We start from the raw sequence: 144,179 nt of genomic DNA, 5'->3' as shown, positions 1-144,179 counted from the left end.
CTTTGCAATCCCTGGCTCCAATACATTAAAACCGGCATTACGGATCTTGGTTATTCCTCTTTGTTTGAGCAGCCAGATCTAATTGGCAAAGGAGATCGACGGAGGGGTTCGTTGGGCTTTCGAAAAATCGTCTAGGGAACTGTCCGAAGTAGCCAAACCCACTGTCAGGGATTATTGCCTTATACAAGTACCTCCCTATATTGCCCCGTATTTACTATATATAAATAATGTGCACAAAAGGATTTGCGGACTAGATTCAGGACGGGGTCATTTTGGTGGTTGGTATGCTTTCCCTTGGGTCAGTATTCTTCAGAATCTATTACTATCTGCCCTTGTGATGAACATTTGAATCAAACCATTTTACATTTTGTCTTTTTTTGACAATTTTATCTTCCATTGACCAGGAAATTAATAATACCTCTTTTGCGCAGACACAAATTTTTCAAGTGTAAAGCGACTTTGTATTTTCTGCAGCAACTCAATAACCATGATGTTTGCTTTGCTGTTGGGAGATTTTTGAAGTGTATTTTAGCAAAGAGAAGAAGCATGCTGTTTTAATTCCAATGCACTTTACAATTTTCCTGTATGGATTTTTTCTGTATTGCTGCTAAAATGTACACCCCTGCTGCTAACCCCTTTATAGGATTGATTTTTATTCTTCATGTATTATTGGTTATTTATTTGCTACAATTCATGGCTGCTGTTCTCCTTTGCACTATTAGATATATCTGCTGCTACTTATGAACCCAATCGCTTTGCATTGTGACTTTAGTTCCGAGAAAACATTACACAATTTGCTTGCTGTTGTACTATTTTTAAATGGAAAATGAGTTTTGTATTGTTGAGACATGTATGATTTTATAGGATGTTCTTAATATGGTGTATCTGTTATGATCTGTCTTAGGAAGGACGAATAAAGAAAGAACTGAATTGATTGTACGGGTGGAGGTGTCAGTGTCTGCACTGGTAAGTCTTTGTATATCTCAGTGTGCGCATCAGTGTATGTCTCGATGATCTTATTGGATGCATTAGTGTTTGGCTGGCTGTGTCAGTGTCTGCAGTCCTGTATGCCTGGGTGTGTCATTGTCTTCACTGGTAAGTCCCTGGATGTGTTGGTGTGTGCATCAGTTCGTGGAGGGTTGTTTTATTGGAAGCATTAGCATCTGGCTGGCTGTGTCAGTGTGTGCATTGCTGTATGCTTGAGTTTGTCAGTGTTTTCATTGGTATGTCCCCGGGTGTGTTATTGGATGCATTTGGATTTGGATGGGTGTGTCGTAGTCTCCGTTGCTGTATGCCTGGGTGTGTCAGTGTCTGCATTGGTAAGCCTCTGGGTGTCTCAGTTTGTCCATCAGTGTTTGCCTGAGTGTGTTACTGAGTGCATTAGTGGGTGTCTCAGTGTGTGCATTTGTGTGTGCCTGGGTGTGTTATTGAAATAATTAGTGTTTGGCTGGCTGAGTCAGTGTCTGCACTGCTGTATTCCTGATTGTGTGAGGGATTGCATTGCTAAGTCCCTGGGTCTGTCAGTGTGTGCCTTGGTGTGTTATTGGATGCATTAGTGTTTGGCTGGACGTGTCAGTGCCTATACTGGGGTGCAGCTGGGTAGGTCAGTGACTATATCAATGTGTATCTAGTTGTGTCAGTGGCTGCATTAGTGTGAGCATGTGTGTGTGAGTACCTCTATCTGTGTGTAGCTGGGTGTGTGAGTTGCTGTACTGATGTGCGCCTAGCTGTGTTGGTAACTGTAGCAATCTGTCCTTGGGTATGCATCCTCAAAATCTAAAGTCTTGGAACAACACTGCAAGAAATAATTAGTAAAGTATATTACCCCAATAGATTGTGCCACTGATATGCAGAAAAAGAGAATAATTTTTAAAATTAGTTTTACAATTAATAGAATTACAAATTATGAAATACGATGAAGCCTTGCAGAGACAACTTTCAGGTGTGACAGGAAATTTGAGCACCCAAAAACAGGCTGATATCAATGAGCAAGAATCACAGGCGGATTACCCAAGTTTGATTGGAAATCTGATAGAACAAAAAACAATCTCCACTTTTCAACCTTGAAGTATGGCCATAAGTAGCCCAGCGTGTAAAGATATAATCAAGCAGCATACCACTCCGTTACTTAAATCAAAAGAGAAACCAAAAATAGGCACTACCCCTGACAGTCTTGCTAATGCCTTCAGGTGCCAAAGGAGTGAACTCACCTCCACTCCTGTTGTGGAGGGTAGCAAGACTGTACCAGAAGGAACTGCAGTGGGAAGCTCAGACAAAGTGTCATGTACCCCAGATGGATATATGATGTTACAACGCGTCCTTTTACAACGCATACCATGACCACGGATCCATTACAACGCAGGTCATGTTACAACGGATCCCTTTACAACGCAATTCACTACAACGCAGGTACTATTACAACGCAATACCATTACATCGTAAGTATATTTACAGGTAAGTAAATAAAATTAATATTTAAAGTAAATAATTATTAATGTATTATTAATTTCAATTATTTATTATTTAAAAAATAAAACATATATTAATACAATTAATTTTAATTTTTTAAATTGTAGATATATATTAAAAATAACCCTGTACCCCAAAACCCAAACCCAGCCCTTAAACCTAAAAATACCCCCGTACCCCAAAACCCAAACCCAGCCCTTAAACCTAAAAATACCCCTGTACCCCAAAACCCAAACCCAGCCCTTAAACCTAAAAATACCCCTGTACCCCAAAACCCAAACCCAACCCTAAAACCTAAAAAACCCCTGTACCCCAAAACCCAAACCCAGCCCTAAAACCTAAAAATACCCCTGTACCCCAAAACCCAAACCCAGCCCTAAAACCTAAAAATACCCCTGTACCCCAAAACCCAAACCCAGCCCTAAAACCTAAAAATACCCCTGTACCCCAAAACCCAAACCCAGCCCTAAAACCTAAAAATACCCCTGTACCCCAAAACCCAAACCCAGCCCTAAAACCTAAAAATACCCTTGTACCCCAAAACCCAAACCCAGCCCTAAAACCTAAAAATACCCCTGTACCCCTGTACCCCAAAACCCAAACCCAGCCCTAAAACCTAAAAAATACCCCTGTACCCCAAAACCCAAACCCAGCCCTAAAACCTAAAAATACCCCTGTACCCCAAAACCCAAACCCAGCCCTTAAACCTAAAAATACCCCTGTACCCAAAACCCCCAAAAAAGATAAACTTACCTATAATTATACTTACGATGTAATGGTATTGCGTTGTAATAGTACCTGCGTTGTAGTGAATAGCGTTGTAAAAGGATCCGTTGGGTATTTTTAGGTTTAAGGGCTGGGTTTGGGTTTTGGGGTACGGGGGTATTTTTAGGTTTAAGGGCTGGGTTTGGGTTTTGGGGTACAGGGTTATTTTTAATATATATCTACAATTTAAAAAATTAAAATTAATTGTATTAATATATGTTTTATTTTTTAAATAATAAATAATTGAAATTAATAATACATTAATAATTATTTACTTTAAATATTAATTTTATTTACTTACCTGTAAATATACTTATGATGTAATGGTATGGCGTTGTAGTGAATAGCGTTGTAAAAGGATCCGTTGTAACATGACCTGCGTTGTAAAAAATCCGTGGTCATGGAATCCGTTGTAAAAAATACGTGGTAACAGTTGTACACCACCCCAGATAGCCACAGGCCCACAAATTTTGAATAGTACAAATAGAGTCCCACTGTAAAACCAACGAAGAGGAGGGGATATAAAAGGTAAACCCAAAAGAAAGGAAAGGACTTTCCCTGTCTATTCGTTAAAGTGGCTTTTCTCCAAAACGAACAGGCGTAAGATAGTCCAGGCCCCAAGCGAGAACCTGGTTAGTACTAAAACAATGGAGAGTGTGACCACTCAAGAACCAATTTCTACCAGTCCAGTTGGAGGAGAAAATTATGCAATTAACGTTACCGCCCTGGAAGTAGACAAGCCTACACAGAATGATAATCGACAAAGACCAATCATTATGTTACAAGCAAAAAAATCACCTTGCCCTATCTAAAAAGGAAATGAAATCTAAATGGAGATATTGGTCCCCAAAGGGAGCTGTTGAGGTGCCCATCAGGGTAGGGCAGAAAGCCCTGGAATCCCAGTGCCCCCAGTGCAAAGTTTCAATGTCAATCATCTGGGGATTGCTGGGGTTGGTTACACAAGGGATGTAATGCCAGTGTCCAGCCTCAATTCCCTGGCCCGGATTTACACAAGGCTAGGAGAAAATGAGAGAGGTCCAGCAGAAACGAAAAATAACTCCTCTGCAGATGAAGAGATTAATACCTGCCTGGAGTTTATTAACCTTGTTCCGGATATTAACTCAACAATATTCCTAAACAGAGCAATATTACTAGCCCTCTTCTATGCTATTCCTGAATTAAGAGGGGTTCTGTCAAATGACATGAGGACAGTAAAATTGATTAATTTGTCACCCGGGACAGCTCTAATTGGGAATAGTGCCTACACTTCCAGGGTCAAATTTGCACTCCCCAGTATTGCTAGATTTCGTTTCAGCCACATAGATGATTCCCGCATCATGGGGGTGGATGTTCTGCACTGCCCAAGCTTAGTCCGGGAAGCAATTTCATTATCAAGCCACAAATTCCCCTCTTCAACAACTAGTGCCCCCCTAATCACAAAATCGCAAAGAGCCATATTTGTGGGCTAGCCTTCTTACTAGAGTGTTTAATTTGGCACTTGCTGTTAATGCCGTACTCCCTCATGGTGCTCGGCTATTATTGTGCCAATCTATAAGAAAGGGATAGATCCAGCCCATCTAATTATCATCCGATCTATTTTCTGGATGGTGCAGGAAGTTTTTTGGGGAAAGTCTGACTTAACCACCTCCAGTGGTGGGTCGATGCCCACAACATTATGACTTAAGTGCAAGCTGGATGTAGGCCTTGCATTGGGACCATTGGCCAGGCTCTCTGGATATATATGATCTTGTATAAGTTTAAGGTGGTGAGGAAGTCTTTGATGTACCTAAATATTGTGTACTTAGAAACAGCTTTTGATTTAGTCAACAGAGAGAAGCTGTGTAGATCCCAGGTAGACCTGTGTGTTGACCCCTCGCTCGTAATGGACTTACAAGTCCTCCGCAATAGTAACATGGCTAAAGTATGGTATAGTAAACAACAGCTAGTGGAAAAACCACTGGTATACCAAACGCACTGCAGAAATTCTTTTAGAGTATGACAATGTAATCACATGAAGCTATCTATGTTAATCAAACGTTAATCAAAAAAAGGATTCAATTTTAAATCATGAACAATTCAACTCATGTATTCATTTTCATTACCATAAATTGCATGAAGCTTTCGATAAGTTACAAAAACTTTTCTTGTGCCACAGAAAAATCATCACAATGTTGTTATTGAAATGACAATAAATAAAGAAAAGGAGGCCCCCTTAACTGTCAACTTTGGGACAGGGGAGATAGCGTAGGAAACTTGAGAACGTCCCACAAGGTTACCGCAAAATGGGTAGGAAATGGAGTAGTAAACTGCAATGCGTTTTGCAATACCTAGCAATACCTGCGATATACTTCTATTGGTTGTCAGGACATAGAATACAAAGTATACGTTCAAACTTATACCTATTGTACCACCAGAAACTGTAAATGGAATTGCATACATGCACACAAAGCATCAAATGTAAAAAGAAAAATCGAAGAATAATGTTTTAGAAAAATATATATATATTTGTCAAGTTATTCACAAAAAGTACATTATCAAACATAATTATAACAAATCATTAAAAAACATACATATTGCATGTTGTTACATTTATTAAATTTTTTTTTTTAAAAAGACAACTCATAAGCATTCAGGTTAAAAAGTTCAAAAGAACAGGGGTCGACGCGGCGTTTCGGTTACAGTGAGATAAACAACCTTCTTCAGGACCAAGTTCTAGAAGGAAACATATAATTACTAATTATATCCAACACAAATTTTTACAGAATCATTTTCTAAAACAATACATTTTCTTCTGCTATAACATTTGACAACAGGTGCTGCTGGATTTTGTGCATAAAGATTGCTAGAAAGGTGGTTTTTAGTGAGGTATTGCTAAAGTGCATAGCGCATTTGTACTGTTACCATTTCGTGGGTCACTATGTTGATTATCATAGTGAAAAAAGTCCCTTATGTGGGTCGGTGGAACTCATATAGCCCACTTTAAAGTTACTATGCATAGGAGGTGTTAATGGAAGTGCCTCAGTACTCATATAGGGCACTTACTGGTGGGTTGCCGTTTATACAAAGCGATAGATATTAAATTTATTCCACCCACTTCAGAAATTACCTTATAGGTTTTAGTAGCCTCCAACTAAATCCAGGAGGGCACTTTGGCGGTTGTATAATCCGATATGGGAACTGAAAGTAATTCCTCTTGTAGTTCTATAGTTCCTCACGGTATCTGTAAACAGCAGTAAGGTTGTCTTTTAAATTTGAGCTATAGGTGTTTAGGAAATTTACATAAAAAAATATATAAAAGAAAACTACCTTAAGATTTTATGTGGATAAATCTTGTGTGGGTAGTAGGAGCCACCGATAAATATTTCCTGTGTCGCTGAAAATAAAAGCTCCTATTAGTTTATTGCAATTGGGGAGTGATAACCAACGGTCCACTGGTCTACTTAAATAAATTCACCCCATGTTTATACTTACCCAGGTTTAAATTACTGGCAGTAGTGGGTGATGCACTTGCTTTTCACTATGCTGGTATAACAGCTATTTGGCATTCAATTCGTGGTGGGCATTGTCCTGCCACTGGTTCTTTGGGAAAAGGATAAAATAAATTGTCTATTGTAGGGTTCCAATCTGGGTTCATGTTTAAAAAACAGCCTTATCAAATGGATTTAAATAGGCAAATTTCAGGTGTCTAGTTTTATCAGTAATGCGTTTTTGATAGTCTAATCTCACTATATATCAGTAATTTATAATTATATTATTTCTTTTGTGCATAGCGCATGTACTACACGCATCTGTCTAGAGAATATGATCATCCATATTATTTAAGAAAGTTGCCAATGTTTGTTTTAAGGCAAACAGAACAGGCCCCCTGTGATACTAGATGTCTTGCAACATTCTACAAAATATATTATAAATTGTTGTAATATTGTATAATAAAAAATTTTTTATCGAGTTCCAACAGTAATGGAACCAAATACTGGGTAAATAGTCTAACACTTGGCTGCGCTGAGAGACACCGCGCATAAAGAATGATTCAGAGTTAGATTGGCGCGGTTTTACCTTAAAGGATCTTACTATCACTAGCGTTTGACATAAACGAAAAGCGGGTTGCAAGCGTTCGGGCTAGATTATCTTACCTCGAGCTTAATGTTCGGCCTCCCTGCTCCTACTCCCGTCGCCGTTAATCTTCTCTTTATCGTGTAAGCGAAAGTATCTTTGCTGGCAGAGGGAGTCCCTATTTATGTTAAGGGGATCTTATTGGGCGGTAAGAATTAATCGTCCTGATTGGTCGACGCATTGTCACGTGGCGTCACGTCATGCGGTTGCGTCGTTTGTTTACCTTTTTGGACGCTGCATATGACGATGCTGTAAAAGTGGGATTAAGCTCTAAATTGCATATAAATATTGACATAGTGTGTGTTGAATGTAGTCGAAATAAAAAATTTTTTTACAGCGAGAGAGATCCAATATTATCACATCATAATTTAAATGGAATAGTGAAGCAATGGCTCAGTACAATTCGGGTGTCCATTGGTTTACGCATTATTGCGCGATTTGAAAATATTGGATATTTATTATTAAAAATATTAACCAATGTGAGCTATGTTCAGATATCATGGCCTCGAGTTACTTGAATGGAACAGGGATTTTATATTACCAACATATCCACCTTAAAGAATATAATTCCTTTGTGTTCGATGTTAGATTCAAGGCAAACCTAGTCGTTCATGACGCTACATGTGACGGTGCTGTAAAATTGGACTGAGCTCTCGGTTGCATCTAAATATTGACATAGTGTGTGCAGAATGTAGTTAACAAAAATAGGTTATTAAAGCGAGAGAGAGTATTATCTTTCCATGGTATAAATGGAATAGTGAAGAATTGGCTCAGTAAAATTCTAGTGTCCATTGGTTTACGCATTATTGCGCGATTTAAAAAATATCGGATATTTATTATTAGCAATATTAAGCATTGTGAAATGTGTTCAGATGTCCTGGCCTTGGGTTACTCATATGGAACAGGGGTTTTATATTACCAGCATATCTTTCTTAGAAAGAAGTGAAAATAAAAGGGCAAGGTTGGGCCTCATTAGGAGAAGAGTATTTCTCCATTCTCCACATGTCGAAATGGCAGGTCCAAAAAGGTACAGAGAACATTATAGAAAGGAGGATCGGTTCAGAAATCTAAAAAAATCTATTGATGTTATTGGATTATCGAATTCCTATATTATTTTCTCCCAATCCTCTCTACTGTTGAGCCCGGCACGAACACTATTGCACCTAGACATAAAGAATTGCTCTCGTCTTTTCCGCTTTTGTGTGAGGTTACCACCTCTGGTGCCAAGGGTAACATGTTCCAGGCAGCACCAGAACATGCTAAACATGAAATAAAAGATCTGCGATGGTGCTGCCTGGAACATGTTACCCTTGGCACCAGAGGTGGTAACCTCACACAAAAGCGGAAAAGACGAGAGCAATTCTTTATGTCTAGGTGCAATAGTGTTCGTGCCGGGCTCAACAGTAGAGAGGATTGGGAGAAAATAATATAGGAATTCGATAATCCAATAACATCAATAGATTTTTTTAGATTTCTGAACCGATCCTCCTTTCTATAATGTTCTCTGTACCTTTTTGGACCTGCCATTTCGACATGTGGAGAATGGAGAAATACTCTTCTCCTAATGAGGCCCAACCTTGCCCTTTTATTTTCACTTCTTTCTAAGAAAGATATGCTGGTAATATAAAACCCCTGTTCCATATGAGTAACCCAAGGCCAGGACATCTGAACACATTTCACAATGCTTAATATTGCTAATAATAAATATCCGATATTTTTTAAATCGCGCAATAATGCGTAAACCAATGGACACTAGAATTTTACTGAGCCAATTCTTCACTATTCCATTTATACCATGGAAATATAATACTCTCTCTCGCTTTAATAACCTATTTTTGTTAACTACATTCTGCACACACTATGTCAATATTTAGATGCAACCGAGAGCTCAGTCCAATTTTACAGCACCGTCACATGTAGCGTCATGAACGACTAGGTTTGCCTTGAATCTAACATCGAACACAAAGGAATTATATTCTTTAAGGTGGATATGTTGGTAATATAAAATCCCTGTTCCATTCAAGTAACTCGAGGCCATGATATCTGAACATAGCTCACATTGGTTAATATTTTTAATAATAAATATCCGATATTTTCAAATCGCGCAATAATGCGTAAACCAATGGACACCCGAATTGTACTGAGCCATTGCTTCACTATTCCATTTAAATTATGATGTGATAATATTGGATCTCTCTCGCTGTAAAAATTTTTTTTATTTCGACTACATTCAACACACACTATGTCAATATTTATATGCAATTTAGAGCTTAATCCCACTTTTACAGCATCGTCATATGCAGCGTCCAAAAAGGTAAACAAACGACGCAACCGCATGACGTGACGCCACGTGACAATGCGTCGACCAATCAGGACGATTAATTCTTACCGCCCAATAAGATCGCCCTTAACATAAATAGGGACTCCCTCTGCCAGCAAAGATACTTTCGCTTACACGATAAAGAGAAGATTAACGGCGACGGGAGTAGGAGCAGGGAGGCCGAACATTAAGCTCGAGGTAAGATAATCTAGCCCGAACGCTTGCAACCCGCTTTTCGTTTATGTCAAACGCTAGTGATAGTAAGATCCTTTAAGGTAAAACCGCGCCAATCTAACTCTGAATCATTCTTTATGCGGGGTGTCTCTCAGCGCAGCCAAGTGTTAGACTATTTACCCAGTATTTGGTTCCATTACTGTTGGAACTCGATAAAAAATTTTTTATTATACAATATTACAACAATTTATAATATATTTTGTAGAATGTTGCAAGACATCTAGTATCACAGGGGGCCTGTTCTGTTTGCCTTAAAACAAACATTGGCAACTTTCTTAAATAATATGGATGATCATATTCTCTAGACAGATGCGTGTAGTACATGCGCTATGCACAAAAGAAATAATATAATTATAAATTACTGATATATAGTGAGATTAGACTATCAAAAACGCATTACTGATAAAACTAGACACCTGAAATTTGCCTATTTAAATCCATTTGATAAGGCTGTTTTTTAAACATGAACCCAGATTGGAACCCTACAATAGACAATTTATTTTATCCTTTTCCTAAAGAACCAGTGGCAGGACAATGCCCACCACGAATTGAATGCCAAATAGCTGTTATACCAGCATAGTGAAAAGCAAGTGCATCACCCACTACTGCCAGTAATTTAAACCTGGGTAAGTATAAACATGGGGTGAATTTATTTAAGTAGACCAGTGGACCGTTGGTTATCACTCCCCAATTGCAATAAACTAATAGGAGCTTTTATTTTCAGCGACACAGGAAATATTTATCGGTGGCTCCTACTACCCACACAAGATTTATCCACATAAAATCTTAAGGTAGTTTTCTTTTATATATTTTTTTATGTAAATTTCCTAAACACCTATAGCTCAAATTTAAAAGACAACCTTACTGCTGTTTACAGATACCGTGAGGAACTATAGAACTACAAGAGGAATTACTTTCAGTTCCCATATCGGATTATACAACCGCCAAAGTGCCCTCCTGGATTTAGTTGGAGGCTACTAAAACCTATAAGGTAATTTCTGAAGTGGGTGGAATAAATTTAATATCTATCGCTTTGTATAAACGGCAACCCACCAGTAAGTGCCCTATATGAGTACTGAGGCACTTCCATTAACACCTCCTATGCATAGTAACTTTAAAGTGGGCTATATGAGTTCCACCGACCCACATAAGGGACTTTTTTCACTATGATAATCAACATAGTGACCCACGAAATGGTAACAGTACAAATGCGCTATGCACTTTAGCAATACCTCACTAAAAACCACCTTTCTAGCAATCTTTATGCACAAAATCCAGCAGCACCTGTTGTCAAATGTTATAGCAGAAGAAAATGTATTGTTTTAGAAAATGATTCTGTAAAAATTTGTGTTGGATATAATTAGTAATTATATGTTTCCTTCTAGAACTTGGTCCTGAAGAAGGTTGTTTATCTCACTGTAACCGAAACGCCGCGTCGACCCCTGTTCTTTTGAACTTTTTAACCTGAATGCTTATGAGTTGTCTTTTTAAAAAAAAAAATTTAATAAATGTAACAACATGCAATATGTATGTTTTTTAATGATTTGTTATAATTATGTTTGATAATGTACTTTTTGTGAATAACTTGACAAATATATATATATTTTTCTAAAACATTATTCTTCGATTTTTCTTTTTACATTTGATGCTTTGTGTGCATGTATGCAATTCCATTTACAGTTTCTGGTGGTACAATAGGTATAAGTTTGAACGTATACTTTGTATTCTATGTCCTGACAACCAATAGAAGCATATCGCAGGTATTGCTAGGTATTGCAAAACGCATTGCAGTTTACTACTCCATTTCCTACCCATTTTGCGGTTATTGAAATGACAAAATAGGCAAAACAGATGAATATAGGTGCATTATTTTAGTTACACAACCAAAAAATAAATTAAAAGAGCCCAATGCATTTCGGGTAGATCCCTTCTTTAGGGGCTGCGTAATTTCAGTTGTGTAAATCTTGTCTGTACTGGGAGCCTCAAAAATATGTTGTGAGTTGCCTCACTTGCAGTGTGTCTGGCAATGGCAATCTTCTCCCTTTAATAGAAATTAAGGCTGCTGTCTCAAGGAACTGCCCTGGACCAAAATCATGTGCAACTGCACCCGGCAAGTGTGAGGCTCCGTGACTATGGAAATCTTGTCTCTGTACTGGGATTTGTGGCTACTGCCTATCAAGATGCTGCGTTGAGCCGAAATCATGTGCAACTGCACCCGGCAAGTGTGGGGCTCCGTGGCAATCCGTGCATTTAAGATATGTCCACATCAAAGAATCTCAATTGAGAGTGAAGAAACCCTTCCATGTACCAGCCGTGGTGCGTCCCGAAGGTAAAGAATCGGACTCCGATTAAGAGGGGATCCAATTTGCCCCGGTCCGAGTCCTCCTCTGGCAGATCCCCGAGAATGGCAGCGGACTGCACACCTGGCCCAATGGAGATAAGTTGGATATGATTCTGCAAGAATTTTGGGCCGGATGTAGGTCGGTCGGTAACGGCCGAAAATCGGTATTTTCGGCCGTTACCGACCGAGATTCACAAAATGGTATGTAGGGCCACATATTTTACAGATTCAGTAAATTTACTGATCGGTAAATTTACCGAATCTGTAAAATACCGAATCGGTATTTTTACCGATTCGGTAACAATGAGATGTAGGTGGGACTCTTCTGAGTCCCACAAGACTTACAGAATCGGTATTTTACCATGAAATCCAACTTCATGGTAAAATACCGATTCCGGTGTGCATGCACATGTGTGCATGCACACCTGTGCCATATGACAGGCAGACCTGCCCTTAGGGCAGGTATGCCTGCCACATGGCCCCCGAATCTTTTTTGGGGGTGCTAGAGGGTGTCAAAGTGACACCCCCTGCACCCTTGTCAAAATCGGTATTTACCGATTCGGTAAATACCGACCGGTAATGCCCCATTCATTCCTATGGGCTTCAAAGCCCATAGGAATGAATGGGGCATTACCGGTCGGTATTTACCGAATCGGTAAATACAGATATTTACCGATTCGGTAAAAGGAACATCTGGATGTTCCTACATATCCACCCCTTAGATTTACCGATTTTTAATTACCGATTCGGTAGAATTCGGTAATTAAAAATCGGTAAATCTATTTTACCTACATCTGGGCCTTTGTGTCTCCCGCTCTGCACTAGAGACTCAACTAGGTACAATATCCGTAGACCTGAACTTACTTAAGGATGACCACCGTCACGGAGCATGATAAGCATTGAAGGAGATGCAACAATAGATTGAGGCCTTGCACGCCCGGGGGGATGATGCAGAAGGGCGGGCAAGATGAAATAACCTCAGAATAGTGGAAATGCCTGGAGGGGCCCAATCCCATGACCTACATCGAGGAATGGCTGCGAACCGCAGTGGCACCCACAGGTCTCTGGCCACACTTTCAGTTGAGCGGATTCACCGGGTACCGGCACGGCGCCCTGTGCAGGGAGCTAATCCACGCCCGCCTCTGGCCCGTATTTTGAATCATGGGGACCGGGACAGATTGCTGCAGGCGGTGAGGGAACAGGCCCCCCTGCAGATGTAGAATGCAAGGAGTTCTATCTCCCAGACTACGACCTGGCAGTCTAGCGGAAACACTTTTCTATTATGCAGGTCAAGGCAAGAGTCCGGGCTGCGGGCCCAACATTTGCACTACTTTTCCCAGCCAAGCTCAAGATTAATCACGAACAATGGACCTTGTTCTTTGACACTCCTGAGAGTGCAAGTGAATGTCTGGACCAACACTTTCCAGATATCCTGCCAGAACGGAGACTAGATCCGACACAGCCAAAAACATAGTGTCCCCACCACCAGCGCAGGAAGGGTATGGTCTCACACAGCGGGGGGACTCCTCCCCTGCCACGCCAATAGGTGATGGAGGGAAGGTGATAGGCCCTCCGGACGGCCGAGGTGCTCAGACTTCCACGGCCGGAGATTAGCTCTAGCCCTTCTGAGACAGCCAACTCTGACTCTGACTCTGGGGGGAGAATGGCCTTATTCCCATCGACATCTGCTCACCTCAGTCAAGACCCCTTAGGCAGACTATAGTGGCTCCCCCCACTTCCTATTGGAGGATTGACAACGCCACTCTACTGGGCTCATGCTCACCAGGTACCATAATTTTTTCATCAATATGGTTTGCTCCACATTCCACTGGTATTTATTGCATACTGTGTTAGTTGTATTACTGTTCACTTCGGAATGTCGTGCGAAATATTGCTTAATGTAATGGCCCGGCCCGATTTTGGCTTGTATCTCACTCTTTGCTCAAGTAACTTGTGCGTTCCACTCGTGGCCTACCCCACGAGCATAAGCTAGAGTTCTAAGTTTATAATGTTTTTCCTGTTTTGCACAGTTTGGTCGGACGAGGTTCCATTGTTGTACCCAGTGTTGCGGGTTTGTTGCATTGGGTTATGCTGGCTGCTTATTCTGATTGGGGTTGGGGGGCTGGGTAGTGGGGTGTGGGTGGGATTGGCGGGATTGGTGTTTTTTATTGCGAATGTCGGTTGAGAAATTGTATACTGTTATATCCTGGAATATTCGGGAATGGGCTTGCCCCAAAAGCGACATAGAATAGTTGCCCAGTTACATCGCCTTAGAACGCAAATTGTATGTCTCCAGGAGACACACCTTGTACAATCTGAGGCAAGTAAACTACAGAGGAGGTGGCGTGCCAATTTTACGCTAAGACTTACTTCGCCTTTTCTAGAGGGGCTGCAATATGGATACGGGTGGAAATCCCATTTACTCATAGTGAATCCCGGATAGATGATCAAGGCAGGTATGTTCTGATACTTGGATCCCTAGATGGCAGGCAGGTGGTGTTGAGCTCTGTCTATGCCCCTAACCTAGAACCGGAGGCCTATTCCTCTATATTAAAATAGGCACTTTCAGACTGGGTACAATACCCGTGGTTATTAGGAGGGGACTTTAATGCGGTGTATGATATCCACTGGGACCGCTCACACTCTCCTTTGTCAAACACCAACGCTGTACAACAGGCTTCTGCATTGACGAGGTGGGCACGGGGATGGAACTTTGTAGACGTCTGGAGATCCCAACACTCACATATGCAGGAATATTCTTTCTACTCCCACCCCCACAACCTACATACCCGGTAAGACCATTTCCTGTGTACCACGGATCTGTCTCCCGCCATACACCACAGTATGTTCCTGGGGAAAACTATCTCCACCCATAATCCAATAGAACTGTCGCTACAGTGGGGGCGGGTCCCAACGCCTATCCCTACATAGTGATTGCAGCCGGCAATTTTAGAGGATCAGGTTTTTTGGGCTAAATTGTCTGACACTGTTAATATTTACTTTGCTGACAACGAGGGCACAGCTTCTACCAGGTCAATTGAATGGGAGGCGTTTAAAATCACGATACAGGGGTTTGCGATGGGAGGGGTGGTGGGGATTAGGAGGTAAGTGATCAGGGACTTGACTGACTTGGAGGACCAACTGCAGGCACTGGAGGTGGCAGCTCAGGGAACTATAGTATGGGTAGAGCAATTGCAGGAGGCAAGGATAAAGTACCTGAGCTTCTGGAGTGACTCTGGACGGTAGACTTTCATGCATTCACATTGCTTACGCACGCGGAGGCTGATAGAGCAGGTACACTGCTGGCACGGCTGATTGCTCCCCCACAGACTCCCACTCCCACCCTAGCAGTGTACCATGCTCGCAGCACGTTACTAACCACCCAGAGTGACATTAACAGGGCTTTTCACAACCATTACACTACTCTGTATAGCGCACACCCTTGACACAGAACTGAGGAAACAGTGCAATTCCTGGTGGGCGTAGACCTTCCCAAGGTCACCGATGCCACTGCCAAGTCGTTGGCAGCACCTATAACCATAGCAGAGAGTCGGGTTGCAATAAAAACGTTGGCCAGTAATAAGACCCCAGGCTCAGATAGCCTACCTGTGGAGTTTTACTCCGCCTTTGTCGACGCATTGGCCCCAAAGTTATTGCAACTGTATGTCACCTCCCTCGAGGAGGGTATGCTGCCTCCCACTACCAAGGAAGCAATTGTTACGTCACTGCTGAAGTCCGGTAAAGCTCCCACCGACTTGACATTGTTTCGCCCATTGTCAATACTCATAATATATTAAAAATAACCCTGTACCCCAAAACCCAAACCCAGCCCTTAAACCTAAAAATACCCCCGTACCCCCAAAACCCAAACCCAGCCCTTAAACCTAAAAATACCCCTGTACCCCAAAACCCAAACCCAGCCCTTAAACCTAAAAATACCCCTGTACCCCAAAACCCAAACCCAACCCTAAAACCTAAAAAAAACCCTGTACCCCAAAACCCAAACCCAGCCCTAAAACCTAAAAATACCCCTGTACCCCAAAACCCAAACCCAGCCCTAAAACCTAAAAATACCCCTGTACCCCAAAACCCAAACCCAGCCCTAAAACCTAAAAATACCCCTGTACCCCAAAACCCAAACCCAGCCCTAAAACCTAAAAATACCCCTGTACCCCAAAACCCAAACCCAACCCTAAAACCTAAAAATACCCCTGTACCCCAAAACCCAAACCCAGCCCTAAAACCTAAAAATACCCCTGTACCCCAAAACCCAAACCCAGCCCTAAAACCTAAAAATACCCTTGTACCCCAAAACCCAAACCCAGCCCTAAAACCTAAAAATACCCCTGTACCCCTGTACCCCAAAACCCAAACCCAGCCCTAAAACCTAAAAATACCCCTGTACCCCAAAACCCAAACCCAGCCCTAAAACCTAAAAATACCCCTGTACCCCAAAACCCAAACCCAGCCCTAAAACCTAAAAATACCCCTGTACCCCAAAACCCAAACCGAGCCCTTAAACCTAAAAATACCCCTGTACCCAAAAACCCCAAAAAAGATAAACTTACCTATAATTATACTTACGATGTAATGGTATTGCGTTGTAATAGTACCTGCGTTGTAGTGAATAGCGTTGTAAAAGGATCAGTTGTAACATGACATGCGTTGTAAAAAATCCGTGGTCATGGAATCCGTTGTAAAAAATCCGTGGTAACAGTTGTACACCACCCCAGATAGCCACAGGCCCACAAATTTTGAATAATACAAATAGAGTCCCACTGTAAAACCAACGAAGAGGAGGGGATATAAAATGTAAACCCAAAAGAAAGGAAAGGACTTTCCCTGTCTATTTGTTAAAGTGGCTTTTCTCCAAAACGAACAGGCGTAAGATAGTCCAGGCCCCAAGCGAGAACCTGGTTAGTACTATAACAATGGAGAGTGTGACCACTCAAGAACCAATTTCTACCAGTCCAGTTGGAGGAGAAAATTATGCAATTAACGTTACCGCCCTGGAAGTAGACAAGCCTACACAGAATGATAATCGACAAAGACCAATCATTATGTTACAAGCAAAAAAATCACCTTGCCCTATCTAAAAAGGAAATGAAATCTAAATGGAGATATTGGTCCCCAAAGGGAGCTGTTGAGGTGCCCATCAGGGTAGGGCAGAAAGCCCTGGAATCCCAGTGCCCCCAGTGCAAAGTTTCAATGTCAATCATCTGGGGATTGCTGGGGTTGGTTACACAAGGGATGTAATGCCAGTGTCCAGCCTCAATTCCCTGGCCCGGATTTACACAAGGCTAGGAGAAAATGAGAGAGGTCCAGCAGAAACGAAAAATAACTCCTCTGCAGATGAAGAGATTAATACCTGCCTGGAGTTTATTAACCTTGTTCCGGATATTAACTCAACAATATTCCTAAACAGAGCAATATTACTAGCCCTCTTCTATGCTATTCCTGAATTAAGAGGGGTTCTGTCAAATGACATGAGGACAGTAAAATTGATTAATTTGTCACCCGGGACAGCTCTAATTGGGATTAGTGCCTACACTTCCAGGGTCAAATTTGCACTCCCAAGTATTGCTAGATTTCGTTTCAGCCACATAGATGATTCCCGCATCATGGGGGTGGATGTTCTACACTGCCCAAGCTTAGTCCGGCAAGCAATTTCATTATCAAGCCACAAATTCCCCTCTTCAACAACTAGTGCCCCCCTAATCACAAACCATTTGCGCGGGCATTAGAGAGGAAGCCATTGAACGTAAATGATGCAGCCTACGAGAATTTGTGCATTACTGCTTGCAACAATTCAAGGTCAATTAGGCTCTTACATTTTGGGAACAAAGAAATCGAGGCTGACCACAATGATAAGACATGGAGAGCAGCGGCGTTGGCAGCTACGTCTGGAAATCCTCCTAGGTGCAACTCTGATTAAGCATGGAAGAGCCTGTCACTCGAGTCTTCCTAATACTGAGCAATCCAGGGCCAGTATTAGGAACACTTTTAATAATGACAATTTATGCATATTACCATGGAACATAAAATGCCTGGGTAGTAAAAATAGAGGATGAGGACTGGTTCGCAGTATGACATATGCTCCTTCCAAGAAGCATGGCCCTTGAGGGTTCTGGCGTTAATTGGTTTCTAAATAGCACTTAACCAGGCCACCCACCCTTGGAGGAGCCAGCCCTTAGGTGGGCTCATTGTCTGGGTGTTATGTAAGCTGGAATGCAGGCTAGAGCAACCCGGGGCAGCTAAACTGTCCTCCAATGTTCAACATGTGAGAATTTGGCTTACAGGCCTAAAAGGTGGGATTATTGATGTTGTGAATGATTCTATTCCCCTGGGGTGTCCCCAGAGGTACAGTGATCCGTATCAATTTTGTAACTAGCATTGATAGTCTTAGGGAGAATGAAGCTATTCACAAGTTATTTGGGGAGGGTAAAGGGTTGAAGTATATTTTATTGATTAGTGGTGATTTTAACACACAACTATCAGATGCTATCATCAACAATAAAGTCATATTGGAAGATTATAGTTTGAGTATTCCTGAGTCAGCTTTGAGCAATTTAAATCCCCCAAAAAGGGAGGTGCATTCTCAGAGTTTCGGATAAAAAGGCATCTGTGCATTATTGATGGTCATACCCCCTCAAATACCACTGCTAGGTCAACTATTAATAATGGAAGAAGTGCGTCAATAATTGATTATATACTAATAAATATAGAGGCTTGAGAATACGTGTGTGATCATGATCCTGTAGTACTTTGCCTGGAATGATACCTAAGGCAGGGAGCTGTCGAAAATAGCCCAGTGGAAAGGAGTTATGGACATATGAGTGTGGCATCTAATAGTAGAAAGAGAATAAGATGGAGCAGAGAGAATATTTACAAAAATTGCCATTGCTAGAAAGTATTTTGATTAAGCATGGTTCTGAAATTTTGAACCACCCTTGCGGTTACAAAGGTGCAATCCTGGCAGCCTACAATGGGATGGCAAAGGAGCTGAAGGCCTTGCAATCTAAGCCCATTGGGTCCCTAGTCACCTTGTTGAATGGTGGAAAAATGATCACTGTGGTTACTTGGTATGAGAATGAAGGGAGTTGTTTCATCTGCCCTAGTACAATGACACCATAGCCCACAAAGCAAATTGTTATTCAGAGAGTGTAGGGCTGCTTATAACACCTTCCACGAACCAAGAAACTGCCGCACCAATTGATCTCTAGAAGGAATTGAAGGAGACTGCACACAAATTCCTAAATATTCTGGGAATTGGTATCACATGTGGAGAGGGTGCCAGTAAAAATTATAGAAACTCATACTGGTCCATCTGTTTGGATAAGTCTCTTTAGTAATTGACACAGTGCCAACCCCACAGTCCCCCTGTTAGCCCGAGAGAACATCTCGTCTGGGTCCTGTGTAATTGCTATATTAATACCAGAGGTGGTGAGAGCCCTGACTGATGCAAAAAAACCATAAAGCTCCATTCTCCGATATGGTGCCTATTAACATTTATCGCAAAGACCCATATTTGTGGGCTAGCCTTCTTACTAGAGTGTTTAATTTGGCACTTGCTGTTAATGCCGTACTCCCTCATGGTGCTCGGCTATTATTGTGCTAATCTATAGGAAAGGAATAGATCCAGCCCATCTAATTATCGTCCGATCTTTTTTCTGGATGGTGCAGGAAGTTTTTTGGGGAAAGTTTGACTTAACCACCTCCAGTGGTGGGTCGATGCCCACAACATTATGACTTAAGTGCAAGCTGGATGTAGGCCTTGCATTGGGACCATTGACCAGGCTCTCTGTTTATATATATGATCTTGTATAAGTTTAACATGGTGAGGAAGTCTTTGATGTACCTAATAATTGTGTACTTAGAAAGGCACAAGGGGCTTGTAAATCTATCCCAGAGTGTATGCAGCAGTGTATGTATACTGACTGAGAAATTGTAGATTTAAAACACAAGTCTGATTCTAGAGAAAAAACACAATTAATTACTCTTAAAGGGCTAATATGAGTGTACACATTACAGAAATATAATTACTGCATTTTACTGTACAACCATGACATATTTTGCAAGTACATAAACAATTTGCTGCATTATTTGTGCGAACATTTCATCAAAAAAGTAACGCAATGGGAGCACAAAGATGTACAAGAGGCTTGCAAATATATCCCAGAGAATTTACAATAGTGTATGTATACTGACTGGAAAATTGTAGATTTAAAATACAAGCCTAATTCTAAACAACCAACACTATTAACTACTCTGCAACTGAAAAAGTGACTGCACACATTCTACATTTTTTAGTACTGCACTTTATTGCACAAAGCTTACTCACTAAACACATTAACTTACCAAATGGTTTTATCACAATAGTTATCCAAATGCAGACAAACTCAGAATGTGATTCTACACACTTTAGAAGGATAAACACATTACTCTTACTAAAAACAAAATGCACCACATACATTCCCTTACAAGTTATCAACTCACCTTTCAAATTGATTTGAAGCCTTAGGGAAATTCTCGGGTTCAAAGGGGTTAATTAGTTTAAATGGCAGAGTAGACTCTGATCTGCCGGCAAAGCAGACGTTTAGAAAAGGTAACCAACACTGCCCCATAGACTATGTTTTTGTGAATGCATGGAACTTTAATAGGGTACAGAAATTCGTAGTAACCCAGCGAGAGGAAAGTGACCATAATGCCCTATATTACGAATTGAGGAGGGGGCCCTTAAAATGCAGTGAAAGAGTACTTCCACAGACTATGTCATATACAAAATGTCTGACTACAAAATTAACAGATGAATGTCTAGCTACATTAGCAAGCTTCCAACAGATTGTAATCTTGAAGGAAGTTACTGATCGGAAGGTCTCATGGTTTGATGATAAAATTAAGCAGATTGTACAATGTCTTAGAGTTGACCTGAAAAGGAAGGAAACTGAAGTTAAAAACAAAAGATCACCTCTTAGAAAGCAAGTTAGTTGGTTCTATCCTGTGTACAGGGGGGAAAAAAGGATAATTAGGAGATTAGAAAGGTCCCTACGGTTAAGGTATGATCAGGAGAGTCTAACTAAACTAATTAAGGAAAGAATATAAAATGTTGGTAAGGACTAAAAAGAGAATTTTTAAAGAAAAATGCTGGAAGAACCTACTGGAAACAATAGAAACAAAAAAATGTGAAAGGGTTCTGGAAGTTGATACAGTATGCCTCAGGTCGGACTCCAGTAACCATGAGCTGTGTAGTTGATGAGGATGCATGGGAGGAGCATTTAGGTCAATTAAATATGGCTAGTAAAGTTCCAGCAAAAAGCAAGGGTAGGGTCCTTAAAGGAACAGAGGTAAAAAAGTTAATTCCATCCTTCTCTGTAGAAAAAGTGAAGGAAAAAATTAGGAAGCTAAATCTAACCCGAGCGGCTGGGCCAGATAATTTGCCGGCTGTGATCATTAAAACTCAGCTAGACTGGTGGGCACAATTTCTTTCCAAGAAAGCCATGTCCTTCCCAGAACGGAATCAAGCATCCGAGGACCGGACCGGTTCCGAGGTAACACCTCTCATCAGCCCGGCTAGCTTGACTCCAGTGGTGTGGAGTGCCTGGGCTTTTGTAGTTCGGACTGGACTGTTCCCATGGGGCACAGGGTCAGAGCTGATTTGCATATCGCCATTGTCTAACCCAGGGTGGTGTGGAGTGCAAAAAAACGATGGATTTGGGCCCAGATCTTTGGACTGGGGTGAATGTGTGACATTGATCCACATTCGGTCCATCACCTGTTTTGTTTGCAAATTCCGCCCTAAGTGCGCTGGGGATGCTCAGACGTGGGTCCCAGGCACTCCACACCACTGGAGTCAAGCTAGCTGGGCTGATGAGAGGTGTTACCTCGAAACCGGTCCGGTCCTCGGATGCTTGATTCCGTTCTGGGAAGGACATGGCTTTTGTAGTTCGGACTGGACTGTTCCCATGGGGCACAGGGTCAGAGCTGATTTGCATATCGCCATTGTCTAACCCAGGGTGGTGTGGAGTGCAAAAAAATGATGGATTTGGGCCCAGATCTTTGGACTAGGGTGAATGTGTGACATTGATCCACATTCGGTCCATCACCTGTTTTGTTTGCAAATTCCGCCCTAAGTGCGCTGGGGATGCTCAGACGTGGGTCCCAGGCACTCCACACCACTGGAGTCAAGCTAGCCGGGCTGATGAGAGGTGTTACCTCGAAACCGGTCCGGTCCTCGGATGCTTGATTCTGTTCTGGGAAGGACATGGCTTTTGTAGTTCGGACTGGACTGTTCCCATGGGGCACAGGGTCAGAGCTGATTTGCATATCGCCATTGTCTACCCCAGGGTGGTGTGGAGTGCAAAAAAACGATGGATTTGGGCCCAGATCTTTGGACTGGGGTGAATGTGTGACATTGATCCACATTCGGTCCATCACCTGTTTTGTTTGCAAATTCCGCCCTAAGTGCGCTGGGGATGCTCAGACGTGGGTCCCAGGCACTCCACACCACTGGAGTCAAGCTAGCCGGGCTGATGAGAGGTGTTACCTCGAAACCGGTCCGGTCCTCGGATGCTTGATTCTGTTCTGGGAAGGACATGGCTTTTGTAGTTCGGACTGGACTGTTCCCATGGGGCACAGGGTCAGAGCTGATTTGCATATCGCCATTGTCTAACCCAGGGTGGTGTGGAGTGCAAAAAAATGATGGATTTGGGCCCAGATCTTTGGACTGGGGTGAATGTGTGACATTGATCCACATTCGGTCCATCACCTGTTTGTTTGCAAATTCCGCCCTAAGTGCGCTGGGGATGCTCAGACGTGGGTCCCAGGCACTCCACACCACTGGAGTCAAGCTAGCCGGGCTGATGAGAGGTGTTACCTCGAAACCGGTCCGGTCCTCGGATGCTTGATTCCGTTCTGGGAAGGACATGGCTTTTGTAGTTCAGACTGGACTGTTCCCATGGGGCACAGGGTCAGAGCTGATTTGCATATCGCCATTGTCTAACCCAGGGTGGTGTGGAGTGCAAAAAAACGATGAATTTGGGCCCAGATCTTTGGACTGGGGTGAATGTGTGACATTGATCCACATTCGGTCCATCACCTATTTTGTTTGCAAATTCCGCCCTAAGTGCGCTGGGGATGCTCATACGTGGGTCCCAGGCACTCCACACCACTGGAGTCAAGCTAGCCGGGCTGATGAGAGGTGTTACCTCGAAACCGGTCCGGTCCTCGGATGCTTGATTCCGTTCTGGGAAGGACATGGCTTTTGTAGTTCGGACTGGACTGTTCCCATGGGGCACAGGGTCAGAGCTGATTTGCATATCGCCATTGTCTAACCCAGGGTGGTGTGGAGTGCAAAAAAACGATGGATTTGGGCCCAGACCTTTGGACTGGGGTGAATGTGTGACATTGATCCACATTTGGTCCATCACCTGTTTTGTTTGCAAATTCCGCCCTAAGTGCGCTGGGGATGCTCAGACGTGGGTCCCAGGCACTCCACACCACTGGAGTCAAGCTAGCCGGGCTGATGAGAGGTGTTACCTCGAAACCGGTCCGGTCCTCGGATGGTTGATTCCGTTCTGGGAAGGACATGGCTTTTGTAGTTCGGACTGGACTGTTCCCATGGGGCACAGGGTCAGAGCTGATTTGCATATCGCCATTGTCTAACCCAGGGTGGTGTGGAGTGCAAAAAAACGATGGATTTGGGCCCAGATCTTTGGACTGGGGTGAATGTGTGACATTGATCCACATTCGGTCCATCACCTGTTTTGTTTGCAAATTCCGCCCTAAGTGCGCTGGGGATGCTCAGACGTGAGTCCCAGGCACTCCACACCACTGGAGTCAAGCTAGCCGGGCTGATGAGAGGTGTTACCTCGAAACCGGTCCGGTCCTCGGATGCTTGATTCCGTTCTGGGAAGGACATGGCTTTTGTAGTTCGGACTGGACTGTTCCCATGGGGCACAGGGTCAGAGCTGATTTGCATATCGTCATTGTCTAACCCAGGGTGGTGTGGAGTGCAAAAAAACGATGGATTTGGGCCCAGATCTTTGGACTGGGGTGAATGTGTGACATTGATCCACATTCGGTCCATCACCTGTTTTGTTTGCAAATTCCGCCCTAAGTGCGCTGGGGATGCTCAGACGTGGGTCCCAGGCACTCCACACCACTGGAGTCAAGCTAGCCGGGCTGATGAGAGGTGTTACCTCGAAACCGGTCCGGTCCTCGGATGCTTGATTCCGTTCTGGGAAGGACATGGCTTTTGTAGTTCGGACCGGACTGTTCCCATGGGGCAGAGGGGCAGAGCTGATTTGCATATCGCCATTGTCTAACCCAGGGTGGTGTGGAGTGCAAAAAAACGATGGATTTGGGCCCAGATCTTTGGACTAGGGTGAATGTGTGACATTGATCCACATTCGGTCCATCACCTGTTTTGTTTGCAAATTCCGCCCTAAGTGAGCTGGGGATGCTCAGACGTGGGTCCCAGGCACTCCACACCACTGGAGTCAAGCTAGCCGGGCTGATGAGAGGTGTTACCTCGAAACCGGTCCGGTCCTCGGATACTTGATTCCGTTCTGGGAAGGACATGGCTTTTGTAGTTCGGACTGGACTGTTCCCATGGGGCACAGGGTCAGAGCTGATTTGCATATCGTCATTGTCTAACCCAGGGTGGTGTGGAGTGCAAAAAAACGATGGATTTGGGCCCAGATCTTTGGACTGGGGTGAATGTGTGACATTGATCCACATTTGGTCCATCACCTGTTTTGTTTGCAAATTCCGCCCTAAGTGCGCTGGGGATGCTCAGACGTGGGTCCCAGGCACTCCACACCACTGGAGTCAAGCTAGCCGGGCTGATGAGAGGTGTTACCTCGAAACCGGTCCGGTCCTCGGATGGTTGATTCCGTTCTGGGAAGGACATGGCTTTTGTAGTTCGGACTGGACTGTTCCCATGGGGCACAGGGTCAGAGCTGATTTGCATATCGCCATTGTCTAACCCAGGGTGGTGTGGAGTGCAAAAAAACGATGGATTTGGGCCCAGATCTTTGGACTGGGGTGAATGTGTGACATTGATCCACATTCGGTCCATCACCTGTTTTGTTTGCAAATTCCGCCCTAAGTGCGCTGGGGATGCTCAGACGTGGGTCCCAGGCACTCCACACCACTGGAGTCAAGCTAGCCGGGCTGATGAGAGGTGTTACCTCGAAACCGGTCCGGTCCTCGGATACTTGATTCCGTTCTGGGAAGGACATGGCTTTTGTAGTTCGGACTGGACTGTTCCCATGGGGCACAGGGTCAGAGCTGATTTGCATATCGCCATTGTCTAACCCAGGGTGGTGTGGAGTGCAAAAAAACGATGAATTTGGGCCCAGATGTTTGGACTGGGGTGAATGTGTGGCATTGATCCACATTCGGTCCATCACCTGTTTTGTTTGCAAAGTCTCATGGCTAGCGCACCTGTGGGTGGGAAGAAAACAAAAGGAAGGAAAAAGACAAACCCCCCCCGACCAACTACTCCCCCCAACCCCCCCCCCACCCCCTGTACTGTGCCGTCAACCTTCCGCCTTCTCACTGTGGCAGCATGGTATCCATCCCTCCCTCCAACTGCCTACTTGGCCAGCTCAGGCTGACGGATCTGGCGGCGGCGTCAGCCGTAACAATCTGAGATATCTAGGGCAAGTGATTTCCTTGAATTCCGATCTTAACAATGTGTGAAATGGCGCCCACAGCTCTTCAAAAGTGTTCACCTTCCCTGCCACCACCAGGGAAAGCTTTTCCATGCCTAGGACATGCCACAATCTATGCAGCCAGCCAACAACAGTAGGAGGCGTGGTAGTGCGCCAGTGTATGAGTATGTTCTGTACTGCCGATCCCAGGGCTATCGCTATCTGTCTACCTCTCTTAGACCTTAGTGGGTATATTAAACCATTTGGCAAGCCCAGTAGAACATAGGCGGGGAAGCGGGGTAATTCAATCTCAAAGCACTGGTCAATCTCATTCAGTACCTCCTCCCAGTAAGGAGTCAGCAGGGGACAGTCCCATAGTATGTGAGTGAGTGTGCCAGTCTGGCCGCAGTTGCGCCAGCATGTCTTGGGTATTGAGTGGTCCATTTCACGTAGTTTCTCGGGGGTGCGATACCAATAAGTCGTAATTTTTGTGAAAGTATCCGTGAGCCCAGTGTAGTAGGCAGAGTGTTGCGCCCGGTAAGAAATTTGGTCCCAATCAGTGTGGCTCAATGCTCGTCCAAGTTCTCGTTCCCACCGCTCCCTCCCGGGGTTGTAGATGTGAAAGGGGGGAGGTTGCAACATCTTGTAGAGGTCAGAAATAAGCTTGGCGTCCGATGAGCGAGTTACCAGCCAACGCTCATATGCTGTGAGCTTCCGGTCCGCCGATGCTCGCACCTGCGGCTGTAGCGCCCAGTGGCGCGCCTGCATATATCGCATGCGCTCCGTCTCGGGAAGGCCGTAGTCCCGCCGCAAGTCCTAGAAGGAAACCGCACCCTCCGGGCCATACATATGAAATAAGGCGGAGCAGCGGGCCGCTCGCCAGAGTTCATAGGCTCCCGACTCCATACCTGGGCCAAAGTCCGGGTTACCAACTATTGGCGTGAAAGGAGAGGGAAAAGTGGTGAGGTCATGCTTGGTGGACACGGAGTCCCACACACGGAGCGGGACCCGTGTTACAAAGGACGCATAGAGGTTGGGGGGGCGGTGGGCCCTCCGCAGGAAGGGCACTTCCTGCAGCGTCCTGCCCGCCACCGCCTGGTCCTGAAACAACCAGTGTTTGTCCAATTCCCACCGGCTCCACTCCACTAAGTAGCACAGTTGAGCAGCTTGAAAGTACTTATGCAGGTCCGGTATCCCAAGGCCACCAGATTCAGGCGCCAGTGTGGCTATGGTTCTCTTGATCCTAGGCTTACGGCCCTGCCACACAAAGCGTGTGATAGCAGACTGAGTCTGCGCTAGCCATCCCTTGGGGGGTTGCAGCGGGAGAGCTCGAAATAGGTACAGGACTTGCGGCAGGAGGGTCATTTTCACCGCGGCCACTCTTCCCAGCAACGACAACGTGCCCCTGTCCCAGCGGGCCAGTTCCTCTTTGATCTTTGTACTTAAAGCCGTATCGTTGGCCGTGACCATAGCAGGGAGAGAGGGCGCTAGAAGAGTCCCCAGATAGGGCACCTGGTCCTAAGACCAGCTCAGAGGAAAGAGCCTCTGTAAGTCAGTCCTGGTGTTGCCGGACAGCGAAATGTCAAGGGCCGCCGACTTTCCAAGGTTTACCTTGAAACCGGCTACGGTCGCAAAGGTTTCCAGTTCTGCGATACACGCAGGCAATGACCTCCTAGGATCATCGAGCGTCAATATCACGTCGTCCGCGTAGAGACTAAGGGCGTGATGGAACTCCCCCATACGGACACCTATGACGTTGGGGTTCTGGCGAACTCTTTGTGCGAACGGCTCCATATAAAGAGCAAAAAGCAAAGGTGACAGTGGGCACCCTTGTCTGGTGCCTCTCTCTATTGGGAAGTGCTGAGAGCTGCACCCGTTCACCCTCACTACCGCGGATGGGAATCGATAGCAATTGAACACCAGGTGCCTGAACTTCTCGCCTATGCCAAATTTGCCCAAGACCTTCTCCAAATAGGGCCAATGCACTCTATCAAACGCCTTCTCCGCGTCAATGGAAAGGAGCATGCGTTCCCCGGGTATCCGCGAGGCCTTCTCCAGTATATGGGTCACCCTCTTAGTGTTGTCGACAGTCTGCCGGCCCGGTACAAACCCGGCCTGATCCGGGTCAACCATACCCGGGATGTGGAGTGCCAGACGTGCCGCTAGGATACTGGTGAAAATCTTCAGGTCTGTGTTCAAAAGTGAAATCAGTCGGTGGGACCCGCAAGCAGTCCGATCCTTGCCCGGTTTCGGAATCACCGATACCGTAGCCTTAAGGAATTCCGGGGGGATAGCGCCCGGCTCATAGAACGTGTTAAAGAGGCGCGTCAACAATGGTGCGAGATCCTGACAAAAGGTCTTATAGAAGAGAGGGATAAAACCGTCAGGTCCCGGGGCCTTCCCGTTTTTGAGTCGGGAGATCGCCGTGACCACCTCCTCAATCCGAAGCTCCCGCTCAAGATGTTGAGCCTGGTCCGGCGTCAGGGACGGGAGCGACAGCGACTCTAGATAGTCTGCTTCAGCTCGCGCCGAGGGGGGAACGCCGGCGTAGAGGTCAGCATAGTAACCACGGAAAACTTCCGCGATCCGCCCATCCTCCGTGACCGTCCCTCCAGTGGGGACCGCTAGTTCCTTCACCCGGTGCTGCTGGTGCTGTACCCTGAGTTTGTGCGCCAGAAGCCGGCCGCATCTATCTCCGCCGGTGTAATACTTATGTTTCAGGCGGAATACTGCATACTCCGCTCTGTCCATATCAAGCGCGGACAGGAGTTTCCTGGCGGCCTTCAGTTGCCTCCAGACACGAGGGGCTCCCGTCCATTGATGCACCTGCTCTAGCTCCCGTACCTGGCGGGTAAGTTCGTCCTTCTTAAGCTGATGATCTTTGTTCTCCGCCGAGGAGATGGCAATAAACTCACCACGGAGCACAGCCTTCAAGGCGGCCCATTGCGTCGCACGGGTGGTGTCGTCGTTGTCATTAATACGTTGAAATTCCGCTATGGATTCACGGATCTGTTTCACCACCGATTGCTTGTGCAGCAGAGTGTCCCTGAGGCGCCAGACCCCTCTCAAGGGAGACACCGGAGGCAGTCGGAAAGTGCCTTCCACCGGGGCATGATCTGAGAGAGATAGGACCCCCATGTCGACGCTCGAGGCCAGTTCGTACATCGGGCCCGTCACCAAGAGATGATCTAACCGTGCATATGATTTGTGGGTGTGGGAATAATAGGAGTATGCGCGGGTCGCGGGGTGGAGGCGGCGCCACATGTCGTGCATATCAAGCTCCTCCAAACGGGTACGAACCAAGCCCGAAAGCTCTCCCGATTGTAGGTGCCTCTGCACCGATCTGTCCAAGGATGCATCAAAGACCACATTCAAGTCTCCCCCAATCACAATATGTCTATCAGGAGTGGACGTCACGTCTTCTAGTGCCCTGTGTAGAAACTGATCCTGATGATCATTGGGGCTATATATGGAGCCTACAGTAAACACCAGACCTCCTGCCTTGATTCTATACGCCAAGAGCCTCCCCTTCTGTTCCGCTACCTTTTGCAGGACCTCCCCCTTGAACCTCCTAGATATCATGAGCGCTACCCCTGCCGTCTTGGAAGCGCAGGAAGAGAAAAGCTGCGTGGGGAGCTTTGGGGTCCACAGCCTGTGACAGTCTTTAGCCAGCAGATGGGTCTCCTGCAGAAGACAAATGTCTGCCTGTGAGTCCTCCAGGAGGGACAGTACAGCCCGTCGTTTAACCGGGTTATTCAGCCCCTTCACATTCAAGGTAACAATCTTAAGGGCCATCAGTGAGGGGAACACCAGAAATGCTCACCAAGGCGGGCGAGGCCCACCGGACAAAACTCAAAGGCCACAGCAAGCGGCTCCGGCGCACAGTGAGAGCAAACCACCCCGCAGCACAGTACAGTCCCCGAACCCCCAAACCCCCAACTGTGTGAACCCCCCCTTCCCTGGAACCCCCCACTCCCCCCTCCTCCCCCGCCTCCCAGTGGACCCCCAAACTCCAAACTGGCCCGCCCAACTCCCCTACCCACCCCCTCTCCCCAAACCATTCAAAATACGTCATTGTCCCAGTCCGGTCCTTAGCGGACAAGGCCGTGGAAAGTCGTTCAAGTGGACGTCCAGCCACCACCACCAGCACCCCCGCTACCCCCGGAACCCCTGCACCTGCGATGAAGATAGGCTGATGTAGACTCCCCCCGGAGCAAGTTCAGGCCGTCAAGGCCACATCGCCATTCGCCGTAGTCCCGGAGGCCTCCTGTATGGCGCTAGACATTTCTGCCTGAATTGTAGGCGAGTCAGGCCTCGCGGGCGGCGGGGATCTTCGCTCCCCGACAAGCTGCCAGCCATCTCGTGTGCTCCGCCTGCGACGAGGCGCCGGGGTGTCCGTGTCCGAGGCAGTGAGTCCTAGCACCCCGCATACATCTTGGAGGGACCGGAGCTGGTGCAAAGTTCCATTCCATCGAAAAATCAGGCGGAAGGGATGCCCCCACGAGTACTGCGTGTCGTGTTCCCTTAGGAAGTCCGTAGCAATCTTAAAGGCCTTCCGTTTCTGCAGCGTTATCGCGGACAGGTCCTGGTAGAGAGCCACCGGGTGGTCTCTGAAGCGGAAAGGCTGTTGCCGCCGCGCCTCACGGAGAATCCGCTCCTTCAAGGGGAAATCTGGTAAGAAGGCCAAAATGTCCGGAGGAGGCGCCGAGGCCCTACGAGGCCGGCCAACTCTGTGTGCTCTGTCGATCCGAATCGGGAAATCTTCGGACTCTCCCAGTATCTCACGGAACAGGGCTCCTAAGTAGGCGGCCGCGTCTTCACCCTCTTCGTTGGATGGAACTCCTCGGACCCTGATGTTGTTCCGCCTGGACCTGTTTTCAAGGTCCTCGGCATGGGCTTGTAGATCGATCTGTTGGTCCCTCAGCCTCAGGACCTCTTGTTGCAGGTGGGTGATTTCCTCGTCCCTGGAGTGGCCAGCCGCCTCCACAGTGTTCACCCGCTCTCCCAGGGAGTCCACCTCTCTCCGGACTTCCCGGACCTCCCCGGCTACCTCCAGCTTCAAGGCCTGAAAGTCCTCCCTCAAAGAGCTGAACAGGGACTCCAGGAACGATCTAGTCACCGGGGGTTCCCCACCTTCAGCGCCCCGTGAGCTAGTCGGAGGGCTCGGGCGGGTTGGTTCCTGTCTTGCCTCGGGGCGCCTCGTCCCAGCATGTCCGGCAAAGTTCGATCGCCCTTCCTCTGTCCCCTGGCATTCGACATCGCGGAGAGGCGGGGGTCACAAAAGCCCGCGGGCCGTGGTGAGGAGGTGCAACAGGCCGGGGCCGCGGTCCAGCAGCGGGCGGCAGGCCACACAGCCCGTGCCGACGTAGGATCACTCCCAGTGAGGTGCCCTCGCACGCCCCGGATGAGGGTCGATGCAACCGTTTCGCTCCCGTCCAAAATGGCCGCTCGTTCCGGCTCGGGGAACCAGCGCCGAACTGGCGTATTCTCAACTCCCAGACTTTGTGTCGCGCCGCCCAATGCGGAGGTCCGGGTCTACCAGTGCATCTAGGCCCTTTCCGAACAGTCTCTCCGGTGATCGCCCCCAAAACCACATCCGATGATTCCGGCCAGGACCAGTTCCGGGGATCGTGGCAGTCTTTCCCCACTGGCCCACTCGAAGATCGCACATTGTGCGGCAGCCGGAGCCGGGGGCCGCGAAGGTGATCGAGGGCGCCGGAGGGCCTGGCAGCGCCCAGCAGCGGTCAGAGGAGGGGCTCCGGGACGGGCCACGTGGTGCAGGCCCCGCGGCCTTCCCGATCCCCGGGCTTGCGTAGTTGCTTCCTGTCGACTCCGCCTTTGCTTCGACCGTTGATGCAGCTCCGCTCCGCCGAGGAAGGCCGCCCCAGCACCCACCGGGGACGATTGCGGTATCGAGTCGTGCGCAATCTGTTGGCCCACTCCGTGCTACAGGCTCCCCTCGTCGGGATACCAAGGCCTCGTGATCGGGGGCCTCCGGGCCTCTCGGCAAGGCCTCCGGCGGCCACCGCCTCGTCAGGTTCTCTAGCGGCTCCGCCGCCACGGCAGGGTAACTGAAGGCTGCGGACTGTTCCACACCACCACGGGGAGCACTGGGTGCGTTTCCCGCCCGATCCGGGGGAGATCAGCGGTGTAGAGCGGTGCAGGGTTTCCAGGGGCTCGGGAGCTCACGGCAAGTGCGTCCTCTCAGCCCGTCATCTGAACTTAGTAATTTTAGACCAAACAGAGCTGGGTCTGCAAAGAAAGTTAAATGCGTTCAATATATATTGTGCTTCTAAGCGCCTTACAATTAATATGGATAAAACAAAAATCCTGTGCTTCGGTAAGAGAAATCAAAAATGTAATTGGACTTTGGGGCACACGGAATTAGAAATTGTTAACAATTATAAATATCTTGGGATATGGTTTGACAAGTCTCTAAAATGGACTACGCACCTGGAGGCCCAGAAAGTTAAAACCCTAGCTTCAGTTTGCAGGCTGAAAAACTTCAACAGTAGCTATGGTGATATGTCCACAGACCACTGTTGAAGGCATTCAATGCAATGATCCCCCACAAATGCAATATGGTGCAGAAATATTATGCTTAGGAGGGAGAAGTACCTGGAACAGAGAAGAGGGGAAATGTTTAAAAGCACTATTGTCGAGGCGTGGCCTAGGGCGTCAAGATGGCGGTCGCACTCTAAGAGTGCTCTGGACCCCCCATCCGTCATCCGCCCGGTATCTGCGTGCAACAGCCTGCATCCTTGAACCTACCTGGCACCGCTGTGCTCCCCGGTCTGCTGGACGCCTTCTGGTGCGGTGGTGGCCTCTCCCGGGGTCCGTTTTGCCTCCGTGCTGTTTTGCTCCTGTCCGGCTGTGAGGCTGCCAAGAAGGCGGCCCACTGGTGATCCCTGGAGCGGTCGGAGGCGGTGATCCCTCTGAGGTCCCGTGAGCTTACCGGACCTGCCGAGTGCGTGGGAGGAGCGACGTGATTGCTGGGCCCCCCCCCCGAGCCCGCTGACCTGCCTGGAGTCGTCGCGGCTGGCTTCCCGGTCCGGGGGCGTGAGGTGGTCCTGTTGGCCCTGCGAGGCCGAGGAATCTGTCCGAGCGGCGGGGGGCTGGAGTGGAGGCGACCCCTGCCGCGCTCATCAGTGGAGCCCTCCTGCAACCGCGGACCCGTCAGGTCCCCAACCTGTGGCCTGGGTTGCGTTGGTGCTGCGGCAAACCGGATTCCTGCATTGGCTGTGGTACCTGTCCTGGGCCTGGAGGCCTGAAACTGAGGCCCTGCGAGGTGGCCGCCTGGTCTTGCCGCCGCGCCCTGTGGCTGCCCCCCCCCCGCTGCCGCGAGACGGAGGCCTCCCACGGCCGACTCCCGGTTGAGGCTCCTCGCTGGTCCCTGTGGGGGGCTTGGCCCGCTTGCGCCGCGCCAGGTGTCCCTAAGGCCTGGGGGTGCCTGGTGGACCTGTGACTGCACCTGGAGGAGTCTTTGGGGCCCGCCTGTACTGCTCCCCGTGGTGATCCATCCTGGAGGTGGCCCCTCCGCGCCCAGGCTGCCTGTGAGGCCCGGGGGCCCCGTCCTACTGACAGCTGCAGAGGAGCTCGCCTTGAGGCCCCCACTGAAGATCTGGGCAGCCTGGCCAGGAGGTGAGAAGGGGTTCGGGGCGAGGGTTGGGGGGCCCTTGGGGGTACCCACCTGTGAGCTGCCACCGGGACTGTGTTGCTGTCCGCCCTGGTGCCCCCTAAGTGGCGCTTGACCCCTGCCGGCCCTCGGCCCCCCCGCTTCCCCCCGTGCGTAATTGGGAACTGCCTGGCCCCCTGTCCTGCCTCCTCGTGACTGGACTGCGCCCAGCGCCCTGTGCTTTAGTGCCCGGAGCGGCCCCTGGCTTGTTGCCCTATACCTGAGCCGTGGCGGACTCCTCCGAGACCCTTCCCCTCAGCTCCTCCGCCCTCTGGGCCTCCCTCCCTGTACCAGGTGGGACTTCGGGGGATTGACGGTGGTTCACTGGCATGGCCTGTTATACCCAGAGACCTGTCCTCCTGAGCCAACGTAAGACCTCCGAACGAAGCATACAGACACTCAGACACTCAGACACTCCTACTAATAATCAAACAAACAATAACCTATATAGACATTATGTATCACTCATATAGCTACTCACCAACACATGCAGCCACTTATACAGAAAGTGAGAGACTAATACAGAAATGTATATATTTAAACATTACTCACAAACCCATGTATTCATTAAGATACACTTAATCAGTCAGTTATACAATCTATTTTTCACCAAAAAAGCAGCCATTTATACACTTATTTACCCATTTCTTCTTCCATCAATCTTGAGATATACATATATAAAACATATTTAATTTTCAGAAAAACACCCATTCACTGGATGATGTCAACAGTGATGTCATCTGTGATGTCATTCAAGATGTCATCAGTGATGTCATGAGGGATGTCACTGACCATGTCATGAGTGATGTAATATGTGACGTCATCAGCAGTGCATTGCGGGCGCGCGAGTAATAGTTAGCTGAACTAACTATAACGGGAGAATTTCAATTGTTTTATATGATTGAAATGTCCAGCTAACTATAACATGTGTCAAACCTATGGTTTTTTCAGTGAATTTCAAAGGTTTTGTAAATGCTACTTCCTAACTATAACGTGTGTAAAACCTATGGTTTTTTCAGTGAATATATATATATATATATTCATATATATAGTCATTTGAGATGGATGTCATCAGTGATGTCATGAGTGATGTCACTGACCATGTCATGAGTGATGTAATATGTAACTTCATCAGCAGTGCATTGCGTGCGTGCGGGCGCGCGAGTTATAGTTAGGTGAACTAACTATAACGGGGGAATTTCAAAGGTTTTGTATGAGAGAAATGTCCAGCTGACTATTTCGTATGTGAAACCTGTGTTTTTTGTGTGAATTTCCAATGTTTTTTAAATTCAAATTCCTAACTATAACGTGTGTAAAACCTATGGATTTTTCAGTGAATTTCTAAGGTTTTTTTTAAATGCTCATTCCTAGCTAAGACGTGTGTGAAACCTATGGTTTTTTCAGTGAATTTCTAAGGTTTTTTAAATGCTAATTCCTAACTATAACGTGTGTGAAACATATGTTTTTTTTCAGTGAATTTGCAAGGTTTTTTAAATGCTAATTCCCTACTATGATGTGTGTGAAACCTATGTTTTTTTCAGTGAATTTCAAAGTTTTTCAAAATGCTAATTCCCAACTATGACCTATGTGAAACCTATGGTTTTTTCATTGAATTTCAAAGTTTTTTAAAATGCTAATTTCTGTTTCAATTAATATACTTTTTATAAATGTATTTTTCAACAAACTGCCTATCTATATTGTAATACATATATTGTATCCCAAAATATGCAATGTCTCACCTATTTTTTATGATTTGGATAAAGTTGAACAGTATAGTCGACATCTTCAATCAACATATAAACAGTCAAATTTGTTATTTTTTTTGTTTTGTTTTAAACGTGCACCTCGTGTTTAAAAAACATGTATATATATGTTTTTTTTGCCCTTCGGGGTCCTTCAGGGACCCCCTGAGAAGGCATAGGGGGCCAGGGAGTCTCTACCCTGCCTCCTTTTCACGTTCTCCACTTTTGTTTTTAGCTCTCTTCTACCTCAGAGTGACAAAATGGCGGCCAAAGGGTGCGAGCACCGTGCGCGAACCCCGTGATTTTTTTTTAAAAAAAAAGAAACTTTTTTTTGCCCTTTCGAATCCTTCTGGGACACCTGAGAAGACCTAGGGGGTCAGGAAATCTCTAACCTGCCCCCTTTTCACATTCTCCACTTTTGTTTTGATCTCTCTTCTGCGTCGAGGGTGCGTGCACCATGTGTGCACCTCACGATTTAAAAAAATAAATAAATCTACCCGAGACTTACAGGGAAGAAGCGGAGCGGAACGGGCCATCTTCTTTGAGAAATTCGCGAAGATTTAACAACCGGCGCCAAAGTTATTCCCAATAGAATGTTGCGGATTTCCTATGGAAACTAGGTCCTTACTATAACTACCTATTGGCGACCGCCAGTAGGTAATATATATATGTATATATCCACAAAAGCAGGTAGCCCCCAAAGGGAATAAGGCCTCAGACACATATTAGCTCACAGCGTTTCAGCATTTTTTTGCGACTTGCAAGCAGGCAGCTGACAAAGAGCAGTCATCAGTAAAGTCTACCGCCAGACGTGTTTCAGGAGTCCTTTAATCCCTTCCTCAGTGGCATGTCTTCATGAAATGGGAGCAAAGTTCACTGCACACCTGTTTGATTTAAATAACCGGCCCCAGTGGGCGTGCCCTCTCACAGCCTTCTGGTCATTGTGGTGTGCAATCTTAAAATCCCCAGTGGGCATGCTGTCCATCACAAACATAAATGACATTTTTCATTTACCCATGTGGGTTGATGTCCCGTCCTGCCAGCCGCCTGTCCCGCTTTCCAGACGCAAACGTAAGCATCCAAGGTGGCTCCATCCTGCGTATGGAACAAAACTTGCATGTCTCCCATAACTGCCAGCACTCATGAAAGCCGGCACGGACCGCTAAGCTGCAGTGGGCCTCACTTCGCGGCTGGGCCTCAGCCGAATTCAATCCACTGTGTTTCAAAGCTTTATTCGACATTTGTCATAAAAGCATCCATCCTAACCCAATTACAATAAATACTATAGCTAAAAATACTTTTTTAAAAACACGTATTAAACAATGACAGTCGAATACTATACATAATAAAAATTTGACCTAAATTCATAAAAATTATTATAAAAACATTTCAAATGGCAAAGCAATTAGGACATGGCAACCATATTTCATTTTGTTACATTTAACAATAAAGTGCGAGTGCGGATTACCCAGGCCCAAGCAAGAAATTTTGCTACAGCAACTACAAAGGTTGTGGAACAGTCAGATTCTAATATTCTAACTGCTGTCGATTGGCTGCGGGTGCCAATGTTTAGGCAAACTGGTTTTAGCCATTTGCGCCTAGGGCTGGTATATAATGGGCAGCAAAACAGCAGATGGGAGATGTGCTCTATTTGATCCTTACAATGATAACAGTGTTCATCCCACGATGGAGACCAATGCTTCTTAAAAGCATTCACTGGTAGTGTTCCAACGCGAAATTGGAAATATAGTTTCCTGTCATGTGGGCGTTCAATTATATCCCAGTATGGTTCACATGACAGAAACATTTTTATGTCCAAAAAGCGGGATGACAAATTTGGTGCAGATCCTTTGCAATACATTGTTAAATACACCATCTCCCAATACAATTCTTTTAATTTTGTTTTCGAAGGAAAACTAGTCACATCCTTGTTACCCCATAGGTGTTCCAATTTTAACTTTTCAAGTAGGCCCCGTAATTCTTTTAGCCATACAATACAATGGAAACGATCACACTTGACAACATCTGACAAAGCTGTAGCATAGTGGCTTAACTCTGGGGTCACCATCAAACGTCTCCAATATAAAAGTGGCCGTAGCCTAGCTATGTCCTCAATATTTTTTCTGCCAAGATCCAGTTTTAGTGGGATTATGGGTGTGCTTTGAGGGGCAATTACAAGCCCTCGCAAGAATCTATTTTTTGCCCGCCCCAACTCTCCTAGATTTGAAACCCCCCAAAGTTCAGAACCATATAAACAGGCGCTCAATACTTTCATATTATAAATTTCAAGGGCACAATTTATTGGTTTTGTCAGCGAGGCTCTATGTTTTAGGGCAACTACGCCTGCAAGCTGGCTAAACTTCAATACTGCCGTGTCAATATGCGATTTCCATTTCATGTTGCCCTGCAAAATAATGCCTAGATAGGAAAAAAGCATCTACTTTCTCTAGCGGAGTGCCTTTGTATTTTATTACACCTTTGAAAGTGGACTGATGATTTAGGCACATGAATTTAGTTTTGGTCGTATTCAATTCAAGGCCCCTGCTATCGCAAAATTAACCAAAGGCATCAACCACTTTTTGGAGACCGCTCGGTGTACGTGAAAGTAAAAGCGTGTCGTCCGCAAACATTAAGACGGGGACGTGAGAACCTGCTATAATTGGGGCGTCGCTTGGAGATTTCTTTAAATGATCAACAATCCCATTTATGTAGATTGAAAATAGTGTTGGGGCCAGGACACACCCTTGTCTTACCCCTTGCTCCACCGGGAAGGGCTCAGTTACTTCTCCCTGCTTGCCCCACCTAATTTTAGCAAAATTGTTTTCATGGAGGCGCACTAGCAGGGTGAGGAGTTCCTGGCTTAAGCCTACATCAGCCAAGGTCTGCCACAGTTTTTCTCTTGGGACCAGGTCGAAAGCAGCTTTTAAGTCCACAAAAACAGCATACAATGTCCCCTTTTTTAGTGTAACATTTCTCCAATAGATGGCTATGAAGTAAAAGACTTGGTCAACACTACTAGTCAAGGGACGAAACCCTGCTTGATAGGGTGACAGTATATTTTTTTCATCAATCCATTGTTGCAGTTTGTTCTGGACTAAGCGCCCCATAAGTTTTTGTGCTGTATCAATAAGACTGATGGGTCTATAGTTTTTAGCCAGGGTTTTGTCACCTTTTTTAAATATAGGGATGATTTCCGCTCCCTGCCATGAAGCGGGCACTTCCCCTCCCATAGCCACTGCATTAGCCAACCATTTAAAATAAGTACACCATGAGTTCCGGTCAGATAGGAATACATCTGCCGGGATTCCGTCCATACCCAGAGCTTTTCCCCCCGCTATGCAATCCAAGGCCATGCTGACATCTTTTTCATTAAATATTTGGTATTTGAAAAAGACAGGTGGAGGGGGGGGTCGGAAGTATGGGCTGGATTTCGGGCATACTGCGATTGGAAAAACTCAGTCCATTTATTTTTAGCAACATAGTTTTGTGGTTGCGCGGCTGTCCCTCCCCTGTCCCATTTTACTATGGCCCAGAATAGCTTAGAATCCTTAGCTGCGCAAGCCTGTTTCAGTTCGTGCCAGCATTCCTCGTCCCAACGTTTCCTGGCTTGTTTTGTCAATATGCGATTTCCATTTCATGTTGCCCTGCAAAATAATGCCTAGATAGGAAAAAAGCATCTACTTTCTCTAGCGGAGTGCCTTTGTATTTTATTACACCTTTGAAAGTGGACTGATGATTTAGGCACATGAATTTAGTTTTGGTCGTATTCAATTCAAGGCCCCTGCTATCGCAAAATTAACCAAAGGCATCAACCACTTTTTGGAGACCGCTCGGTGTACGTGAAAGTAAAAGCGTGTCGTCCGCAAACATTAAGACGGGGACGTGAGAACCTGCTATAATTGGGGCGTCGCTTGGAGATTTCTTTAAATGATCAACAATCCCATTTATGTAGATTGAAAATAGTGTTGGGGCCAGGACACACCCTTGTCTTACCCCTTGCTCCACCGGGAAGGGCTCAGTTACTTCTCCCTGCTTGCCCCACCTAATTTTAGCAAAATTGTTTTCATGGAGGCGCACTAGCAGGGTGAGGAGTTCCTGGCTTAAGCCTACATCAGCCAAGGTCTGCCACAGTTTTTCTCTTGGGACCAGGTCGAAAGCAGCTTTTAAGTCCACAAAAACAGCATACAATGTCCCCTTTTTTAGTGTAACATTTCTCCAATAGATGGCTATGAAGTAAAAGACTTGGTCAACACTACTAGTCAAGGGACGAAACCCTGCTTGATAGGGTGACAGTATATTTTTTTCATCAATCCATTGTTGCAGTTTGTTCTGGACTAAGCGCCCCATAAGTTTTTGTGCTGTATCAATAAGACTGATGGGTCTATAGTTTTTAGCCAGGGTTTTGTCACCTTTTTTAAATATAGGGATGATTTCCGCTCCCTGCCATGAAGCGGGCACTTCCCCTCCCATAGCCACTGCATTAGCCAACCATTTAAAATAAGTACACCATGAGTTCCGGTCAGATAGGAATACATCTGCCGGGATTCCGTCCATACCCAGAGCTTTTCCCCCCGCTATGCAATCCAAGGCCATGCTGACATCTTTTTCATTAAATATTTGGTATTTGAAAAAGACAGGTGGAGGGGGGGGTCGGAAGTATGGGCTGGATTTCGGGCATACTGCGATTGGAAAAACTCAGTCCATTTATTTTTAGCAACATAGTTTTGTGGTTGCGCGGCTGTCCCTCCCCTGTCCCATTTTACTATGGCCCAGAATAGCTTAGAATCCTTAGCTGCGCAAGCCTGTTTCAGTTCGTGCCAGCATTCCTCGTCCCAACGTTTCCTGGCTTGTTTTTGGGTCTGTCTATAGCTATCTCTCGCCTTCCTAACTGCTATGGCATTACCCATTTTCAATTCAGTGCTTAAGTTAAGTTGTGCCAACCTACAACTTTTGTCGTACCATCTTTGCCTTGGTTGTTCTCTTGTAACTTTATTTGAATCTACTGTTTTGATGAAGAAGCTTTGGAGTTTGCAGAAGAGGTTTTTATGAGCCTCCATCATATAGTCCTGGAAGTTAAGCTTCCCATAATGGGACTTGATGTTGTTTACTTCATCCATCACTATTTTTTTAAGGACCTCTAGTTTTGCTACATCTTCTATCAGCATTCTCCATTTCAGGTGGCGTTGATTGTTTGAACATACAACATCTTGTGTCACCCGTTCATTTTTATTGGTATGCTCTATGGTCTCATAATAGGAATAAAGGGTCATGCGTAGGGGATTGTGATCGCTTTCCAATCTTTCTTCCACAACCATGTCTATCAATTTGTTCCAGGCCCTTACATCTAATAACAAGTAGTCAATTCTACTAGCTGCTCTGCCGTTGTCAAACGTATTGCTCCCTTTTATATCAGAGGGCGAGCGCCCATTTACCGCTCTCAGTCCTCTTGCTAAGCAGAGACTCTTTAGCTGAATTGCCACAGCACTCCATTTTTTAATAGCAGGCACCTCCAGCTGGGGTATTCCCCACTTGGTGTCCTCCTCCTCGGACAGAATCCTATCCTCTTCACCCAAGGGTTCAAAGGTGGCATTAAAATCCCCGCCCACAATAATGTGAGATTGGAGTGTTAACATTTCAATATTCTGTTCTAGAATAGTTACAACCTCTGAGGATTTACCGCCACCCACCCCCCTGGCATAAACATTAAACAGGGCAAGTTCTTGGCCATTTTCCCATCTAACGTTAAGTGCTAAAATGTCATTAGATGGTACAGATCTTTGCGTTATTGAGCAATTCAACGACTGGCGGATCCAAATTAATAGGCCTCCAGAGGGGCGTCCTATTTTATTTCTAGTTGCTGGTATGTGGAAATTTAGATACCCCGTGCAAAAAACTGGGTTTAGTGACCAAGTTTCTTGTAACATAATAATGTCCTGTTGGTCAATGAAATCAACCCATTCTGGTGTAGCTATCTTATTTGCTACGCCTGCTATATTCCATGAGACAAGGGACAGAGATGATGTTTCTTGATATGGCATTGTCTGGCCCTTCTCCACATTATTTACATTTACATCAGGGTCAGCAATTATTATTTCTCCGCCCGTCAATGCTGCCTCGCTCCCTGCCGCTTCCCTATTTCTATTTATACCCTCTGGTTCTTTGTCTAGCTCTCCAGAAATTGAGGTTCGAAATTCCCTGTATCCTATTTTCTGCTTATTAGATTGTGTGCATGCCATGTTATCTGCCAATCTATTAGTTTGCATTCTCTGTGTTTTGGGAGACAAAGATTTACACCTTGTGAGTCAATCGCATTCGTTCAGATTGGATAAAGCCGAAAAACGATTTTCCAGATTCAGCCCCCAATCACAGATAGGACCATCCCTAGTCCTTCTATTTCCCACAACTGACCACTTAGTCCTTAATATACTTGGCTTCGCCACGAGTCCTCTTCTACTATAGAAGAAGTCCAACGTGAGTGGTATTATTTCTGCCGTTCTGCCTTGGGGGGGGGGGGAATATGTTGAGCAGGATGTCCGGTAGTACTTCAGGGCCCTTAAAGTTTAGTACAACACAGTCCCCTGCAAATTCAATCCACAAAAGCAGGTAGCCCCCAAAGGGAAAGAGGCCTCAGTCACATATTAGCTCACAGCGTTTCAGCATTTATTTGCGACTTGCAAGCAGGCAGCTGTCAAAGAGCAGTCATGAGTAAGATCCACCGCCAGACGCGTTTCAGGAGTCCTTTTATCCCTTCCTCAGTGTCGTGTCTTCGTGAAATGGAAGCAAAGTTCACTGCACACCTGTTTGATTTAATTAGTCCGCCCCAGTGGGTGTGGCCCCGTCACGGCCTTCTGGTCATTGTAGTGTGCAATCTTAAAATCCCCAGTGGGTATGCTGTCCATCACAAAAATAAATGACATTTTTCATTTACCCCTGTGAGTTGATGTCCCGTCGTGCCAGCCGCCTGTCACGCTTTCCAGACGCAAACGTTAGCATCCAAGGCGGCTCCATCCTGCGTATGGAACACAACTTGCATGTCTCCTGTAACTGCCAGCACTCATAATTAAATATAATCACTCTTGCATGGTGGCCGTTTGATTAGTTCTTGATCTTTTGTGTAAGTGCAATCCAGATTGCATCAATGAATTTTCCTAGTCTGGCCACAGTTTGAATTGTATTAGCAGAGACGCACAGGTCTGAGACTTCTCTGCATCTTCCAATGCCGTGAGACCTGCAACTTCGGAGTACCTGACATTGCCCTTCTCTGGCTAGCTTTGGGCAGAAACATAGCAAATGGAGTCGGGATTCACAATGGTAACTGCAAAGAAGACTCATAAAGGAGATTATTTTCTGAGCCAAAACTGTCAAAGCTTGCTCAAAATAAGCAACAGGAGTCTCCCTTCAGCCAGAGAACAGCTGTTGGTGCTGAAACCGCCTCGTGTGACATCCGGCGGAAGGAATGAAAACAATGCGGCAAACCCCCAGGTAATCGCTCGGACTCCAGTCCAGCGTTGCTATGTGCCAGTACCTGGGCGGGGTGGGAGAGAAGCAGTGTCCCGGTCGGCCTCGCCAAGTGGTACCTCCATGACCGGTACTTCCCTGACAGCCCGTACCGACACAGCTGACGTGCTGCGGTACCGGGGTGCGTCATTTTGGGGACACCATTTTGGCTGTAAACACAGTGGGGGCATAAAACTATCAATTCCGACAAGAGGTGGCAGCGTTTCGGCTGTAAATGAAGTAATTGGCCTGAACCTGATCGAAGGGTGAGAGGTGCCCCACGCACCAGGGACAAGTGCCCAATATTGATAAGACCACATTTTAGAGTAACTTTCCATATGTCTGGAGCAATTCTTGCATCCCTACCGAATCTACCACTTTGTTTTTCTAAAGAACATTCTAAAAGAAGAGTCAATGTGAATGTTGGAATTTTTGTTGTTTTGGTCTTGCCTAAATTTAGATAAAGATATCTATATTTTCATAATAACTTGTGTGGTGTCCATTTGTGGTGTTTCCCTGTGTTACTCTGGGCGTTGGTGCAAATACTTTACACATTGCCTTGAGGATAAGCCTGTTTGCTAGTGCCAAGCTACCAAGGGGATGAGCAGGGGTTATCTACAGTGTGTTCCCCCCCTTACCCTGACTAAAAGCAAGGGTCCCTATTTGATCAAAGGTACCTACCTCTGCCAACTAGAGACCCTATTTCTAACACTGGGCATAAATCACATTTTTAAATATCACTAGCAGTACTAGGCCCAAACGTGTTAAAATGACACTAGTAATAATCACACTTGGGAAAGATCCTACCATCACATTTGTTAAATTTACTGAAATGTGATGGTTCAGATGTTGAAAAATTTTGACCATCCCGTCCAATCGGGGATGCCTGATCACCATACTTATGGTTGAATTTATATGTTTGTGTAAACTAATTAGTCATGTCTGTTTAAAGTCAAAGATAGGCCACATTGAACTAATTATGCATCCTTTATATTTTGATGACTACATTAGGAAGCAAGTGTTAATATGCTTTTACACAATCAGTGTTTACCAATGCTTGATTAACATTTTTGATGATTCAGTTTGGGGAAATTCATTCTTATCTCTGTATAATATACAGGATTACTGGGCGCAATTTCCAAACTCGCAGGGTTTGCGACCATAAAAGAGGGTTTTGCGATTTACCAAACTCCCTGTGAATATTCTAAAAGTGCTTTAAAAAGGCATTCTATTGAAACCTCCAAGAAATCTGCTTCTTCCAAACTGCATGTGTCCTGGAAATCAACTATAACGAACATGGTATTGTGTCGCATTGCTAACCACCAGGCAGATCCCTTAGTCAACAAGCCCCATCCCCCCTCCATTAATTATAACAAACATAAATTCCAATATTATTCCACATTTCAGTTTTACATTTCCATAAGAGTGGAATGTAAGGGATAACAACAGTGCTAGGCATGTAGGGTAAACTTCATGATGGGTGACCTAGGAGATTAATAGGATTCTGGTAGGAAAGAGGAGAAAGGAATGTTGGATTAGGTCCACATGTGCCTTGCAAATTGGAGGTTTATCTGTGAGGTTGCCTTCTTTCCTGCTTACAGTAATGTAGCTAAATTCTCAGATATCTGTGTTCAATGTTAACCGCAACCTACTAGTTTGTTGACATGTTCATTCTTGCCCTATGTTCTATCTATGCTGTTCCCGTTGTTTATTTAGTTGTTTCCCCACCCAGTAGCTAGTAGGTTTTTCTGCACAGCCTCCAGTCTTTTAGATATTGGGGCATTTCTCTCTGAACAAGCTGTTGGTGTAGGCTGCCCTTTGTCTGGTGTGGGTGGAATAGTAATCATTCCCAAACATTTCCGTTCAACCTCAACATTGAGCAATGCATCTCCAGGACATATATGCTATAAGAGATCGAACTCTAGGCCTTTTGTAGTGGCCCTCAATGGGTGCTTGGTCGATAATTCTATGGAGCTGCGTAATAGACAGGTGGTGTGTTGGTTGCTGTATTGGCTTGGCTAGCGACCTCTTGGATGGCTGCACTCTTCTATCTGTGTGAGTGATGCTCCTGCCACTGCTCAAATGCCCATTTGGAAGTTACCGTGGAGAGGAGTGTTTAATGTTTACAGATTGAATGACACATACTCATGCCTTTCTTTAAGGCAACATTTGAGCATATGATTTTGTTCAGACATGCCTGTCCCCAGGGTCTACATAAATTCACTCCACTCCTTGTTCACTCATCCCAGAGAACGTTTCTGAAAGTTTGTTGTTTCTCCACACATTTTCTTAACCTCACCACAGGGGGAGCAAAGATATTGATTTTGACCCGGATGCCCTTGTGATGTCGTAAGAGGGATTCTGTGAGCAAGTCAGACAGAGGTAATTACACTTTTGTTACCTCCTCTTCAGTAAGGACCTCCAGTTCAATCTCAATGAACTTGGACGTTTCTAGTCTTGATGCTACAGGAATGCAGCTTCCTGTAGTATTTGCAAATTTCCTGTACACCTTTGTGCAGTCAGGTGGGCTGGACGTGACTGTATTAGATTCCTTTTCTTTTATGGTAACAGTTGGACATGTGCTGTAGCCTATGATTTTGAGCATGCTTGATGTTTACTTCACTACAGGGAGGGGCATCTGAGCACGCGCTGTATCACCACACCTACATACAATACTAGCGCTTGTGTGAGTGACAATATTAAACATGCAGTTTACAGCATGTCCCTATGTGGCTCCAGTAATCTGCGAATAAGCAGTAATTCCCTGAGAGATAATGGTATTACCACACAACCCAATACCTGAGGTACTATTGCGAATGTCTAAATGAGGCTAGAAGAAGACAGAAGAGAGGCACTGTGCAACTCTGTGTATAAGATAAGCCCTCTGCATTATTGAATCCCTGTGTTAGCCTGATACCCTTTTTGTTCAGTAGACTGACAACTCTTCAAATGTACAAATCGCCAAAAGGCCTTTGTTGTGTGCTCTGGTCTATTCCAGCTTTCCTCCCTGTGGCCCTGGTGGTGGGGACGCCTGACTCTTGTGGCCAGAATCTTCCGGGCAGGTAGCCCGGCATGTGAGCTGCCAACTCATTGCACCCTTCAGTAATAACTTACTCTCAAGGCTACCTACATGTAAGTCCTTCTTTTTGGTTAATGTGTCGTATGTCGAAATACTGACCTGCACATATACTGCGACCATAATATCTACTCCTAAAATATAATCACGGCAGAGTTAATATTATTAAATGTGTTGATAGGGATTTTGTGGTATAACACAATACAAACAGTATTGTGTGTTTTGTACTGTGTACTTAATTGCTCTCCCACTCACAGCTGATGTGGTCGCCGCGCTCGACTCCCCCCTTTCATCCGCCACCATTTTGACCCCCATTCAAGGTTTTTCACCTCTCTACACCCCCACAGAAAATACCTTGAATGTCTTTCATTTTAAGAAAGAGAAATCTACAATGGCTTTTTCAATGCTTGTTGAAAGGAAAGACACGCAGAAGCTTCCTGGAAAAATGGATGGTATATCTACTGTGAAAGGTTTGGTCTGCGACAGGGGGTTTGTTATTATTTACGTCAAATAAAATATTTATTTTGTTCCTCTTAGTGAAAAAAAGCAGGGGTACAGATCTCAGATGTTTCAGGTAGTGCTTCTAAAGAGACTGTTATTCAACAGTTCCTTCCACTAGCTTACGTCCCCTCATGCCGTGGTGCGCACATATTTCATAGCGCCTGTATTCAGCTCTCGACGCAGCTGCTAACCTTGGCCAAATAAACTGTTGCCATATTCCCCCCAGGGCTTCTTGGAGGTTCAGCAGCTGTAATAACACCTTCGACGAATTTACACGAAGCTGCGCTTAGCAGGATTTTCCTTACTCTGCTCTGGCTCCGGTGGGACTGGTTTTACATTTAGGAAAGTCAATGCTGATAATTTATGCAATCAGCGGTGGCTGTCTAGTGTTTCAAGTCAATGAATTGCAGAGTTCTCCATCCCACCTTGGTGCCATTTTGAGAATAAATGTCGTTTTTTTGTATCAGTTTTTGCAATCAAGTCACGAAAAAAGTACACGAGCCTTTTGGCCACTCATTACATCACGTGCTAGGGGAATGGGGCTACAATTTTGGTTGGATATGGTGTGTAAATGATGAGGTATATGAGTAACACAAATTAGCAGTGGTGTCTCTAGTCTTATAACACTGGCAAACCACCTTCAACGTGCGATCAGGAAGAATATATATATATATATATATGATGTTTGAATTTTTGAAGCAGGATATATTAAAAGAATTATTATGGTTTGTGGAAGGAGTTCAAGGGGTTTATTTGCTAAGATTTAACTCTGTGTTTCAATCACATAAGTGAAGCAAAACAACGCATTTCTTTAAAACTAATTTAAATTAACTTTTTAGTGCTATACTTGTTAAGCGCTGGAACACATTTGAAAGAAGCACAAAGCATGTGCGCTGTTTTGTATTAGTTAGTGCCAATCGGGCACTCAAGGGTTCTGACGGTAAACTCTATTAACTTAAAAATGTAGGCAGGGTTTAGCATGAGAAAATAGCACCCATTTCAAATACTCACTGTGGAAGAGAAATTCTTTCATTTATTCTTTCTTTTCAGACTTTGTATGTGTGCTGCACTGTACAGCACAAATTCAAAGTGTGAAAAGGTTTCAAGCTAGTCTGAGCATTCCCTTCCAGTACAAAGCCGAAGCTAGACACCATGCTGCAAAGGTGTGTCCGTGGTGCATGGCAGCATAATTCTGCTCCAGCACTAGAGTGCGAGGAGGAGACTGCCATGTTTCTGTAAATATGATCCTCTCCTGCTCTCCCCTTCTCCTGCTGCGCAGCATTTGCGGCTGCTGCACGGTGCGAGAAACGAGTAAATCTCAATCACTCCTGTTCTCCTTTGCACACCACTGTCTGGAGTCTCTTTGTTGAATGTTTACGCTTTTTGTCTTCATTTCTTTCTGAAATACGAAATTTGCATATCTCACACCTTAGCTTTTTTCTCTTCAGTACCTCCTCTTGCACATACTTTCTTGTATCACCTGCACTTCACCAATCCTAACCAACCACACACACACAGCACAAACTCACCTGTACCCACTACATTTTCTTTTAACGTTCGCCTTGTCAATATTTTAACAGCTGTGTGCCTTCTTCACCCACTTTCCCATACAATCATAATTACATTTGGCACACCTGTTCATTGCTATGTGCGTGTATTCTGAACGCCTTTATGACCCACTGATGGGCCCTGTGAGAAAAGTGTTCATCCGGACCTCCACCCACAACCTGAACTCACACAGCTACATCGGAATTTCTCTTCACACACTATGCCTTATTCAAGAGAAATATGTTGCATGAAACAAATTAAAGAAACACAACACCCTGAAAAATGCAAATACTCTTGGGGAATGCAAAAGTATGCCCCGGTTACTTACCGGTAATCTTCATTACTCCGAGTCCATGTCTTCCTCGCCACAGTAATCACACATGAGCCTCGGGCTCCACACAGAACTCCAAGTATAAAAAAAAAAACAGCGCTCTAGTCTCCCTCCCCTCCTCCAAGATGGCCCCCAGTGGCTCCAGCCAATCCCATAAAGGGACACAGAAGCACCAACACGACCTGAAGAACCAAGCCGTAGACATGAAGCCACCACCAGGGCCGGGAGGGAAGGGAAACTATACTGTGGCGAGGAAGACATGGACTCGGAGTAATGAAGATTACCGGTAAGTAACCGGGGCATTACCTCCTCGTCCAGTCTTCCTCGCCACAGTAATCACACATGAGCCGATACCAAAGCAATCAGCTTCATGTAAGGAAACAGACCACACCAGCAGTGCAGTGAAAACAAATTTTAATATACAGAGGTATAGCAACAAAAAGGAAAACCTCTTAAGGTACCCCCGCTGACAAAACAGAAGAGGCAAAAGAAACAGAACCCCCACCCCCAACCTGGAGGCGGTAATGGGACATGAAGGTATGCGGGGAAGACCACGTAGCAGCCCTGCAAACATCCTCCATGGACACCCCTTTGAAAGAAGCCCAGGATACAGCAACAGATCTGGTGGAACGACCCTGAACAGGAAGGGAGGGGACCTCAGAAACCGAAGCATAGGCCAACAGAATGGCCTCCTTAATCCACCGACTGATCGTGGAGAGGGAGGGTTTCAGGCCCTGACGCGACAGACCAAAATTGACAAACAAGTTGTCCACTTTACAAAAGGAAGACGTGCGTGACAAATAAATCAATAAGGCACGACGAACATCCAATAAGTGCAAAAGGGATTCCTCAGCCGAGGCCGGATCAGGACACAGAACCGGAAGAACCACCTCAGCAGACCGGTGAAAATAAGAATCCACTTTAGGAACAAAGGTAGGATGAGGGCGCAAGACCACACGGTCCGACAAAACCAACAAAAATGGGGCAGAACGAAGGAAAGCACCCAACTCACCCATACGCCTGGCAGAAGCAATCGCCACAAGAAACACCACCTTGAGTGTCAAAAACTTCAAGTCCACCGACTCCAAAGGCTCGAAAGGAGCCAACTGCAAGGAACGTAAAATCAAAGGAAGGTCCCAAGGAGGAGGACACATGATAGGACGGGGGCGTTGGAAAGAAAGAGACTTAAACAGTCTAGTAACCAATGGAGAAATTGAAACCAAAGGCAGGACATGAATAGCCCGAATGGCGGCCCATTGAGCTCGAAGAGTCGAAATGGCCAAGCCCAACACAAACCCATCATTCAGAAAATCCAGAATGCGAGCCGGATCCAAAGAATCCAAAGATAGCCCACGACCAACACACCAAGAAGCAAAATGATCCCAGTGCTTGGCGTAGGACTTAAGCGTAGAAGGCCGTCGGGACTGTTGAATGACCCCAGCCACAGTCACCGAACAACCCTCACGAATCAGAGAATCCCTCTCAAGAGCCAGGCCCGCAGACCCAGGGACCGGAACACAGGCAGAGGAAGAAGAGGACCCAGCAGACGATAGGGAACGAACGGCAATGCCCACCCCGGAGACACAGCCAATTCCAATAGAAGGGGAAACCAAGGGCGACGGCTCCAACAAGGAGCAACCAGAAGCACAAAGGACCCCTCCCTCTTGATCTTCCGTAACACAGCAGGGATCAGGGGAACAGGGGGAAATGCATACAACAGACCCTTCGGCCAAAGGAACGAAAGCGCGTCCACTCTCCAGGCATCCCGGCAAGGCATAATCGTGCAAAAGCATCGGATCTGGGCATTGTCCTGGGAGGCAAACAGGTCCACAATCGGATACCCAAACATCATCTGCAACCTCCTGAACATCCATCGCGTGAGGGACAAGGACCCCATGGAAGGAAAAACCCGGCTCAGACAATCCGCCACAGAATTCTCTGCTCCCGGCAGGTAAATCGCAAATAGGGACTCCAGATTCAACTCCGCCCAACAACAGATTTGGCGGCTGAGGCAACTGAGGGAGCGAACCTTGCACCCCCCTTGATGGTTCACATAAGACATGACAACCTGATTGTCCGTCCGGATCTGCACGTGGTGACCCCGAACAAGATCCGAGAAATCCAAGAGAACCAGAAGGACAGCCTTCAACTCCTTGTAGTTGGAGGAACATGACAACATCGACTGAGGCCAAACCCCCTGAGTCGTCGAAACCCCCAGAGTTGCACCCCACCCCAGCAGGCTGGCATCGGTAGTGACCACTCTGGTGGGAACAATCAGAAAGGGACGGCCCTTGGACAGATTCCCGTCGACCAACCACCAACTCAGGACCACCCGAACAGCTTCCGACATAGGAACCAGAACACCCATATCGAGGGAACAGGGGTCCCAATGCGACAAAATGTGGGACACCACCGGGTACATGTGGAGGCGAGCCCACGGCACCGTCAACAACGATGCAGACATCAGACCCTGAACCCTCAACCACAGGCTCACTGGATGAGAATGCCCCACCAACAGGGCACGGACAGCAGACATTAGGGACAGAATTCTGGGAGGGGGCAGGAACACCATCCCCAACTGAGTCTTGAATAGAGCCCCAATGAAAGTCAATTCCTGCGCAGGAACCAGGGAGGACTTCGGCACATTCACGAGGAACCCATGATGCTCCAGGACATGGCACACCCTCTGGACATGTAACTCCGCCTTTGGAAGAGAAGAAGCAGAAATTAAAATGTCGTCCAGATACGGAAAAACACTAATGCCCTCCCCATGTAAATATCCAATAAGAGGAGCCAGAATCTTAGTAAAGATTCTGGGAGCAGAGCATAGCCCAAAAGGCAATACCTGGAACTGGTAATGACGACCCATTACGCAAAACCGGAGAAACTTCTGAAAGTCCGGATGAACAGGAATATGCAGGTAAGCATCCGTCAAGTCTATTGACGCAAGGAAATCGCCCTGAAACACCAGAGGAAGAATCAACTGAAGTGAAACCATCTTGAACTTCTGGTGAGGGATGAAAGTGTTGACCCACTTCAGATCCATCACAGGCCGAAGATCCCCGGTGCGCTTGGACACCAGAAAAAGTATGGATTACACCCCCTTTCCCACTTGATCGCAGGGCACAGGAATCACCGCCTGTTTGACCACCATGGAATCGATGCCTTCCAAAAGCGCCAACTTTTTCACAGGATCCCTGGGACAAGGAGTGGCCTTGAAACAGTCGGGGGGCATCTGGGCAAATCCAATGCGCAAACCCTCTGAAATCACTTGAAGCACCCATTGGTCTGACACAGTCTCCCGCCAAGAGTCCATGAAGCAAGACAGTCGACCCCCAACCGGACCTACACCAGGAGCGATCCAGTCAGGATTTGGAAGCAGGAGCGGAGGAGGCAGATGTACCAGAGAACCGGGATTTATCAAAGGAAGGAGCACCCCGGCCACGTCCCCTACCACAAAAGGGCTGACCCGCCCGACCCCTCTTAGAAGGACCAAAAGACCTCTGTGAACCAAAGGCCCGGAACCTGCCAGGACGTTCAGGAGCAAGCAGTTTACGATCCTCCGCCGTCTTCTTCACCATCTCGTCTAGAGGCGAACCAAAAAGTTTAACCCCTGAAAAAGGGATCTTCATAAGCAAGTTTTTCTGTGCAGCATCAGCCTTCTATGAACTGAGCCATAACTGACGTCTTGCAGCCACAGAGGACCCGGCCGCTGAAGCAGCCGCCCCCAGTGAATCAAAGGAGACATCCGAAAGCAGACGAACCTGCTGCTCCATCATCGCCAGGTTAGAAGAAACATCCTCTCCCTGGTCCAACAACTCCGACAGAGATTGAAAATCCTTGAGCAATGACTGGATAGTGTAAGACGAATAGGCCGCAGCCCTGATAGAAAAATTTGCAGCCGCAAAAGTGCGTTTCACAGCACCATCCACCTTACGGTCAACTGGGTCAGCAGGGGAAGAATCCTCTGATACAACAGTCCCATGGGAAAACATGCTGGCCAACAATGAGTCAACCTTCACAGAGGCAGGGTACTTCACCGCAAAATCCTGCAGCGGGTATCGTTTACTCAAAAAACGAGGAAATGAACCTTTGTCCACATCCTTCCATTCATTCTCCAGGACCTTCAGGCTCAGGACGATGATATTGCGAAAACAGATCGTCTTCCAGAGGCACCACAGAAGCAGGAAACACCAAGTTATCGCGAATGTGACCCAGCACCTCCTTCAGGTCGGTACCCTGCACAAAGCGACCTCTGACATCAACCTCCTCCTCATTCTCAGAATCAGCAGCAGCAGCAGCGCCATCAACCCTCGCCTTCTTAGGAGGAGGGACAGGAACGTGACCCTGCAACGCAGCCGAGACAGCAGAATTAATCATTTGCTGCAAAATATCCATAGAGGGAACATGCACCCCCGAACCGGAAGCCACGACCAAAGGATCAGGAACACCCAGACCAGAGGAAAGATCCATGACAGCCAGCCACGTGAATGATCCAAAGAAACAAACACAGGCAAAACGAAGAACAGCCCGGTAAAGTAGGATCCGAGGTTGCTAAGCAACCCAACAAACCCCACCTCGAACCAAGCCGAAGGCACAAAAGCAGCCTGAAGAGCCGCGCGCCGCCGTAGAAAAACGAGGCACAGACCGCAGCGCGCCGAGCCCATTCCACCCCCTAACGTGTCTCCAGCTCCGCAGAAAACACGAAGAGTCAAGAAAGCACGCCAGCGCGGATACCGGAGACCGGCAGCAGGTAAGGGAAACACAAAGGAAGCCTCCGGCTCCCAGAGAGCCCGCACCCGGCCGTGCAACGTCCGCTCAGCAGGACGCGCGGCCGGGAAAGTGAAAAACGGCAAACAGGACACAAGGCGTCCCGCCCAAAACATAAACAAACCAGCCGTTGAAAGACAACCACGCAAGTCCGCTGAAGCGGGACACGAGGCAGCCAGGCAGTAGAAGGGGGAAACAAGACATAACCAAAACGAAGCACAATGAATGACAAAACAAATGGAACATAAGTCAGTCAAAACACAAACCAACATCCCCCAACTAGATACCACAGGACAAGGGGAACTGCTAAAGCAGGAACCCAGCCCCACTCACCTGACCAGCAGGGAAAAACACAGCACTTGGAGAAGTGCAGAAAAAAAGAACAGGTCGTGTTGGTGCTTCTGTGTCCCTTTATGGGATTGGCTGGAGCCACTGGGGGCCATCTTGGAGGAGGGGAGGGAGACTAGAGCGCTGTTTTTTTTTATACTTGGAGTTCTGTGTGGAGCCGGAGGCTCATGTGTGATTACTGTGGCGAGGAAGACTGGACGAGGAGGTAATGTAGAACGTGGCTGAGATGGCATTGTCTGTTTCCTCTGGCTGCAGCTGTCGCCTTTGGCAGGGCACAAGGGGGAGGTCCTTTACAGATGGGACACCAGCCCCACCAGGGCCCTTTACAACCAACCAAATAAGATCACTGGAAATCCGAGCTCTACAGGTCAGTACACATTGCTACACATGCATTAACCGCTTCTTGTACAGTGCTCTCCTGCCAGTAGTATGCCCGTGTGGTGCTTTTAGTTGTTTGTGGTGCATTCTATTTGAGCAGGGGTTACAACAGTTAAGAGCCTGTTAAATAGATTGTTGCCTGTCATGAAGATCATGTCTTTTTGGCTACAGAGTAGTTGTACAGTGTGCTGTACGTCGACGGTTTCGAGTTTGCTTGTTGGAAAGGTACACATTGCCAACTGCGTAGTTTATTTACACTCTGGTGGTTGCAACACACAGTGTGCTGTAGGTGCATCTTAGATCTGGTGCTATTTTGTAAGGTTGCCGCTTATCTTCTATGTCTCAGGAGTCATTACTGTTTGTTGGCATCCACTCAATGTATGGCCCGCGGGCTGCTGGCAGCCTGGCAGATCTTTCCTTGTGACCTGTAAACCTTCCCTTGGGAACGAGCTGCTCGAGTGCCCTTTTTTCCTGTTAACAAAGGAAGCTCGTTTTCTGGTTCTTGTTTTCTTTTTTTATAGTTAGTTCAGCTTATTGTATGTTCAGGGCAGCCCTGCTAAAAGAAAAAGCTGAACTCATTGTAGAAACAAAACCCAGAATCAGAAAAAAGAAAACAATGTCACTTTGATGCATTTCTTTACGTTCTTCTGGCTATGGGCTTTATTTCTACAGCTACTTTAGCTTCTCCTGGCAGGTAGGAAGTCCTGTTCATAGGTGAAGACTTTTCTGATTGATCCGTGGCTGTGTATGGGAACTGTGAACATAAGTATAAAAAAATGGGTTAGTAAGTGTGGGGACTGGGTGAGCAGGTAATTAAAAAAATATTCTGACACTTTATTGGTGCTTAACCTAAAGGAAACTGCATATAAATGTGATGCAAGTATCTTAAAGAAACAAGCATTGGCATAGCCAAAAGGTCTCGCCTTTGGGACCTTCTAAGTGTTTGTCAAGAGGTAGGCTGACTCTAGGCTCGACCTAAAAAGCCTGTTCATTAGTGAGACATGTATTGCACAGCCAAACAAGGCCACGCATTTGAGTTGGCAGAAAACCTGCCACGGGGCGACACAATAGAAGTTCTTTTAAACTATGAAGGATAGAGTGAGCATGTTTATTTGAAATTATTATTAAAAGATGTTGTTCTACTTCGCAGTTTTGTCCAACGGGAGCCGAAGATCCAGTTTGACAACATGCCTTTTTAATTGATCAAACACAGCATTTCTGATACTCCGGGGCAGGGCTTTAAGCGGGCCTGGTCCTGCCAGTGCTCATTAGCCGGCAGTTTTTAAAAGTAGGTGTTGGGATGGGTCCCTATTGGGCTCTCCATTTTTGCCCTCAGGATAAAAACAATAAATAACTTACCTGTAGTAGCACCACACTTCACTGTTTTTATGCAACTTCGAAGAGACACTTTTTTCTGTTTTATATAGCGCAAACTCGGCCTAAGATATTGGTGGCCTTTAAATAAGCATCAGTTACAATACACAATGATATATTCACTGTGTGACTCACAGGCTGTTGCGCTGTCAGGCCCGAACCTGCTCTCGCAGCTCCACCACCTCGCCCACAGGAAGAAAACTTTTTAAATATTATATACAATCAAGCCATAGTTGTTGCTTATTTCTGCTATGCAACTTACAACCATTGACAAAGCCAATAGTCCTGGCTTGTTGTAGGTGTAATGTATGGATAGAAGAAGCAAAATGCCAAGGCGGCGCACTATTCGAAGTCCAGATTTTTTAGCTTAAATGAGGCAAAAGCTGCATTGGTCAGCCTCAGTAGAGGCAGAGGGGGGAAGCAAGAAAAAGAAAACGTATTTATTTATTTTAGGACAACCATAGTAGTAAGAAAAACTGTTCAAACTCAAAAGACAGGAGAATGCCTGGATACACACAGGAGAACAATAACTGAAAAAAACAGGTAAAAAGTGATTTTTTTATATTGTGGGTTAGAAGCCAAATGTTATTACTTTGAGTCTGAAAACTATCTACCTTCCAATAGAATGCTATAAAAATGAATACTTGTTTCTAGGATCCTGCTATTTTGAGAAAGCAAAATAAGATAAATAAATATGTCCAAGACCACAAAGTTAACCCAGGCCTGAAGGCGAGATTATAAGAGAGGTCTGCTTTCTCTGTAAAGGCCAACTCTGCCAAATACACCATATCTCTAGCTCCTGGGTCAATAAAGGATAAATAAAACTCCATGTTGCACATATCAGTTTTAGTCACTGGACCGAACAGAAGCTCAAGGCAGCTTCAGAGCATCAGGGATAGAACGAGCACTCCACCATGGTTATCGTTATAGACAGGATGAGAAAGCTCTACCTATCTAACACAATAACTTCAAAACAAAGTACAATTTACACAGAGAGCAGTACCACTTCGATGGGCCTGACACCAGCAAACAGGTGCAGACAGGGGAGATGCAGTGGAGCCAAAGCAACACTCCCCATTATCTATTGCCCAGGTCTCTAGGCACGGTTGCACAAGAAATCCGATCGTCGTGGACGTGCATTAGTCATCACCTCATGCTTATGCCGGCATCACAGCACCCAGCTTGCTCAAATGTTACTCACAATAGAGCAAAAGAGCAGTGCTGGATGGCAGTTCCAAATAGGAAGTTTGGTCCCTCGCCAAGGGTGCCTAATACCCCAAAATGGTACAGACGTTTTATTACCAGGCAGCAGAGATGGAGCAGTCTCAAAGGAGAGCATTGCTTTCCCCATACAACCCTAAATACTCCTTCCAAAAGTGGCACTCTGACAAGTCAAGATCCGTGTATACTGTGAAAACAAAACACAGCACTGTTCGCCCTGAAACATGGGTTCAGCCTTCGGTTTATTTCTCTCCATCGCCATCCACACTGCCAACAGGCGAGAGAGATCTGTGTGTATCCGCTAAATATAATGACGAAAAGTGCTGGTATTTATTTATTTTATTTATTTATGCATTTTTATATAGCGTGGACCTTAACCAAAGGCGTCAGAGCGCTTCACAAAAGGAACAGAACTGATACACGAGGAGAACATTACACGTGAACAGATTACAAAAGCAGACGTTAAGTTTCATGAGGTAAAAGTGACAATTGTGAGAAAACAAAATACATGAGGTAGCAAAAAGTGCACAGGAGAAAAAAGTGACAAGTGTGCAGGTTACAAGAGAAAACAAAATACAGTTAGAGGTATAATACTGCAAAATATGCTAGACACTCAGGCACAAGAATAAACGTAACGTAGGCAATAGTGGCACTCTTGCAAGTATCAAAGGCAAACAAAATGTGCGAGGTAGTATACTGTGTGTTACAAGGGAAAAGTGGTGTGTGCAAGTTACAAAAAGTACCAAACACAAGTACAAGGATAAAACAGCAATGAATGTTAAACACTCCAACCACAAGAATACACTGGGAAGGCACTTCCATAGTCAAGGAGAATAGAATTTTCAGTAAAGGGAGGTCTTCCTTCAGATAATAGAGTGGACGTGGATTACTTTTGGAGGTGTCTTTGGAGGAGGAGAACTTTGAGGTCCGTTTTGAAGGCCTTGGAGAAGGCGGTGGTCCGGAGCTGCAGCGGAAGGGTGTTCCAGATTCTCACTGCGTTGCCTGAAAAGGATTGGGCCATTGTTCTTTCCTTCTTGAAAGTGGGAGGTTCAAGCAGAAGATTTTCTGCATTACCTGATGGTCTAAATCCTCCAGAGAGTTTCAGTTTATTCACCAGGTAGCTAGGAGAGGAAGAGTGCAAGGCTTTGTGGGTGATACAAGCAGTTTTGTAGATAGCTCTGGCCTCGATGGGAAGCTAGCGAAGGGTGTCTAACATCGGTGTGATGCGGTCGCTTCTTTTGGCCCCATAAATGAAACGAGCTGCTGAATGGAAAACAGATTTAAGGGGGACCAAGTGGGATTTGGGGAGGCCAGTAAGAAGAGAATTGCAGTAGTCAAGTCTGGAGAGGACCAGCGATTGCACCAGGGTTATAAGGTCCTGCTCCGGGAAGAAGCAACGAATTCCCAAAAGAAGGCGCAGATGGTATCGAGCAGACTTTGCAATGGAATTGATGTGGGAGATTAGATTGAGTTTTTTGTCGAGTATGACACCAAGAGATTTTGCGCTGTCGGCAATGATGGGCTTAGTGTTAAGTAGATTCAACTGATCCATCCATGATTGCACCGGGGGAGGAGAGATTGAGTAGGAGAAGAGGAGGAATTCAGTTTTGGAGGGATTCAGAATCAGTTGATGAGTAAAAATCCAGTTTTGAATGGAGTCGAGAGTAGAGTTTAGGATAGAGAGATCGTGAGTGGAGGCAACCTTGAGGTAGATTTGAGTGTCGTCTGCATAGAGATGATAGTGGATCCTGGATTTACTTAGGAGATTTCCTAGTGGTTCTAAATAGAGATTGAACAATGTGAGTGCAAGTATAGAGCCTTGAGGAACACCCTGACCTACCGCCACAGGAGATGAAAGACTGTTCGCTATTTTGATCATTTGGGATCTATCAGAGAGGAAGGAGGCAAACCATTTAAGCAAAGTGCCCTCCATGCCCATTCTCTGTTGAAGAATGTTGAGGAGGGTGTTGTGATTGACAGTGTCAAAGGCTGCAGAAAGGTCAAGGAGAATTAAAAGACATGACCCCCCCGAGTCGAGGATCCTCAGCGCGCCATCAATCACTTGCAGCAGGGCTGTTTCAGTGCTGCAGTTTTGAATGAAGCCAGACTGGAAATTGTCAAGAAGATCATTGTCCTTGATATGACGAGAGAGTTGTTTCGCTACACATCTTTCTGTAATCTTCGGAAGAAAGGGTAAGTTAGTGATGGGGTGAAAGTTGTTAAGGTCAGACGCATCAGCAGTTGGTTTTTTAAGCAGCGGGGTGACCTGCCCAGTTTTGAAGGAGACAGGAAGGGAGCCTTGATAGAGGGAGAGGTTGACCAGAGTGGTCCAGTAATAGAGGAAAAGGGTATATAAGTCAATGGCAATGGCACTGGGGATGGGGTCCAGATGATGGTTGGAGGGCTTTGTTTTGCGGATGCACTTGAGAAGGGCATCTTCAGATATGGAGTCAAAGTTCTGCCAAATGGCTAAGGATTTGCACTCCTCTGGAGGGGTAGGATGAGCGACCTGATCCACAAGTGATTTCACTTTTTCATTGAACAATATAGCGAAATCCGCTGCTCTCTTTGCAGAATCCTCCAACTTTGAGGAAGGGGGAGAACAGTGTGGGTCTATTTTTGGCTGAGTCCAGGAGGGTTTTGAAGTGCTCCGCTTTCCCAAGGCAGATGTGCTTGTGGTACTTGGATCTTGCGGAGCGAAGCGTGGACAAGTGATCGGTGGAGGGCACTTGCCTCCATTGTTTCTCCAGGAATCTTAGCTGCTTCCTTTCTTCATAGAGGGATTTGTTGAACCAAGGTGCTGAAGGGGTGGCCCTTATCCTTTTGCTTTTGAGTGGAGCGACGTTATTGATTTCAACTGCAAGAACTGTGAGGCATTGGCAGGTGAGTTCATCAACATCTAGGTTCAGATCTAGCCTTGGAAGTGATAACAAAGCTGATTCACAGAGGGGACCCACATCAATATTTTTAGCATCACGGAACCAGGAGATAGCCCTCTTGGCTTGGCCAAGAGTTATAGAGTGTGATAGTTGAATAGAGAATGGGATGAGGAGGTGGTCAAACCAATCTACATGAATGGGGGTAGTGATGAAAAGCATGCCTGCTTTAGATATAACAAGGTCCAAGATTGAGCCCTTAGAGTGTGTTGATTCTGTGCAGTGTTGGATGAGATCATTTGCAGAGAAGGAAGGTGTCCCGGGAGTTTGCGGAAGAGTCTTGCGGTAAGCCCCACTGGAGATTGAAGTCACCCATGAAAGTCTGATTGTCACTTCGCGAGTATTGGTCACTGATGAAGTCAGTGAGTTCCTCCAAAAACAAGGGGCCACTACGAGGCGGGCGGTAAATGACATGGAATCTGAGGGGTAAACGGTGGTGCACTTGTAACTCAAGAGAAAGGCATTCAAAGGTGTGGGAGGAGCTGATAGGAAAGGCCTTAAGTTGAAGGGAGTTTCTAAAGATGACTGCAACACCTCCCCCTGTGCTGTCAGTTCTGTCATTCCTAAGTATAGAATAGCCTGACGGTAATAGGAGATCAAAAATAGAGTGCGATGTATCTTTGAACCAGGTCTCTGTGAGGAAGAGCATGTCAATATTGTGATGGGTGATGGTATCTGAGATTTCAGGTTTGTGTTTTACTGCAGATCTGCAGTTGTGGAGCAGACAGCGCAGCTCTGTCAGGACTGTTTTGGTGACGGGGCACTTGGACTCTGAAGGGTGATCGGGATGTTGTGCTTGTGTGGGGGTACTCGGGAGGGTTTAGGTGGATGCTTGGTTCTGACAGAGGAGATGTTGGAATAGTGTAGATAGTAGGGTTGCGCGGGTATGCAGGTTGAAGAAGGGCGGCGTTCAAAGGCTTGTGCGTGTCAACGAGGTTTGCAGACGACAGGTTGAGCTTGGCTATATTGAGGTGAGGGGGCAAGGTGCATCTCGTGGGAAGTTGGGGAGGAGTAGAGGTGCGAGGAAAGGTGGAAATCTTAGTGCTCAATAGTGAAATTGCAGCTGTAAGCTGGGAGATGGAGGTGACAAGAGAACCTAGCTTATTTTCCAGAGAGAGTAAGGCAGAGCACGAAGGGATGGGTGGCTCGATGGAAACAGGGGGGGGGTGGAATTGGTGGTGGAGGCAGGGATAGGTGGGGGACAGGAGGTGATTTGGGGTGTAGGGTTCACAAATGGGGAAAGGTGGAGGTTTGTGAGCTGGGGTTAGTGAATCGGAGGTTAAGGGAGAGTTGACTTTGTTGGTGTTGCAAGAAGGAGAGGAATTAGGGACAACTTTAGGGGAAGAAGGGTGCGGAGCACAGCGGTAGGGAACAAGGAAAGGGGAAGACTGTGTGGAGTCATGGGAATGTAGGAGGTTTGGGAGGAAAAGAGGTGAGGTAGTTGTGGAGGACATGTCAGCTAGGAGAGGTGGCTTTGAGGGAACGGGCATCTGGCAGAGTGGGGGGGGGTTGAGATTAAGGAAAGTTGAAGAAAGGAAGTGGTACTGCTGGACCCGAGGGAGGGAAATGGAAAGGGCTTCCAAGGGGGGGAAAGGGAGTAGCACAGCATTGCTGGAGGAGTGGGAGGGAGGAGAGAGATGCAGTGGGGTTGTGGAGAAATCCGGGTGAATAACGAGGGGAGGGGGTGGTGGACTGGAGGGATGGAAGAAGGGATAAGGGGAGCGTAGGGGAGAAGGTTGGAGGAGAGGTGGACTAAAAAGGGGGGGTGACTGGAAGTAAAATTGGGGAGGAGAAGAGATTGGAGTACCGGGATGGTGCAGATTGGACGAGGAGCGAATTAGCTAGCGGTGAGGTTGCAGTGAAGTGGAAGGGGGCATACTGTGAGGGGGGAGGAATAGGAGAGGAGGTCACAGGGGAGGGGGAAGGAAGAGGACCGACCTGTGATTCTCGAGAGTGCAGCCAATTGGAGTGTACGGGGGTCAGAGGAGGAGAAAGGGAGTAATGGGTGGAGCTAGAAGGAGAGTCAGGGGAAATCCCGGTCGCAGAGGACGGGAGTAAGGAGGGGAAGAGGTGGTCAAAGAGCGAGAAACAGGTGTCATTGCCTTGGATCATGACTGTACCGTTGTTATAGAGTGAGATAGTGAGGTAACCTTTGAAACGCACAGAGAGGGAACATTTTTAGTTGTTTAACCATGAGGGATAGAGGAGGAGGAGGTGACGTTAAGTGAATTGTATAAGCTGGTGGACCAAGAGGGGGTGTTGTGAGTGAAGAAAATGAAATCGTTTTTGAGCCTCCCAAAACGACTATTGTGATATTGATCAACAAAAAGGGAATCCGGGAAATGTTCAATAGGTTTATGCTTCACTCGTTTTGTTGGAGCTTTAGTCAGTCTGGGAGGATAAATGATTTTGTAGCAATTACTTCCAACCTTAACTCGAGTGGTGGCCATGATGGGAAAATGAGGTGGAGGAGGGTGGGGGGGATAAGAGAAGGGTGTTACTGGGAAAGCGGTGGAGAAGAGAAATAAAAGGGCATAAAGGGGGCACATAATCCAGACGTTAATGTGAAGATATCAGAACTAATGTGCCGTCCGGGAAGAGAGGTGGGCATTTGTTGGGCCCTTCAACTAGGTATACAAGATGCCACCTGACACTAGTTAAATTTACAACGGAATTGTTTACAAATGATAGGACCAACTTGACCACTTTCAGAACCATCACAAGGCAAACATAGTCAAAGTAGAGCAGAATATAAAAGAACACCCAGTGTCCATTGGTGAACACTGTACTTAACACCAGGCTGTTCACAGTACCACACTCGGCACCAACCGCATTGTACGCCCAAGATTTCAACAGACTACTATTGGACCCTAAGCTCCTGAGGATCACTAACATTCGGGGCAAAGAGCATAGGGTGCAGCGGAATCTGACTAGCAAAGCCTAAATATGCACAATAGCCTCGTCATCTTAAGACCACCTGTAGAGGTACTCAGAACAGGCTGCAGAAAACATACTACATGAAAAGCATTCCTTAGCACCAACCTATATGTACAAGAGCCTGGCGCCCTACAAATCTCCCAGGCCAACTGGCCATATCAGAGGGGGATTCAAATGCCCTGAAACCATAGTGTCAATGGTGCTGCCCCTACAGCGGGACTCCAACTCAATCAGAACTGTCTCCACGGAAAAGTAACTTAAAAGGTGCAGCTGGCACTAATAGCTGCGAAGCTGTAAAAGTTCTAAACAATGCAGCTGGAAACAGCTCTACTTGCTGCCCAACTGTTAACGGCCTAAACGATGCAGCTGGCACTACTTGCTGCGCAGCTGTAAAAGGCCTAAACGGTGCAGCTGGCACTACTTGCTTCACAGCTGTGAAAAGGCCTAAACGAAGCAGCTGGCACTACTTGCTACACAGCTGTAAAATGGTACTGTCCCATTAAAAGCACTACTGGCTGCCATAAATAAACAGTGGCATGATAAGTTGCCTCTGCCTGCCTCCCACACACAGCACATTTCTGGGACATCATCTGATGTTCCCGGCTGACTAAAGGATCAGCACGACAGTCCGGCCACGCGGTGACCTACTAGGCCCTGCGCAGGAGGCTGCGGAAAACATGAAACGCTCCCTTGGCAACCTGGGCAGGCAAGTGTGTATGTGGGGGAGCAGGGGGGTCACGGTGGCCGGAAGCAGAGCAGTTTTTCAGAACACCCTGCAAGGAGGACGCTATTCACGAGACCCCACCCCCCCTGTGAACTTTATACTAGGCCTCCCCTGTAATGAAGTGTCTCTCGCACACTATCAAAGCACTCTGCAAGCCTTTCATGCCAGTGCCATAAAATTGCTGGGACTTACCCATTAAAAGCACTACTGGCCGCCGTAAACAATAAAGGGGCCTGCTGTGGGAGATGATGGCAGGGGAAGGGCAGTGCACGGTCCAACATAGTTCAATATAAACAGTGGCGTGGAGGGGGGGCTAGGGGAAGGTGGCTCATGGGCCACTGCAATGGAAAGGGTGAGGGCAGTAGACTCGGCTGGTGCCATGACCTGCTCCTCCAAGCAGGTCACAGCACCTGTGGACCACCTGCTTGCGACCGGCTATGATCTTCAACGCAGAAAATTGCAACCAAAATTACAGCGGGAGGGGAGCGGGAGCAAAGAAAATGCAGACAACGGGAGCGGGAGTGAGCATGGTGAACACGGCAGGAAGGGGGCGGGAGCATGGTGAACATGGCGGGAACGGGGGCAGGAGCAAGGTAAATCAACAGTAAATTCAGAAACAAGCCCACACAAAACAAATAATTGTGCGCTTACTACCAAATATGGCCAATTTTGAAAGGATCCATGTAGCAGGGGGGGTTGCAAGGGAGGGAACAGAACAACCACAAGGCGAGACAACAATACTGTATTCCCCAACGAAAAGTATGGCATTTATAAAGGCAGACCAAAGAGCCAATTAAAAGCGGTGGGCGTTTTGGTGGGTGTTTTCAAACTGCCCAGAAGGATTACAAAATGCTTCACAGAGCAGCGCATGCACGCTGGCTCTAGGTTCTACCTAAAAAATAATGCAAGTTAAACTAATTAATGAAAATGTATTGTTTTGGTTGGAAAGCACAGTCTGATTACTACCAAAAGTGCCAAGTTTCACAAGTCCAAATACAATGTACTGTTCCAGTCCAGACTTTTTCCTAATTATTTGATTTGCACTACTGGTTTCTAATGGAATACAGGGCCGGACTGGGAACCAAAACCGGCCCTGGCAAAGTGCGGCACACCGGGGAATTGCGCGGTGCCGCAAGGGCCAGTCCGGCCCTGATGTAATACATAATGCTACAAGTCCTAGAATTCAAAGAAAAAACCTGTACCCGGCCGGTACATGCCACATGGATCTGTGTCACTTAGCAGGGTTGCTACAGACTTTAGATGTCTATGTGTGTAACTGACTTCAATCCTGGTTGATGCACTGGGGAAGTGTGGTGTGTATGCGTAGTGCTATTGGGTTGCATCCTATAAAAGTACGCAGTGTGCAAATCATTCATAAAAAACATTAACTACACAAAGTATGATGTAGGCTACAACATTTCAAAAATATGTAGGCTACACACAGTTGTAAGGTAGGCTGCTGCAAAATCATGCATTCAACTATACCTCATTCAGACAGGAGACTAAATTTTTTAAGGAAAAAATGGCTATAGTTTAGGGACTGCCTGTCTAAAATTCCCTCTGTTTCAATATAAGCCAACAGGAAAAATATAGTTTTTCATTTTAAATCTCCCACTTTGAAAATGTTGGCTTGTGTGCAAAATGTGCAAAAAAAAAGATTTGAAAGAAGAAAGCATTCTCCAGTAATTTTTGAAAAAAGTGTGGTTTATTTCATGACTTGATAATCCTCCATCCCACCCTCTCTCCCTGGAGAATACCAGCATCGATGCAGCCCTCAACCACACCCAAGATTGTACTTTGTGGCCCTTGAGAACATTTTCATTAGTACCCATGATGTAGGGCAAGGCTATCCAGAACGACAAAGGAGTATGTGCCTCTGCACCTATCTTTATGAATATATCCGTTTTAGCAGCTTCCGATCTGAAAGTACAGTGTGTACACAATTCACTAACTAACTCAGTGGACACTGCATTGTTCCCAGAGATTGTTTTAGGTGACCTGTAGCATGGCTGTGCCATAGACCGTGTGTAGAATGTTAGTAATTTTTATTATGCAAGAATTATTTAGATTTTCACCATGCTCATTGGGTTTCCCGTAGTTGCTGTAGTATCTTTTCCTTAGACCTAGGCTGCCTTGTGTTGGCACAGCAACAGTCACCATGCAACTTCCACAAAGTGGACAGCCACTACATGACATTTCAGACCCTTAGAAAAATATACTACATGGAAAATGTAGTGGCTCTAAACGGCAAACCCAGGAGATATTTCAAGATGCCCAGTTACAAACTGTGGGGCATATTGCCAAGCAATAGCGATAATTATCGCTATTGCTTGGTTAGAGACAAAAATGTACCGCTCAGCTGCTGCGATTTTTACCGCAAATAAACCTTGGTATTACCAAGGTTTAACGCAAATGCGATAAAAATCGCCGCAAAGCATGAATATCGCTGAAAAGTCAGCGATATTCATGCATTACCGAGCTAATGCTCTTAGCCATGTTATCCACCTCCCATTGGATAACATGGCTATGAACTGCTCAGGTCAGGTGTTAGCTTTTGGAGATATTCGCGCTTAGCGCGAATATCTCCAAAAGTTGGTAATAGGAGATAGCGATGTTAGCGACTGTTTCCAGTCGCTAACATCTTGGCACGCCCACTTTGCATGTCATTAGTGATAAATATCACTGACATGCAAAGTGGGGCCCAAGATGGTCGCTATCTCCTACTAGCTGTCGCTAACTGGTGTTAGCGACAGCTAGGTAATAGGGAGATCATTTTATCTCCGCTTTCTTGGCTTTTAAAGCCAAAAAAGCGGAGATAAACCCCCTTGATAATATGCCCCTGTGTATGTATTTTTTCACGAGGGGTCTGATGAACAGCTGATTTGTGAATGCAGGCTACGAATTTGCACATCAAAAAGGTATGCTACAGTCGTAATTGCCGTTGCAAATCAAAATGCACATATAAGGAACCAGTGCGAGTCGCAAACAGAAGAGGATGGCAGTGCTTACAGCGCTGGGATGCCTAAGGGTAGCTATGCTGCTATATAAATGCCTTTCATTCATTCATTCATTCATTCATTCATTCAAGTGTCCGATCATAACCGACTCTCAGAGGGAGCGGATTGAGAGCTGACACAGAGCACAATCGTAGGCAATTAACCATTTTACTATAGAATCATGGCACGCTTGGATAAAGCACATCAGCGCTTATTTTCGGAACATTTAATATAAAAAGCAGCACAGGATATAAGTACTGAACAACCATAAAATAAAAGCGCATTTTTGAATTCATAAAACTGGAATAATGACCCAAACTGTTATTAAACCAGAAAGAAATGTAGCCCATGAGAATAACATGGAATGAATGCAATAAGGGATAATCCCCGTTTCCATAGTATCTGTATGGACTCGGGAAAATGAATCATAATTGCGCTGAAATCTGGATTTATCCGAATCACTTAATGATCCGAATATTACAGCTCAGGTTTGCCGGTATGACTACATTTCTTCCATCCACACAGCTTTGCACATGGAGTTCCGAGACATTGCTGGAGCCCATCAGTCAAGCATAAGCCCCTAAAACACTTTCCTAATAATAAATGGTAATTATAAGGTGTTCCTACAAAGCAGAGCCCAGTCTCTAGGATTCCTTTGTATTGCCTGGTCATTGCTCCCCTTCACTCAGGATAGCAAGAAGTTACATGAGGGCTCTGAGTAATGTGTACATTCCACCATCAGGTGGAGACCATACAGCAGTGTCTACAATTAAGGCGTCAAATCTGGGCAGTGTGATGATGACAGGCTAGTTTTAAGAGAGACATGTGAAACCAGCATTGTTAAAGCCAATGTCTCTGGCCTTTGGGACATATTAGCTTCATGCTATGCAGCATGGCCAAAAAAACTCCAAGTAAAAACATGTGCAATTACTCATCTGTAGTGACTGCTTAATTTTTTATGCGCACAAATACTTATGAGTGCACTGACATGCATAGTTGCACGTGTTTGTGCATGCAAGATCATGCGTATAAACTGCTGAAAAGAAAAGCACAACCAGGAGGATCATTTAAATAAAATTTTAGACACATGAATGGTGTCAACTACACATCAAACTAAATTAAAGAATGAAGAATGCATCAACAGAGAAAGCAGAAAAATAGGATCTTTCTGACATGGTTGCCCCCACTTTTTGCCTGGTTCAGTGGGTTTAGACTGTAGTACATTGGGACCCTGCTAATCAGGACCCCAGTGTCGTTGCTCTCTCCTCGAAATTGAGTCGAGTTGGTAAATACGTTGTACACTCCATAATTGGCATACTGGTGTTCCCATGTAAGTCCCTAGTAGATGGTATTAAGGTACTCAGGGCATTGGTACACCAGGGGTCTCCCATGGGCTGCAGCATGTATTATGCCACCCATGGGAGCCCAGGTAGACTGTGTCTAGAGGCCTACCATTGCAGCTTGTGTGAAATGGTGCATGCACCTTTCACGCAGATATAATGTTCACCTTATATCCTGGTCACTGCACTTGGTCCCTATAAGTCACCCCTAGGGTAGGCCCTTCAGGTCCAAGGCAGCGTGTATGGTTGTAGGTGTGAGAATGCCCCTGCAAGAGCAGAGGCACCTTTACAAACCCCAGACTCCATTCTCTGGGCTTTGTAAGTGCAGGGAATCCATCTTAAGGTATGTAGTGGACACTGGTCAACATGAGATGTCCACCTACATAATGGCTTCTCTGAATTTAGTCATGTTTGGTATCAAACACGGTAGAATCATGCAACAACACCATTTCCAGTGTTATTTGCCTGAGACCGTGTGCTGGGGGTTGGCTAATTAGAGGATCCTCCTTGCCTACCTGTGTAGCCTTGTAGGGTGTGCATGCAAGCCAGTACTGCCGCTGACCCATGACACTCTCCTGCCCTCCTACTGCTGAGCCTAAATCAGGCTGGGGAAGGCAGAACAAAGGATTTCCTGTAGAAAAGAAGTGTTATGCCCTTTACATAGAATTAGGTGTCTCTGGGTTAGGGTGGGGGTGCTTCCGAGCACCTTCAGACTGCTTTGAAGGGCACATTTGGTGCATTCCTTGCATAAACTGGTTTACTCCAGTGCAGGAGCCATCGGCTCCCACTCTGGCATGAAACCACACAAAGGACAGGGTAGTGACCACCCCCCTGTCCAGCACCTCCCCCAAGGAGGCCCACGAGCTCTACCAGGTGGCTGCCTGATTCTGCCATCTAGTAAATAAGATAAGCAGAGGAGAGGCCCCTAGGAGCATCTGACTGGTTAGTCCACCAGAGTAGCATCCCTGACCCCCCCGATAGCTAGGTCTTTCCAGAAACTGTCCAACCCCCTTCCTGGGTTACTTAAGGGCTCCTCTGAGGGTGGGGCCCTAGATTCATCTAGACTAAGATTCCTCTGCAAGTTTCATCTGCAAGACTCTTCCACTAGACTCTTCTGCAGCTGGACTCTGGACCCTGATGCTGGGCTAGTTGGAACCAAAGACAAGACTGCATCTGATAGGAGGGCTCCTACTGCAAATTTGTCACCATACTTTGCAAAGATCCTGCAACCTCCGCGCATCCCTCAGAGTCACAAGGACTCTGTGTGCATCAAGGACAGCAAGAAGGAATCTCCCTTGGAGTGAAGGAGTCACTCCCCTGCACCCGCAAGCACCCCGACAATGACTACCACAGACTCTCCAAGACTCTGCAACACAGGTGGTTGTTTTGTGTCCCTCCAACTTTGGACCTGTCTTCTGTGCAACTTGGAAGACTGTAATCTCTTGTTGGGAACAGAGCCTAGGTGTACCTCATTTTCCATTGCCAAGACTTGCTGACTCTTCAGTCCACAGGTCTTCGAACTCCAAGAAGCTGCAGCCTAAATTCTCACACAGCTGCAAAGGTAACGCCCCCATCTGCATCTCTTGCAACGTGGGTCTCCATCTTCAGTGTACTGCTGGGGCCTTCCTGCTACTCCCCGTGCCTGCTGCCAGAGGGTTTCTCTGCAGTCTTTATCAATTCCTGCTAGCTGTCCTGCATGCTGAGGTCCGGCGCTAATTTACCTGTAGTGGGTGAGGTCCGTGGACCGTGCTGGTCCCCATCTCTGCATTCTATCCTGCAGCATGTCTGCTGCGTTTGTCATGGATTGTTGGTGGTCCTGCTGCCCACTGACCCTTCTGGCATTCGTTGACCAGTGTAAGACAGCTCATGGATGGCTCTTGAGATCCTACAGCATTGCCTGAACTCCACAGCTGCATCTTCAAGGCATCAGGCTACAGAGAAGTGCCACTGGGAAGGATTGTCATTGTGCCTCTGCACCGCCTGGATAACTCTGGGTAGTTTCAACTCTTTCTCCTGTCTCCCTAGATGCTCCTCATCCAGAATTCACACCTGGGTTCCACTGAACTTGTCCACTGGTCACTGTAGCAGATGAACTGCTGAAGTCCCCCATTGACTCCAATGGGTGGTCCGTACACCACTTCACACCTATGCACCCACACTCCCTGGTGTAGGTATTCTTCTTCTCTGTGTATTCAGGGGTAGGGGTGCTCTCCAACCTTCCTTGTTCCAACAGGTTTTCTCTGGACCCTCTGGAAAGGGTCCTTTATCCTTACAAACCTGACTGCCACCACCCCAATGTGCACGTGGGTGTCTAGGGAATACTAGCAACTTACCTTGGGTGGTTTCGTGCTTCTCCTGAGCTATTGATCCGTAGGTGGTAGTCTCAATTAGGACCCTATTTTTTTTAGTATATCGTTTGCCCCCTAAAGGGGCTCATGTGTTTAATCTGCTTACTCACCTGTTTTCCTAGTGTATTTGATGTGTATTCATATCTGCGGGTAGGAGATGTATCAAAGTAGTTTAGTGCTTGGTGTTGTAATAAATACTACTTATTTTTCTAAAACTGGTGTGGTTCTTTCCTGTGTTAACATCAGACTTGTGTGCTAAATGTACCCACTTTACAAACTCCTGGATAACCCTTAGCTGCTCTTCATAGCAGCCCCTTGAGAGCTTTGGTTATCAGGGAGCTCTCCACTATCACTAAGGTTTGCCTGGACTCAGGGCAGGCTGCATCACCAACAGTTGTGCACCATATACTGAACAAGCCTCCTACATGGAACAAATAATTATTTCAAAGCAGGTGCACATATGAAAAACATTTAATGCAAAAACTATTGAGCAGAAAAACGCAATCAATTACTTTAGAAAAATCTTTTTCAATACAATTTCGCTGTTTTTCTCCAAACTAAAGTGAGGGGAGTTACATATTCGAGTATTCAACACATATTTGTCCAATGAGGGAGAAAAGTCTTAGAATATCCATTGGAATATATATATAACAGCAGCAGTCTCCCAAAGCTCTTTATGAAAAACGACCAAGGAAAACCACACAAATCCAGCGTAGATGAAGGCACAGAGTTTATTTAAAAGTTGAGCCTAACAAAAATACGAATTCTCTTTAAAACCCTCTGCCTGACACATAAGCATATGTATGGAAACGGCCCGAGATACTGGTAAAAAAAACTATGCTGCTATACTCCCCTTAGAATCCACACTGCTAGAAAAGGAGGCAGGTCTTTCTCCTTTCTTGCACCGGCATCCTGGAACAAAATGCTCTCATACTTATGAACCATCCCTGATCATAGCTGCTTTCGCAAGAAGCTGAAGTCATGGCTGTTTGATAACTAAGCTAGCATTTCTATCAGAGCTGTCTGCAAGGGCCATGAGACTTTATGAGTGATGTGTGCGCTATACAAATGTCCCTGATTTGATATGGTTTGATATGTTCTGATCCAATTAAATAACATAGACATCAAAACGCCAAAGTATTTTCCACTTCTTGTAGTTCTGCAAACTTTCAATTGTCTACAGCTACATAACTTACAGAATGGATATCTCATCAAGTAAGCATTTCTTGCAAGAGTGGAGCAGCACATATTTGTCTTATTTCAATGGACATTCTAAAACTTTTCTCCTGCATTAGTTCAAGTTTTCCCATTAAAATATGCTGCCACTGCCTGCATATAAGCATGCTTGAGAGCCAACAGTCTGTGTTCCAGAACCGAATACTGTGGCTTCACATGAATTCAAAACATGGGAGGGATAAAAAAAGGATGCTCCAGATGTTCTCCTCCTGGAGCTGAAGTAGCTCCTACAATACAATCTGAACCATCAGTAACAACAATAACGTCCTGGATGGATCTGGTTTTCTGAGAAAAGAGGTTGGATGAAAGCCTTCTTAAAATTGACAAAGGCCTCATGGGCTTTAAGAGCCCAACTAAAACTTTTCGCTACATTCTCCTTCTTTAAAGTGGTGGATATATGGCCACACATGTCAGCAAAGTACTTTATGCACTGCTTATGCACGTTAGTCAGTCCTAATAAACTCTGGGTATCCTTGGTGAATCTAGGAGTCGGCAAGTCCAAGATGGGAGAGATCTTAAGAGGGTCCATAGAAAATGACCTCCCAGAGCGACAATACCAAAAATTCTTGCTTCTGTTCTTTCAAACTTGCACTTCTCAACTTTACAGGATAGATGTTTTTTCCTGGGACGTAGAAGTAGGGAGCAAATAATGGACTTGAAGTTCTGGAAGGTAAGCAAAGAAAATCAGGATTTCATCCAGGCATACTACATGAAAGTGGTTTAGGATGCCAGATAATATGCTATTAATGAATCTCAGGGAAACCGCTGAAGCATTGGAAGGGCCTGAGGGCATGGCCTCACATTCATGCTTGCCAAGGGTGTCCAAAAGCTGTTTTATACTAATCACCCTTCTTTATCCAGACCATATGGTATGCTCCATGGTAATCTTACAATTATGAAATATTTAGCACCCTGATTAAACTCAAATGTATCCTTGAAGAGTAGAAATGAGTAATGGTAGTTATGGTGATCTTAGTCAATCCGTGATAATCAATGCAAGGCCATGGCTGTCAAGACTCTTTGGAACGCAGAACAAAGGAGCTACCAAATGAGATGTTGACTGGAGAATCAGGCCTCTCCTCAAGGTTTCATCAAATTATTCTCTCAGAACCTACTTCTCATGCTGTGAAAGAGAGTACATTCTACTGTAGGGAATTAAGGCTCTGGGTAGTGTCGGAATGGCCCAATCAAAATCCCAATGTGAAGGAGTAACACATAGACTAAATAATCTTCATCAACTTGCAATCTTACTACAGCAGCTCCCCTTCTAGTTTCTAAATGTTTTTTATGTATTACAAAGATACTTGGACTATCAATTAGTTCTTCATTAATTGTTAATTCACAATCAACAAATTGTCTCTGTATGCTTATTCCTCACTATTGCATGTACCGGTCCAAGTTCAATCGTCCACCTGAGTTCCTTTCAAAAAAACAATATTCAAGCATGGAGGTCTGAGCTAAACACTCTCAGATGTTTATCAATGTCTCTACCGTACATCAGCTTCCCTTTTTCTTTACAGGCCATTGTCGAAAGCAAAGATGAGAAGTAAAGGAAATATTGGTAGTGATTGAGGCGTTAGTCAGCGCGGAGATACCCCATCTGGGGTGATTCAGACGCTTTACAAATGATATAAATAAATTTGGCAAAAAACGCCCGCCGCATTTCGAAGCAGTCGCTCCTAGGTGACCAAGGAGCGGCTGCTCGGAAATGCGGTGGGCGGTTTTTGCCACATGGATTATTAAATAACCACGCTACTAAGGATTTGGGCTCAGTTTAATTTGTTCATTGACAAAGGATTGTTGGATATATATCTATATATCTATCTATCTATATCTATCTATCTATCTATCTATCTATCTATCTATCTATCTATCTATCTATCTATCTATATATATATATATATATATATATATATATATATATATATATATATATTCACTAAGAAACTATAGGTTTCAAGATATATATGAAAAATAGTTGAATTTTACAGAAACACACATTCACTGGATGATGTCATCAGTTTTATCATCAGTGATGTTATTTGAGATGTCATCAGTGATGTCACTGACCATGTCATGAGCGATGTGATATGTGATGTCATCAGCAGTGCACTGTGGGTGTGCGACTTATAGTCAAATCCACTAAGTATAACAGGGTAATTTCTATTGTTTTGTATGAGTGAAATGTCCAACTAACTATAACGTCCTTGAAACCTATGTTTTTTCAGTGAATTTCTAAGGTTTTTTAAATGCTAATTCCTAACTATAATGTCTGTAAAACCTATGGTTTTTCAGTGAATTTCAAAGGTTTTTTTAAATGTTATCTTCATTTTTTAATATTTATAAAACCTATAATTTTTCTAATTTGTTTTACAATTTTTTGCAACTCTATTATTCTTTTTTTAACTTTAAAAATTATGTAATATTTTATATCTTCCCCAAAAAATATGTATATCATTTTTTCTCTTTGTTTGAGAAAACTAAAGTCCTGTACCAATAGTCTACCAAGGTCCATCAACACAACCTCGTCCCCATAACAACATATACATACGAGGTCACGCCAGCTGCTTATTTGGTATGCGACGGGTACACAGTATCAACCCGCGCATTAAATTCTATACATATGGGATCGCACCCGCTGTGCGTTGCGTATGCGACAAGTGCATGCTGCCAGGCCCTGTCTTACATCATAGACGTATGGTGTCGCGCCGGATACACCATTCCCTCATTTTTTTATGTCTCAAAGGTATATGTAAATACCTTTCAAGTGTATATGAGACCAAGCGATAATCTAAAATATTTTAAACATTTATATATTTCTAACTGTAATAAGCTTATATTATAGTAAATATATTGTCTCAAAATTGCATTGGGTGCGGTCTCCTTGCGCTGAGTGCGCGATTGCCATTTGACCTTAAAAAAAAGCATTTCATTAGTTGACATTTTTCCCATTGTAGCAGTTGCAAAATGCCACCATTTTAGTCATCATCTCTACAGCATTTAATGAGACACACCTCTTCTGCTTAGAGAGCTTTTTTGAAATGTTTTGCTATGTACACATATGTTACACTACACACAACATGCAACCATTATCTTCATCAATATTCATCGTCTGTAAATAGCCTTCCACCTGTGATAGCCATACACCTAAAAGTTACATAACCAAAGTTTTCCCCATTACCAGAGGTAAAATGATTGCATACGCTGTCCGCAGCACAATGTAATGTAGTACGGCCCAGGGGCAGTATCATGCATAAATAATGATGAACACACGCACACAGATAGTGGAAGTGGGTCCAGGCACGTGCGCTCGACACTTTTTTATTACCAGAGTCCCATATTCAGTGACATCTGTGGTGGATGCGTGTGGAGTGAGTGTAAACCAGCCCTCAGGGAATATTTTCTGCTACCATCAACTACAACAGTAATCATTGGTTCACACACAGACATTCAATAATAAAAGAATCAATAGTTTGCGCTGCAGTAAGGTACCAACAGTAGATGTGAAATAATACAGAAAAATATTCTATCGTAAAAAAGAACAACTTGTGGTACACTGAGACATAAACAATAGATCTGAAATAATACACAAAATGATTGTATCATAAAGGGTCCATCAGTTCTACTGCACTCAGATAGCCCCATCAAAAGCATTCAGCATGTGCACAGCCAGCGATGATGCGTGCTACGGGCGGGCCGTACTAGGAGTAATATCTGTTGCCATCAACACAGCATCATCTGCAATAGCCACTCAATCTGAACTCTGAACACTGCTGTCTGCAGTGTAGGCCAGAGAAAACTGGCACCAAGGACCCACAGCTACATAAGGTGGACTTGAGCTACACAGTTTGTTATACACGAGGCAACAAAAAGCATGTGAGGAGCCTGTGTTGATGCGTATGCATGTTGCGGACAGAGAGCTCAGCAGCAATGTATTTTCCTACAGGACTACCTCATCTTCAATACCAACTCGATCTGAATTGTGAACACTGCTGTCTGCAGTGTTAATTGAAGACAGTACTCACACAGATATTCATGAATACTTTTTCTCTCTTCCTCTTCACAAAACACAACATAAATTGCAGAAAAATCTGCAATAAATAAATCAAAACAATTCAAATTCCGATTTTTGCTGTCCACAGTGTAGACTATTCAGTGTTTGGTTATTGTAGTAAACCTATAAGTCATTTAAAAAAATGTCTTCAAGCAAGTATACTAAAAGGATAATATGTATATTTCAATAGACGCTGTAGTTACTTGACTTCTGCATTCTATAATTAAACAATCACCACTCGATCTGAATTGTGAACACTTCTGTCTGCAGTGCAGGCCAGAGGCACTACTCATTAATGCCTCACAGCCACGTACCGTTGGATTCCAAGCATGGAGTTGGTTGCAGCCGATGAGAGTGGGTACACAGAAATACTAACAAACTTGAACTTCTGACATCCTCAATCATAGAATCAAGACCCCGTTTCACTGTTCGGAACTGCTGTACCGCTGTGTACTGCACCGACTAGTGTCAACCAAGCACAATAATCATGTGCAGCAGTTAGCTACACAACCACAGAGTCTGATGCACCTCAACGGAGGGAGTTCTATCAAAACCAAGCTGCAAGTAATATCGGACATCTTCCATTGTGTGATCAAGACACCATTCCATTGTTGGGAACCAGAGTTGCTTGCACCTGATCGGAGGGGGTACACAGAAATCATCACAGAATTTTACTTCTGACATCCTCAATCATATAATGAAGACCCCATTTTACTGTTCGGACCTGCTGTATCGCGGTGTAGTCCAGAGACTGCAGTCAACCAAGCCCAATAATCCTGTACAGCAGTGAACTACGGAAGCACAAGGTCTGATGCACCTCAACGGAGGGAGTTCTGGGAAAAACAAGCAGCAGGTAATATTGGACATCGTACATTATGGGATCAAGACACCGTTCCACTGTTGGAACCTAGAGTTGGTTGCACCTGGTCAAAGGAAGTACCTTAATCTCCACTCTCAGATGCAGTTCTAACATCGTCCATTGTGGGATCAAGACACCGTTCCACTGTTGGTACCTAGAGTTTGATGCACCTCATCGGAGGGGGTACACAGAAATCATCACAAACTTTAACTTCTGAAATCCTCAAACATAGAATCAAGACCCTGTTTCACCGCTCGGACCTGCTGTACCGCTGTCTATTCCAGTGACAGCAGTCAACCAAGCCCAATATTCATGTGCAGCAGTTAACTACGGAAGCACATAGTCTGATGCACCTCAACAGAGGGAGTTCTGTGAAAACCAAGCAACAGGTTGTATCAGACATCGTTTATTCTGGGATCAAGATACCGTTCCACTGTTGGGACCTAGAGTTTCTTGCACCTAGTCAAAGGGAGTATCTTCATCTCCACTCTCAGATGCAGTTCTAACAGCTTCCATTGTGGGATCAAGACACTGTTCCACTGTTGGGACCTAGAGTTCATTGCGCCTGATCAGAGAGGGTACACTATAATCATCTCACACTTTAACTTCTGACATCCTCAATCATAGAATCAAGACCTCATTTCACTGTTCGGACCTGCTGTACTTCGGTGTAGTCCAGCGAATGCGGTCAACCAAGCCCAATAATCATGTGCAGCAGTTAACTATGGAAGCACGAAGTCTGCTGCACCTCAACAGAGGGAGATCTGTGAAAATCAACCAGCAGGTAATATCAGGCATCGTCCATTGTGGGATCAAGACACCATTCTACTGTTGGGACCTAGAGTTGGTTGCACTTGGTCGAAGGGAGTACCTTCATCTCGGCTCTCAGACGCAGTTCTAACATCGTCCATTGTGGGATCAAGGCACCGTTCCACTGTTGGGACCTAGAGTTGGTTGCACCTTATCGGAGGAGGTACACAGAAATTATCACAGACATTAACTTCTGACATCCTCAATCATAGACTCAACACCCCGTTTTACTTTTCAGACCTGCTGTACCACATTGCAATTTAAACTTCATGCATAGCAATGGCTGCTTCATTTTCCAGTATTGGTTGTTCAAGAGGATCATGACTACATGGACCACTATCTTGAGAACTTTCATTACTTATTTCAGCTGTAATAGTCTTTTCCTGTTCAACTTCATTATTCAACATTTTTAAATATATATGAAAAAGTATACATGCAACGCTATCTTTACATGCATTCCATGTGAGTGGGCTCCCCTGTGACAAACATTGGGCCTCTTTTACAAAAGCAATGTACAACTACAGTGACATATGCAAGAACAGTTCCAGTGGCTATGGCCTCAAAATCACCTCTATATGGCATTGCAAAGCCACCATGCGGGACATGCGAAGCATTCAGAAGTATAGGGTCAGGCAAGCCAAAACAAAGCACAGCATAGCCAGAGTGAACATCATGGAGCTATACCTTTTACATTAGAACTGCTGCTCCAAACCAGTAAAATTTGTTTTGACACATTCAAAGATTAGCTAAACTGTGTACGCCATGGCAGGCCTCATTAATGTAGGACTTCCCAGGGAGGTATGCCAGTACTGAATGACTCTATTCGTCATTCAGTATTGTATGTGTGCAGCCTTCCACTGCACACATAAAAAAGATTAGCACTCTGCCGTTGCATTTCTTTGTGCTGAGAGCTGTCCCTTCCAGTACAATACTAATCATGTCAACAACACACACACATGTGCACAGTGTGACAAGGGTGCCTGCTAATTTACAAGCCCTTGCGCCGCTAATGCACCACTTTTTGACATATATAAAGAGAAGCACCACAGCGCTAGGGACTCGTAAATAAGCACCCATGTTGGAAAGATGGACAGGTATAATTCAACAGAATGCAAATCTGAATTTTCTCAGTGTTGCTGGGCAGCACAGGGCAAATTCTTGTTGAACTTATTTGTGAATTGCACTCCCACAGAGTTTTGATGACACCTTTAAGTGTAACATATATTCTGTAACGGCCTGTCACAACAATACCTGACAAATTCGGGTTCCCATGATGCACTGGGCCAGGGTCAGACTAATTTGCATATAGCCAAGTTCTGAGCTGGGAAGGTGCAGTGAGCTAAAAAACGGTGATGGATCAAGCCCTGATCTTTGGACTGGGTAAGAGTGGTCTGCTTAATTCAGACACTCTGTTCATCACCACCCCCTTTTCTGAATCATTTTAGTCCAAAACGTGGCAGACATTCCCAGTAGAGCATGAACAAGGGAGTATCAAATTCATGTAACCTTGGCTCATCCATTTCCATGTATACTGCATACTGTTGCTCACATTGGCCATACAGTACTATTCAATGAATGATTTGTGTGCCGAGAAGTGTTGAGAGAACCCACCATATCATGTTGTGCTACAAAAACATCGGCTGTATGGCCTTGTGTCTGGACTGATATATGTGGACATCCATATTGCAAATGCACATAGTCTTTACCACCAAGCGTAGCCTATGAATTGTGGATCACAAAGCCAGCTTGTGTAGCCACATCTAGTCAGTTGTAGTGCAATGATAAATAAGTTTGCCATTGGCACCCATCACAATATGTTTCTAGGTTGTGTGGTTACTTGATGTTTAGTGTTGGCTATGCATTCAGGCATAACGTTCACCTGAGATTTTCTAAACCCATTCAAACACTATATCTTGGGATGCATCAGTACATGGCACCTTGGCTGGATTGACCATGCTTAATGTAATTTCTATGGTCAATTGTTTCATATTCTGAATTTTGGTTTTGTATCTTCACATTCGCACTAAGGCTGTACTGATAGGAGTGAAGCCACTGTTTGTATCTGAGTGCAATACACCAGCATGGTAGGCTACATCACTGCCTGTACCATTGGCATCTTAGCCTAGCGTGGCAAGTGGGCTGCATTCTTACCAGGTATACACATTGTTGCACTGGCAAAATATACTATGTAGCATTTGTATGTGTGATATGAGATCTCCTAATGGATATGATATGTAGATGCAGATTTTGATGTAGCATAGGTAAACTGTAGGTTTGGGACTGTGTTCCCATGCACATACTATGTGGATCACTTTACACTCATCTTACTATGAGTTAACTTTACTATCATTCACAAGTATAAGGCCATACAAATGGCTAGCTGCAGGAGACATACAAACACAGCCATACCACACTATCTACTTTAGCTCACCATGTTCATTGCGGTTGGCAATGGAGGACTATTTGGTACTGGTTGTTGCCACTATTTTGGATGTACCAAATGTTGTTAAGCGCTGTTTGTTACACATACCTACATACTTTTTCTGTGTAGCAATTACTAGAAATGTGTGATGTGAATGTTTTGATGTTTATTGTGACTATGAGTTTAAAATGCTTACACACTGGTAGAGCTCATATATTTATTTTCATATTTATGTACACAGTCTGATCTAGACATCATTTTGTGACACCATGAAAGCCACTCATGCATCAATGCATTTTTTTTAACTATATGGTCTCTACACCGTGTTGCTGTTACTAATGGAACATTTTGATGTGGCTCCTCATCTTTCTTGTCCTCATTATCCAACACTTCCTGCTCCTCATTGGCATCAGTACATTTGTCCGCACACAAATATTGTGCAATATGCAGCAAACAAGTACAATTTTGCATACCATTGATGGCGCGTAGAGCAAAATGCCTCCAGACACATCCAGACTCCTGGAGCGGGATTTGGGTATACCAAATGTCCGTTCTACTATGGACTGGTTCCTGCCTAGCCCAAGACTATACCTCTGCTGGACTTCCATATGGGGTTGTTTATGAGGAGTCATCACCCACGGCTGCAAAGCCTATCCTTTGCCAGTTGCAAAGACAAGAGGGATAAAATTAGTTAAGAGTCATGACAGGGGAAGGCCCCACATTCATGTACATTCTGTTATGTGTCATGACTCATACACTTTGCCTACTGTAAAAGACATGTTATGACATTTTGTGGCATACACACAAGTAGAAATTGGATATGACGGACACTGTACTACACATACAGGTGTACAGTCCTCTGTGATTCACTTACTGTTTGCCATACTTGTGAGTGCAAATGCCATGAACGTGATGCTTTTTCATCAGTAAGGGGAGACAATTAGCCATTGAGGAGACAAATCTCTCGTACCCAACCACTGTGTCTGTTATTGACTACTATTGCCATTTCTATACTGACAGTTGTCTGATTGTACAACCTGTAGCTGGAGCAGGCGATGTTGTATACTTCAGTCACACATATTTGGCAGTGAAAGTTGGAGTCAATGTTGTTCAATATCAACTGTCATGGGGAGGGTAGTGAGTGGATATCATTGTGAGACATGACACTGTATACATGGCAGTGCACTGTGCTCACTATTCTGACAGTACACATGGGATTTGAATAATGTGGGATCCTTTTGCTGTACAGTGCAACTGGTACACTAACCATACTACACTGCCACACTGCTTGGGGACAGCGCAGGATATATTTTCCACATGATTCTTTGTCTAGGGTTTGCTGCCTGTGCTGGCAGAAAATGTGCAGCATTGCTCTAAGACAGGCATGTTATTTCCAAGGTGACTGTGTTATTGCCTGTCCTGTGAGATGTACTTTGTGCATGAGGCTGTACCTTGCTGCAAAGTCGGGCACCTTGGTGGACTGATAGAGTGTTTTGCGCGCCGCAAAAGGGTGTGTACATAGGATGGGAAGTGTGTATATGATGACTAATGTAATTTAGCAAGGTAGACATGATCTTGCAAGGTTATATCTACCATGTCTCTGTTTCAGAGGTCTGGGATACATGACATGACTCGTAACCATGGGAGTTACCTGTGGGCACACAGACTAAAGAAAAATAATCCATTACTTCAACATGGTGTTTGGACACAGCATTAGGCATAGTGTAGCATTAATGAGAATCTTTCAAACAATTGAATGCACACAAAGGGCCTAATTTAGCAGTTGTTTCCACATGGCAGCCATTGATGTCACCTGACTGTGTTGACCAGCATCCAAAGGGAAATGCTGAAATATGCACTATTACTAACATACAGCACATCCATGGCTCCTCCGCATATACACCATCACATATTGGTGACTAGCTCCAACAAACACACCCTTGCACAATGGCACATATTTGTCAGCCTTGTATTCTCAAATAACTGAATGCTTTAAGGGACACATTCCTGCACCAAAAACAAACAATCTATGTAATTTGCTCGTTCTACGTGTCCTGTGAAATGCAGGGCACATAAAAATTGGTAATGACGAAAAAACATGTATGTATTTATCCTCATTGCACTTGGGAAGCACACTATAAGCAAATGGTCCCTAGGTCACTGATCCTTGGATATGTGTAAAAGTGTGAGATCTTCATTGGTGTTGCATGGGAAAAGCCACTGCAAGGTGCATGGAACACATCCATAACACAGGGAATGCTGCACTTTTTTCTGGCTTGTCTTTCTTCATATCTATGAGGCCATGCAATGGCAATCAACCTTACATTTCATTGCCTCATACATATGAGTTGGAGACCTGCTCCACCAAAGCATCACAAACAATGATGCTCCAGCAGCGCAGTACACTTGTGGCCCACAGTGGCATAGGATGTCTCGACATGTGTGACTTGTAGGGTTGTGTTGGGCATGTGCCATGTAGTATGGCTCAAGCATGTAGGCCAACATCTACTACCTATGCACTGTATCATTTAACATAACACTGATATGGCAATGTTATCCAACATAATTGACTGTCATGTTATCTTTCATGTGCTTCAGAAGTGCTTACTAACCAGTTGGCCATTTCCATATGTTTCATTCTGGGCTTATCGATGATGAAATGACGGAAAATAAAGGAATGAGGAGCACTCCCACTGTAATTTGCAAGGATATTGATGAAGAGGCCCTGATGGTCCATGGTTGTCTGCATGTTCGTGGAATGCTTGTGCTTCCTATTCCAGTACAGGTGTGATGTAGCCGCTGGAGGCACAAGTTACACATGTTTAAAGTTCATTGTCCCCAACACATGTGGAAATCCTGCAATGGCATAAAAGCCTTGCTTGTTTTCCTGTTATTTCTGTGTTGTGTTGGGGAAGATGAGATAATGTGGTGTGAGGCTTATGATAGCATCCAAGATCGAGAGGAAGAATGCTGAGAAGGATGGCTGGGATACTCCTGCCCCTTTGGCTGTGGTGGGTTAGAAAGTTCCACACACCAGTATGTGTAGTACAGCTAGTAGCTTGGCCTGCAGAGGGATTTAGGTGCACAGCTGTGATGTTGGCTGAACCCTTGGTGCAATCTGGTGAGGAACTGGACAATGGACTCCCTGCTGAGCCTGTAGTGGGCAATGACTTCCTCCTCCCTGAGGTCAATGGGCCTAATCCTCCTGCGGTCTGTCTGCTCCCTTCTTCTGCCTGCCTCCATTGTGATGATGGTGGAGGTAGTGGTGGTGATGGTGATGGTGGTGGTCGTCTTGGTGTTCCAAGCTGCAGTAAGAGTAGGTCCATGGTGTAGTTGAGCTTGCTAGAGTGATTTGTGCATTTTGTGCTGTTATACTATATATACCATATACTATATAATTTTTACTCCTGGTTTGCCGTAACAGTAAATTTTTGCTGCTTCTGGAACTCGACCCGTCCTTTGCCGAAGTATCGTACTCTTCCCATTTCATTGTAAATATGGCTGTGTCATTTTTGTGTTGGTTTTTAATGGGGAACGTCTACCTTGCTTATAATTTAATCTATCTGTTGCTCCCCGATCTGGTGCACTCAAAAATAGGTGCAGGAGTAGTGAAAGTGACACTTTGTAAATATGGCGCCATGAAAGGGCTGCTGCTGCATCAAACAAAACTATGCTGCAGCGGCACTTGTTCCTTGTAAATATGCCCCCTGGTAAAAAAGTAGGATGCTCAGGCTGACTCTTTAGTTCACTTTCTGTACCTGCGTAAGGACTTTCAGAGGACTGCCGGGTGCTGTGGCCCGCTGTGTACTTCAGAAGACTGCTTTGCTGCACCTGGAAGGGCTGCTTGGCTGGGTGAAGCCTGTCTTTAACCATCAGTGGCCTGCCCTACTGCTAAAACCCTGCTCCATGATTTGAACCCAGGACTACCAGAAAGACTACAAAGGCAAGATGGTTGGCCTTCAGGTCGGAGCCTCAGGGACAGAAAAAGCTCCACCCATCTTGAACCCATAACTGACTCTAGCCTGTGTAAGCCCCACCCCTCCAAGTGCTGCTTCCCCATTCCTGGACCCTTGGGAGTGATGCTTAAGGTATCCAGGTAGCCAAAATCCAAAACTTAGAACACAGAACATATTTGGCTCTGAGAACCAAAAAGAGACCTGGACTAACCTACTCATCTATACGCCCAAGGTGTATCATCGGTCAGCTTGAATACGCAGCAGCCCCTGCTAGTTCTTCACCACAGCAGCAAATCCTGTTCAACCATACTTCGCAGAAGTAACATACAGCCTCATGGAACCCTCATTGGCTATAGCCTCCAGCATCGTCCTGCTGGATTTTTTTGATGTCCCAAAAAAAGAGTATGTCCGAATCAATCGCTACTTCATCTAGTAGTTCCCTAACAACGCAATTGCCCTCGAACAATACTTGCAGACTTGTCCTGCTGAACCTTACCTTCTGAAACCTTTTTCTAAAAAATTTCTTCTAAGACTGAATGTGACAGCTGAGTGTGCCCTATTCACTTCTTGTATCTCATCCATGCTCCATTGCGTCTGCCATATTTTTCAACTTTGGCCAAGTCTCGCATGACTATATGTCTGCGGTTGGTGCTTTGGTCTTTTAGTTGCTACATTTTACCTTAAAATTGTAAAAATCATAATTCTGGTTCTATTGATTGTTTTTTGTCATTTAGGTGGCAAATAATTTACTAAAATGTACTCTATTGTTCTAAATTGGTGTGGTATTTTCTTCTGCTGTGTTTTCACTTTATTACTGTTTGTGTTCTGCATAAATGCTTTCCACATTGCTCTAACTTAAGCCTTACTGTTTTTGTGCCAAGCTGCAACAGGGTTAAGCACAGGTTAATTTAGTGACTTTTTTTAATTCCCCCTGACACCCCACTCAACCAACAACCCAATTTCTCACTTCCAGTTTTGGACTTGGGTGTCTGTAGGCAGTAGTCTCTTCATACAAAGCAACACATTACGGTCTTACCCACCTAAGGACAGCTGGGTGCCTAGAGGGAGTGAGCCGTATGCACAGTCTGCACACTGTGCTCAAACTCTGCAAAGTAGGGGCTTTTCCGCCTAATGGGTGACATGTCTGGATGCCCTGGTCTCTATTCACAGTCTGCACCCTGAGCACAGACTGTACATAATAAGGGCTTGTCCACATAAAGGGGCTTGGAGCTCTGCATAGAGTGGGCTCTACACACAGGCTGCACAGCCAGTGCAGACTGAGCTTAGTAAAAGCTTGCCCACCCAATGGGGCATCTGTTTCGGGAAGGATAGGGCTCCGCTCACAGTCTGTCCACTGAGTCCTAACTGTGTGTAGTAGGGGGTTGCCCACCTAATGGGGCATGTGTTTCTTGAAGGAGTGGGCTTTACGCACAGTTTGTGCACTGAGTGCTGACTGTGCATAGTAGGGGCCTGCCCATCTAAAAGGGCTTAGTTCTCTGGAGGTTTGCCATCATCAAGGGATTCACCACCCCAGACGGCTCAACCAGATCTATCACCTCCTCCCAGGAAACCTGCATCAACCTTTCAAACTACCTCAACAGCAAAATTGAGAAGATCTAAAATAACTGCAAAACAACTGAACCTTGAGGACATCATCAGCAAACTTCACACATTCCACTCAGACAGACACCTAAGCAACTGGTGAACACTCACTGAGGATGACACCACCTCTATCATGAAAGCCTTTTACTCTAGGGCTTCAACAGACCGCACAGATCCACTCCATATCTACAACCTAGGAGGACCAATGATCACCAAATCCTTCACTCATATCAGTTCCTCCATCAAGTCTGCAGCTTGCTCAATGAGTCGAAGCATGCTGCAGTCACAACCCTCCTTAAATAAGTAGTCTGACTCCAATAACTGAGTGACTTCCAACCCATTTCCCTAGCAAAGATGGTAGAGAAATCAATCAACCAGCATCTCACTAACCACCAGGAACTCCACAACCTTCTTGACCACTCCCAATCTGGCTTCCATAGCAATCACAGTATGGAGACATCACTCCTCACCAACACACATGAGATCCACCCCCTTCTAGACCGAGGAGAAACTGCTGCCCTCCTACTGCACTCCAGCTTCATCAAAAGGTTACACGCTAAAGGCATCCAAGGTCCGCCCCTCAAAACTATATTGTTAGAAACTGGGTTTCTGGTGGGCTGGGGTATGCACCTAAGCCAGACAGAACCCACCCCTCTAGTCAGGGTAAGGGACTTGTACACACAAGGTAACCCTTTCTGACTACCTTGGTAGCTTGAGTCAAGCTTATCCCAGAGGCAATGTGTAAAGCGTTTGCACAACACACAAACACACACCAGTGACACACTAGGCACACCACAAAAAGAGACTCCATACAAGGTTATATAAAAATATCCTTTGTGTTATAAACCAAAACACATTAGACCACACATCACATAATTCACTTTGCCAATTGGCAACTGTCATAATAATACATTTAGCATGATCTCATATATATCCTGGTATAGGTCATAGATCACATGTAGTGCACTGAAGTAAAATACTAATAAGTTGCACAGGTCATAAAACATTATCACTGTACATGATGCATAACACCAGAGTTAGCGATTTGAAGTAAATACTCATAACTTGCACATTAGTTCACAGACTCCATGCATCATACGTAAAACACATGCAATCCCAATCATTTTGGAACATATGTAATGCACAACATCAGGGCATAATGAAAATGCAGCAGTTAAGTTGGAGTCTTAACCCACAAATCACCCACGGAGCCACATCTGCGATCCTATTATCAGCAATACTGTAATTTCTGGCTCCGGTGAGTGCAGAAAACCTGCCTTTCTTTAAGGGACCATATGGTAATATCTGAGAGGCTTCTCTTTAATGCGGCCTGGTTCAGATCAGTGTCCCGTCCCAGGTTCTCCCCGTGTTAGAGAAAATGCCCCCAAGGTAAGCAACCACCAGACGTAAGGGCGTTCATACCTGCACTGCCACCTGCCTTTGCCTGATTCTCAAAAGGAGGGCCGGTTCAGGCTCTCCACATGGAGGCCTTGACTGTCCTCCACCATCAACTGAGCCTGTTGCAGCTGCCCATGGGCCTGCAGCGCAGCTGCTAAGAATCTTGGGCCACCCAGCACGGGTTGAAGATGGGGGCATTCCCTTGCCCCAAGTTCGTGCAGGACTCCCGGTCTTATTGCACTGCCAGTGGGCCTCCACCCCCAGCGAGACATGGAGCTCCTCTTCTGCCTCGTCCTTGGCCCATAGTGCAGTTTCTCCTTCCAGTTCTGCTCTGGGGTGGTGCTGTAATCCCTTTCTCCACTGCTGCGCTGCCACAGGGAGAACTCCACCATGTGTGGACCTGCAGTGCAGATTTCTCCTTACTTCCTCTACCCGTCCGGGAAGGGTGGGTGCAGTCTTCCTCGTCTGCCCCACTCCCAACAAGACCACAACTGAGTTCCTCCTCTTGGCCTGCATGTCCTGTTCGGCTCCCTTTGCTACTTCACTGCCTTCTTGGCTGACACCAATTCTGCCCTACATGTGGCTAATTTCCTTTGTGGCTACCTTGCACTACTGTGACCTACTGGGGCAGCACTGTGGCACAGCAATGCCTTTGATTTACACCCCTATCAGAGAGAGTGCCGCAGCGGGTGGGGCTTAGCCCCAAAGATGTGACGGTGAGCCCTCAGCTCAGGGATGGCTTGGTTGGGAATCTGAATACTCAGGGTTTTTCAGCAATTTAAATCCCTTGGTGCTCTGTATAGCCAAGCAACCTTCTTAATGAAACGTCCCCTCAGGGAAGCCCACAGGGGCTTCTCCCTTAATAAGGCATAAGGAGGCTTTCAGAAAATAAGACCCCAGGTACTACTTTAGTGTGGGGTACAGCACAATGGAAATCATTGATGTCCCTGAGTCTTCCTAAACATGAGTCGAGCACACACAAGCCCTTGGAGATTCTTCAAAAGCAGGATACCACAGCAGTGCAAAAATAATCAGTAATTTTCCTCCACCATCAACAGAAGCAGCAACTGCAGGCCAACCCTCACATGGAAAAGGCAGCACCCCTCACACCGTCCTTCTGCTCTCCTTCTTAGCAGGCTCCTGTTGTTTCTTGAAGTAATCTCAAGACCTGTGGTTTTAGGTGCAATACTTATATCCCATTTTGTCATTGTTTTCTTGACTGTAAGGGTCTCTGAACCCAGCTAAGCCAGTCATGTCCTCTCTGGTGCAGCATGAACACAGGGGGCGGAGGCAGCATTGTGAAATAGGAGACACAGACTATCCAGGTGCAAGTGAAACTCCTTCCACAACTCTAAATGCAGACCAGGTCTATTCATTCCAGCAATGAGTCACCCAGGCAAGGAAGGGCACACCTCAACCCCCCCTAGAGACTGTCTAGAGTGAATGCACATCCCCAACTCCTGTCACTCAAACACCAAATGCTGCATATGATGAATACACAAACAGTCAGAGGCACACAGAATGGTAAAGTAAGAAATTACCCACTTTCCTAAAGTGCCATTTTCAAACACAGAATTTAAAAACCAGCTTTACCAAAAAGTGCTTTATTAAATTCTGAGTTCAGAGAGCCTAAACTAATTTTTCTATCTTGCCCTTATGGAAAGCTACACATGTAAAATATTACAGTGCATCCCCAATGATAAGTCAACGGGACAGACAACCTTTCAATGGATGTAAAACTAAAGTGACAGTATTTCACTATCAGGACATGTCACACACACCAGGACATGCCCTACTTTTCATGTACACTGACCCCTGCCTGCCGGGGTACCTTGGGCCTACCTGTGGGGTTCCTTACATATAAGAAAAGGAAAAGGGTAGGGCCTGGAAAGTGGGGCACTTCCCAGGTCGAAATGGCAGTAAGAACTGCGCACAGACACTTTAGTGGCAGGTCTGAGACACCTTTGAAAGGCTGCTTACTCACAAGGAGAATTTAGCGAGTCAGATTCCATCCTACACATCACAACCCAAGGACCTGATCTGCCAAGTTACTCAAGGATCATCCCTCGGCCCCACCTGGTTCAATATTTACATGACAACACTAATCTAATGGCATCACCATCATCTCCTAAGCCAATTACACCCCGCTCATCCTCTCAATGTCAGACAAGTCACCCACAACCAGGTTCATTTTCATGAAATGCATGCCCTACATAGCATAATGAATGAGAACCAGCTGCCTGAAACTCAACACAGACAAGACAGAGGAGCTGATCGTCTGGAACAAGAACTGCCTGTTTCACCCTCTAACCACACATGCAACCTGGCGATCATCTTAGATAACAAATTCAACATGGACACGCAGGTGAACACAGTCATCTCCTGCAGCTTCCACATACTATGCATCCTCAAAAAAAGAGAGCGCCAGACGTACCACCACTCAAGCCCTAGTCACTAGAAGACGTGACTAAGGCAACACATTATTTGCCAAATTCCCTTCCACCTCCTCCACCTTCTTCAGACAATCCAAAATGCGGCTTCTGGACTCGTCCTGGATCTCCCACGGTGCACCCACATCACCCCTGACCTCATAGATCTCCATGGCTGCTGATACACAAACGCTGCCAATTGAAACTCCTCACATCTGCATTCAAGATACTGACAACATTAGACCACCCTACTTCCACTACCACCTTCAGTTCCACTAGCCATCAGACACCTACGTTCTGCCTCACTCTCTCTTGCACATACTCCTTGGACCTACTAAGACAGAACAGGAGGTCTAGCCTTCTCCTACCCTGCACCCAAAACTTGGAATGACCTCCCTCTACACATAAAGGTCTCCTCCTTGTTTCTGGAAATTCGCAATAAGCTGAAGACCTGGCTTTTCAACTAACACCCAGCAAACGACCTTCACACCTGCTCCAGTGCCTGGTTACCCCTTTGGTTATAAATTGCGCTTTACAGTTCCAGATAACGTAATATCACATAACATATTTAGGAGGTTGGCTCTATTTATGGTGTTAATACTAGGTGTTCATACCATGCACAGAGGTCCAGAGGTTCCCTAAAAGTGTACAGGGCTCAATGTAAAACCCAAAGTGCTCTCTTAGTGGTAGTGTGGGCAAGCAGCCTTAGGCTTAACACAGAGGAATGTAAGACATTTATTGCACAACGTTGACCAATAATGGACACAGGACTCAAGTAGATCAAGCCAAATTCTCGGAAATTATACATTGTACATTATTTATGACCACAATCTTCGCAATAAGGATAGTACATTTTTAAATAAAAATACTTTTCACTTTGAAAAATGGACACAGAAACTTTTCAGAACAGTTCAATGTTATCCTATAGGGAAAGCAATATTTGGAATAAACAGGTAAGTAAAACACTTACAATTCCAGTCTTCTCGTAAGATAGAACATAATAAAAGCATATTAATTGCAAGAAAACAAACAGAAAAAACAAAAAAGAATACCCATACTCAATTCAAATGTGAGCCAGGAACAGAAGGGTACCCATCACATTCAACACCAGCAGAGTCAAATGATAGAGTCAAACGATAGCAAAAAGATGTAAATAAACTCTTAAGACACACACAACCAAAAAACAAGAGAAGAACAAATCATACCAGTTGTACACCGGTTCTCCCAATTGCAAAACACCCAATAATTGTAATAAACAACAACAATCGGGTAAAAAAAAGAGTCTGTGGAGGCCCAGCAGAGGACTAAACATACAGAAGATGCTCAGAACCAACATATTGTAATTAAATTTAACACACCAAAGGATGGTGGAGTGGGGACAAACTTCAGAGAGGTGGTGCAACACACACGCCATACATCACCAATCATTGATATAAACTAAAATGTCAGTCCGATCAAGCAGATCATAACGCCCCCCTACATCTCAAAGGGTTAGCATTATATTCTCAATAGACGATACATAATGAGATTAATTACTAAAATCACTTCCCTAAAAAATCTCTTCCAAAAGGATTTGTTATCAATTAGATTTATTCCTCAAGAAGAAAATAATCAGACGGTAAGTATACTCTCGACCTGGAGAAATTAGGAAATTGCGCTATCAATTATGAATGCCAAACACCAATTTAAAGTATAGGTCATAACACTTACACAACCCTCAAGACCATGTAGCCCTTCACCTCTAATTGAGCCATCTAGGAGACATAGCCTAGACACAGAGAATAATCAAGTATATTCAGTGTTACAAAACACCAGAGGAACAGTGGGTGACACTGAAAAAACAATAACAGACAGACACAAGATAAGGATCCAAATCAATAGGAATGGATAGCTTCAACTCCTAATGCCCCGAAACGGGGGTGACTCACTGTACAAAGAAAAGGTATCCATAATGAAAGCGTAAAACTTCTATCTTGGGGCATTGCAGGGGCAAAAAGAGAAATACAGGATAATGTCCCTCCAACAAATTGGAATAACTATGAGATCATTGCGCTTCAAGAGACTTGGCTGACTGAGCCGAAGGAAGTGGCTAATTATACACTTCATTATGTTAACACCATAAGAGCACAATGGAATGGAGAGCAAAAGGTGCCTGGGAGCATATTTATCCACTACATTGGCGATTAGTTCAGAACAGCTCCACACTACAACATCTGACCTACAAGTAATTAAATTAGACCAACTGTCCAACCATGGGACAACAACTATAACATTAATAAATGCCTATTTGCACCCGAATGCAAGGAAAGTCAATCACAATTGGACGAATTACTCTCAATAATATCTGACATTAGATTTGAGAACCCAGCTTGGGAAGTACTCATAACAGGCAATTTCAATTCAAATCTAATATACACCCCGGAGGAAGATGAACAAATAGTAGAGCAAAATATGTTTTGGTCTGTACCTTTACAAATGCCATCAACAGTAAGACGAAAGGATTTAAATGGAAAAAAACAGACGGAACATCTAGGCCTGAGAGTTCTAAACGGCAGATCTGAAGATGACTCTCCCTCTCACTGGACTTATCAAGGCACGAATGCACAGTCGATAATAGATTATACAATATTAACTCTACCATTATTTAACCTGGTGAGGAAGTATATTATCAAATACATAATCCAAAGGGGAAACAACCTTTACAACGCAACTTTTACAACGCACTACCATTACAACAAAACTTTTACAACGCAACATCCATTACAACGCATGCATTTACAACACAACCATTACAACGCATGACACTACAACGCACACCACTACAACGCATGTCATTACAACTCAGTCATCACAACACATACCATTACAACACATAACATTACCATCCAACACATACCCTACTGTTGCACCCCCTGGAGTTAGAATAGTAATTTTTACCCCTACACTATCCAACACTTACCCTAATGTTGCATCCCCTGGAGTTAGAATAGTAATTTTTACCCCTACACTGTCCAACACTTACCCTACTGTTGCACACCCTGGAGTTAGAATAGTAATTTTTACCCCTACACTATCCAACACTTACCCTACTGTTGCACCCCTGGAGTTAGAATAGTAATTTTTACCACTACACTATCCAATACTTACCAAACATGCACTGTAATGTAATGCGTTGTAATGGTATGCGTTGTAAAGGTAGTATGCGTTGTAATGGATGTTGTGTTGTAGAAAATGTGTTGTAAAGTTATGCAAGTGGAGTGGCGTGGCTCACTGGTTAGAGGCGGCAGACCCGGAAGCAGAGAACGACCCGGGACCAGGGTTCAATTCCCGACGCGGCAGGGTCGTGGACCAGGGTCAACGGACTCGATAATTCTCGCCTCGGTGCCTACTCTAACCAGGGATCACACTCGGCAACTCTGGGCATTAAGCTTGCCTCATCTCTACAACGGCCCCCCACAGACGCCGGGGATGCCTGGTTTCACCTTGGAGATACCCGGAAGGGACCATCTCACAGGGAAAGCCAGGACGGGTTCCCCAGCGGTCTTCAGCGCCAGGACACCCCGAGATGGGGTAACAGTGCGCTTTACAAGTATCATCATTACATTGTAAAAGTGCGTTGTAACGTCATACATCCAATCCAAAGTGATCACTCATACCAGCACTTGGAAATAAGAACAAACTTTACAAAGCATCAGTTGGCACCCAATGAATTAGGCTGTTTGACAACAACTAATCTGAAATGCATACGATGGTCGGCAGATACACTACTAGAGCTAACAACGGTAGCTAAAGTGATACTAGATAACATAAATTTAGAAACTAGTTGAGTAGCGAATTGGCCAACTTTTACTATGAATCTGAAAAGGCAGGCACCCCAAAATGATTATGCACAGAAAACAATGAATAAGCATAATTCGAGTCTCTCCAAAGAAGATTCCATATTAAGAGAAGAAATAAGAATAGCGGTCAGAAAGGACAGGTCCATTAATGCTGCAAAATGCACTTGGCATCATGTAAAAAGTCTTAGAAAGCTCTAAAAGAAAGAGAAAATGGGAGGATCAAAAAATGAAACAGGAACAGTTCTGGACAAAGCTTCTCTTCTGTGCTAAACAAAATGACAGCAGAGCTAGTTGGGAAATAATAAATGGGACAAATAGAGCTCCTGCAAATCATAAATAATGCATGTGTGACTGAGTTGGCTTGAGCAGTTCACCTAAGTAAAACATTGAAAGAAGTTACATACTCTGCTAATAATAAGAGTCATATCGACTTGGAGTCTAAGTCATCGGGAACCATCAGAAAGCTGAGCATAAGCCTAGATTGCCCAATAGCTCTGGATAGCCAATGTTATGTGGTAGAAAAGATATAAAAAAAAAATCCGGATGTAGGGACAGGGCCCGGGGCCATTTTCAGGAGTGACCCTGGCTATTGGGTGATCTTGTTGCCGGGGCTATATACTGAGGCAGAAACAACAAATAGTCTGCCTATGGGTTGGAAGGGGTCAATAATAACCCCCGATATTTAAGGGAGGTGATAGGTCAGACCTGGTAAATTATAGGCTAATAGTGCTTATGTATGTGAAAGCCAAAAACTACACATCATTAATCCAGGAGGACCTGGTGGTATGGTCTAACAACAATAAGTTAATCCCTCTCGACCAAACAGGAATCTGCAAAAGCTTTGGAACGACAACTAACAAACTATTGTTGGCATTAATAGCAGAAAAGTGCAATATTGAAGGGAAAGTTACACATTTGTTTTATTGATTTTAAAGCAGCATTTGACCGAGTAGATCGAGGGCTGCTGTGGGGCAAATGAAAGAATTGGGCCTTTCCTGAAACAGTATTAGGCGCCATAATGCAACTGTATACGGGCACCTGGATCCGCATAAAAATAGCAAATGGCACAAGACTGTCAGGAGAAATACAGACAGAGATAGGGCTAAAGCAAGGCTGTGTATTAGTGCCAGATTTATTCAAACTCTTTATGACAGACCTTTCTCCAAGATTAAATCAAGTAACTTCTTACCCACCATGCCTGGGTCCATTATCTATGAGTCACCTTTCCTAAGCTGATGACATAGTCTTGCTAAGCCAAACAAGAGTTGGCTTACAAAGATCGCTAAATGAGTTATCAACGATTGCCAAGGATAATGCCTTGGAAATCAACATCACAGAAACAAAACCCATGCCTATAGAGAATTAGCATCGACATCAAAACCCTATTAAGCTGGGAGAAACAGCTCTAGGGGCAATCAACAACTACAAATATCTAGGGATATATATAGATGATCTACTCAACTTTCAATATCATAAATAATGTCTTGAGAAAAAAGGAAATGGTCTAAACTACGCATTCTGTGCCCTTGCAAAAAGGCTAAGGGGACCACCTTTCAAGTCGCTGCTTGCAGTTATGGGCACCAAATTACCACTGACAGTGACATATGCAAGTATCGCTCTAAATGGTAAATATGCTAAACGTTTAGATAATCTACAGACGAAAGCATACAAAAAAGTTTTCAGTTTACCTCAGAATGCATACTGACACAAGTGAGATTGGAAGTTGGTCTTACACAACAATATATTGGGAGTAAATATGCTGCTGTCAAAAGCTGGTATAAAATCTGGTTAAATTAAACCAATGACGTACATGATGCCTTCTTGCGTGCCCATGAAGAAGATCCACATTCAAATTATATCAAATTCATGAAAACAGCTTCGGAGGAAACAAATAAAACAGAACTCTGGGCACAGAACTCCTCTTTTTCTGTTTTCCGTGGAGTGATAATCAAAATGGCGAAATCCCACTCACTGCTAGAAGACAAAACCAAACTAGCTAAGAGGTCTCTTGCCTGGTTGGTCCTGCAGTCTTATACAACAGCTCGCCCGGAAGAATATCTATACACAATGTACACACTTCATTTGAAACAAAAACTCATGGCCACAAGGTTTGGGGCTTTACCAAGTTTAGGTGATGAGCCAGCATGGAAGTATACAGTCCTGTGGCATGGTTTAGTGAAGCAAGATTTTATACATGTGATTTGCCTATGCCCCTCTTTAAAAACAATTTTCGCATTGTTATTAAAGAAATCCTTGAATGATAGGGGCATTCGGTTGTGTAGACCGGCAATAATTAAAGGCCTGGTCCCAATTGATCCTCAACTGAATTGTAAGCTGCTGACATTTTTGATATTCTGTAAAAAGTCTATCCAGAGCAAGACAAACATGCCTCTGATCTACTGATGAAATAGCGACTATGGGCACTCTCGATTGCTAAGACCCATTCCCTAGAGGACTAAGTTGATCTAGCATTTACCCCCTCAGTTATAAAATAAATTTACAAACTGGTTATTTTGGAACTGCATCAATGCATTTTTTATTGTGACTGGAAGTGATAGTAATACAGAACATTGTTTTATTGATATATTAATATGTTCCAGATGATTACGTCCATGTGTATCAATCTCCCTGGTATGAAAGTGACTCACAGATTGGTTGTAAACTGAATTAATTTACTTTATATTGAGATCTGAGTCGAGAGCAATATTGTAGACTTTGACATGAATTGAATTTTTAACAATTGAATAATTTGGGAATTATTTGTCTTTGGAAGATTGTTATGGTTTTTATTAACTGAAACAATAAAGTTTGTATTGTATTGTAATTCCAGTCTTTCGGACCAAATGTCAGTGTGGGGCAAGGGTCAGGTGAGTACCAACACTGTACCACCAGCGGTACAGAGGCTGCCGGGTACAGAGGTCAAAATCAGAGTACGGCCCAATGCTTTTCAATGGCGAATGGGGTGCCTGAAGCCGCACTGCTTGTAGGTAAGTAGATCGGTTGCGGGGGCCAAGCTTTGGGGGTTAGCACCAGCACATGGGGGGCCACAAAGCAGCACCAAACATACACCAGCAGCAGCACATGGGCAGGCGCCGCAAGGTGCAATTTCGAAGTCGACGCCCAATGCTTTTCTAAGGGGATTCCTCTCTTGCCAAATAGGCTACAGGCGTGGCACTGGAAGTTGCTGGAGGAAGACCAATGACATCAGAGGTAAGTAGAGATGTAGGGCACAATTGGTTCAGCTCACAAAGGCCCAGGGGCTTTGGATTCAGGGGTGCCTTTCGATGACAAATCTTTTTACCGAAGCTGGTCACGGTCAGTGGGAGCCTCTGGATTTACACTGCAAGCGCCGTCATGGAGATCAGGAGGCGTCAGCCAATGCTGGACACAAGGTCAGGATCACTGGGGAGACTACACTGCACAGGTGAGCCACTCAGACCGGGGTTGTGGGTTTCAAGTGCAGAGTGAGCAGGGATCACAGTTCCAGCTGGATCCAGAGTCCTTGAAGTCACTTTCTTCTGGACAGGTCTGCTGTCCATGGGAAATTGGAGTCTTTTTGAAAAGGGAGCAGTCCTCTCAGTGTTTTCAGAGGTCTCTGGCTGTAACTGTGAAACACACCTAAGGAAGGGACAAGAGATTGAGCCTTTTCTCCCTCTCCTTGAAGAACAGTGCGACTCACACACACAAAAGGATTCCAGTAACCTCCACCAATATGTGGCTACTCAGGGGGAAAACAGATAGGGGGGAGAAAAGAGCGTCTAAATTACTGGTGGGTAACCCATTTGGTTGTTAAAATTGCCCTCGCCCACTAATAGTGGCATGCTTCATCTTTAGGCCGCTACTTCACCATGGCGCAGACCAACACTCATGGTGGAGCGCTGTTTTTTCAACAAAAAAAAGATTATTTAGCAGCATCCCTTCTTCAACAACAATTATGTGATTAAAACTGTCTAGGTGGGTACCCCCATACTTTAATATGGTTCCCACTTTGCAAAATTAAAATCTCACGATAAATAGGAGTGTCTATGTCTCTTTTACCCAGTAACTTTGTATCAACATGTTTCAGCCAAATCCAACTGTCACTATGGGACAGATGACCTTCATCAGGATACAGACCCCTTCTCATAAAGTCCCTCCTGTTCAATCTTAACATGAAAGGAAATAATTAAGTAATGCCATCCTTGCCCTCTGTAGACACACTCAAGGCGTACCTGAGTTTCACTTTAAAATCTCCAAACATGGGAGCAGAGTGGGGACGTCGTCCTAAAGTCACACTTTCATCAAGGTGCAACGTTACTTAGGATAGTCCCTCTGCATCAGCTGTAGATAGGCTGGTAGGCCTGGGGCCAAGGCAATCATCATCTTTTCTGCAGGGATGACTCCTTACTTCTTAGGTCATTGCAGATTTAGTTTCTAGGTCTTGGGGAACCACCTAAATATTTTAGGGGAGTAGTAGGTAGGGCCAATGGGCACGTTACCTGTGGTAACGTGCACCATTTATTATGCCACCCTCCTGTAGGACGGGGCATAGATCTTGCCCTGATTGGAGGGGTCTCTCCATCTTCAAGAAGGCAGGGAATGAAAGATCTGCTTAACCTCACCTCCCTCACTAAACGGGGTATAGTTGGCAGAGGTGGGCACACCTCCAATTCTCCTGAGTTTTCCCGGCAGCTGATTTGCATAGTAGGGGCTTGCAGACCTTATAGCACTTGTGTATCTTGAGAGAGTGGGTTCCACACAACGTCTGCACATTGAGCTCAAACTATGCACTGTTGGGACTTTCCCAACGAATGGGGCTTGCATATCAGGAGGAAGTGCACTCTACACACCGTCTGAGCACTGAGTGCAAACTGTGCATAATAGGGTTTTGCCCACCTAATGGAGCTTGGATCTCTGTGGACAATTGACACTACATACTGTATGTGTATTGGGGCAGATTGTGTATAGTAAGTCTTGTCCGCGTAATGGGGCTTTATACTGTATTGCAAGTCCGCTCTCCATCAAGGGATTTGCAAAGCCCAAAGTCTGTGCTCTCATTTTGTATTTTCTTTTTGTATTTGAGTTGTCTCCAGGCACGCAGGACTGCTGTGGTACTGATTTACCAACTGTAACTAAGAGCCCTGTAATAGCGGCTGCCACATATTTCTTCATAAAGTGGTCACCAAGCAGTTTCTTCTGTCAAGCTGGACCAACAATCAGATTTCGTTTTATTATGTCTTTTTTCCCATAGCACTCCCACTGGTCTCTTGCCTGAACAGATTAACATCAAATCACCAACAACACACTTTCTAGATAAAGATTTAGCTTTCTGCCAAATTTGTTGCTGTTTTTCTGGGTTGTTTTCTAAGTTTTCCTATGGAAATTGTATGGAGTAAAGCTGTTATGGGGATCCTGGTCCCCTTTTCTCAGCCCCCGATAACCACAAAACTTTTTTAAGGGAGTAGCTGAGGTGGATGAACTACTTTAAAAAAAAGTTTTATGAAAATGTGTCAAACAGCTCCGAAGGTGTTAGCAAAACAAAAAGTAAATGCTCTTCTTATGGAAAGTCTGACTTAATTATAATTGCACAGTGGCAACCACACTGTGTAATATATATATTCGTCTTTGTGCCAGTGGGCACTTTCTGCTGTGGTTATTTCATTAGTCATCTGGAAGCATTTTATATTGCTAAAGCTTTTTCTGATATTGCTGTTATTAACCCTATCTTATGCTTTCCAGTGGTTGGTGTTCTGTTGCATGTCTATTATATCAAGTTTTACATATTGACATGTGTAATATTGTATACAGAATATCGATTAAGTACTTGTAGATATGTTTATTTATATGTTTACCTCTATATCTATTTATCTTGGAAATATATTTTTCTTCAAGTTACATAGAAAGTTAAGAATAATACATCTACACATACCAGAACGCACATTCTTTCATGATATTGAATTAGTGAATATTCTTGTTATATTTTGACATGACCATAATTTGTCACAACTAGTAATCCTACTACTTTGATTGTATTTGATGAGGTTGCTACTGCAACAATGATCAAAGTGACTAGTAGCTCAGATTTCATTCATTGATCAAAAGAAGTTCATGTTGTGGAAAAGGTTGGACAACCCTTCTGTAGTGGGTGGAAGAACAATGCAAATAACACAGCAACAGACCTATGGATGATGAGCGCTTGCTGAAAGATCCTAAAGTAAGTATTTTTTAGTAAAAGTAAAAGGTCTTGATTAATGCCAGACCTAGAAATAGAACAAACATTGGCAAAGCCAGTAGGCCTGCCATTGGCCACCAGCCTTTTGATTCTGTTAGTGATTGTTTAGTTTTGTCATGGTTTTTGCTAAACTTTATTATTAGGCATATTGACCCTGATCAATTAAAAAAAAAAACATTAGCTAAAAGCAAACTTTTCTTGGGGTTCTCATAAGTTCACGTTGCCATAGAAGTGCCTGACACAAACAAGCACTACTTTGTATGTGAGTGTGATGCTAGTGAAAGAGTAGAATGCCATCACTCTCAGTGAAGTAGGCTGACCACTTGCCCCATGCTGTAGTGGGAGTCAAACAAAATGAGAATGACATGCTTACAGACCAATGGTCAAAGAGGGCTGGATGAAAGCCCCTATAAGTAAGCATGTCATACATATAATTTTAGTAAGATTAAAGAGTCTTCACCAAGATCTAACCTAAAAAAATAATTGCTTTCTATATACAATTCATGCAAAGAATAAATATTTGAATCAGTGATCAACGATTGTGAGAAATTGGGTTGTTGGTTGAGGGGGAAGTGTGCCCTTCTCAGGCAACAGCCATAACCCATGAACGGGTGAACTGCAAAAGGCACTATAACAACATGTGACTAACCCCATGGTAGCTTGACCCAAGAGAAGTCAGGCTTAATTTAGGGGCAATGTGTAAAGTATTTATGCAACACACAAACAGTAATAAAGGGAAAATACCATAAAAAGCCCACACCTCTTTAGAAAAATTTGAACAAAATGTAATAAACTATTTGACACCCAAAAAACTAAATTCCAATAAGTAGAACGAGAGTTATGAATCTTTAAAATGTAAAGAGAAAAATAGCACCTTAAAGAGCAAAACACCAAACACGGACATCTAGTCAAGCGAGACTTGGGCAGAGTCAAACATTATGGCCAACTGCAATTGAGAGCAATTGGGATACACAAAATGGGTTGGGTGCAGTCTCTGCTTACCTTCGGACTTAGAAGAATTTTTGATGAAAAATATATGAGAAAGAATAGTTAAGCAGGAAAAGGCAGCCAGCGGTGTCTGAGGAGGCATCATCATCAGGGAGCCGCGGGAAGAAGTCACAGTGAAGATTTATAAACTTGGACTTATGGCCTGATTTTGATCTTGGAGACAGGTTACTCTGTCACAATGTGACTGATGTTACTTCCAACAATAATTAAAAATCATATGATATAATGGGGTTTATATTTTGGTGGATGGGATCCGTCACTGTTGTGATGGAGTAACCCGTTCACCAAGATCTAAATCAGGCCCATAGTCTCTTTTCTGGAAGTCAAAAATCTCCAGCTGTACCAAATTGTAGCTGATGCCACTTCTGTGAGGAGCTGCTGGGCAGGATTTTGAGCAGGAACTTAGAGGGAGCTACTGCAAGGTAGATCAACTGGCGATGCACCTTGGTTGGGTCGGTGAACACGTAGGCCCTAGTCTCCTCTCAGTTTTCAGGGCACGTTTCGGCTGAAAATCCCAGGTTTTTGATTTGGGATACCTCGCCCCCATTAGTATCAATTCCAAGAGTCCAGGACTGGAGGGGCACCGCTGGGAGGGTCAGGACTCACTCATGCTGGGACCAGGTGCAGGTTCAAGAAGGTTGGAGGCTCTGATCAGGAGGCCAGCCAACTATCCCTTGGAGTCACTCTGGTAGTCCTGGGTTCAAGCAGAAAAGCAGGGCTCAAGCAGCAGGGCAGTCCTCTAAGGGCACACAGCAGGTTTTCCAGGCAGCAGGGACATTCTCTTGGGGCAGCAGGGCAGTTCTTGGAAATACACAGCAGGCCACAGGCAGTAGGGTGGTCCTCTGAGAGTCCTCCACAAGTCCAGAAGTGAATTGAAGAGTAGGTCTGAGGGTCCTACTTTTATACCCGGTACCAGCTTTGAAGTGGAAGAAACATCTGGACCCCATTCCTGCCATAAATGGTTCAGGAATCTCCTTCTTTCCTGCACTGGTCCCAGGATGTCAAAAGGCTAAAATGAAGTAATTTCTGTGTATGTTGAGGTAACTCCTTTAACATGTAAGTGGGGCTGTGCAGAACTCCCCCCCGAGTGTGTCAGGAAGGCCTTTCCTGTCAACATCCAGTCCCCTTATTGTGTCTCAGTCTGGGACACAAAAGCCAACTACAACTAGTCATGTGACCCAGGAGACTGGCTGCAGGTACCAAATGGTTAGGACTAGAAAATGCCAACTTTCTAAAAGAAAGGGAGTTAGGCCCAAGGGGCATGGATTAGGCAGGGCCGTTTTACTAAAATAGAACAACTGGGGATCAGCCTACACCTCGAGTGTTTTTTAAAGCGTAAGTGATTTCTTCTTCGTAGACAAACACCTTATATTTTTGTTTGGCCTGGTATTTTTTTTTTACTTTTTACTTATATCTTTAGTAAAGATATAGGTAAAAGGTAAAAATAAAAACACAAAGACAAAGACAAACACAAATATAAGGTGTTTGTCTACGAAGCAGAAATCACTTACGCTTTAAAAAAACCTCGAGGTATAGCCTGATCCCCAGTTGTTCTAACTTTCTAAAAGAGGCCTTTTTAGAATTGTGACTGAAAATCCGACTTTACCATTAAAAAGGATTTTAAATGTACATTTTTTCATCACCAAACATGACATTCCTACCTTTTTCCCGAACAAAACTTAGCACTTATTACATGTAAGAAGGTAACCCAATATTATCTTATGGGAAGGGTAGCTTCACAGTAGTGAAAAACGAATTTGTGAGTTTTTCACTATTTGCACATACAAAAACCAAATAGTACATGTGCAATATTTTGAATACAATGCACACTGCCCCATGGGCTAAGGTCTGTCCTAGAGGTAGCTTACATGAATTAAAAAGGGATTTTTAGGCTTGTTAAAAGTTTATTTTGGCAAGCCAAATTGGCATTTTTAAATTGTAGAGACTGCAACAGCAGGCCTTGAACTTGTTTAAAGGACTATTTATTTATGGTGTAAGCCAATTTTAACATGTTTTAGGCAGTAAGCACAAGCATTGGTTAAGTGCACCGAGTCCTATGGCCTACAAAACGAATTCAGCAGCACAGAAGGGGAGAAGGCAAATTGTTTGGGGGGCACACCACCCTATGGCTGACAGGTCTACGAGGGAGCATGTTTCAGATTGAAAATAGAACAACATGCATTGTAAAGCAGACACTACATAGGAGGTGTAATGATACATCAACCTGCAAATAGCATGGAGAGAAAGAGTGGTATTCTGTCAAGCCACAACCCACTCTCTATATATTGGAACGACGTGGTAACAATATATTTTGCAGTCAGCGACAGTGTTAAGCCTCCCACAAGATCGGAAATCTTTTTTAATTCTAACGAGTAATCTCAAACGTTCTAACTTCATGACAACATATATAAATATCGCTGATATTCATACTGAGCCATTTTTCACTGACCTAGGTAAACCAAAGCAATGGATATAATGATGCACATTGCTCCCAAAATGTGAAGAAGGCTGGAAAGTAAAGCAGATGGTTCAAGAGACCTAGGGAACTAATTGTTTTCTAACTAGGACCATAAACAAACTAATGAGGCTACGCGGATGTTGTGGGAGCACTTATCCAGAGCTGTTCCCTGCCAGATGTCGTGCCCAGGAAGTCACTGGAAGTAAGATTCGGTATCAGGTGGGCAATTATCCTAGTTAAATAAAACTTGTGTTGATTAATTGTGTTATATTTGGTTAACCGTGCTGCGGCGTTGCTGTGCTCGGAGTGTAAACGGCGGTGCGCAACACAGGAAGGAGGAATATATCAGCTTGGATGACACACGCCATTATTCATCCGCCATCTTTCAGATGACTAGCAGGTGATGTATGGGAGGCCCCCGTGCCAATTTGTAAGCACTTTCCTATGTCAGACAATTCAGATGTGTGTTGTACAGATGTTGGAACAGGACATGTTATTAATCTTCTTTTAGGCTTGCAGTATGTGCTCAACAACAAGATTTGGAAGGGAAATACGTTTTTGGGTGGTATTGCTTTCTGCGCACAAGCTGACAAGAAATAACATATGTCCCGCAGGCCCTCGCAAGCACATAATGTCTCCAGTTGCAACTAATCCCGTTTAGACTATTTTGAAAAATGATCGTGAAAATTGTTCGTTTCTTTGTAAAGTCAAGGTAAGAACGAGGCATGCTGAAAACAAAGAAACCAACCAAAAAAAAGCCCACTTGGCTGTTTTTCTAGGTGAATGTCTGATAGCTGTGCAAGGAACGTTTAAGCAAGTAAGGCACTTCCAAGAGAATAAGTTGCTTAATTAACATTCTTCAGACTGCACCAGAGCAAGTAAAAAAGACAATGCGTTTTACATGATTCTTCTGCAGTCTGTACAATGAGGCAGCAGCTTAAGACAAAATTGCTCGCTTACAATGAAGCATGAATTCTGAGCACCGGGCCATAATGAAGTCAGATGAGCAACGAGGCATTCCAAGGTGCAGTGACTGAGTACATCACGGTAGAGCGCTGCACGCAGGTCCGTGCTAGAGGGGTCATTATATGCACATTATTTTAAGTACAGTTATTAATTATCTGTGAAGAGCTGTGCGTGTATTAAATGACTGGACCGGTGACCTTGAGAGATAAACACCGCTTTTCTCGGGTTGGTGCACACAGATATTAGGTGGAATAATCAGCTAGAGGAGTGTAAATTAAGATACACTAGATGTATGTTAATCTAGTTCAAATTAAAACCTGTGGCCTTATAAATTGGAATCTCTGATTTTTTTTAACATAAGTTAATATTTTATGAGCAGAAAAAAAGAAAATGTACCACTACCAAAGCATTTTCAGTGATTTAATGTTGGATACTATGCTTTAGACTCCTTGCTACATTCGGTTCCTGTCCTCAGGCCTTGCAACCAACCTCCTGCATGCTAGCCCATATGCCTACCTTCTACACACTCAGTGACAGCTATGGGCGACCTTCAACCAGGCCTCATACCTAAACTCATGCGCATCCAGCACCCGCTGCATTCACAATGGTGGTTGGACACATGACCGGCTCTTTGTCACAGCTGCGCGCCTAATCTCTTCTGTATCAAATCTCACTGTGCTTTGCTTTTGCCCATCTGGAGAGTGGGTTGGATGCAGGCCACACACCTGACCTCCTGCACATCCAACAACTGCTGTGCTGCATAATGATGATGTCTGCATCAGCCTTTAGTAGTGGGCTCTGAGTTCAATTTCAAGTTCAAGTTCTGCATTTATATAGCGCACTACTCACCCAGAGGGTCTCAAGGCGCTTGGAGGAAGGAGGGTGCTCACTCATTGAATATCCAGGTTTTTAATTGTTTTCTGAATGAGAGGTGGTTCTGGGTAAGGCGGAGGTAGGCAGGGAGAGAATTCCAGGTTTTGGCCGCTAAGTAGGAAAAGGAACTTCCACCCATGGTGGATCTATGGATACGTGGGATTACGGCAAGGGCTTGATTGGTCGATCGAAGTTGGCGGGTGGGGGTGTAAAAGGACAGGCGCGTGTTGAGGCATTCGGGTCCAAGGTCGTAGAGTGCCTTGTGTGCGTGGGTGAGGAGACGGAACGTTATTCTCTTGTTGACGGGGAGCCAGTGGAGTTCTTTCAGGTGACCGGAAATGTGAGCTTGGCGGGGGACGTCTAGAATGAGTCTAGCTGACGCGTTTTGGATGCGTTGGAGTTTTTTCTGTAGCTTTGCTGTTGTTACGGCATACAGGGTGTTACCATAGTCCAGACGGCTTGTGACCAGAGCGTGCGTGACCGTCTTTCTCGTTTCGGTGGGGATCCAACGGAAGATTATTTTAAGCATACGTAGGATGTTGAAACATGATGAAGAGACGGCGTTGACTTGTCTGGTCATCGAGAGGGATCAGTCCAGGATGAAGCCCAGGTTACGTGCGTGGTCTGTGGGGGTGGGTGCGTTTCCCAGGGCCGGTGGCCACCATGAGTCATCCCAAGCGGAGGGTGAAGATCCTAGGATGAGGACTTCAGTTTTGTCCGAGTTCAGTTTAAGGCGGCTGTTCTTCATCCATTCGGCTACTTCCTTCATTCCTTCGTGTAGGTTGGTTTTGGCGGTGTTTGGGTCTTTGGTGAGGGAGAGGATCAGTTGGGTATCGTCTACGTAGGAGATGATGTTGAGGTTGTGTTGTCGTGCGATGGAAGCGAGGGGGCTCATGTAAACGTTGAAGAGGGTGGGGCTGAGTGAGGAACCTTGAGGTACGCCGCAGATGACTTCGGTGGCTTCTGATCTGAAGGGGGGTAGGTGGACTCTTTGAGTTCTTCCGGCGAGGAACGAGGTAATCCAGTCCAGTGCTTTTCCTTGAATTCCAACATTGCTGAGGCGTTGTATAAGGGTGTTGTGACAGACTGTGTCGAAGGCTGCGGAGAGGTCAAGTAGGATGAGGGCAGCTGTTTCTCCGTTGTCCAGTAGTGTTCGAATGTCATCGGTTGCTGCGATGAGTGCGGTTTCGGTGCTGTGTTTGGCTCGGAACCCGGATTGTGATGGGTCGAGGGATTTGTTGGATTTGAGGAAGGCGGCAAGTTGATTGTTGACGGCTTTCTCCATGACTTTGGCAGGGAAAGGAAGGAGTGAGATGGGGCGGTAGTTCTTAAGGTCAGTGGGGTCTGCTGTGGGTTTTTTCAGGAGGGCGCTGAGTTTGGCATGTTTCCAGCTTTCCGGGAAGGTAGCGGAGTTGAGGGAGCAGTTGATGACGTCTCGGAGATGGGGTGCGATAATGGAGTCGGCTTTGTTGAAAATGTGGTGGGGACATGGGTCGGTAGGTGATCCAGAATGGATGGAGTCCATCAAGCGGATGGTGTCTTCAGTGGTGACTGGGGTCCAGGCGCAAAGGATGTTGGGGGGGGAGTTTATCTTCGGGTGTGAGTGGGGTGGGCTGATCTCCGGGCTTGTTTTCGAAGCTGTTGTGCATGTCTGCGATTTTGTTGTGAAAGAAAGAGGCTAGGGAGTCGCAGAGGTCTTGGGAGGGAGTGATGTCGTTGGTGCCGGCGGTGGGGTTGGTGAATTCTTTGACGATGTTGAATAATTCTTTGCTGTTGAGGGAGTTGTTGTCAAGTCGGACCTTGAAAGCTGCTTTTTTGGTGGAGCAGATCAGTTGGTGGTGTTTGCGGATGGCGTTCTTGAACGTGGTTAGGTTTTCAGTGGTTGGGGTTTTTCTCCAGGATTTCTCGAGTGTGCGGCAGGACTTCTTGGATTGCTTAAGTTCATCGTTGAACCAAGGGGCTTTCTTGCTTCCTTGTTTGATTTGGTGTTTTTTCAAGGGTGCTAGTTCGTCAGCACTGTGAGTGATCCATTGTGTGAGGTAGGTGGCTGAGACGTTTGGGTCCGATGATTTTGAGGGGGTGTTATGGAGAAGCGATGTGAAGAGCTGGTCCGTGGTAATTTTGTTCCATTTTCTGCGGGGAATTGGTTTTAGGTTGTTGTTTTCTTGTAGTTGAAGTGGACGCAGCTGTGGTCTGTCCAGTGTAGCGCTAAAGTGTGAGAGAAGGAGATGTATTTTGCTGGAGGTGAAGATTGGGTCGAGTGTGTGTCCGGCACAATGCGTAGGGGTGTCAACAAGTTGTTTAAGTCCGAGATTGGCGAGGTTGTCCAAAAGGGTGGTGGTGTTGCTGTTGTTGGTCTTTTCCAAGTGGAAGTTAAGGTCTCCTAGTAGAATGTAGTTCTCGGAGGGGAGGGCGTGTGGGCTGATGAAGTCAGTGATATCTTCGCAGAATTGTGTGCGGGGTCCTGGTGGCCTGTAGATGAGGGTGCCTTTGAGAGTTGTCTTGGGTTCGGTGTGGATCTGGAAGTGAAGGTGTTCGGCGTTTGCGAGGGCGTCGTCGGAGCAGGTCGTGATGCGGATGGTGTTCTTATGGACGATGGCGATACCTCCTCCTGTTTGGTTGCTGCGGTCCTTACCTATAATCTTGTATCCGCCAGGGATGGCTGTTGCGATGTCAGGTACTGATGAGGCGTTCATCCAGGTTTCTGTGAGAAAGGCGACGTCCGGCAATGTAGTGTCGAGTAAGTTCCAGAGAGCAATGGCGTAGCTGTGAACCGAGCAGGTTGAGTAGGATGCACTTCAAGTGGTTAGTGTCGGAGCTTTGTTTGGCATTGGTGGGGTTGGTGTGGGTCTTGGTGCAGTCTAACTTGCAGGAGTGGCAGGCGAAGGGACCATGGGTGTGTCCGGGAGCGGCTTGGTAGCAGTTTTGGAGGCGGCCGGGGTTGAGTGCAGAGAGGGTGATGGCATCGTACGTAATGCGCGAGGGGTGGGTGTTACGGGGACCAGGGGGACCGGCACTGGGCGTGGTCCAGGCGCGGACGGGCGTAGACGGGCTTACCTTTGGCGCACCTTCGGCGTGACCGCTGCGCGTGGACGCTGCGCGTAGGTCCATCTGTCCTAAATGGAGAGTGGAGGGGGGCGGAGCGTGGGAGGGTCAGCTGGGAGGCGGGAGCGAGGTGGAGGGAAGGTCTGGGACGGCACAACAAACAAAATGGCAGTAACAATAACAAATACTGCGAAGCAGGGTGAGATTGGGCACAAAGTAAAGGAACTGTTTCAGCAATGGAGCGCTATGGGTGAGTGAAGGCCCAGTATGAGCCACCTTGTTGTTGAACAACTATGTAAGCCTCTGTCAGTGGGCAGCACACTCTGGATGGAGAGCCTTTGCTTGTTTTTTATTTATTTTATTTTACAGAGTTTTATATACCGCAAACTTGACCCGAATCGGGTATTAGAGCGCTTTACATGGCACCAGTTGCATTACATGAGGACACATTCATTTTTTGTTTGTTTGTTTTTTGTTAGGCACAGGGAGTTTAAGTGATTTGCCCAGAATCACAGGATGTACAGCATCATTGCCAAGACTCGAACTCAGTTCCCCAGATTCGAAGTCGACCGCCCAAGCCGTTAGGCCAACTCCTCTCCCCTAGCTTGTGGCCAGGCCTGTTCCATCCTCTCTGCTACTGATTCAGCTGGTCACCTCCTTGGGGTGTGCAGGATGTGCTCTGGTTGTATTTCAGAACCACGCAAGCCATTCTAATGCGTGGCTTTATAATGCGGTCTTCACAACAACCCACTTTTACCACTGCATTCCTTTACCACGCAAGTCTTTATATCAAGCAGCAACTTGCCTTAGGGGAAAGTGATGGACTTTGGAGAGGTATGAGTTACTATTCCAACTCTAGTCTGTGCAACAGTAGGGAAAGCGTTGGACTTCAAAGTCCAACACCACTTCCCCTATGGCAAGTCACTGTATAGACTCTTGTGGTAAAGGAATGCAGTGGTAAAGACGCCTCATTGTAAAGAGCACGGTGCAAAGGCAGTACATGATTTAGACTTTGTGGTAAATGCTGTTTCTCCTGGTAGCTGGGTCTGGCCTTAAGCCAGACCCTGCACCAGCCTCAGTGCTTCTGAACCTACTTTCTACACTGTTTCTTCATTCCCTGTAGGCCCTGACCCATCCCAGTGGTCCTCAGTTCAGCCTGTTATTTTTCCTCTTTCGGCTCTTTTCTGACCTTTATTTTTCCTCTTTCTGCTCTTTTCTGACCTTTATTTTCCTCCCCTCTCTCTGCTCTTTTATGCTCTTTAATTTTCCTCCTTCTGCTCACTTTTGTCCTGGCTCTTCAACAGAGAGGTCGCATCAACAGCCCCCAGATACACCTAGGGGGGACAGTACTGCACTATACAAATATTGATGGTTTGATAAATATTGTGTTCAAGTAGTGAGTACAAACGTAAGACCAAAGAGCAGGAGATGAGTTTTTTTCTAAACCTTTTTTTAGTAGGCAAAACAAACACAATAGGTTTACATAAAAAAACAAATCTGACTATGGATTCAATTGCATTATTAAAGAACAGCCCCATTTACAATAGAAAAATTCTCTAAATACATTTTGGAAAGACACTTCGATGAAATAAAGAGTTAATCATAGAAATTCCAAATGGGTATGAAATGGGTGGAAGAAGAGAAAGGAAAAGCAATAGACAAAATATTAAAAGAATATTCCAACTTGACACCCACCTCCCCTAGACCACCACAATCATTACCATTTGACCTTTCCCCATTGTCCAGGACATATAAATAGTTCTGCCACATTTGTCCGGCGCAACCCAAGTTACTCGTTCCATGAGCAATCACACTGATGCCTTCATCCAGCCACCCTTGACAGGAAGTGTTCTGCAGCTTCCGTTCTCATAAAAAATGCTTTACCTTTATAATCCACTCTCAGCTTTAGTGGATATCCCACCACTATTCTGTTCTCTGCCAACTCTCACTTAATTCTCGTGTAAATACTTTTTCTTTCGTTTGTCTCAAGTCAGATATCAGTAGGGTTTCCCATAAATAATCCCCTTTTCCTTGATTTAGCTCTGCACCACTGTGTCCCTTAGCTCCAGTGAACTCCACATAGTCATTACGGTTCCCTCACTACCTTTTCCAGGGCTGCTGCTCTTTTTCTCCACGTTGTATGCCCTGCACAACCATCTGGAAATATTCATCTCAATCAATTCACCAATGGACACTAGGATTTTCTCAAAAACTGGTTCCAGCTCCTCCGAAGGTATGGAATCAGGTGGACACGGGAGCCTCAACTTGGCTCCCCACCTCAGATTATTTTAAGACTAGTCCCAAATCCATTCTCAAAGTGTTTTCTACCACTCAGTTTTTAAATGGATCATAGTCTTTCTTAGGCTTTTGCATCACCTCCTGCCACTGTAGCGTAGGTTGGTTGGAGCTTCCACCTTTTATATCATCTATTCTACATCCTTTATACTTCTTGAGAAAACTAAATTTTCTGCTCAATGGCGCTAAATTACAGCTTAATGTCTTCAGATCACACTGATCAAGAGCAACGTTTCTCTTTTCTCTTTTCAGTGGTCCTTCTGAAAGGACTATTTCCTTTAGGTAATCTGTCGGCCCCTTTCTTGAAGAAGCAGTTCATGGCTTAAAAAATCCTCAAAAGAGCTCTTCCCCATTTACCCCTTGTTATTGTTAACAGGTGGCCTAATCAGTGGGAATGATCTGACAGGAATGGTTTTAGCGTTGGTGGCGCCCAGTGTGACAATCATTTTTGGCACCTCCACACCCCATGATCGTCTCCTTGGATTCTCTCACTATCACCGGGCAAAAGTGCCCCTCATCTCTCTAATCATAAGTTATTGCTAAACACAGCACCCACCCCATGAGGTCAGTGCCTCTTCCAGATGTCAGTGCCCAGATTGGCCGCACCGGTCGGACTGCCTTGAAGCCGGCCCTGTGATCTGATATAAAGTTTTAGCATGCTTCTCACCACTGCTTGAACCTTACTGAGGTAAGAAGTCCCTTGCAATGTACACAGATCCTGGCAGGAAGGAAGATGTAAATGACCCCTCTATCCAGGGGACACCCCACCTATGCCTCAGAGAAAATTTGCACCATCTACTGCTACGCTGCCTCCCTGCAGACCTCACCATGGGCCACATTTAGAAGCCGAAGCTCCTATTCGCTATAGCTTTTCAGAATCTTCTCCCTCCGGCACCCACAACCTTCTCCAGTGCCACATTCCTGCCTCTGTTAGTGCCTCTTTTGGCCTTTAATGTCAACCATATGGGGAGTCCCATTCCTCTTCAGTATGTGAGCATCTGGATCCACTACAAACACAGAATGCAGCATTTAACAGGAGAGAAATCTTCTGCTCCCGTAGTTGACCTCAAGAGGGTCCCCAGGTGCAGCAAATCTGCCTGAACATTTGACAGTGGGGGCCTAATGACTCAAACTCCAAGCATCTATCTTCCTCTTGGAGTGCTTCTCCCCTTTTATTTTGAGCTAACTGTGTTTTATGGGACACAGAGGGAGAGAAAAATCCACACTGAATAGAATACATTTCTCCTATTTATTTTTCAGTTTCACTCAGTCTGCATTTCATCTTTTAACATGTTTTCCGGTTTTGGAGGAGTGTATTGCTAACTTCCTGCATTTTATTACTGGAGTTGTGCTTATCTCATGGTCTTCATGGGTTCTCTCCTTTCTCCTTGTAAAAGCATTTTTTCCAATTTCCCAGATCTCCTGGCTATCTTTAAAAAAATCTAATCTGTTGGGGTGTCAAAGAGTATTTCCATTGTACAGATTCTAGGACCGATTCTAGAACCGTTCCGTCATGACCACACCCGCGATTGGAATGTTCAGCACCGGGGGAAAATCGGGGCTGCACGCAAGGTGTTAAAGCCTTTCTACTTTTCCTGCATTCAGCCGTATACCATGGCGTACCAGTTGTGGTTGAGATATTCTTCCTGGACCCTCTAGTATCCCTAATAGTAAAAAATAAACCAATTTTCTCAATTAGACTCTTGTAAGAGTCCGTGAGTTGAATACTTTGTTCAATGGCCTGGGCAGAATTAAGGGGTAAAAGTACTCTAGTCTCTCCTTCAACTAGTTCTTTGATGCTAATCAATTTGTCTTCTTGACACATCACCCTATTCCATTTTAATCTATGATTACAATGAGATGGGACTACTTCTTTTGCAAGCATTAATGGACCATTTGGTACTTCCCTCCCGCTCCCCCATCTTATTTTCATGCAGAGCGGGTTGTGGTCACTGTCCTGCGACTGTCTAACTTCCATATCTACTAATCTGCCCCAAGAACGGATATCAAGTTAAATATAGTCGATACGGGATGGGCAACTAAGTCTATTGTAAGCCATCGCACCATTTGAGTCTGAAGTAGTCCTGCCATTCAAAGCGCCTAGATTACATTCTAATGTTAGCGCATTTAGTTGGATAGCTCTAGGTGTCAATTTCCTGATTGGAGCCAAAGTCAGGGGCGGGATAGACTGTCTAGATTCCTCTTCACTAGATCCCAGGTAATCTTCCTCACTTAGGGGTTCATATGTACAATTAAAATCTCCCCCGACAATAACATTAGACAAAGGGGGGATACCCGCTAATGCCACCTCGAGTAGTGCTATGGTAGGTGAAGTTTGGTCTCCAGGGGTACCTCTAGCATACACATTAAACATCTCCATGGAGCTTCCAGTATTGGGACATTTAACGGTAATATATAATATGTCCTCAGTGGATAAATTGTGCACAGTAAGTGCCCAGTTCAGTGCCACACTAATCCATACATGAAGTCCTCCCGATGGGCGACCTTTCCCTACGCTGGTTGCCAGGATAAAATGGGTAGAATACCCACTTTTACATAGGGGAGTCATGCTCCAAGTTTCCTGGAACATACAGATGTCATACATTTTAATAAATTCGTTCCATTCTGGATTTTACAAGTTTTTTTGGAGGCCCGCTATGTTCTATGAAAGTAACTTAATCACATGAATGTTTGGAACCATCCATCTATTGGGTACTTCGGGAATCGTTCTCCCTATAACAATTCTTTGAGAGCTTCGAACTTTACTAGTGACATTAGTCCTTTCTTCACAATCAAGGGGCACCTCAGGATTGAGCACCGTCGCCTCCATATCTGTGAGACTTGTGGTAGAATTAATCAAAAGCTCGGACATACATGTATTTATAATCGCCTCAGGATATGCCATGTTCTTAATAGGGGCCCCCGTTGACTTTGGGGAAGATGGTACACCCCTATTATATTGCAGTCAGTCAACCAGGCCCAAACAACTGAACCTATTACAATAAAAGGGTTGACTGTGTGTATAAGAATTGTGGGGCATTACCCTATTCACCTTGTTTTGTCCTCTTGATTCTACCCTAGTCCAGGCCTCTTCTGACCCCTCCTTAGGCCGCACAGGATCAGAAGGATAAAAAGCGGCTAATGGGAGGGCCCGAATTAGAGTATCTATGTCGCTCTGCAACCAATTACAGATATGAAAGACAGTTCTTGGGTCCCTGAAGTTTACCATGACGCAGTCGCTACTGGTATGCTTGATTATATTACCCACCCAGGACACCCTTCAAACCATCAGGATTTCACTAGAAATCCTAGGTGGAAGTGGTCTATGTTTATTTAACCAACCAACCACTTTATTTTTTAGTGATGCAAATGATTCATTAGTGGATGCATCGAGCTCTGGTGCACCAGTTAGGACTACCACCAATGGGGCTGCATCGGGGGGGGGGGGGATCAATCACCTTTTTCTTGTACGAGCTGGTGCCCAATGAAACTTGATGACCCCCTGGCAGATTAGTCTTATTAGCTGACACAGAAACATTAGCTAGGGGAATAGGGAGCTCTTTTCTAATAGCCATATCCTGAGGTAGAGATGAAGTCTAGGCAACTACAGGCGGTACCACCTTACTTCCATCCAACTTTTTCTGTAAGCTTATTACTGTGTTAAGGTGGTCCGCAGTTGCCCCCGTGGCTTGTTCTATCTTCATCAATCTAGCTTCAATCTGGGCAAGTCTTGCTTCCAAGGGACTAAGCAAAGACTTTAGCAGAGTGCCCAGATTATGATTTGCTACATTATCGCTAGCCAACTGCGGGGCACTGGGTATTGGATTTATTGGAGGTGAAACAGGTTGTGTAGGAGCCTGGGGGGAGTTGGATTTAGTTGTAGGGGGGACAGGTTCCTTGTCGCTTGTCCCGGTCTTGTGAGCTAAAAAGTTGGAATGTTTAGCGACCTTCGCCTTGTTACCCCCTACTCTATATGCGCAGCATTTCCTTTTGGGGACAGCTCCCTCCCTATTCCCTCTAAGTTGACGAATATTATTACTAATCTGTGTGTCAGCTGGAGGGTTACCACTAGTGTTGGGTGTTAATAAAAGCTCCGGAGGGGACAGTGGGGATTCTATGGGTGATCCAGATTTACCCTCCAAACTTAGCAGAATAGGAGCTACCAAGCCAGGAACAGAGGGAGCCACCTCTCTAATGGGGGTTATCGCATTTGCAATATGCCCAAGGGACAATATTTTGACATTGTCAATTCGCTGTGATAGTCACCGCTCTAGGGTTGTAATTTTATGTGATAGCAGAGAACTAGCTCTAAAAATTAAATTATCCATAGTCCCTATAGTATAAGAGGCTGAGGACAGGGCTTTGCTTCTAGTCTCTCGCCCCGCCATACTACGACTTGTAATATAGGTACACAGCCCACACAATCACAATCACTACAGAGAGAAAATAATACCAAGGGGGGTGGCCCGGTCCGGTCTCTACCGGTCTGTAACGGGCTATAACGGGCCCGACCTTGGCCCGGGCTTCGCCCCGCACCCGCCCGCGCGCGTCCCGCATGTCGCAAATGTAGGTGGAGCTAAGTAGAAGGAGGCGGGGGTGGGAAGAGTGTCCAGCTGCGGCAGATGACAGCCCGCTAGGCCTGCTGGTCCTCGCAGTCCTGCACCCGTGAAGTTCACCCCAAATTGCAGGCCTGGTCGGCAGTTGACAAGGTATAACCTTCGGTCCGTGGTGCAAAGGTAGGAAACAAAACAGTCCGTGCTCCCAACTCGAGATGGCTTGCGAGCGGCACCAGAAATGGTTACAAACTGGCTTACTTTTGTTTTTAATCGGGCCTCCTTTTTTTCTATAGTTTCAGGAGCTGGAAGCTATCTGGTGGTTATTACCAAATTCGAGCTTACTGCATTTCTTTTTTAGAGTTTCCAGGTAAATCTATAGTAGTGAGTAGTTTTCCTGGCTGCCGATGTTAGGAGTTGTGCCATAATTTTGTGGCATTATTGCTTTTTGCCCCTTCTAAGGATCTTGACAAGGCCGAGCACTAGAATAGCGCGCGCCGCCCTTATGGCGGTCAAACCTGTCCCAGGGGGAAAGGAGGAGGTGGGAGCACTCCCACCTTCCCCATCAGTATCCAGTAGGCAGGTTACTGCGGGGCGTGAACCGGAAGCACTTAAGTGCTTCCGGTTCACACGGACACCCAGCAGCGGGGTCCAACCAGTTTAGACTGGCCCGTGCCCCCCCTTTTTAAAAGGGGGTGTGGGGAGCAGAACAGTCTCTTGTTCTTACGCTCCCCACGGGCACAACACCCGGTAGGTAGGCTGTCGGGGTGCGGGGGGGTCATTCTTCCCAGTGGGACTGTGGCCACCCCCGCATGCGCATGAGCATCAGGGCGTAAGTATGCAGAATGTCTGCAGCCCCCGCTATGGAGTTTAAGGCACAGGGCGTAAGAGGGCCCGGGGGAAAGTATCCGTCCGATAAGCTGTATCCCCTGCGCAAGCCGACATGTATTTTTCATAGTTTGCTATGATCAGGAGGCTGCCAGTCATTGACCTTGCCGTAGACTCTAGAGGGGACATGCAGAAAGTGTATATATGCATTGTTAAATTTACAGTAGGATTGTCGTGTGTATTAGAGTTAAGGTTAGTCATGTGACATCATCAGTCTAACAATGTATCTGGCCTTTCTGAGTAATTGTACACAATGGTAATAAATAATGTTTTTAATTTTGTAATAAATAAATACGGCCGGGGGGTTACACCCCCTAATCCAAAATTGGTGTGGTCTCAATACTTGCCTTGAAGGAGGGAGGAAGAACACATCAAGGCAAAGGCCTGGCCGTGGGTAACAAAGGAAAAAAAGTGGACTTGAGGGAGTACCAGGCCATATTAGAAACAGTTTAATCAAGGTATAAGGAATCTTGGTGCTCTTGTATGGCTCAAACTGCATAGATGGCCATTTGCGTGTCCTCGAGTATTTTTAAAATTACTACAATTGTCCTTGATTTTCTTTTAAGTGTTCTTTCTGTGCCATTTTGGTATAGTGTTCTTCGACTTTTTTTTTAGAGGAGAGGACAAAAGCAAAGACAATCATTTTTACGATCATATTTCAGTTTGCTGTCAAAATATACTCTTCAATGAGGATTGTGTATGATAATTTTAGTAGTAAACAAAATGAGTCTGTGTTTTTAGTGATATTCGATTTCATATGAGGAGAGGTGTTTTACTATAACATATTTAAGTTATGAATGTTAATGTCAGGGTAGTTTCAGGGGCACATGGGGTATTCCCTCAACTCTTGTATTTCATGATTTATTTATCACTCTAAGGGGCATATGTATAAGAAAGTGGCATGACTTTAGGAAAGCAGGAATGCACCGTTTTTACAATAATACCGTTCACCCTACATTTCCTCCTGCGCTGATGCTAAATTCAGCTGCCCATTGCTTCGCAGGCACCCTAGCACCATAGTGCAAGGGTGCCTGCATTGTGGGGAATGATTGTTTATGCACAGGAAGGAGTCCCTTCTTGCACATAAACAATCTTAAATAGCGATTTGTAACTTAATGCAGCACTCAGAGAAGATGCAAATCGTCATTTTTTAAATGATTGTTTATGTGCAGGAAGGGACACCTTCCTGTGCATAAACAATCATTCATGGTTATTTGCTGTTTCTGTGTATGCTGTACAATACAGCACACATAGAACCAGGAAAAACAAGGAGTAATAAAGCATTTCTCCTTGTTTCTCCATGTTAAGACCAGGTTTTCCCTGGTCTTAATTTTGGCACTACCTCCAGTTTATGCCACCCTTATAAAAAGGGGGCAGCGTCAAAATCAATGGGTATTTGTGGCGTAATGCCCACCACAACACCAATTGTATGCCCCTTTCAGGATAAGTGTAGCATGAAATTGAGTCTTATTTACAAGGCAGCGTTAAGCCAGTTTAAGTGACTTAAGTCGGCCTTGTAAATAAGGTGAAGGGTTTCTCGCAAAAAGTGATGTTCCTGTGTTATTTTGGCTTGTAAATATACCCCTAAGTTAATTGTATCTAGTAGGTAGTTTGTCAGGTGTGGAGAATAGTCATGGTTTGTTCTTTAGCAAATGAGACTGTCCTTTTAGCTGACGTTGCTACTACTCTCTTTGTCTTTTTACTGGTACATATTACTGCTTCTGCACCTTGCGCTGATTGCTTATGTTTAGTTACTCCAGCCACGCACTCACCCAATGTTATGGTTGTATGCATGCATAGAGTATGCCCTGAACCCATTTTTATTCTCTTTGGAGTATAAATTTCCTTTGTAGGAGGGTTTCCCTTCAAGCACTTCTGTCATTTCTATTTCCCATAGTTATTGAAAATCTGTGACTTTTTCAATGAAATGTTTATTTTGCAGTTTCAAATTTGTGAGTGAATAGAATTGTTTTATGATTCGGCTAAAGGTTATCCTCTATCCTTCATCATGTATTATCTGTGAGAGTCTGCTGGGTATATTCATTTTTAAAGTTAATTGTTGCCTGTGTTTTTCTGTTATCCTTTTCTGTTGATGGGCATCAGTTTCTCTCAGGTCTTTTTAAAGTTTCCTGTCAAGCTTTTAGTCCTAATATCCTCTGCTCATCATATGCTTTTAGATTTTGTCACCTTGTAAAACAGTGCACTGTTTATTTTGACAAAAGCATTTGCCATACTATGACTAAAAGACCCCTTTCTATATTTGGCCTGTATTTATGTGGACTTTGTTGTTTATTTGGAAAGCTTTAACTCTCATTTACAAACAGACTGCACTCTCTGGTGAGGCAAAGCCTCTCAGCTGCTGCATCCTTTTAGGTGCTTGGTTGCCCCAGCAGTCAGCTCTGTATCTTTGAATGGCTTCTTGGGCTGGCTTTTAAGTATCTTGCCAGACTATTGTGCATCCCCCTCCCAAATTATTTTTATGTATAATACATTATGTACAGATGTAGAAGTTCATTAGTTCAGAAAGTTTCTACCACTGGTCTGTTATATTGTCATTCCAATTTTGCTTCTGCCCGTCACAGCATACAGAAAGGGGCAATGGGTCCGCCTAGTTTACCCTCTGGCTCCCTTAATGTTGAGCGACTGGACACATTACTCACATTCGCCTAAAAATAGTTTCTTTCTCCCATTTAAGAAATTCGGTTCAAAAGTGTGCTTTATTTATTTATTTTTTACATTATCTTCAAATACTGTTATTTAGGTATCACCTGCTAGACAGCTTTTAGCTGTATGGTTGTGAAATACCTTTTGTTGGCTATACCCAGTACTTACACGTGGATTTAAAGCCACCCACAGCTTCCAATGGTTAGCTTTATTCTCACTTTAATTTTCTTGTTTCTTATTCAGTGTCTCTCTTTTGTCTTCCTGTGTTTGTCTCACCCTGGAGCATAGCCTCATTATGATACTTTTGAATGGTTGATTTGTATCCTGCCACTGCTCACTTTTAGGGAAGTACTTTTTCCTTTACTTCACTCTGTGTTGTTCTCCCTCACATGCGACTCTGTCCCTCATACTTTTGTCCCCTCCAATCCCCTCGCACCATACATGTTCTATGCTCGTATCTCTCTTGTGTTCTGCTTTTCCTCTCCTCACTCTCAGTGTTATTTATAATTTTTCTCCCCATCTACAGGTATTTTTTTTATAACATCCGGAAGCTACCATTTGCTGCTTGGAGCTTTGCTACATTAAAAGAGAATGCTCACACTTTACTGCTCTACGTGGCATTCCCCATATTGGATTGGTCATTTTAAAATAAACAAATAAATAGTGTTCTCCTCATACAGTAAGTGCATGTATGAACAGCGGATGCACGCTCGCACATATACCACAACAGACTGATGTAGCCAGCAACAACATTTTCATAAGAGCAAACTTTTTGTTTCCATTTTTTTCTAACAATGCTGCACAGCATTGGCAAAATGCATTGGCATAACTAATTGGTCTATAAGACGGGACCTAATCGCTTTGCCAGTGCTTGTTCATATTGCCTGCACTTCGAGTTCCCATTTACATGGTGATTTATTTTCAGTATCATTTTACAGTTGCTTTTATAAAGTCAGTCAAATACCTTTATTTCGGCCATAAAAATATAAAGTCTTTAACATTATAACATGGTAGCTGCGCACGATTAGAGCACTTTTGGAAAGGGGCGACCATTCGGTCCCCCCGAACGTATGGCGGAGTACCACGATCCCCCCGGGAAGCCATCTTGGGCGGGGGGCGAGTCTCGGCTGGTATGCCCGAAGCGGCGTAGCCGGGGCGCGCCTTTTTCCCGCCCTGGAGTGGGCTGGCCTAGACACTGACGCGGCCGACCACGCCCTTCAGGGCAGGCGGGGGCGGGTTTACTCCCGCCCTGAAGACGGATAAAAGGAGCAACAAGCCAAGAAAGCATCCTCTTCTTGTTCCTGTGCTCTGAAGCTGCACCTCCTCGCTGCACGTGAGCTCGAGACGGAACGAAGAGCCATTTTTTGTGCATGGTAATCTTTCTCTTTGTCTTACAGAAACTCTGTTGGAGAATGCCTAAGAAAGCCGGAAAGCGAATGACTACCGATCAGATGCTGCGGGTACTCATGAAGGAAGTGACCGATCTGAAGAAGCGGATGGCGGATAGAGATGGGGAAGAAGGACCGAAACGGCCTTTGGCAGGAGCAGCTCCGGGAGGAAAAGGCAAGAGGCCCAGGAGGGGAGCAGCTGGGGGGGACATTCCGGTTCCCTGTGCTCCGCTCGAGGGGCCAACTCCGGTGCCGGCAGAGGGAAATCCGATTCCCGTAGTGGTCACCCCTGTGTCCGCGGAGGATATGCCTCCTGAGCTGGCAGCCCAATTAGCAGCGTGGTTGGGAAAAGATGGCGAGGGCACCACGGCTGACGACGCACGGGCTTTGATTAAGCAGTTGCGTGAAACGAAGGAGGCGGCGAAGGCTTCATCGCCAGGTATCACGCCGGTTGCGGCAGTAGAAAAACCACCAGGAACAGGTTCAACCACAGATACAGCCTCTGGTTCAGGTAAGCGGCCATTGCCGATTGCGAGGGATGAGTCTGCACCTTCACGAAGGGAAAGGTTGGGTCAACATGTCCCTCGGGCTATTAAGGAAAAGATATGGGCAGATGAGTATGTGAACATTTTTTCATTGCTTACTGATCATTATGAGATGGAGCATGTTAGGAGCCAAAAGGAGCTCATGCATCCGGGTGTGTGGCGCGCAAAGATGGCCGCCTTTAAGGTTGATGAACACATTGGCAATTGGGGCAAGGCATGGGGGATTTTTACATCCATTGTGGGCGAACGTAGACCCGAGTTGTTGTCCGAATTGCCGATTTATCAGACACGGATCATGGAATATTCCGTAGCGTATGGGGGCACTCAGTGGTTTTGTTACGATAACGTTTTTAGGAAAGCAAAAGAGCACGATAAAAACTTAACTTGGGATTGTTACGATTCTGTGTCATGGTCAAAAATGGAAAGTACTGGTATGTTAAAGGTGCCACTAGTAGGGAGCGGTGGGGGGGAATCCTCCCGCCAAAATGCCGGGGCGCCCTTTCGATCAGGTTCGGGTAACGAGTACCACTCGAGGCCGAACGGCAACACAGGTAAAAGGGGGGTTTGTAGGAACTTCAACAGGGGTAAATGTTCGAGGCCCCAGGGGACATGCAAATTCCGCCACGAATGTGGAGGGTGCGGGCAATCATCGCATCCGCAGTCCATGTGCAGAGCCAAAACGGGTGATAACGGGGGTAAAGGAGGCACCAAACAGGTCTGAAATAGTCCGAGGGGCGCCTTTACCTACTCCGGTTGATACCATGGCAATGATTCCTTGGCTCAGCGAATACCCGGATCATGCTTCCGCTGGGGTACTGCGGAACGGGTTTTCATATGGTTTCCGCATCCCAGTGGGGGAGTTCCAGGGTATGAGACAATGTAAAAATCAAATATCGGTCTTGAAACATACGATCGTGGTACAGGAAAAGATTGCGAAGGAGGTTGCTCGAGGTCGGGTGGCCGGTCCATTTGTCGAGCCACCATGTGATAACTTTGTTTGTTCTCCTTTGGGGGTGGTCCCTAAAAAGGACCCGGGTGAGTTCCGACTGATACATAATTTATCAGCCCCACATGGTCGGTCTGTGAATGATGCAATAGACCAGGATATATGTTCGGTGCGGTACGCATCTTTCGATGAGGCCGTCGCCATGTTGAATCGCCTAGGGCCCGGGGCGCTGATGGCGAAGTCAGATATCGAGTCAGCGTTCCGGTTGCTCCCGGTACACCCAGACGATCAGCGTCTCCTTGGTTTCATGTTTCAGGGTCACTATTACATGGATAGATGTATGCCAATGGGTTGCTCTATTTCTTGTGCCTATTTTGAAAAGTTCAGCTGCTTTCTGCAATGGGTCTTCACAAAGAAGACGGGTTTCCAACATGTCATGCACTACCTCGATGACTTTTTGTTTTTGGGGGCGGCCGGGGTTCCGGAATGTGGACAGGCTTTGAATGAGTTTTGTACCTTAATGACGCATCTCGGTGTGCCATTGGCACCAGGTAAGACTGTGGGACCCTCGACTTGCCTCGAGTTTCTAGGGATCGAGCTCGACTCCGTGGAAGGTTGTTTTAGGTTACCTAGAGAGAAGGTGGTAAAATTCAGAGTAGCCTTAGAAGCGTGTATTAGGGAGTCCAAGGTCAGATTGCATCAGCTGCAACAATTGGTGGGACAGCTGAATTTTGCCCTGAGAGTCATGCCGATGGCCCGCCCCTTTTCCCGCTCGATCTCTCAAGCCATGGTCGGCCTGAGGAGGGTCATCATCGCACAAGGTTATCGGCAGAGGTTCGTCAGGACATGCGCATTTGGTTGGCATTTCTGGCGGATTTCAATGGTCGAGTGGTCTGGAATAAACCGGCGGTGTCCTCCGAGGAGCTGGGGCTGTGGACGGATTCGGCAGGGAGTACTGGTTTTGGTGCCATATTTGGCACACAATGGTCGGCTCAGAAATGGCCGTTATGGTGGCATGAGTGTGGATTGACGAGTAACATTGCCTTTTTGGAATTGTTTCCCATTCTGGTGGCCCTGAAAACTTGGCCCGAGGGGTTTAGAGATCACTCTGTGGTGTTTTGGTCTGACAACATGACCGTGGTTGAGTGTATCAACAGCCAGGCAGCACGATGCAAATGGATTCTGAGATTGCTTAAGGAAATTGTATTATTGTGTATGCAGTTGACTGTCCTATTCAAAGCGAGACATGTGCCAGGGGTAATGAACAAGGCGGCTGATGCACTTTCTCGTTTTCGTATGCAGGCCTTCTGGGGTTTTCTGCCCACAGCGGACCCGGTGGCGGCACCCTTTCCCGAAGCTCTCTGGTCTCTCGGTGCCCCGAATTACAGCACCTCGTGGGAGAGAGTTTAGCCCCCAGGACGAGGAAGGCATACCAAGGGGCGTTCCGATCCTACTGGGCCTTTGTGGGGGAGGCTAGGAGGGAGCTTTGGGGTCAGGAGGAATTAGTAGTTGATTTTCTGCTGTCCTTACATCAGGCAGGCAAATCAGTGGCTACGGCCCAGAGGCATCGGGCCGCCATTTCCTTTATGGCAAGGGCTCATGGGATCCAGGACCCGACTACATCTTTCGTTGTGCAAAAAGCACTACGCGGGTGGCAACGCCTTGAGGGTCGCAGAGTAGATGAAAGGCGCCCGATAGGTCTGGATAGGTTGGCTTTGTTGTTATCTGTACTGCCTGCAACATGTTCATCCCGGTATGAAACAGTCTTATTCCGGGCCGCTTTTATGTTAGCATTCTATGGGGCTATGCGGGTAAGCGAGCTAGTGGCAAGGAACAAACAGGATACCCTGGGGGGATTGTGCCGAGAGCACGTTCAGGTCAGGGGGGAGACAATAACTGTCTCGTTTGTCAAGTACAAGACCGATCAGGGATCGATGGGGGACTGCATACTGATACAAAGGATTCCCGGGTCATCCATGTGCCCGGTGAGGTGCGTTGAGGAATATTTAGCACAGAGGGTGGCATCATGGGGGGGGACCTTGTTGAGACACGCTGACGCCACCCCACTGACGAGGTTTCAGTTCCAGCGGGTGCTTGCGATGTCGATTTCAGCCGCGGGCTTAAACCCCGGCGAGTTTGGGACCCATTCCTTTCGGATAGGGGCTGCGACAGAAGCTACAGCCAGGGGTTTGAATGTCGAACAAATCAAACGTGTGGGGCGTTGGTCCTCCAATTGTTATAAAAGGTATGTGCGGTTGCACATGTTGTGAAGCTGCATTGATGTACTCACGCTTCTTGTTTTTCTTTGGTTTTCAGTTTCGCAAGCCTACGAGGCGGGGCGGACTGTGCAGTCGACCCAACACTGGGCCAGCGGTCAGACATCACCGGCTGTGAAAAAGGAGGTGTGGGTCGTGGGCCACTCATACGTGAGGCGTGCCGCGGACGTATTCAAAGCATACGTGAGGCGTGCCGCGGACGTATTCAAAGCAGGTGACATGATTCACGTGGCTGGGGAATACGGGTACAGTGTGTCCTTCTACGGAAAGGGCGGGCTCTGTATTGACCAGTTTCGATCTTTTTTCAAGGGTTTGTTAGGGCGGATGAGGTCACCGCTGTCTATAGTCATAGTACATCTTGGGGGCAACGATTTAGTGACCACTGGTAGACGACTTCTTCTTGAGGTGATGCTTTCCACTGTAAGTTGGTTAGCGAGAAGAGTTCCAGGGTGCACGATTGCATGGTCCCATATGATCCCACGGAAAGTGTGGCGAGGGGCTCTTTCGGTTTCTGCTCTGAATCATTCAGTAAGAAAAATTAATAATAAAGTGAGTAGATTGTTCCATTCAAATACACTGCATTCTATTTCGCATGGTTGTATTAAAGGAGACGATATGTATTTGGGGGATGGTGTCCATTTGTCCCGGGTGGGGAATGAGTTACTCATAGGAGACCTGATAGCTTGGCTAAGGACTTTATGACATGACCTTTAGGCAGGAGTATTGTGGGGGGTCCGGATAGCCGGTCAACTATCCGGCCTGTGGCGGTAAGGTCATGATCGGTGAGCAGTAATTGGAAGATCCCTAGGGGTGGGCGTCACCCATTACGGATGGGAGCGCTCGAAGGAGGTGGCCATTGGCCCCTCAACGGGGGCGGTCCCGTCTAAGGATGGGCCGCCGAAAGGTAAGGAAAGGCGGTCAAGGCCCCTTCCTTGGGTAGGAGGGGTTACAGCCCCCTCCTGGGGAATTTCCTGGGGCCAGGTCATCTGCGACGGCAGATGTGGTAAGTTGTGTGGGGTTTGGGAGGGGGTCCACGCTACCTTCTAGATACCTCACACGAGTCCTCGGACGACCTTTAAATGGCGTCGAGTTTATTGGGGCCCCCGTCAAGTCAAGGGAAATTGGTAAATGCACTTGAGGTATGCCTCGGTGCGGTCGCCCCTCACAAGTGAGGGGGACATGTCTGGTTTAGGGATCTTGACACCGGTTATGACCTTGCCGTTGGCCCTTAAACGTTAGGATGTACAATTTCAATTTAAAGTTTGTAGGATGTTAGATCGGCTAGGAGAACCTTTGTATTAGAGAATATGTTAAGGTTAGCCAAATATCAAATGTGGAAATGAAATTGTACATTAATATGAAACTGTTATTTTAACGTTTTTAATTTTGTTTCATATTTTAATAAATACGGCCGGGAGGGTCACTCCCTCCCGTCTTCCAAAAAGTCCAGTTCGTTTCCAGTTTCCCATCATTGGGGATTGTGTTGAGAGGGGGTGGCGGGTATCTCGGCCATATGGAAAGGGGCGACCATTCGGTCCCCCCGAACGTATGGCGGAGTACCACGATCCCCCCGGGAAGCCATCTTGGGCGGGGGGCGAGTCTCGGCTGGTATGCCCGAAGCGGCGTAGCCGGGGGGCGCCTTTTTCCCGCCCTGGAGTGGGCTGGCCTAGACACTGACGCGGCCGACCACGCCCTTCAGGGCAGGCGGGGGCGGGTTTACTCCCGCCCTGAAGACGGATAAAAGGAGCAACAAGCCAAGAAAGCATCCTCTTGTTCCTGTGCTCTGAAGCTGCACCTCCTCGCTGCACGTAAGCTCGAGACGGAACAAAGAGCCATTTTTTGTACCCACCCACCAGCCCCTGAGGACAGCAGGTTGTTTTGAATAAAGTTGAGGTTATAACACTATTTTTTGCAGGTTGTAAGGATTATTGTGATACCTTTGAATATGCAATAAAGAATGATATTCTAGTATGTTCTTTTCGAATAAAGTGATAATGAACTGTTGTTGACCAGTAATCATGCCTTTTTATAAGTCGTAATTTGTTACTGTCATTAGGAATTAGCCATTTAGTTATTTAGTTAGAATTGTCGTATTTATTTTGGTCGGGCGGTAAGGTCATGATCGGTGAGCAGTAATTGGAAGATCCCTAGGGGTGGGCGTCACCCATTACGGATGGGAGCGCTCGAAGGAGGTGGCCATTGGCCCCTCAACGGGGGGCGGTCCCGTCTAAGGATGGGCCGCCGAAAGGTAAGGAAAGGCGGTCAAGGCCCCTTCCTTGGGTAGGAGGGGTTACAGCCCCCTCCTGGGGAATTTCCTGGGGCCAGGTCAGTTAAAGTTTGTAGGATGTTAGATCGGCTAGGAGAACCTTTGTATTAGAGAATATGTTAAGGTTAGCCAAATATCAAATGTGGAAATGAAATTGTACATTAATATGAAACTGTTATTTTAACGTTTTTAATTTTGTTTCATATTTTAATAAATACGGCCGGGAGGGTCACTCCCTCCCGTCTTCCAAAAAGTCCAGTTCGTTTCCAGTTTCCCATCATTGGGGATTGTGTTGAGAGGGGGTGGCGGGTATCTCGGCCATATAGGTGCCGACATAAACTTGTCTCCTTCACAAATACTAATAAAAGAATGCACAGTAAAACTGAAATAAACTATTGGTATTTAAAAAATTCACTTGTAAAATAGTCACACCAGTGAATGTTTTTAACTGTAAAATGCCCCGTGGCGCATATTGGAGGTTCCTGGTGGGCTAGTTGGCCCCCAGGGACCCCCAGTATGAAAGGGGACTTAATCCCCCAACTTAGAACGTGCTATGGGGCGTGTTTGCACAGTGGTGGAGGTAGGGGGCGGGGCTTGAGGTGATATGTGTGCAAACATGCCCTGTGGCGCGTTTTAAGTTAGGGAATGAATTCCTCTTCAATCCAGAGGTCCCCTAGGGGCCAACTATTCCAACAGGTACCTCCAGTAAGCGCCACAGAGCTGCGTTGCAGAGTGTTGTAAAAAGGGGGCGTGCCCTCTGAACACCTCTCTGCATCGCAGCTCCCTGGCGCATACTGGAGGTACCTGGTGGGCTAGTTGGCTCACAGGGGACCTCAGGATTGAAAAGTAATTAATTCCCCACACATGTCACCTCAGGCCCGCCCCCTTCCTTTACTATCGAGCACAATATTCCTCTAAAATCAGCGGAACTACGAATTCCGATTTACTCACCTGTTATCAGGAGAGACGTCAGTGCTGCATCTTTCAGCCCACTACTGAGCCTGAAAAGTAATTCTAACCATACTTACAGTAACTTGAATTTCCTTCCATAGGCTAACATTGACTGGTTTCACTTGGAAATTCTTCTAAGTGTGGAGTTTTGGAATTTAAAAAAATTCCTTTAAAATCAGTTGAACTACGAATTCCGATTTACTCACCTGTTATCAGTAGGGACCTCAGTGCTGCATCTGTCAGCTCACTACTGTCCCTGAAAAGTAATTTTAACCGTACTTACCAGTAACTTGAATTTCCTTCCGTAGGATATCATTGCCTGCTATATAAAATATATATATATATTGCAATTTCAATATTTAAAAAAAATGTTTTTCAATCTATATTAAAAATATGTAATGTAATTTAAAAAATAAAATATCTAAAAATAAATACTTTAAAACAATGTAGTAAATCAGTATAAAAAATATACAATTAATACATTTTAAAATTATCATTTACAAAACCTTTGAAATTCACTGAAAAAACCATAGGTTTCAGCCAAGTTATAGTTAGGAATTAGCATTTAAAAAACATTAGAAATTCACTGAAAAAACCATAGGTTTCACACATGTTATAGTTAGCTGGACATTTCACTCATACAAACTATTGAAATTCCCCCATTATAGTTAGTTCAGCTAACTATGACTCGCGTGCCCGCAATGCACTGCTGATGACGTCACATATTACATCACTCATGACATGATCAGTGACATCACCCATGACATCACTGATGACATCTCAAATGACATCACTGATGACATCATCCACTGAATGTGTGTTTGTCTGAAGAAAATATTTTTTAAATATGTATGTCTAAAGGTTGACGGAAGAATAAATGGGTAAATAAGTGTCTACATGGACAGTAGATAGTTATAGTTAGGACCTATTATCCATAGGAAAACCGCAACATTCTATTGCCAATAACTTTGACGTCCATTGATGAATCTTCTTGAAATTTTCCAAACTTTTGGCCAGCTCAGTTCCCTTCCTTCCCTGAAAGATTGGGGGTGATTGGTCAAGCAGGGGCCAAGAAAAAAGGGGGGTCCCAAACATGTTTTCCCCATAGGACCTTTAGGCATGGCTACAGCCCGAACAGCTGAACGAAATGACAACAAATTTGGCAGAGAGGTAGTCCTCAGTTCCGACTTGTGCCTTTTGCTCATATGGTGTCAATCTGTTCAGTGGTTTCTGAGAAAATTACGGTTAAAGTAATTTATATATCTATGGGCGAGGGGGATCCGCGGATTGTGCGAGGAATGGCATCGTAGCATAAGCACACTGTCCCGATCACATGCTCAATGCTAATTGGCTGTCAAGCGGTTGTAAACTTTTGAAACCAGGAATTGTTGGCAGACATTTTGTGCCTCGGTAGAAGCGAGGGTGAAGAAGTCTGAAATATGTGTACAAAATGTGAACAGGGGCAGGGCAGAAATATGTGAGACAACAAGGACCCCCTGATAAGAATCAATTTCCTGGGTCAGGGCAATGAACATGTGTAAACAAAAATACCCAGGCAAAATACCAATACCTACTAGCACATTAAAGGTGGCATATGCCACACACGTAGTAATAATAGTCAACTCCTGTTTTTACATATGGAATACATTTTAATTCCTCATACAAAACATAATATTTGATAAAATCGATATATATTTATAAACACATGATAAAATATTCCAGCATTATAGCATATGCATAACTTCATACACACAACATTAGTTACATATAAAAACTGTTGGATGGTTTCCTGTCTACGCGTTTCCACAATAAGGTGTGTCTTCCTCAGGACTGTACCATCATAGTGCTGTAAAAAAATGATTTAAAAAGATATTTTTACAATTTTGTATTGCAGTGCAAAAACAGGTCATATTTTATGGTTACATGTGCTAGTCTGTGGTTATTACCAATGATGATACCGCCTAAATAAAACAAAACAATAGCTTTTGACATCTATTTATCAGCTACTACACATAAAACGCCAATGCATAAATACTTGTTGAGCATATTACTCATGTTAATATGAGTGGGTCCATGTACTGATAACATTTTCATGACATTTCTCATGTTCTACTTCTTACAATTCATTGATTTCTTATGATGTTCTATTTGCCTTGTAATGAAACACTTCTCACGTATTGTACATATATCATTACCTTTTCGTTTAATATGCATGATGCTGGTTGATACTTTCTTTAAATCTAGTGTTCACCTCACAACAAGCATTTTCATACATTTATGTATCCTAATAATAGCCAATGAAAGAAACCAAAAAAGGGAAACGATAAAGGAAATTTGAGACAGACAGGGGTAGACACACCCTGACCCCCAAGGCCTGCTCAGGGGGTCCCATAAGGATCAGTAGTGCAAAAAAAATATGAATAGTATATATATTTTTTTTAAGTCGCAGGATGTGCGTAGGATCCGCGCTTTTCGCCACCAAAAAAAACAAAGCATTTATTTTTGAGATAAGCATCAAACTTATGTGTTTAGATCTTGGGTGGCTCTAAAAAGAGCCCTTGTTTTTACTGAGAGATTTTAGTACCTACAAGTAAGTACCGATGCAGAGTCTAAAGTTCATGAGGAAGAGTCTGTTCCCTTCATCTGTAAAATGTACAGCATCTCTCCTATAGATGCCATGCATATTGAAATGCAGATTGTTGTGGTAAATGGACCCCATTCTATAGTCTCTTTAGCTCAAGAAAATATAGTTGTGTCCCACAATTCACACTCTAAGCATCTTGAAAGGAGGTCTATATGGACTCAGATGGTCTCTGTAAATGAAATGGCAGATTGAAAACTAAGATTTTTCAAAATGGTGGATAAGATGCAGTGTTGAAATACAGAAAAGAAATGATTGGTTGTTTGACAACATTCTATACTGAAAACTAGGGTGCATGTTTCTGTTTTTTAAAAGCATGATACTTATTGGTGATCAGAACGTGATTGAAAAGAACATTACGTAGGATAAGCTGGTATATTGAGAAGTCAAGCACACTTGCTGTTTTATTAAGCAACATTGTGTGATTAACTTTTGCATTCTTCAGGAGCCGGAATTGCTTTATCGCATGGGGAGATGCTAATTTGTATGTGGAAATGCAATCTGCTTTGGATTCTGAAGTGAGAACAGATTTTACTGCTCTGTCTTTCAAAATGCAAACTAAGTTTGCTAGGGGAGGGCGGGAGTCGTAAGAGTCCCGCCCTGTCAATGAAAACAGCAGTGTCTCGGGGGTAGGCATCCCGGGACACTGCAGGAGCCAGCCGTCAGGCATGGCTGTACCCAGGGCCCTCGGGGGCACCAGGCAGAGGGCCATGTAGTCTGCCTCCCGTAATACACAATTCCCCCGGGGTGGTGGTTCCCGGGGCTTGAGGGGGTTTGTTGATGCCCACACACTTCTAATTTTATAGGGGGGGTTGGACATGAAAGTGGTGCAAGGGGGTTGTAAATCTGGTACGCAGTGTTCTGTTTTACTTTGCTTTCCTTTCTGTCATGTAGAGGATCCTGGGTAAATATAACGGTTTCTGTACAGTCAGTACCTTTGAACCCTACCCCCAAACGACTTTCTGACAGTTACCATAGTAACAGTTCATGGAGCACTTAAATTAGCACAGATGTTAGAAGTTCACCACACTATGTTGCTAATGGTGTTGTAGTTTTAAAACCTTTTCATAGGAACCGTTAGTTGTAGCAGTAGACTCTGGTAAAGATCTGGTAAAGAGTTAGCCTCAGAATTATACTTCAAATTATAAATATCATTTCTATTGTGGACTGCTACCCTCACAAAAAAAAAATATTTTTTTAATTAACGTTTATTAAAACAATAAATAACTGGAAAGATAACTAAAAGATAACAATACAATAAATAACTAGAACCATAACTAACAAAACAATATAATAAACAATAAACAATGGGGGCTCCCACCTGCGCTCCTATATATCAGTTAATGAGATTATACTTTATTTCTTCATTCACTCTTAAGTTAGATAGGATCAATTTTAGCACTGTGATGTATATTGACATATATCTATTTTTGATGTTTATTATGCAGCCCTGATGAAGTCGATGGCTATTGTATAGAGCCAGACGAAACACGTGTTGGCTGTAGATTGATTATTGTGGAAAGTGACATGCTAAAGGAATGTGACAAGCTAAAGAAATCAAGAATAAAGAAGAACTGTTCGACGAAATAACAGTCTAAAGACATTATTTGTGGAACTTTTGGATATATTGGATAACACATTTAAATCTGATTTTGAGGAATGGACATTGTTTATTCTTGTGACCAGTGAACTTCAGGTCACGACATTTAGTTTATGCGTGTGTGTTATAACTGTTTGATGCATTTTTCTATATTGTGCTAGCCTTTACTTGGAATATAATCATCATTAACTGATATATAGGAGCGCAGGTGGGAGCCCCCATTGTTTAATGCTTTTTCCCACATATGTGGATTTTGAGGGTAGTCTGGTGACCACCCTTTTTCTCACTTTGCAGCACCACGAATTTGAGAATTAACTATCTCTCCCTGGAGATATTTTGAGCGCCCTTAACCTGCAAGGTTACCAGTTGTAAATTTCAATATAATAAACAACATGTGATATTGCCGGAAAATAGAAGTACTGTAGGTAATCTGAAAAACAAAAAAGAAAATTAGTGTTTAAAATTAGATCGATGTGAATGAATGAGGTGAAACATTACAAGTTAAAGTAACACTTGACAATATTTACTTTTTTTTTATATATGTGAAGTGTGCCTGATACATTTCACTTGTCTTATAGGCTTGCGTTCCAGCAGTGTCTGTATAGAAGTGTCTACTGCGTCATATTTACATCATAGATCAACAGGTCTTTAAAATGATTCAGAGATAAGACAGAATTAGGTGAGAGATCAAATCATTATGCAGGACAATATTCCTTATGGCTTATTTACAAAACTCTTGCGCCATTTGTGTGTTACTTTTCTCATGTTGAAAGTGATGCAAAAGTGGCACAAGGGGTTTGTAAATAAGCTATTTTATTTTTAATGCATTTAATCTGAGGTATTGTAAATCTAGGCCGTCCTGCTTTCTTTGTTTAAACACTGGGAGCAGCAGAGTTCACAACTTGTACTCAGCTACATCAGAGTGGACAGCAGCGTCCATAACTTTAAAAGAGAAAGAGAAATGATGTGAGAGAGAGTGAGAGAGAAAACGACATTAAAACTGTGAGAGAGAGAAAGTTATAGATGGAGCAGATTTACAAACCCAGCCTCCACCACCCATGGACCTTCTTCCCCGTTGTTGCCACCTCCTTTGCTATGCCTTATCAATCAGATCTCTTCACTTAAAGCTCTGGAATGGATACCAACAGACTGATGGGCGTTCACCAATATAATATTAGGGTATCTAGATAAACTATATCACATGTGGTGCTCCTCGGAGGGTGGATGTGTATCCAACACCCACAAAATCCCGCTAACGCAGAAAAAAATTAAACCAATATCCTCCGAGCACTCAATTATCCAACTAACTTAAGGTAATGACACAAATCAATTGGCAAATGTCACAGTTCAATTGCTTGTAGTAAAAAGTCCAACATTTTTCAATCAAGGTTCTTCTGTGTTTATTTTCATTTTCTTCACAACCATAGGTTCACGATACATCAGCCAACACGTGTTTCGTCATGCAGTTATTCAACACTGTGACTTCCTCAGGGCTGTAACCAAATAAACAGTTCCCATGAATATACCACGACCTACATATGGCTTATAGTTAGTAGTGTTATTGTAAAAACACCAGTATAGAAAGATATCAAGTTCACACGGTGTGTAAGTCTCAATTAGAGAAGAATGGAAACAAAGGAAATACCACTCCAAGTTCACAATACACCCATAAGTTGTGTAAAGGATTATATTCCCATGTCAGACGAGTTAAAACGTAAAAAGAGGAAAAGAGATTAAGAAGTTTTTTGTGCATGCACCTGAAAAGGATAAAGGTCTTGAAAGAATGAAACATATGAGTGACTTGACTATAGAGGGGGTTAATGCACCAAAATTACTTTTGTCTTTAACAGAAAATGAGGAAGACCCTATTACGGTGGCTAAGTTATTGGATGACTTAGAGGTTAATAGTTATTTGTCAGAGATTAGTGGTCTCAAGTTCAAATCGAAATGGATACCACAATTTGGGTCTGGAAACACTATTGATGCTTTCCATAAATTGGTTGAATTGGAAATATATAAGCTCATTGAGAAAAGGTCTGTAGGTGGTTACTCCAGAAGATTTGATAACCTAACAGTTGGAGAGAGAGCAGCATTGAAGGCATTAAAAACGAATGACAATATTACCATTCGGGTGGCAGACAAGGGTGGTAATATTGTTGTAATGGACACAATAAGATACAATGCTGAAATTCTGTCACAATTGAATGATCCTAGGTACTATGAGGCATTAGGGGGTAACCCACTTGGTCCCCTTAAGATGAGTATTAATGAGAGATTGAAGGCATGGTACGATTTATCACTTTTGGATGCTGATGAATATAACTATATGACAATTTCAACACCAAGAGCTCCCTGTTTGTATACTCTACCAAAGGTACACAAGAATAGAGAGAACCCACCAGGGAGACCAATTATTGTGGGAATTGGTGGCCCGACTGAAAGAATTTCGGAGTACATTGATATATTTCTGAGACCATTTGTGCATAACTTACACTCACATATTCAAGACACAAAACATGTGCTTAATATACTGTCGGATGTCAGGTGGGAGGAAGGTATGTATTTGGTTACACTTGATGTGGTCTCACTGTATTCGAATATTGAACACCATCTGGGAATAGCAGCGGTGGAAACCTTTCTAAACAAGAGACCAGTGGAATTATTTGAGCACACTAAGATGCTTTTAGAAATGACTGAGATAGTGCTCAAAAATAATGTATTTGTATTTAACCAGAAATGGTATAGGCAGTGCCTTGGGACCGCGATGGGTTCCAGATTCGCTCCGTCTTTTGCCAAACTTTTCATGGGGTGGTTTGAGGCGGAATGGATCTGGGGCCGTCGTGGCCGGAAGTGGGTGGAACATATTCAATATTGGGGCCGTTTTATTGATGACTGCCTTATGATTTGGACTGGGACCCCAGAAGATCTGAATTGCTTTTTAGACTATTTAAATGACAATGATGTAAACTTACGGTTTACCACACAGTATGATGAGAAAAGGATAACCTTTTTGGATATAGAATTATATGTCCAGGTTATGAAACTTTGTTCTAAAATGTATCATAAGGAGACAAGCTGCAATTCGATTTTACATGCAACTAGCTGTCACCTGAGTTGTCAGATAAAATCGATACCTTACAGTGAAATGGTGAGAGCAAGGAGAAACTGCTCGGAGGAGGTTGACTTTCAGTTGAATATTTGTGATATGGCCAATCGATTTAAAGCAAGGGGCTACGAGACAGGAGTGATTGATAAAGCCAGGCGGAAGGTATGTGCACTCAGACGGTCACAGACTCTGGCACCTAAGGTGATAATAGATGAGGACAGAAAGAAACAGAAGGTACGACTAGTGACCCATTATAATGTAGAATCCCACAGGCTGTACTCTATTATTAATTAACATTGGCACTTACTTAAAGCAGATAAAGACTTACAGCCATATATCAGTGAGAGACCATCCATAACCTTCAGAAAGGGTAGGACATTGGCAAATGATTTGAGTCCCAGTTATCCGATCAGAACTAAAAGGACCTGGCTAACGAATGAAGTAAAGGGATTCCACAAGTGTGGTCGATGCAGCTCGTGTAGATGGGCCAGGAAAAAGGTGACGAGTTTCAGTTACAATGGTTCAGAAAAATATGAGATAGATACATTTATCAATTGTTATACTACTTTTGTAGTATATGTGATAGCCTGTACATGTGGGCAAATCTATGTTGGCAGCACGATTAGGAGACTTTGTGATAGGATGACAGAACATTTTAGAGCTTGGAAGATTGGAGACACTAGGTACCCAATAGCTGCCCATTTTATACAGAATGTGGATAGAAAGCACGAACACCAATATAGCTTTCATGGGATTGACCATGTGACACAGGACCCCCGTAGTTATGTGTATGTTTCTGTAGAAGTAAGTGTAGTGGTGTGTGTATAGCTGTATATGCAAGTAAATGGATGTTTGATACTTTATTTGCATGTGTGAGTATGTGTGTGAGTAACTCTATGGATGAGTGTCGGTGTGTAACAGGATGTATAGGTGTATGAGTACATATGATGGGTGAGTACATGTATGAGTGACTATATAGAACTGTTGGTGAATGAGTGGATGTGTATGTAGATTATGGAATTACTGAAAAGGTTGTTGTAACTGGTATTGATATCTCTATTTTTCAATGTGTGTTTCAAAGGTTATATTAGGGTGAGAGGAGGGCTGCCACTCTTTCACAAGGATGAGGTCATCAGTGATGTCATTTGAGATGTCATTAGTGATGTCATGAGTGATGTCACTGACCATGTCATGAGTGATGTAATATGTGACATCATCAGCATTGCATTGGGGGCGCGCAGGTTGTAGTTAGCTGAACTATCTATTATGGGGGAATTTCAATGGTTTTGTATGAGTTGAATGTCCAGCTAACTATAACATGTGTGCAACCAATGGTTTTTTCAGTGAATTTCCAAGGTTTTTTTAAATGCTAATTCCAAACTATAACGTGGCTGAAACCTATGGTTTTTTCTGTGAATTTCATAGGTTTTGTAAATGGCAATTTTTAAATGTATTAATTATTATACCTATTTATTTTTATACAAATTTCCTACATTTTTGTAATTATTTTTAATTATTTTATTTTTTAAATGACATTACATATTTATGTAAAATAATAAAAAAACAAAATTCCCCCCAATTATTTTTTAAAAATATATATTTTTTCAATATATTAAAATTTAATTCTAGATATTTTCTTTTTGCATTTTTTTGTGGTAAACATTTCGTACGCATACAGTGCTCGTACCATCCTTTGTGTCTGTACTCGTACTGTACACATACATACACATACATTACGAATACATCTTGAAGTTCCGCGTCGCATCGGCGCTTCCATGTGATGTCATGTTCATTTGTACGGTGCACCGTATGCATACTCTGCAAACATTTCTTAATGTTTAAGAAGATATATCTATGTATTTAATGTAAATATTAAGGCAAGACTTATCTGAGATAATCATGAAAATAGTTTTTTTACTTTTAATAAGCGTATATTACTTTTAAAAGCAATTACGCAGATCACGGCGGTACGTCGTCCGTATGCGCACCCTAAGCTCACCCTACGCGCACGCCATGTGACTTCAAAACAAGAGATTTGATTGCTTCATAATACTTCCTATTCCAACTGTTAAAATACCCCACCCATTTTAATAATTCTTCTTTGACTTTCACAGAAGAACCATCTCTTTTCTGGAGCTCCTGTGTTTTGGGAAACCACTTTATTATGGCTACACTTCAAGAAGATTCTTCTGAACACTCTTCAGAAGAGGAATTTGTGGCTGAGGAGGCACAGCCAAAATGAAAAGAAGCTGTAATTTGGAAATTGTTCACCTTTCCAGATGGAGAGAAGAAGGTCAATGCTGCAAAGGTCACCTGCAAGGTGTGTGGGCCCACACTATCGAGAGGAGATCCGACCAAAAAATATTCTTTTGGAACCGCAAGCATGGTTCGTCACGTCAACACCCTTCATCCTCGCAATTATGCGAGAGCTTCTTGTGATAGGCTGCAGGACGACCCTCCAGCAGCTGTTGCCAGCACTTCGACTGCACCAGCCTCAGCACCATCCAGTCCACATCCGGACATCTGTCCCGATTTCGGAGACTTAATAATCCTTTGTAAATTTTGCAAAGAAACACTGTGCTATGGGGAGCAATCAATTGATTTAATTTGCTGGCGCAAACAGGAGCACCATTGCTCACGCCACAAATTTTTTTTTGTTTATTTTTTTTCCCCGTTGGACATTTTTTCGTTTGCACAGTTATTTTTTTTCCTTAAAAATACTAAAAAAAATAAAAACTTCCAAAATGACAAAAAAAAGTTCTTTTAAGAACTAAATACACGGGTCAAAAAAAGAGCTATATTAGTATGATAATGTGCAAAAGTTTTTTTGAATGAATGTGTAGTTCATAAATGAATGAAAGAATAGATTAGTAGTGTATGATGAATGTGAAAGTGCAGAACTATAAGGAAGTGCTACAGCATAAGTCTATAAGGTGTTTACTTACAGTATACTGTAGTACTTCCAAAGCATTTGAATGTAACATATGTACATAAATATGTTACAAGTCTATGCTTCCCTTTGCACTGCTGGTGAAACTGCCTGGGTGAATTTGTAAGTGTTATGGGCAGATTTACAACCCCCTTGCGCTTCTTTTACGCCGCTGTTCCGTCACTTTTGTGACGCAGAGGCGACGCAAAAGATGCGCCAGATGTGTCACGTTGTGAAGCCCTGCGGCAGAAGGAGGCGTTACTGCACAGAGGGGGGAGAGGCATTCCGGCACAGGAATGCCTCCTAAAATTGGCTGAGTGAAATCTACAAAATTTCAGTCAGTCACTTTTGGGCCCATGCTGCGTCAAAATCCTACACCTGCTTGAAGCAGATGTAAGGATTGACACAGCATTGTGAGCATGGGGCCCCCAGAGCATTGCTGGAGCTGCGTTGTGCTTGTGATGCAACTCCAGCAATGTGCCACCTTTACAGCACAGATAAGTCATGTTTTTGTAAATTTGCCCCTTAGTGTTTTAATGCAGTGAATGGATTACTACACACTGATGAATGAGTCACTACAACAGTGCAACAGCAGGGACAGAGTGCTTAGTGAAAGATTAAGGATACAGACTGGGGAATGGAAGGTATAAAAGACAAGTTTGCAGGTGCATAGAAGACTGCATGCATAGTATATAGGGGTTTGAAGCAGTCCATGCCCTAAGGTCTACTTTTCTGCTTGAGTACTTGGGTACTGACTGGATGATTACAGTTCTGCGAGGAGAGTGGCAGACTGAATTTGAATTTATAACAGCTTCAGTATTACTTATAAATGGAGTGTATAGATACTGACTGGGGAAATGTAGACCTGAAACACAAATGTGAATTTGGTCACACTACTACTTGCATACTGCATAGGAGGTTCAAGCACTGCATGCCCTAAAGACTGGCTCACTGCAACAATACATGTACTTATATGTCTGCAAACACATCAACCAACCAAATAATTCTCTCTCAATTTTCTTAAATGTAAACTGAGTCACAGTTTGATTCTAGACAAATATCAGTATTTCCTATAAATGGAGTGTATAGATACTGACTGGCGAAATGTAGGCCTGAAACACAAGTGTGAAGATGATTACACTACTACTTGCATAGTGCATAGGAGTTTCAAGCACTGCATGCCCTAAAGCCTGTCTCACTGCCACAGTATATGTACTTATATGTCTGCAAACACATCAACCAACCCAATCATTCTCTCTCAAATTTCTCAAATGGATACTGACTCACAGTGTGATTCTAGACAAATAACAGTATTTTGTATAAATGGAGTGCATAGATACTGACTGGGGAAATGTAGGTCTGAAACACAAGTGTGAATTTGGTTACCCTACTACTTGCATAGTACAAAAATGCTTCTCTCAGAATGATTCCTAAATGCACACAGACTCACAATGTGATTCTAGACAAAAAATATTAAACCTTGCATTTTACAAAAACACATTTACTAGTCTAGAAACGGTAAGGTCACTAAACACATTCTATATATATGACTGCTGCATTTTACTATACAATCCTAACTAATTTTGCAAATACATAAACAATTTGCTGCATTATTGGTGCCAACATTACATTCAAAAAGTGAAGCAATAGAACAACAAAGAGGTGCAAGGGGTTTGTAAATTTGCCCCAGAGTGTATGCAGTAGTGTATGTATACTGACTGGGAAATTGTATATTTGAAACACAAGTCTGATTCTAGACAACAACACTATTAATTACTCTTGAAGGGCTAATATGACTACACACATTCCAGAAATATAAATACTGCATTTTACTGGACAACCATGAGTCATTTTGCAAATACAAAGGCAATAACTAGTTTCTAATTCAATCAAAACTTTAAAAAAGGATAGATTTTTATGCACTTATGTGTCTTCAAACATGAAACATACAAAAATGCTTCACTCAGAATGATTCCTAAATGCACACAGACGCACAGTGGGGTTCTAGACAAAAAAATATTAGACCTTGCATTTCATCAAAACACATTTAGTAGTCTAGAAATGGTAAAGTGACTAATATGACTGCTGCATTTTACAATACAATCTTGATTTATTTTGCAAATACATAAGCAATTTACTACAATATTGGTACCAACATGACATCAAAAAAGTGGCACAAGGACTTTCGACTTTGATTTTTGGAAGAGAGAGAAGGTTAACCTGCTCTCTCTTCCAAAAACCAAAGCAGTTTGCTATGTAGGGTGGGAACCGCGGGTAGGCTTCCCGGGACACTGCATGAGCCGGCCCTGGGGGGTGGCTGTCCCCAGGGCCACCGCAAGGCTTATTTTTCCTAAGTTTTTGTACTTATTTCGGGCTATCCCCTTTCTTATATCTAATTCCTATTTTTTGCGAATAGAGAGAATGTGTTCACGATTTTTATGGGGGTACCACCGTGCTCGGAGAGCATTTAAGAGATGTACACTGCCCCGAGAGAGAGGAGGCTGTGGCATCCCAAAAGAAGATTAGGAATAGGCCCAAATAATAATTTATATACTCCTATATAAAATTGCTCTCTCTTACCAGATATATTCAAGTATCAAGTGATGTCAATGTGGCATAATTCGGGGGTTTGTAAATTAGGGGATTTATTTCAAGGGAACCATTTTGCCTCTTTCGATTACTTAAGGGAGGTTTACAGGCTGCATCGCACAGATTTTTTAAAATATCTTCAATTACGTCGTTTCTGCGATCAGACAATATCAAAGAACCTGATTGTACTAGGAAAAATTACGATCTTTGAGGCTATTGAAGATAGGCAAAAAATTAGATTTTTGTATTAATTATTCCAGGAAAAGATAGGGGACGATATAGAAGCTAGGGAAGCAAAATGGCAAAGCAAATTAAGTTCTGAGTCTATTGATCTCGAGAGAGTATAGAAATGGCCACTATTTTATTATTGAACGGATCACTGATAAGCCAACATTTTATGTCTGTGTTCGAGTTGTACTACACGCCAAGTAAATAGGCTAAATGGAATTCGGGGAGAGGAACAAACTGTAATCGTTGTGGCCTATATGCAGCTGACGCTGCTCATATGTTTTTCTTTTGCCCTAAATTGACTCAGTTTATATCTGAAGTAGAGTCTTATTTGTATAACAACTTGGACATTTCAGTAAAGCTAACAGCACCACTGGTTATTTTTGGATGTGAAAAGAACAACATTCATAATTTCTCAGTGGTCGACGAAGGTTTTATTTTTATATGTATGGCTGTATATCTCTCATGTATTGCCTCTCAATGGTTAGACGAGGAATCACCAAATTTTATTAAATGGCAAACTAAAATACTGTATCTACTATACTGCATTGTACAAATTCAAGGGTATAAGGAAGAAAACTTTTGGATATAAATTATGGTCTCCTATCACTAATTGGATAGCATCTTAATGGAATTCTCTAAATATCTCTGTTATTGAACTTTATCTGGTGTTTTATTATTTCCATTATTTCTCTTCTGGTTTTTTGCTTAGCCCTAAGTGCTCTTATGATGTAAGTACAAGAACGCTTTCAGTGTAAAGTTTGGGAATGCTTATCTATATGTATGATGTCTCCTTTTGTATTAATAATACTATTGTTCTTCTTAATTTTGTTTTTCTGTCTGTCTGCTGTCATAAAATTCAATAAATAAAATATTTTAAAAAAGTGACACAATACAACCACAAAGAGGCACAAGGACTTTCGACTTTGGTTTTTGGAAGAGAGAGAAGGTTAACCTGCTCTCTCTTCCAAAAACCAAAGCAGTTTGCTGTGGTAGGGTGGGAGCCGCGACGCTCCCTCCCTACCATAGCAAACAGCAGTTTCCCGAGGGAAGGCTCCCCAGGACACTGCATGAGCCGGCCCTGGGGGGTGGCTGTCCCCAGGGCCACCACAAGGCTCCAGGAGGGGGGCAGCATGGCCCTCCTCCCAACATTTAATAGCCCCGAGTGGTGGCGGTCCCCGGGGCTAGTGGGTCCGTAACGGACCCCCCAATTTAAAAATGTAGTGCCCCGGGAGGTGGCGGCCCCCATTATTATTTTTAAAAAAGCTCCGGGGTTACCGCTACCCCCTCTGGCCCCCGACTACAATAAACACTTTGCCCCCGGGACTTGGCCCCCCCGGGGCTAATTGCCACGAAAGTGACCTTCAAGTTTTTTTTTCTTTTTCAGTGCGTACACGTATCGTATGCGTATCACACGATTAAAAAACAAATATATATATTTATTTTTTAGACCTTGAGGGTCCTTGTAGGACACCTAGAGCAGGCCTAGGGGGTCAAGAAGTCCTATGGCAAATAACAAAGTTTTCCTCTCAATCTATACACATATACAAATAAAAAACAAATCACATTTATACCAACATTAAAACAAGAGGAAACACACTTTTCTATTGCTTGAAGTTTTGAACCATTTCCAACTGCCAAAACTTTCAACCCTTCCCCCATTCCGCATTCTGCCTGTTACCATAGAAACACTTCAGGGAACACTAAACTAAGCACACAGGTGAAAAGTCCAACAAACAATGTTGCAATTCATAACAGCAAGTGCGCTTGACTTGTCAATATACCAGCTTATCTTAAGTAACGTTCTTTTCTATCACTTTTTGTTAACCAATAAATAACAGGCTTTTAAAAAACTGAAAATTGCACCCTAGTTTTCTGTGTAAAATGTTTTCAAACAACCAATCATTTCCTATCTTTTTTCAAAACTGCATCTTATCCACAATTTTAATAAAATCTTACTTTTCAAACTGCCATTTCATTTACAGAGACCATCTGAGTGCATCCAGACCTCTCTTCAAGATGCTTAGAGTGTGGATTGTCGGACACAGCTATATTTTCTGGAGTCAAAGGTACGCAGAACAGAAAGGAATTCACAAAGGCCTAGGTTTACCAAATGTAGACATTAAATGGATTGGACATAGAGGGTTAAAGTGGCACCAATTGATGCCATTGGTTAAATCCTTTTTACATCTCCAACACATTGACCTCATAATTGTGCACTGTGGTGGCAATAACCTAGCCACTTAGACTGGGGTTGGTCTTGAAATGTTTATGAAGGACACCTTTACAGAACTGATGTCACTTTTCCCCAAACTGCCTTTGTGTATTCCAACATATGCCAAAGACAGAAATAGAACTGGTCCAATCAATGTTGTCCACAGATTGAGAAATCTAGAAAACATATGAATAAATCAGTTTCTGCTTTTCTCCGAGACTATAGAATGGGGTCCGTTTACAACAACAATCAGCGTTTCAATATGCATAGCATCTATGGGAGAGATGGTGTACATTTTACAGATGAAGGGAACAGAGTCTTCCTCATGAACTTTGGACTCTGCATCAGGACTTTTTTAGAGCCACCCAACCTCTCAACACATAAACTTGATAAATATCTGATTTTTTTTTCTTTTTCTTGCTTAGGTATGCGTACGGTGCGACTTAAGAGTCAGGCATCATTCGTCGTATGGTACGCGTACCGAACGCGTACACACCAGAAGTTATAAAAAATATAGGGAGGGGAGCTGCGTGACCCCCTTCCTGTGGCTTCTTTTAGCCCCAGGGACCCCATCCCCCAGGGCTCTGCCTCATTTAAAAAAAATTGGAGGGAGGAGGGGAGCCACGTAGCCCCCCTCCCAAACCACTTCAGGCCCTGGGGACCCCATCCCCCTGGGCCAGCCTACCTACTTTTTAATTATTAATATTTTTTATTTATTTGAGGACGGGGGCCACGTGGCCCCCTCCCGGGCAACTTCTTGCCCCAGGGAGCTGACCTTCTTCGTTGGGGACCGTGGGGGGTTCCCAATACCCCCACAGTCCCTGCCGGCTACCCGTGTTCTTCAGGAGCTGGCATTGCTTTTCGTCAGGGAGAGCAGCTAACATGCTGCTCCCCCTGATGAAAAGAAATCTGCTTTCCTATTTGAAAGAGAGAGCAGGTTAACCTGCTCTCTCTTTCAAATTGGAAAGCAGTTTGCTATAGTTCAAGTTCAAGAATTTATATAGCGCACTACTCACCCAGAGGGTCTCAAGGCGCTTGAGGATGGGTTCATTATTTATCGAATAGCCAGGTTTTAAGTTCTTTTCTGAAGGATATGTGGTTCTGTGTGAGGCGGAGGTGGGTGGGGAGTGAGTTCCAGGTCTTGGCCGCCAAGTAGGAGAAGGATCTACCTCCCATGGTGGATCTTTGGATGCGCGGAACTGCGGCAAGGCCTTCATTGGAGGTTCTTAGTTGGCGGGTGGGTGTGTAGAAGGACAGTCGAGAGTTGAGGCATTCGGGCCCTAGTTTGTAGAGGGCCTTGTGTGCGTGGGTGAGGAGACGGAATGTTATTCTCTTGTTGACGGGGAGCCAGTGGAGGTCTTTCAGGTGGCCGGTAATGTGGTTTTGGCGAGGGATGTCCAAGATGAGTCTCGCTGATGCATTTTGGATGCGCTGGAGTTTTTTCTGTAATTTGGCTGTAATTCCGGCGTAGAGGGTGTTTCCGTAGTCCAGTCGACTCATGACTAGTGCGTGGGTGACAGTCTTTCTTGTCTCGGAGGGGATCCAGCGGAAGATTTTTTTGAGCATACGAAGTACGTTGAAGCAGGAGCATGAGACGGCGTTGACTTGTCTGGTCATCGAGAGTGAGGAATCTAGGATGAAGCCCAGGTTGCGTGCGTGATCTGTGGGTATGGGTGCTGTGCCTAGAGCTGAAGGCCACCATGAGTCGTCCCAGGCAGAGGGGGATGATCCTAGGATGAGCACCTCCGTTTTGTCTGAGCTAAGTTTTAGGCGGCTGTATTTAATCCATTCGGCTACTTCTTTCATGCCTTCGTGAAGGTTGGTTTTGGCAGATTTAGGGTCTTTGGTGAGAGAAAGGATAGTAGGGCGGGAGCCGCACCCTCACCCTAACATAGCAAACTACAGTGTCCCACATGTTGGCATCCCGGGACACTGCAGGAGCCGGCCCTGGTGGGTGGCAGTCCCCAGGGCCACCACAAGGCTAAAGGAGGGAGCTGCATGGCCCCCTCCCAACAGTTAAAAGCCCCTGGGGGTGGTGGTCCCCAGGGCTAAGTGGTCCGTCACGGACCCCCTTATTTTAAAAATTAGAGCCCCGGGTAAGTGCCGGTCCCCAGCGCGTGTGGGGGGCTTAAGGTTTTTTATTTTAAAAAGAAGCCCCGGGGTGGCTGTACCCGGGGCTCGGGGGGGCGTATGCCCTCCGCTATAATACGAACTTTGCCCTCGGTGGTGGCGGTCCCTGGGGCAGTGTGGGGGGGTGCCCCCCCACACTTTCTTTATATAAAGCCCTCAGGATTTTGCCCCCGGGGGCTAATTTACATAAAAGCGTAAGTTACACGTACCTTACATGTATCCCGTGATTTAAAAAAAAAAAATGTTGAGGGGCCTTGGGGGTCCTTGTGGGACCCCCTAAGCAGGCCTAGGGGGTCAGGGTATTTCTACCCTGACCCCTTTGCGTCTTTTGCACACTTCTTTTTCAGTTTCCTTGTGCCTCTACCGAGACACAAGATGGCTGCCAACACTTCCTGGTTTGGAGTGTTGACAGACAGTTGACAGCCAATTAGCATGCAGCTCGTGCTCGTAATGGTACGCGTACTGTCCTCGGACGGTATACGTACGGTACTTTGTCTATAGATATATCTATGATTTTACTTTTGATTTTCTCAAAATCTACTGAACAGATTTACACCATATGAAAGAAAAACCTAATCTGCGAACCAAACTACAGTTTTGACAAATTAGGTGTAATTCCGTTCAGCAGTGCAGGCTGTAGCCGTGTCTGAAGGTCCCTATGGAAAATTGCATGGGGAAAACACGTTTTTGGACCCCCCTTTTTTCTCTGCCCCCGCTTCACGAATCACCCCAAACTCAGGGAAGGAGTGGAGCCTCCAATCTTCTTTGAGAATTTCGCGAAGATTTGTCAACCGGAGCCAAAGTTATTCCAAATAGAATGTTGTGGATTTCCTATGGAAACTAGATCATAACTATACCTACTGGTGACCGCCAGTAGGTTATATATATATATATATTCACTGAAAAAACTATTGGTTTCACACCAGTTATAGTTAGGAATTAGCATTTAAAAAACCTCTTAAATTCACTGAAAAAACCATAGGTTTCACACCAGTTTTAGTTAGCTGGAAATTTTACTGACATAAAACCATAGAAATTCCAACGTTATAATTAGTTGGACTCACTATAACAAGCATGCCTGCAATGCACTGCTGATGACGTCACATATTACATCACTCGTGACATCGTCAGTGACATCACTCATGACATCACTGATGACACCAG

At 44.7% G+C, this 144,179-nt stretch overlaps 1 pseudogene; it reads left to right on the top strand.

Moving 5' to 3' along the window:
* The first annotated feature begins 51,124 nt into the window (after positions 1-51,124).
* LOC147724597 (uncharacterized) lies at positions 51,125-141,332 on the top strand (annotated as a pseudogene).
* The last annotated feature ends 2,847 nt before the right edge of the window (positions 141,333-144,179 follow it).

Source organism: Lissotriton vulgaris, chromosome 4_1 (genome assembly GCF_964263255.1).
Source record: "Lissotriton vulgaris chromosome 4_1, aLisVul1.2, whole genome shotgun sequence".
Taxonomy (NCBI): domain Eukaryota; kingdom Metazoa; phylum Chordata; class Amphibia; order Caudata; family Salamandridae; genus Lissotriton; species Lissotriton vulgaris.
This window is presented reverse-complemented; position numbering and strand designations above follow the sequence as displayed.